The sequence below is a fragment of the Bos taurus genome, chromosome 17 (assembly GCF_002263795.3).
Source record: "Bos taurus isolate L1 Dominette 01449 registration number 42190680 breed Hereford chromosome 17, ARS-UCD2.0, whole genome shotgun sequence".
Classification (NCBI taxonomy): Eukaryota; Metazoa; Chordata; class Mammalia; order Artiodactyla; family Bovidae; genus Bos; species Bos taurus.
In genome coordinates this window covers 44,175,727-44,319,905 of record NC_037344.1, presented here as the reverse complement: position 1 = coordinate 44,319,905, position 144,179 = coordinate 44,175,727, and the positions used below count along the sequence as shown (strand labels likewise).

The 144,179-nt window shown below is 43.1% G+C and overlaps 4 protein-coding genes, 1 long non-coding RNA gene and 2 pseudogenes across 15 annotated transcripts; 5 read left to right on the top strand and 2 right to left on the bottom strand.

Annotated features, from left to right (window-relative positions):
- The first annotated feature begins 9,540 nt into the window (after positions 1-9,540).
- LOC132342603 (U2 small nuclear ribonucleoprotein B''-like) lies at positions 9,541-13,940 on the top strand (annotated as a pseudogene).
- Positions 13,941-19,385: 5,445 nt separating this feature from the next.
- On the top strand, positions 19,386-36,137 carry ANHX (anomalous homeobox). The gene is given in 11 exon segments (XM_059876296.1): positions 19,386-19,949; positions 21,138-21,407; positions 23,608-23,735; positions 26,446-26,569; positions 27,321-27,543; positions 27,933-28,053; positions 29,191-29,266; positions 29,268-29,484; positions 32,910-33,057; positions 35,169-35,253; positions 35,523-36,137. Coding segments are annotated over 10 exon segments (1,458 nt in total). The 5' UTR covers positions 19,386-19,949; positions 21,138-21,158; the 3' UTR covers positions 35,610-36,137.
- Positions 36,138-41,988: 5,851 nt separating this feature from the next.
- On the top strand, positions 41,989-46,029 carry LOC100138729 (zinc finger protein 384-like; annotated as a pseudogene).
- Positions 46,030-47,562: 1,533 nt separating this feature from the next.
- Positions 47,563-49,784, top strand: LOC785193 (branched-chain-amino-acid aminotransferase, cytosolic-like). Its single transcript, XM_059876295.1, is given in 2 exon segments — positions 47,563-48,209; positions 48,211-49,784. Coding segments are annotated over 2 exon segments (1,191 nt in total). The 3' UTR covers positions 48,755-49,784.
- Positions 49,785-60,683: 10,899 nt separating this feature from the next.
- MBD3L1 (methyl-CpG binding domain protein 3 like 1) lies at positions 60,684-63,113 on the bottom strand. 5 transcript variants are annotated; one of them, XM_024977489.2, is made up of 2 exons: positions 63,049-63,113; positions 60,684-61,655 (listed from the first exon to the last, which is right to left on the bottom strand). In XM_024977489.2, the coding sequence occupies exon 2, from the start codon at positions 61,635-61,637 to the stop codon at positions 61,050-61,052; it is 588 nt and encodes a 195-aa protein (XP_024833257.1). In that variant the 5' UTR covers positions 61,638-61,655; positions 63,049-63,113; the 3' UTR covers positions 60,684-61,049.
- A 4,083-nt stretch (positions 63,114-67,196) lies between these two features.
- LOC132342602 (uncharacterized) lies at positions 67,197-115,297 on the top strand. Of its 3 annotated transcripts, none has more exons than XR_009491049.1 (5): positions 67,197-67,997; positions 72,392-72,512; positions 75,876-75,946; positions 76,337-76,421; positions 114,777-115,297. It is a non-coding gene; the product is annotated as an uncharacterized lncRNA (long non-coding RNA). The 3 variants fall into 3 exon arrangements; XR_009491050.1 differs by lacking the exon at positions 114,777-115,297 and adding an exon at positions 88,749-88,976; XR_009491051.1 differs by lacking the exon at positions 114,777-115,297 and adding an exon at positions 76,536-77,143.
- On the bottom strand, positions 91,064-125,017 carry ZNF268 (zinc finger protein 268). Of its 5 annotated transcripts, none has more exons than NM_001083646.3 (6): positions 124,694-125,017; positions 124,322-124,377; positions 107,299-107,490; positions 99,396-99,522; positions 99,015-99,101; positions 91,064-95,396 (listed from the first exon to the last, which is right to left on the bottom strand). In NM_001083646.3, the coding sequence occupies exons 2-6, from the start codon at positions 124,352-124,354 to the stop codon at positions 92,923-92,925; spliced, it is 2,913 nt and encodes a 970-aa protein (NP_001077115.2). In that variant the 5' UTR covers positions 124,355-124,377; positions 124,694-125,017; the 3' UTR covers positions 91,064-92,922. The 5 variants fall into 5 exon arrangements, with proteins under 5 accessions (NP_001077115.2, XP_005217705.1, XP_005217706.1 ...); XM_005217648.5 differs by having other exon boundaries at positions 91,072-95,396; positions 124,492-124,882; XM_005217649.5 differs by having other exon boundaries at positions 91,072-95,396; positions 124,322-124,404; positions 124,694-124,882.
- Between the last annotated feature and the right edge of the window lie 19,162 nt (positions 125,018-144,179).

Genomic DNA, 144,179 nt, shown 5'->3' with positions numbered 1-144,179 from the left:
ATATCAGGAAGGCTATCAGATCAGATCGGATCAGATCAGTCGCTCAGTCATGTCCAACTCTTTGCAACCCCATGAATCGCAGCACGCCAGGCCTCCCTGTCCATCAGCAACTCCCACAGTTCACTCAGACTCACGTCCATCGAGTCAGTGATGCCATCCAGCCATCTCATCCTTTGTTGTCCCCTTCTCCTCCTGCCCCCAATCCCTCCCAGCATCAGAGTCTTTTCCAATGAATCAACTCTTCGCATGAGGTGGCCAAAGTACTGGAGTTTTAGCTTTAGCATCATTCCTTCCAAAGAAATCCCAGGGCTGATCTCCTTCAGAATGGACTGGTTGGATCTCCTTGCACTCCAAGGGACTCTCAAGAGTCTTCTCCAACACCACAGTTCAAAGGCATCAATTCTTCAGAGCTCAGCCTTCTTCACAGTCCAACTCTCACATCCATACATGACCACAGGAAAAACCATAGCCTTGACTAGACGAACCTTTGTTGGCAAAGTAATGTCTCTGCTTTTGAATATGCTATCTAGGTTGGTCATAACTTTCCTTCCAAGGAGGAAGCGTCTTTTAATTTCATGGCTGCAGTCACCATCTGCAGTGATTTTGGAGCCCAGAAAAATAAAGTCTGACACCGTTTCCACTGTTTCCCCATCTATTTCCCATGAAGTGATGGGACCGGATGCCATGATCTTTGTTTTCTGAATGTTGAGCTTTAAGCCAACTTTTTCACTCTCCACTTTCACTTTCATCAAGAGGCTTTTGAGTTCCTCTTCACTTTCTGCCATAAGGGTGGTGTCGTCTGCATGTCTGAGGTTATTGATATTTCTCCCAGCAATCTTGATTCCAGCTTGTGTTTCTTCCAGTCCAGCGTTTCTCATGATGTACTCTGCATAGAAGTTAAATAAACAGGGTGACAAGATACAGCCTTGACGAACTCCTTTTCGTGTTTGTAACCAGTCTGTTGTTCCATGTCCAGTTCTAACTGTTGCTTCCTGACCTGCATACAAATTTCTCAAGAGGCAGATCAGGTGGTCTGGCATTCTCATCTCTTTCAGAATTTTCCACAGTTTATTGTGATCCACACAGTCAAAGGCTTTGGCATAGTCAATAAAGCAGAAATAGATGTTTTTTTGGAACTCTCTAGGAAGGCTATAGAAGGACTTAATAATGACATCACCAAACTAGACGTGGTAGACATGTCTAGAACATCCAACAGCAGAATATATGTTCTTTTCAATTACATATGAAACATTCACCAATACAGGTCATGTCCCAGATCATTAATCTTAAAATTTTATAAATAATTAAAAGCATACAAAATTTCTTCCATCTATAGTTTCCCTTGTTGGGGAATTAAGATCCTACAATCCATGTGGCATGGCCAAAAATTTTAAAAAAGAAGAGGAAGAATAAAACAAGATACAGATTGGAAAGGAAGACGACAACTATGTTCAGAGACAGCATGATTGCTTTTACTGACACTCCTCTTAAAACTACCCCTCCAAAAAAGGGGCACCAATGTGGAGAGGGAATAAATTGGGAAATTGGGCTTGACATATACACAGTGCTACATATAAAACAGGTAGCTAACAAGGATCTACTATATAGCTCAGGAAACTGTACTCTGCAATGATCTATATGGGGACTGAATCTGAGAGTGGATATACGTATATTTATAACTAACTCACTTTACTGTACAATAGCAGAAACTAACACAACATTGTAAATCAAGTATGCTACGATATAAAAAAATTTTTTTAAGTCACAAGTCAATTCAGCAAGATAGCAAAATATAAAATCAATACTCACAAATCAGTTCTTTTTTTACATACTCAACAGCTTTCCTGGTGGCTTAGATGGTAAAGAATCTGCCTGCAATGCGGAAGACCCAGATTTGATCCCTGGGTTAGGAAGATGTCCTAGAGAAGGAAATGGCTACCTGCTCCAGTATTCTTGCCTGGAAAATTCCATGGACGTGGGAACCTGTTGGGCCACAGTCCACGGGGTCACAAAGAGCTGGACACGATTGAGCAACTAACACTTTCACACTCTCATCATACAATGGGAAATCTGGGTTAAAATGCACCACTATTTATGATAACACCAAAAACCAAACAAGCAACCAACCATGGAATCATTAAATGTAAGTCAAATGAAATGTATGCTAGGAACAACAATGAAGAGGGGAATAATAATGACCTAGATATAGGGAGGATATGCCCTGTTAAAGAATTGGAAGATTCAATGTTGTTAAAGTTTCAGTGTTCTCCACACCGAATTTTAGATTGAATCCCTTTCCAATCAAATTCCCAGGAGGATTTTCTGTAAAAATAGACAAACTGATCTTGAAGTTTATGAGGAATAGCAAAGGAACTAGAATACTCATAATTTTGAATAGGAAGAATATTTGCAAGACTTGTACTATTTGATTTCTAGGCCTATCATTAACTTGCAGTAGCTAAGAGTCGGACACGACTGAGCGACTTCACTTTCACTTTTCACTTTCATGCATTGGAGGAGGAAATGGCAACCCACTCCAGTGTTCTTGCCTGGAGAATCCCAGGGATGGCGGGGCCTGGTGGGCTGCCGTCTATGGGGTTGCACAGAGTCAGACACGACTGAAGTGACTTAGCAGCAGCAGCAGCTATGACAGTATGGTCTTCTGAAAGGACAGAAGATTAGTGAAACAGAAGAGATTCTTGAATTAAAATGACACACTACATAGTGAATTGATTTTTGTCAATATTATAAAATCAGTACTTTGGAAAGTGTAAAGTTTTTTTTTTTTTTCAAAAAATGGTGCTGCAACACTTTCACATCTGTTTGAGAAAAATATATGTGTCTCTGTGTATACTTACACTATATACAAAAATATAGAGGTTGAGCATCCAGCTAAAGGACTAAAATGAGGGTTGAACAAAGATTGTTGTGGTTCAGTCACTAAATCATGTGTGAATATTTGCAACTCCATGGACTGCAGCATGCCAGGCTTCCCTATCCTTCACTATCTCCTAGAATTTGCTCAAACTCATGTCCATTGAGTTGGTGATGTTATCCAACCATCCCATCCAGCAAAGATGGAAAAATACTATATAAAGATATTTTCTGATAAAGCAAGAACATGAGTTAAGCATAGGAAGAGGAGAGAGAAGGGTTGGGGGAAGTAATAGATTGCCATTGATTATTAGGAGGAAACCAAAGGATACTACTTTAACTGTTGTTGTTCCATCAGTCAGTGGTGGCCAACTCTTTGTGGCCCCATGGACTGCAGCATACTAGGCTTCCCTGTCCTTCACCATCTCCTGGAGCTTGCTAAAACTAATGTCCATTGAGTTGGTGATGCCATCCAACCATCTCATCCTCTGCCATCCCCTTCTCCCTCCTTCAGTCTTTCCCAGCATCAGAGTCTTTTCTAATAAGTCGACTCTTCACATCAGATGGACAAAGTACTGGAGCTTCAGTTTCAGCATCAATCATTCCAGTGAATATTCAGGACTGATTTCCTTTCAGTTCAGTTCAGTCGCTCATTCGTGTCCGACTCTTTGCAACCCCATGAATCACAGCACGCCAGTCCTCCCTGTCCATCACCAATTCCCAGAGTTCACTCAGACTCACGTCCATCGAGTCAGTGATGCCATCCAGCCATCTCATCCTCTGTCGTCCCCTTCTCCTCCTGCCCCCAATCCCTCCCAGCATCAGAGTCTTTTCCAATGAATCAACTCTTCGCATGAGGTGGCCAACGTACTGGAGTTTCAGCTTTAGTATCATTCCTTCCAAAGAAATCCCAGGGCTGATTTCCTTCAGAATGGACTGGTTGGATCTACTTGCAGTCCAAGGGACTCTCAAGAATCTTCTCCAACACCACAGTTCAAAAGCATCAATTCTTCGGCGCTCAACTTTCTTCACAGTCCAACTCTCACATCCATACATGACCACAGGAAAAACCATAGCCTTGACTAGACGAGCCTTGGTTGGCAAAGTAATGTCTCTGCTTTTGAATATGCTATCTAGGTTGGTCATAACTTTCCTTCCAAGGAGTAAGCGTCTTTTAATTTCATGGCTGCAGTCACCATCTGCAGTGATTTTGGAGCCCCTCAAAATAAAGTCTGAAACTGTTTCCACTGCTTTCCCATCTATTTCCCATGAAGTGGTGGGACCGGATGCCATGATCTTTGTTTTCTGAATGTTGAGCTTTAAGCCAACTTTTTCACTCTCCTCTTTCACTCTCATCAAGAGGCTTTTGAGTTCCTCTTCACTTTCTGCCATAATGGTGGTTTCCTTTAGGATTGACTAATTTGACCTTGTTGCTGTCCAAGGGACTCTCAAGAGTCGTCTCCAACACCAGAGTTCAAAAGCATCAATTCTTGGGTGCTCAGCCTTCTTTATGGTCCCGTTCTCACACCCATACATATGGAAAAACCGTAGCTTTGACTATGCGGATCTTTGTTGGCGAAGTAATGTCTCTGCTTTTTAATATGCTATCTAAGTTTGTCATAGCTTTTCTTCCAAGGAGCAAGTGTCTTGTAATTTATTGACTGCAGTCACCATCTGCAGTGATTTTGGAGCCCAAGAAAATAGAGTCTGTCACTGTTTCCATTGTTTCCCCATCTATTTGCCATGAAGTGATGGGAGTGGATGCCATGATCTTAGTTTTTTGAATCTTGATTTTTAAGCCAGGTTTTTCACTCTTCTCTATAACTGTTAAGCTGATAATAAAAGATGAAGAGAAGGGGGATTCAAGGCACTATAAGAAAATATAAAAGTAGCAACTGCAACAAAACTATGAAGCTTCCTAAATTAAAAAAATAAATTATTTGAAAGGAGAAACTATGACATGGAACACTGAAATAACAGGGGAGGAAGAGAAAAACTCTTTATGATTATAGAATTCCAACTGATAAATGTAGAAGAAATGACAAAATTACAAAAAAAAATTGGCAGCCTCTAATGGATTGTTTCAGGCAGGAATTAATTTGTGCCAAAGCTTGTATGCAAAAAATATTATGAGGAACAAATAGACTCAAAGTATTTTCCTCCTTGATGCTTCTTAATTATAAAAAGTAATTTCAGAGTGATAAATTTTAGACATTAAGTATTTTTATATATATGATTGTAAAATACAATTTTAAAAGTTGTTTGAAGGAAAATGCATAGTAAATATAAGTATATTAAGAAAAAGGTTGAAAACCTATTATCTAGCCTTTTATTTAAGGAAGCCAGAAAAAGGAAACTAAACAAAAGAAATTAGGAGGAAGGAAATAATGAACAGCAGAAATCAATTACATAGAAGCCAATGTACAGATCCTTACAGCTCAGTTGGTAAAGAATCTGCCTGCAATGCAGGAGACCTGGGTTCAATTCCTGGATCAGGAAGATCCCCTGGAGAAGAAAATGGCAACCCAATCCACTATTCGTGCCTGGAAAATCCCATGGACAGAGGTGCCTGGCAGGCTATATAGTCCATGGGGTCGAAAGAGTCAGACACGACTTAGCAGCTAAGCCACCACCAATGTACAGAAGTTGATGGAGTGGGAGAACGTAGAATCTGCATCTCCTCACTACAAAGGTACCTAACCAGACACTTGCGGGACCTTGATACCCACGTGGATGGGAGCAACCCCCAAGTGATGGGGGTCAGACATGGATGGGTGGGAAAGGGTAGGAGAAGTGGAAATATGACAGGTGCCATGTGGATCCTGGGGGTGTGAGAGGGAGTTGGGAAGGAAGAGTAGAGCTAGACAGTGAGGGATCCTCAGGGATTGGAGGATCAAGGGGAATGCATCTACCATTTCCCCCCACTCTTTCTGCCCCTGGGAGCCTGCTGAGGTCCCTGGCCTAATCCTCCATACTTTGAAGCAGCAGGCACCCTGGGGTCCCCTCTGGGCTGTGCTGGGCCTAGGCCCTGCCCCCACCATTCCGAGGGCCTTTTCTGGCTGTACAGATCATGAGCCTACAGCCAAGGTTTTTTTCCAGTATTTTTTTTCTTTTGTGGTTCTGTTATAATTTCTGCTGGTTGTTTCATTTATATTTTTATTTTTCTAATATATCAGTTAATTTCCTAAATTTATTTTACTTTTTATGCTTTGTTGTTGTCCCCCTCCTTTTTTGTTTTGTTTGTTTTTGTTTCTGTTTCATTTTGCCATGCTTGGTTCATGGGCCAGAGGTCAGGCCTGAACTCCTATGATGGGAGCACGGAGTCTGAACTGCTAAACTAACAGAACCTTAGACCACAGGGACTGTTAATTGAAGTGAGGTCTTCCAGAAGTCTGCATCTGAACCTCCAGACCTGGTTCTGCCCAACTGCCTACAAATTCTAATTCTGGAAACCTCTGGCCAAACAACAGTAAGACAGGAACACAGACCCACCCATCAAAAAAAAAAAAGAGAGACAATAAAAAAGTATGTTACAGATGAAGGAACAAGGTAAAATCCTGTAAGACCAAATAAATGAAGAGGAAATAGGCAACATACCTGAAAAAGAATTTATAGTAATAATGATCCAAAATCTTGGAAATAAAATAGAGGCACAGATAGAGAAAATACAAGAAATGTTTAACAAAGACCTAGAGAACTAAAGGACAAACAGAGATGAACAACACAATAACTGAAAGAAAAATACACTAGAATGAATCAATAGCAGAATAACTGAGGCAGAAGAACAAATAAGTGAACTGGAAGATAGAATGGTGGGAATAATTGCTGAGGAGCAGAATAAGGAAAAAAGAATAAAAAGAATTGAAGACAGTCTCAGAGACCTCACTAAGCTCACTAACATTCAAATTATAGAGGTCCCAGAAGAAGAGAAAAAGAAGGAGTCTGAGAAAATATCTGAAGAGATTATAGTTGAAAACTTCCCAAACGTGGGAAAGGAAATAGCCGCCCAAGTTCAGGAAGTGCAAAGTGTCCCACACATGATTAACCCTAAGACAAACACACCAACACACATATTAATCAAACTAACAAATATTAAGCACAAAAAAGTATTAAAAGGAGCAAGGATAAAACAAAAAATAACATACAAGGGAATCCCCTTAAGGCTACAAGCGGACTTTTCAGCAGAAACTCTGTAGGCCATAAGGGGGTAGCAGGATATGTTTAAAGTGATGAATGGGAAAAACCTACAACAGATACTACTCTATTCAGCAAGGATCTCATTCAGACTTGATCAAAAAACCAAAAGCTTTACAGACAAGCAAAAAAGAGAATTCAGCACTACCAAGCCAGCTTTACAACAAAAGCTAAAGGAAATTCTCTAGGTAGGAAACAAAGAGATTCACAAAAACAAACCCAAAACAATTAAGAAAATGGTGATAGGAACATTCACATCAATAACTACCTAAAATGTAAATAGATGAAATGCCCCAACAGACACAGACTGATTGAATGGATACAAAAATAAGATCTGTATGTGTGTTGTCTACAAGAGACTTCAGACCTAGGGATACTGAAAAAGAGGGGATATACAGATATTCCATGTAAATGAAAATTTTTAAAAGTTGCAGTAGCAATATTTATATCAGATAAAATAGATTTGAAAAGAAATACTGTTACAAGAGATAAGTAAGGACTACATAATGATCAAGGGATCAATCCAGAAAGAAGATATAACAATTATTGATATAAACATTTATGCACCCAAGGTGGCACTAGTGGTAAAGAATCCGCCTGCCAGTGCAGAAGATGCAAGAGATGCAGGTTGATCCCTGGGTCAGGAAGATCCCTTGGAGAAGGCAACAGCAACCCACTCCAGTATTCTTGCCTGGAAAATTACAAAGACAGAGGAGCCTGGCAGGCTACAGTCCATTGGGTTGCTAAGAGTCAGATGCAACTGAGCACAGCCAATAGTAGCACATCAATACATAAGGCAAATGCTAACAACCATAAAAGGGGAAATGGACAGTAATACAATAATAGTGGAGGACCTTAACATCCCTCTCATCAGTGGACAGATTATCAAACAGAAAATAAATAAGAAAACACCAGCTTTAAATAACAAAATAGATCAGATACACTTAACTGATATTTATAGTATATTCTACCCCAAAATGGCAGAATACACATTTTTTTTCAATTGCACATGGAACATCCTCTAGGATAGACCACATTTTGGGTCACAAAACATGCCTTGTAAAATTTAAGAAAACTGAATTTATGTCAAGCGTCTTTCCTGACCACAATACAACACTATGAAATTAGAAATCAATTACAGAGAAAAAAAAAACTGTAAAAATGCAAACACATGGAGACTAAACAGCGTGCTGCTAAATAATACTGAAGAAATTAAACAGGAAATAAAAAATACATAGAAACAGATGACAACAAAAACATAACCCAAAACCAATGGACCACAGCAAAAGCAGTTCTAATAAGTTTATAGTAATTAATCTCAAGAAACAAAAAATATCTCAAACAATGTAATCTTACACCTAAATCAACTAAAGAAAGAAGCATGAAGAAAACCCAAAGTTAGTAGAATGAAATAAATAATAAAGATCAGAGCAGAAATAAACGAAACAGAAACGAAGAAAACAATAACAAAGATCAACAAAAGTAAAAGTTGGTTCTTTGAGAAGATAAACAAAATTGATGAATCTTTATTTAGCTAGACTATAAGGAAAGGAAAGAGAGAGAACTCAAATTGATAAAATTAGGAATGGAAAATTTCTAATAAAGGGAAAATTCCTAAAATTTTAAAAGGAGAAATTACAGCTGACACCACAGAAATATGAAGGATCTTAAGAGACTACTATAAGCAACTATAGCCAATAAAATGGACCACCTGGGAGAAATCTACAACTTTCCAAGATTGAACCAGGAAGAAGTAGGAAATATAAACAGACCAATCCTAAGTAATGAAATTGAAACTGTAATTGAAAGTCCTCCAACAAACAACAGTCCAGGACCAGATGACTATGTGTGAATTCTATTAAACATTTAGAGGAGAGCTAACACTGATCCTCCACAAACTTTTCCAAAAAATTGTGGAGGGAGGAACAGTCCCAAATTTGTTCTATGAGGCCACCATCATCCTGATACCAAAACCACACAAAGATAAAACAAAAAAAGAAAATTATAGATCAATATCACTGATGAACACAACCAAAAATTCTCGACAAAGTATTAGCAAAGAGAATCCATTAAATTAGCAAAGAGAACACATTAAAAGCATCCTACACTATGATCAAGTGGGGTTTATACCAGGAATACAAAGGTTCTTCAATATATGCAAATAAATCAATGTGATATACCATAGTAACAAAAAATAAAACCAATGTGTTCATCTCAATAGATGCAGAAAAACCTTTTGACAATATTCAACACCCATTTATGATAAAGTGGGCACAGAGGGAACCTATCTTAACATAATAAAGGCCATATATGACAAACCCACAGCAAACATCATTCTCTAGCTAACATCATTCTCAAAGCTGAAAGCATTTCCTCTAAGATCAGAACAAAGACAAGGATGTCCATTCTTGCCACTCTTATTTAATGTAGTTTTGGAAGTCCTAGCCAGAGCAATCAGAGAGAAAAAAGAAAAGGAACACAAATTGCAAAAGAAGAAGTAAAACTGTCACTGTTTGCAGATGATATGATACTATACATAGAAATCCTAAAGATGCCACCAGAATACTACTGGAGCTAATCAATGAATTTGATAAAGTTGCAGGATACAAAATTAATGCACAGAAATCTCTTGCATGCCTATATACTAACAACAAAAGAACAGGAATTGAAATTAATGAAACAATCCCATTTACTATTGCAACAAAAAGAAGAAAATTCCTGGGAATAAGCCTACATAAGGAGGCAAAAGACATGCACTCAGAAAACTATAAAACACTGATGAAAAAAAAATCAAAGATGACACAAACAGATGGAGAAATATACCATGTTCTTAGATTGGAAGAATCAATATTGTGAAAATGAATATACTACCCAAAGCAAACTACATATTCAGTGCAATTCCTATAAAGTTACCAGTGGTATTCTTCACAGAATTAGAACAAAAAATCTTACAATTTGTATGGAAACACAAAAGACTCCAAATATCCAGAGTAATTTTGAGAAAGAAAAACCGAAGTTGGAGGAATCAGGCTCCCTGACTTTATACTACAAAGCTACAGTAATCAAGACAGTATGCTACTGGTACAAACACAGAAATATACACCAATGGTATGGGACAGAAAGCCCAGAGATAAACCTATACACCTATGGTCACCTAATATATGACAAAGGAGGCAAGAATATACAATGGAAAAAAGACAGCTTCTTCAATAAATGGTTCTGGGAAAGCTGGACAGCTGTATCTAAAAGAATGAGTTTAGAATACTAACATCATACACAAAAGTAAACTCAAAATGGGTTAAAGACCTAAATGTAATAAGACTGGTCACTATAAAAACTCTTAGAGGAAAACATAGGAAAAGCACTCTTTGACATAAACCATAGTAAGATCTTTTTTGACCCACTTCCCAGAGTGATGAAAATAAAATCTAAACAAATGGGACCTAATTAAGCTTAAAAGCTTTTGCACAGCAAAGGAAACCATAAATAAGACTAAAAGACCACCCTGAGACTGGGAGTAAATATTTGCAAATGAAGCAATGGAGAAAGGATTAATCTCTAAAATATACAAAGAGGTCATGGAGCTCAATATCAAAAAAACAATCCAATCAAAAAATAGATGGAAGACCTAAATAGGCATCTCCCCCCAAAAGACATACAAATAGCCAAAAGACACATGATAAAATACTGAACATCGCTAATTATGATCATTATATTTCTATCTTACATTTCTATTATGTTACTATAATTAGTATTATAATATACTAATTATAATTATTAGAGAAATGCAAATCAAAATTGTAATGAAGTATCACGTCACACATGTCAGAACGGCCATCATCAAAAAATCTACAAATAATAAATGCTGGAGAGGGTGTGGAGAAAAGGGAAACTTTTTGCATTGTTGGTGAAATTATAAATTGATACAGCTACTGTGGAGAACAGTATGGAGGTTCCTTAGGAAGCTAAAAATAGAATTACCATATGATCTAGTAATCTCACTACTGGGCATATACCTTGAGAAAACCATAATTCAAAAGGACACATGTATCCCAGTGTTCACTGCAGCACTATTTACAGTAGCCAGGACACAGAAACAATCTAAATGTCCAATGGTAAATGAATGGATAAAGAAGATGTGGTACATATATACAATGGAATGTTACTTAGCCACTAAATGGAATGAAGTAGAGTCATTTTTAGAGATGTGGATGGACCTAGAGTCTGTCATACAGAGTGAAGTAAGCGAGAAAGAGAAAAATAGATATCGTATAACAATGCATATGTGAAATCTAGAAAAATGGTACAGATGAACATATTTCCAAGTCAGGAAGAGAGACAGATGTAGAGAATGGACATGTGGACCCAGGGGAGGAAGGGGAGTATGGGAATAATTAGGAGATTAGGATTGATATATACATTGTGCTATGCAGTGCTTAGTTGATTAGTCAGTCATGTCTGACTCTTTGCGACCCTATGGACTGTAGCCCTCCAGGCTCCTCTGTCCATGGGGATTCTCTAGGCAAGAATACTGGAGTGGGTTGCCATGCCTTTCTCCAGGGGATATTCCCAACCCAGGGATCGAACCCAGGTCTCCCACATTGCAGGCGGATTCTTTACCATCTAAGCCACCAGGGAAGCCCAAGAACACTGGACTGGGTAACCTATCCCTTCTCCAGGGGAACTTCCTAACCCAGGAATCAAACCAGCATCTCCTGCATTGAAGGCAGGTTCTTTACCAGCTGAGCTACCTGGGAAGCATGATATATACCATGTATAAAGTAGATAGCCAGTGGGAACCTGCTACAAAACACAGGAAGCACAGCTCAGTGCTCTGTGATGGTGGTTGGGGTGTGGGAAAGAGGTCCAAAGAGAGAGGAGATATATGTATGTGTATATGGCTGACCACTTCATTGTACAGCAGACACTAACACAACATTGTAAAGCAATTTTTTTTTTCAATAAAAAACCAACGTAGAAGAGAAAAAATACTACTGAAAGTTGATCCTTTGATTAGTAAAACTCACTTCTGGTCAAGAAGAAGCAAGAAAGAGGAAAAAAGAGCCTTGTTGGTGGCTCAGTGGTAAAGCAACTGCCTGCAAATGCAGGAGACATGAGTTTGATCCCTGACTTGGGAAGATCTCACATGTCGAGGAGCATCTAAGCCCACACATGACAACTACTGAGCCTGTACACTAGAGGCTGGGAGCTGCAACTGCTGAAGCGCACGTGCCCTAGAGCCCATGCTCTACAACAAGAGAAGCCACCACAATGAGAAGCCTGTGCATCACAGCTAGAGTGTGGCCCCTGCTCACTGCAACTAGGGAAAAGCTTGCACAGTAAAGACCCAGCAGAGCCAGAAATAAATAAATAAACTTTTTTAAAAAAGAAAGAGGAAAAAATACATTTCCAATATCCAGAATGAAAAGGGATATCACAATAGAATTTACATCAAAGTAAATGAATGAATAAATTAATTAATATAAAATATAAGTGGAAGTAAAAGAAGGTTTTGTAGTAGGCAAACACAAATGACAGTTTAGATATTGTGGACAAATTCCTTAAAAATCACAAGTCAAAATGGATACAATAAGAAAAAAACCAATTTAGTCCTAAATCTATGGAAGAAATTGATTCTAAAAATAAAAACCTTTCCACAAAAAAAGCTTGATGCCTAGATGACTTCATCAGTGAATTCTTCTGACATTTAAAGAAGAAATAATTCCAATTCCGTAAACATTGGAGTTATTATTCCAGGAAATAGAAAAAGTTAGAGCATACTTTCCCCAAATATTTGAGACCTGCATAACTTTGGTGCCAAATCCAAACAAGCACATTAGAAAAATTGAAAACGTAGACATTTCTTTTTTATGAAGAGAGACTCAAAAGTCATAAACAGGTGTAATCTAGTGATATTTAAAAATTATATCATGAGAGATTCTTACAGGACATGGTAGAACCCTCTGGCTATTTGAACACTCTAACCCAAAACACAATCACACCAAATCATCCAATTTACATTAACAATATGAATGACAAAAAGGAAGAAGAGACTTCTGTATGCTCTGTTTTCTCAGTTTGGCCACGTGGTAGATACTGTGTCTTTAAAGACCATGAAGATGAGGGGGCAAGCCTTTGTTACATTTAAGGAACTGAGTTCATCTGCAAGTGCCTTGAGATAGTTACAAGGATTTCCATGTTATGGCAAACTGATGTGAATCCAGTATGCAAAAACAGATTCGGACATAATATTATAAAATGTGTAGCACTTTTGCTGAAAAAAGAAAAAAGCCAAAACTGTGGAACTGACTGCAAAAACCAACCATGGACAAAAAGCCTGGTCAGGGAACACCAAATTCAGCTAATACCCAAGGAAATGCAGCACTGATCCTCAGGTCCCTGATTACCCTCCAAACAGTACTTTATTCCTTAATAATTTACCAGAAGAGACTAGTGAGATGATATTATCCATGTTGTTTAACCAGTTCTTTGGTTTTAGGGAAGTATGTTTAGTACCTGAGAGGAACTGACATTGCTTTTGTTGAATCTGAAAATGATGGACAGGCTGGAGCTGCCAGAGATGCTCTACAGGGATTTAAGATCACATTGTCCCATGCCATGATGATAACTTATGCCAAGAAATAACATTTGGGATAACTGTCTTTAAAGGGCTGGTATTATTTATAGTTTTTGTTTTGATAACATTTGGCCAGGCCATTTTAATAGTTTGGGGGAGAGGGGAAGTGTATGTGAAATTGTTGAAAGGATTTAAAAAAATTACGTGGTCTTTGTTTAGCCTTAGTGAACTATGAACTACGAAAGCCTTAATTTTGTACAATAAAACTTTTATTTGTATTCTGTAAAAAAAACTATATCATGATCAAGTATGGTTTATACTATCCATTCAAGGATGGTTTAATGTTAAAAAAAAAAAAAAAACACCACACAATCACTGTGATCCACCACATTTACAGAAGAAAGGAGAAAAACCAACTCAAAATATGCAAAAAAAAAAAGTTGATGAAATTAAACAGGTATTTAAAGCAAAAGTTCTTAAAACTATTAATAGGAACTTCTTTAATCTGATAAACCATATCTACAAAAAAAATCTTTCAGAGATACTTCATGATGCAAACACATAATTTAATTTTAGATGAAAAAATAATGTACTATTCTCTCCTTACATATAAGAATAGAAAAAATTACAACTATTATCTCTTTAATTCAACAAGGAATATTGGTGTTCCCCAGTGCAATAAGTTTTTTTAAAAGTATGAGGATTAGAAAGAATGAAGGAAAACTAGTCATTCTTACACACTATATTTATGTACTTAGAAAACCCAAAAGAATCTACAAATAAACTCTTGGAATTAAGTGAATTTAGCAGAGCTGTTAGTTATTGACATAATGTCAATATACAAAAGTCAACTGTGTTTCCATATCTTACAAAACAATTAGATAATGGACCTAACAGTACCATTGACAATAGCATCAAAAATATTAGAAAAAAGTCTAAAGAAAGGTGAAAAGCCTCTATATAGAAAACTACAAAATATTACTTGAAATTAAATAAATGAGATCTATTTTGTATTTGTGGATTGGAAGACTCGATATTTTTCTTAAACATTTCCCAAATTGATTGATAAATTCAATGCCATCTCAGAGTCATAGTAGATGCATTTTTGTCCATAAGCTTATTCTGAAAATCATGTGAAAATGCAAAGGTGAAGCATAGCAAAGATAAACAGGAGGAAAATTGAAGGATACACACTGAATATCAACTTATCCCATGATTAAAATTATATAATTTTCTATAAAGCTAGACAAACAGAGCAATGAATGACATATCCTTTGAGAACCCAGGAGACCCACACATGTACCATCATCTGATTTCAGACAAAAAGTGCCACTTCAATGCAGTGGTGAAGACACCCTTTTTAATAAATGAGCTGGACCAACTGGGTATTCTGTGGAGGGGAGTCGACACCTCCATATATCATACCATGAACTAAAATTATTTCCAAATGAATTGCACACCTAAATATAAAGGGGGAAAAGAGACCTTCTAGAAGGTTAAAGAGGGGGAAACTGGTAGCTTTTGAGAAGGCAGGTCAAGTGCAAAAACAGGAAAAGCTAATGTTTGGTGACTTAAGTCAATGGTGGTTACTGTGGAGGGATAGTGACTGGACGTGGGCATGAAAGAGCCTTCAAACGTGCTGGAAGTGGTGAGGATAGTGTCTGCACATGAAAAACTCAGAGGTAAACCCTAAAGATCCATGCACTTTATGTAAGTTGTAAAGATAGAGAATCAAAACATCAAGAACATTCACAATGTGCTTTCATTCTCTTGGACTTGTATGTCTGTTCAACTTTTCGCATGTAATATTATGTAAATCTAAAACGTTTTTGGTTAAATAGGCTGTTTTTAAACAACAGAAATAAACAGATTGATTTCTTCATGCTCTACACAGAGTAGGGAATCAGCAACTCCTGAGAAGATGGGTTCCTTAAACACAGGGACACTCATTCGTCTGTGACGTCAGTGTCCACTGTGGACCTGGAATGTGACCAGCATCGGGAAGGTGGACTGAGTGGTAAGGATGCAGGTTACACTGGGACTCCCCTCCTCCTCTCCCACCCTGTAGTTCAGGGTGCTTCCAGGTGACAGGACAACCACACACCTCAAACCCACCCTCTGCCAGTTCTGTGACTGTAGACCAGTGACTTAACCTTCTGATGGGTATCTTGTCATTTGGAAATAAGGACACCTCACAGAGTCACGTATGCTCAGTAAACAGTCCCTGGACTCCAAGTCCCTGTCCCCAACCAGCACCTGACTGACTACCAGCGGGAGAGAAGGGTTGCAGCACGTGAAGTGGGTCTTGTTTGGAGACAGCACCACTGCCCAGCCACCTCCGAGCCTGAAGCAAAAGCAAAAATCAGTTCTATTCATCTCATCTTTAGAATTTTTTAAAAAAATATCTTGCTCATCATGGATTCTCTGGCGAAAGTTGTGGTTTTTAAAAATACTGTGTTAAAATACTATTTATCTTGATGACTGAGTTGTTTGGTTCCTCACTTGCCTCCCCCTGGTGCAGGCCTTATTTGGACAGTAAAGTTCTCCAGCCTGAGCCTTACAGATCCAGACTCCAGGGAGTATCAGGCACCCACATGCTGGTCATGGCCCTGAGTGGTGATACTGGCACCCAGGGTGATGAAGGTGCACTGCGAGGGCCCTGCACAGGACCCAGAGGAGGGGGATGTATGGCTTTGACCCCCTGAAAGACCTGTGGCAGGACTGAAACTTATCTGAGCTTGAAGGAGAACAGGGTCTAATCCTCTAGCAGAGTTGGCAGCCTCAACTGCCTTTGGGTCAGTGTGTGGGGAGGGTCTTCCTGTTCCCTGCCCCCGACCTGCACCTGCCTTCTTCCAAGAAAGGAAGGACAGCTGAGTCACTCTTGGAAGCTCCTGTTTACACTCTGTGTCCTTCACAGCATTTTACCAAGGATGTCAAGTAACCTCTCTCTGTCCAGCATTGCTTTCCCAGGGTGTTCCCCAGACGGCCTGCTCCCTGGAATTCTGTGAACCAAGGCAGGGCCAAATAACTGGTCTCCAGCAGCTGCAAGCACTCAATATGCAGACAGACATTTAACAAATCTGATACCTCCAGCCTACCCACTGGAGGTAGTTACTCTGGGGCCTTCTAGAAGGCATCCCAGGGCAGTGAGGGTGGGAAGGAACTCCATCAGGGGGACCCTGGGGATGAAGGTAATTCCCTGGCTGGAAGAGAGGGGTTCAGGAGGCTGTATCTAGGTGGGCTTCCAGCCTTCTGTGAATCAGGGATTTTATTTGTTGCTTGTATTTTTTGGCTGCACTGGGTCTTTGCTGGTACATGCAGACTTTCTCTAGTTGTGGTGAGTGGGGGCTACTCTCTAGCTGTGTGCAAGGTCTTCTCATTGCAGTGGCTTCTCTTATTGCAGAGCATGGGCTCGAGGTGTATGGGTTCAGGAGTTGTGGCTTGCGGGCTTAGTTACTCCACGGCCTGTGGGATCTTCCCAGACTAGGGTCTGAACCCATGTCCCCTGTATTGGCAGGTGGATTCTTTACCCGTAGACCACCAGGGGAGTCCCTGGATCAGGAATTTTTAAAAATTACTCAGCTAATCATTATGGGGAAAGTACATGGATGACCACAAAATTTCTGAACAGAAATCATAAGAGGGAGGTTACCTAACCAGATTTTCAAGGTGTTAAAAATCAACAGTGTAGGAAAGAAACAAAATGATGAAGAAAATGGCACGTGAGAGTATTGGCTCATTTAAGTTTCTCAATCCAGAGCAAAGAAGGCCTGTTATTATCTCTTCACCAAAGAGAAGAGAAGATATAGATAGGGTTAAAGTCACATAGCTTTAAGCTACTGAACTGGCAGTCCAACCCAGGTAGCCTGGGTTCAGAAGAGAACAGAAAAACTGGAAACAGCTGATCTTTATGCTCTAGAATGCATTATGTGGTAATGATTGCATTTCATACTAGAGAGCATGGAAGAAGGGAGGCAGCATCTATTTAATACTTAACACATCTTGGCCTACCTTTTGTTGGAAGGTCAGACCTCTATTAAAAATGAAGCTTGTGAAGAGTTGGCCCTGATTTAGAATACTTAAAATTATGTGCTTAAGTTAAGAATGTAAACTTTTGAGTCTTACATTTAAAGGAAGTCACTTATAGGTGGAAACCATTTTAAAATTCACTGGACCCATACTGAGAGAACATAAGAAGAGAATATAACTCACTCAGAGGGGGACTGGGAGGCTCAAACAAGACAATGTTTATAAATAGTAACTTCTTATCTGGCAGCCAACAACAACAACTGACTTTATAGATACGAATTAGAATCATAACATTTGTTGAATTGCATTTAAATTTAATTTTATAATGTAGGTAGGTGGACATTTTGGGTTCCACTGACATTTTAACTTCACTGGTGCTTAATGGGTGGACAGCAACCAGCTTAATGGGTGGAATGTTGTCACTGAACTCCCAGCTGGCCCTGGAGAAAGGACCTGGGAACGCATTCCCACAGTGGCAGGGTTTCCTGCAGCAAGCCTCTCATTGCCTCTGTTCACCAGTATCTGCTCTAGAATATTGCGTGGGTGGGGGTTGCTTCCTCCAAGGAAGCTTCCTCATCTGTGTTTTTTCTTTCACTTCTTGAAAAGAACCTTAAAAGGAGAAAAACCAATTATCTTTTTATAAAAAGTAGAAAACATGAATAAGCAAAAAGAAGAAAATTTAAAAGTTAAATAAAAATGATAAATAATTTGTCACCAGGTGGCAATCAGTGTTTAACAAAATGGCATGTATCATTTCGTGTCTGTACTTTTCAGATGGGTTCATAGCACTCACCTTGTTTTGTAACAGGCAGTTTTCAAGAAACAATGTATCACTAATAAGGGTCAGGAGGCACTCTTTCTCTGCACAACTACTAATTAACCTTACTGAGCCCACCTTCTTTCTGAAGTTTGATGTATTTACCAAAAACGTCCACCAGATCTTGGATTGTTTCCAGATTGTGAACAAACACTGAAATGTTTCTCTTTCTGCCAAAGTCTTCTTGCCCATAAGCTTAGGCAGAAGCTCTGGCATCAAAGAATTTTTGCCTCCACCACCATTTAAAAACCAACTTACAGGACTTCTCTATTGGTCCAGTGGTTAAGAATCCGGTTTGCAATGCAGGGGACACGGGTTCTATTCCTGGTTGGAGAACTTAGATCCCACAGGACACAAAGCAACTAAGCCTGCCCTTAGCAACTACTCAGCCCACCTGCTCTAGAACGTGCAGCACACTCTGAAACCCTGGCGTCACAATGAGAAAATTGTTGCGCCAATAAATAAAAATATAAAACACACACACACAAACGCAGGACGTCCCTGTCAGTCAGTCCAGTGGTTAAGACCTTGCCTTCTAATGCAGGGGGTGCAGTCCAATCCCTGGTGGGGAGCTAAAATCTCACCTGCCTTGGGAGGCCAAAGCCCCAAAACTTAAAACAGAAGCAATATTATAACAAATGCACTAAAGACTTTAAAACTGGAAAAACAAAGAAAATTCTACTTGAAGTCTTCCTGGTCTCATCTCTAGGGCGCCTTCCAGCTTGCTGTGCAAAATTCACAAGACTGTAACCTGTACCGGGCAGACGCCAGGGCAGGGACGGCGGCAGTTCAGTGATTTCCCCTGTGTGTGGACCAGGGACGTGGAGAACTCGGGGTCTGAGACCCCCACCGTGTGAAGGCAGAGGTGCACCCCTAGGATCACAGGAGGTGGGATCTACAGGGGCCTCCCCTACGATCCCGGCTCCTTGATCCCCCTCCCGCGCGACCCAGGCTGGGGTGCGGATCCCTCCGGGCACGAAGGGGAGGCGGGGAGTGTCTGCCCCATGGGCTGCAACCTCATTAGGGCTTTGGCTCCGTAGAGCTTCAGGGGTTGCTTGGGGTCAGCCCAGGGTCACAGCTTCCTCCTGCTGCAGGGGTTTGGGGGTCATGACACCCTCTCCTCCAACCCAGCCCTGCTGCTCTGGGGCCTTTAATGCCAGCCCCCCAAGATCTTGGCTTCCATGCAGCTCCCCGCCCCCCAATCCCATGGACCCTCGAGAACCTCTCGGCTTACTAAGAACTGCCAGAACCACTAGAACCCCCCACCCCCACCCCCCGGCACCCAGGCTGATCCCCGGCCCCCCCGGATTTAGGAAGAGAGGGTGAGGCCAGGGTCGTCGGGCCAGGTACTCAGTGATTGGCCAAGGCCTCGATACTTTGTAGCCACTGCACCTCGGAACCGCCTCCGGGTATTTGCGTGCTGAGCGTGGAAGCTGGGAACCGGGGCCTGGCTAGGGGGTGAGTTGGGGGCGTCTGGATGAAGGTGGGTGAAGGGGGCGTTCAGGAGGGAGTTTATGGGGTACGGTGACTGAGTTCGTGGTCCTGGGTGGGGGCCTGGGGAGGCCTCTTGGTCCCCACGGGGAGCAGGGCACCTGGAGAGGTGGGGCGGCTCAGGGCCACAGCCAGGCAGAGGGTGTCCAGGCAGGATGGTGCAGTAGAGCTGTCTATCCCCGCGGAGCCGGGTCCCCTCAGTGTTCCGGGTACCCCTCCCCAACCCATTTCTTTCCCCAACTCCAGGATCCTCTTCGTGTGAGTTTGGCCCTTAGCCTCCTCCCTGCCCTTCCTGGAGCCTGGTGGGGGGGTGGGATGGGCAGTGGGCCCCAGAGGAAACCTGGGTCCCTCGAAGGATGCGAGGTCTCCGATCTCCTGCCCGTCGTGCTGGGAAGAAAGGTAGGGCCCTGAGACAGGAGCCGGTGACAAGGCGCTGAGGTCTGGGAACAGCGACGAGGGCGCATCTTGCTTCCCTTTAGCGCGCGCGTATCTATAGGTGGTACAGGGCGGCGAGAGCTGGAAACAGGCCAGACCCTTTGCCAGGGAGCGTGGCAAGTCTGTTCAGATTCTTACATGTGTGGAAAGTGGTTTGGTAGCATCTGCTAAGTACACATCCTTTAATTTGGCTGCCAGCAGCCTGTTCCATAGCCCTCAGGTAGTTGGAACACAGGTCTGGACCTTATGTTTGAGAAAGTGCTCACTAGTGTGGGGCTGAGGAGGTGGTTACAGTTCCTCCTTCCACTGGGTCCTTTTCAGAAACCAGTGGAGACTAGGGGTCCTTCCTGCAGCGCTGCCAGACTAAATATTGCCATAAGGAAGCTCTCTCCGTTTGGTGTATATATACACAGTCAGATTGTAGTTTTAAAATGTGAGAAACAGAGAGGTGATGATGTGGGCAAGGGGCACAAAGGGAACAGAGGTTCCAGGAGTGAGGAGCGAGGAGGACTCTTGCAGCCACAACACACAGCCAGGATCTGGACTGTTGTGGGGACTCATGGGAAACTGCAGGTCCCTGATGCACCTGCCTTCTCTCGCTGTTGCCACATTACAAGTACCTGTGGCAGGAGAGGCCTGGCAGACTTGGCTGAATATAGATGTGTGGTCAGCTGATCGCCATGGGCAGGCCGTGGTCCTGACTTGTCGTCTTGTTTGCAGAGAGGCCCAACCCGCCTGGCAATGCAGAGCTTCCTGCAACTGCTGAGGGGAAACGAGGGCCCCAGCCTGCCCTTGTCGGAGCTGGTGACCCTCGCAGGCAGGCTGTGCCGGGACCTCCAGGATGACCCCACCCAGGTGCAGTCCTTGGTCACAGCCGTGCTGGACAGCCAGTTCCGCCTGTACCTCTTGGACAATGCGGATGTGGCCCTGGTGTGCGCCAGCGTGCTGGCCCAGCGAGAGCAGCACCAGGCCGCCTGCCGGCTGCTGGAGGTAGAGCTGGTCTGTGAGATGGGGGTTGGGGCATGGGGGTGTGAAGAGAGGGGAAGCGGCCACCACCATCCTAAACACGACACAAATGCCCAGAGTCAGCATTTGTCACCTTGTGGAGAGGTGCCATAAACCAAGCTGGGATGGTCCACTCTCTCTCTACTAAGTTTTAACTTGCCTGGTAACTGAAGATGAGACTGTCCAGTTTTGGAATCTTTGTGGTCCTGGCTTGGAAAGTTGGCATCCCAGTTAGTGAGACAAGCAAACAGACCCGTCTCTCAGTCTGCTGGCTGTGGGTCTGCATTCGGGAGCTCTGAAATCACAAGTATGTCTGTAAGTCCTCTGGTGGCACTTTGAACATCAAGTTATTTGGCATGAAAACCTGAGCTATGTCCACATGAAGCTAGTGATGTCTTTATCCACTTTATGTTACTGCGGTACATTTTACTACTCAAATATTGGTATATTTGGTTGCCACGACGGTGCTTGCCCAGATCATACCGGAGTGGTGCAAATTCTGTAGTGTATACCTGTGTTACTTCCTAAAATGTGTGAAGTTCTGAATTCCAAACTGTGTGTGGCTCGAAAGGTTTTAATAAGAGATTTGGGGGCCAGTGTTTCCTTTTTCACTCCATATGCATGTATGCATGTACATCTGTGCATAAGTCATGCTGAGTTTACTTTCAAGATACTCGGTTCTTTCAGTTCTTTCTATTTCTGCTCCCTCTCCCCCAAGCCCTGTGACATCCACCTGGCTCCCTTCTCCGCCGGCACCCCCATGTTCTCTCCTGCCCCCTCCATCTGTTCCTCACCTAGCAGCCAGGGGGAGTTTTAGAACTGCAGATGGGACCGTGGTGTGTGCTGAGGCAGTGGACCCAGAGCCTGCCATCAGTGCTGGCTTGCTGTCCAGTCTTTGGACCCCTCCTGACCCCCTTTGTCATGCTGGCTTTCTTGCTGTTTCTGGAGCTCCTGAGATCCTCTTCTTTTGAATTTTGCAGGTGTCATTTCCTCTGCCCAAGGCTGGAGCCCCATTCTGTGTGGCTGGAGCTTTCCTACGTGTCTGGTTTCTGCTTTAAATGTCACCCTGTACAGCTAGTGCCTCCTTTATTGTCAAGGATATAAAGGAGCCCTCATCCCCCTCTATGGCTCCTTCCTCAGCTCATAAGTAGAAATCTGTTTATCTTTCAACCTGTGTTTGTCTGCCTTCCCTCCTGCACTGCAGGCCCCAGGAGCAGGGGGCGCATCAGTTCTGCTCATTAAAGGATCCCCAACACCTGAAACATAAGAGAACTCAGATTTCCAGCGATGTCAGACGAAATGGATGAACACAGAGTTGTCATAGCTGCTGTGTAGGCAGTCAAGGATGAAATGTGATGCAAAACTCCCAGGAGAGGGACTGTAACTCACTCGGGATTGTCTAGAAATGCCTCTGAGAAAGTAATGTGTTCTGAGACCTGAGAGAAGCCATGGGGCCACCACCTCAGAAAAGGGCGTTTCCTGCCCAGGGCCACTCATGCAGGTGGGGAGGCCTAGGTGGTTTCCCTGCCCATAGGTTGTGCCCTGGGTCTACTGCTTTATCCTGGCAGGAGACTGCAGGCTTCGACCCAGCAAAATGGGTTTTTTATTGCTGTGGAAAGAAAGCTAAATGATTCTCAGCACCTCCCTCACCAAAATGGTCCTGAGAACACTGGGGTTCAAGCACAGGGGCTGTGTCTAGGCCAGGCCTGTCCTCAGCATCCTTGGCCCTCTCAAAAGTCTGGTCACATGACCACGTCCCACTGGGTCTGGGAGCCATCAGTGGTGTGACCAGGACCCCTTCATCCCCTTCAGCTCAGAATGTGCTCTCTGAGACCCAGGGACCCACCCAGCTGGTGGGAAAGGCCTCTCATACAAGATAGGGGTGACGCCTCAGGCCCCTCAAATCTGATCTTTCATACGGTCCTGGGCGCAGCTCTGCCTCCTGTGTGCTGTGGCCATAGCCCAGATGTGGCTTTCCCCTTGCCTGCCCCTCACCTGTAGGGGGTAGAGGAGAACTGTGCCCCCCAGGGGCTCCCTGCAAGCCTGGTAGGGACTGGAGCCCAGCCATGGAGCTCATGCCCTCACCATTGGGAGCCAGTGGGTGGCTGGTCTTAGGGCTCAGGCAAGTGGACAACAGGGCTCCAGGGCAGGGGAGGGTGCGGATCTCAGGAGGCTCTTTCCACAGGGGTGCCAGGTGCCAGGTGGCAGCCCCAAGCTGGTGCAGCTCTGGAATGACATCCACTACCGTCTGGCCATGAAGAAGCTCGGCGTGTCCACGCTGACACCGGTGCAGAAGTTCCGGTGCAGGAAGAGGTATGCGCTGGTCTTGGCACTTAACCCCGGGGCTCATGAGGGATTTGCTTTCCAGAACTATAGAAGGGCTGAGGTGAAGTAGAGGGAGGGAGGCGAGATGAAACAGTGATGTCAGTGCCCAACACTGAGCCACCTCTCCGCCTGCTCGGCTGTGGGAACACTGTCCCACCTCTGCCCACGGGACAGGACGGAGAGCCATTCCCAAGACCCAGGCCAGGAACCGCTGCCTGTCAGTGAGGACCTTGCAGGGAGGGAGTCAGCAGGTGGGCACCCGACCTCACTTTCCTCCTGTGGGAGGAGGGATGCCCCTCATGTCAGCTAGTCCCCATGGTTGGGCTCTGCCAGTGGCCTGGCTGGGATTTCAGCGCAGCTCCTCAGGGCTGCAGGACCTTTTAAAGACAGATAGAGATGAGGGGGCTATAAGCACCGTGTGGATGTGTGTAGTGCTTAGAACAGCGGTCCCAGTCTTTGGCACCAGCGGCGGGTTTTGTGGAAGACAATTTTTCCGTGGACCAGTGCGTGTGCAGGGGCAAGGGGGATGATTCAAGTATATTACAGTTATTGTGCACTTTACTTCTGTTATTATTACATCAGCTTTGCCTCAGATCATCAGACATTAGATCCCAGATCATCGGACAGGGGGACCCCTGGTTAGAAGACAGTCTGGCACATGATAGCTGCTGAACAGATGTTAATTAACAATCACCACTATGACCATAATCAGCACTAAGTAAACATTACGACGACCAGTTCTAACCATCACCATTATCACCATTCATGCATGAGGACACCGAGACACAGACAAATTAGTGACTCACCTGGTTACACACTAGAGAGACGCAAAGGCAGGATTCCAGCTTAGACGTTGAAGCTGCAGAGCCTTTGTTCCTTATTTGGGTGTGCTCCACCGTCCAGAAGGGGCTGCAGGTCTCGCTCTGAGCTCCCGAAAGCCCAAGTGACAGGAGTTGCTGAGCCAAGGGCCTAGTTGATGGAGGAAGAGATGGATGGATTCCTTTTGGGTCAAACAGAATTTTTCTCAGAGTGCCCACCAAATATGTCCTCAAAGCCAAGAAGTTTATCAGCCTTGAGGTTATCAAGGGTTGCAGTCAGTCCCCTCCCTATAGGTTTTTAGGGCCTGCCTGAGGGTGGTTCAGCAAAGTGACTTGGGGAGCGGTTTGCTGTTTGTGAAGAGGCCCCTGGGGCTCTCCTGGAGCTGCACTTGGATGTAGATGACGGACTGGAGACTGGGGAACAAAGCAGATCCCCTAATTCAGAGCAAGGAATGCCAGACAGGACAAGCTCAGTAGAGGGCTGTGGCTCGGTGGCCCTTTGTTACGGTGGGGGCTGCAGCACAGGGCGCAGAACCTGAATGAGGCCTGAGCACAGGACGGCACTCTGGGCATGAGGAGGGGTGATACACGTTACAAATGGTGGTCAGTGCAGGAGCAGAGACAGGAGGTGCTTGGAGGTTCTGGGAGAGGCCGTGGCTGGGGAATGGGTTGTGTCAGGATGGACTCAGGAGGATTTGCTGAGAGGTTGAATGTATTGGAGAAGGTAAGATAATAAACCCAGGCTCTTGGCCTGATTGGCCGGGACGTGGTGTTCTCTCCTCACTGGAACGGGCAGGACAGGCTGGGGGAAGATGTGAAAAGTGGGAAACTGAGCTTCACTGGATGTATGGGGTGTGTTCTTGACATTCATGGGGATTTTTAATAGGTATTTGGATATCAAATCTTGTAGAAAACCGGTGTTGTTCATTTATATGTCATTTAAAGAAAACTATTTATTTTTGCCTCTGCTGGGTCTTTGTTGCTGTGCGGCTTTTCTTTAGTTGCAGTGAGTCACTCAGTCATCCCCAACTCTTTGTGACCCCCATGGGCTACACAGTCCATGGAGTTTTCCAGGCCAGAATACTGCAGTGGGTAGCCGTTGCCTTCTTTGGGGGATCTTCCCAACCCAGGGATCTAACCCAGGCCTCCCGCATTGCAGGCGGATTCTTTACCAGCTGAGCCACGAGGGAAGCCTATGAATACTGGAGTGGGTAGCCTATCCCTCCTCCTGGGGAACTTCCTGACTCAGGAATCGAACCAGGGTCTCCTGCATTGCAGGTGGATTCCTTACCAACTGAACCATCAGGGAATCCTTGTCGTGAGTGGGGGCTACTCTCTGGTTGTGTTCTGCAGGCTTCTCATTGTGGCTTCTCGTTGCAGAGCATGGGCTTTAGGGTGCTTGGGGCTCAGTAGTTGTGGCTCCCAGGCTCTGGAGCACAGGCTCAGTAGTTGTGGTGCATGAGCTAGGTTCCTCTGTGGCACGTGCGTTCTTCCCAGACCAGGGATCAAATCCGTCTCCTGAATTGGCAGGTAGATTCTTTACCACTGAGCCACCAGGGAGCCCCTTGTCATTTTTTCTGTGGCAAAAAATTCCGTTATACAGTCAGTAAAGCGGATAGCATAACCCACCTCAATATCTTCATCATCCAGCTTCAGCAGTCAGGACCACTGGTCAGTGAGGGGTGCTGGGAACCCTGATGAGAGTGTGGAGTGTGGGCCCAGGCACCACCAGGCCCCTCCCTGCTCAGGGCTTGGATCCAGGGCCTGCAGCACACGGTGGGGAGGAGGGTGGCCGCTGAAAGGAGAAGAGTCCAGGGGGCACAACAGGTGCATCCAGAGGAGCAGGGGTCTGTTACCACCTCCTCAGTGTCCTCCTCTAGGAATCCACCACCTGCCTCCCTCTGCCCTAATGGCCTCAAGAGCCGGAACTTCCCCAGAGAAGTTCGCCAGAAGCTGGAGGACTTTGCCTCGGGCGTGAGCACCAACCCCAGCAAGGCTGAGCGGGTAAGAGCAGATATGAGCATGGCCAGGCACCCTCCCCTTCGCCAACACTCCCTGTCCTTAGGGGAGGCCCACCCTTGGTCGGTTCACCCCCACTGTTAGGTGGGGGACTAACGCCCTTGGGGGCTTGCCACCCTTAGGTGACATCACCACCTTAGGGGGTAGATCCACACCCTCCCTAGTGGCCTATCTGCCAGGGCGATGGTGGGCTCTGACCACCCTGAACTCCCTTGGGGATGGCGCCCTTTGGTTGGCAGCCCTTGCATGTCTACCCTGCACAGGTTGGGGAGTGAGTTTCATCACAAGCATCTTAATACCCTGTCAGCCCGTGTGACTTCAGGAGACACTCACTGAGCACTCGCTGAGGCCGGGGATCCAGCAGGAGGGGTGGAGGGGGGTGCCCTCCAGGAGCAGGTGGAGGGGGCAATAGTCTTCCCCCTCAGACCCTGCTGCTCAGAAAGCTGGCTTGCTCTCTCCTCCCCACGTCCAGTCAGCTGGGCTCCCCCAGAGCAGGGCGCTGTGGCCAGTGGTGCCAGTTCACATATGAGAGGTGCCTGGTCGCAGGGTTGGTCATGGCCAGTATGCTCTGGCCTGGGAGGGTGAAGGGTCAGTGGTTGGGTGGCACCTCGGGAGGATCTGGTTTGCCAGCTGCGCGGAGCCCTCCTGGCTGTGAGTGACTGGGTGGTGGCTTGCCCCCTTGGTGCTCTGGCCTCTCGGCTTGGGAGTGGGCTAGTGGTGGGTTGTTTTGGGGCAGGAGGGCCTGGCCTCTGAGACGCACCTGACCACGGAGCAAGTCTACAACTGGTTTGCCAATTACCGGCGGCGCCAGAGGGCCCTGATGCAGCGTGCAGCGCCGGCGCCAACCCCAGACTCAGCAGAAGACCTCACGTCAGGGGAGGCGAGTCGGCACCTACCCCCGCAGCCAACAGACCACCCCCAGCTTGGCTCTGGGCTTGTGGACAGGCCTCAGTGGTCAAGTGAGTGGCCCCTCTGACAAAACCTGTATCTAGGACCAGCCAGGCCTCCTCCTCCAGTCCGAGTCTGCACGTTCAGCACCTCACCCTGTGGGAAGTGAGCTCACTGACGCTAAGGGTCAGGTTGGGCTCAGGGTGGCCCAGGTGGGCTGCAGCAGCATTTTGCATTGAGCGATTACTGTGAGGTCAGGCCCAGGAGTCGGGGAGTTGAGCCAAACACCAGAATTGGGGTGGCCTGGGTTCATAATTGTGGGTTTCAGTTCAGACCAAAGACAGATCAAGGGTCAAACAAAGAGCAGCAGGCAGCCAGCGTGACTGCTCTCAATCTGCTGGGAAGGAGGCTGGGACTCCAAGCATCACCCAGCCTCCCTTCCCCTCTGATCGGCTTTTAGCAGGACCTGAGAAAAGTGGGCCTCTACAGACCCTGGAGACCACCCAAGGGCCGTGGGAGCCGGTGGCTCTGACCCCAGACTTCTCTGGAGACGAGACTATGCCCAAGTCACTGGCTCCCAGGTACTGCCACGCACATAGGCCAGAGGACTGTCTCCCTGTTCAGTTTCCCACTCTCGGTGGGAGACCAGGAATGGAGTGGGCATAGGAACACCAGCCAGACCCTGGGACCAGGTCTGCGATGGCTGAGGGCAGAGATAGCTGTGATCCCAGGTAGGAGGGGGAGCCACTGGCAAGGAACCCACGTCATGTACAGCACACTTGCTTCCTGGAGCCTGACTCACAGCCTGACTTCATGTAAATTTTGGAGAATGGGGAAACAGACTTAGAAGAACATGCAGAACTATCTCCTAAAGGCAAATGGCCTTCCTCGTGGTTTGTTTATCTCCAGCATTTGGTGTGGTTGGTATATCTCTAAGTTAGTAACCACTAAGTTAGTAAGTCCCTCCCACAGCCCAGTGTCTCATCTTACCTTGCCGCTCCTGTGACGCTGCACAGACTGCTGTGAGAAGAGTGCTGGCCAGCAGGGGGACTGAGTCTGAGCGAGGGGTCATGTTCGTGCTGTATAAGCCATCAAGCTGTGCCCGCTTTTCCCTGTTACCCTTGTGTTATTAGCATCTCTCATGACATTACCTGAGCTGACACCTCACATTCAGGCCAGCACTACCCAGCCATGTGGCCTTAGGCAAGTTCCCATGACCTCTTGGTGTCTCACTTTTTTCATCTGTGAAATGGGGACAGTGATAAGCTCTGCCATGCAGGTCATCACACAGATTATAGAGGTGGGGAGTTGTTAACAAAAGCCCAAGAGCGCCATCTGAGATACAGTGAGCGTTTGTGGAATATTGATTCTTTGAATTATTAACTTCTGCGTGATAGTCCTTTAGGATCCACCTTCATATAGTCCCTCAACTGTTAGGCTGTTCCTAATCATTTTCAGCTTTCACTATTGCAGAACAATGCTTCATTGAAAGCACTTGTAAATAAACTGCTAATGTATCTTAGGTTTCTAGCAGTAATATTTTTTACTCTTGCAGCCCCAGGGAGGATGGTGAAGGCAGCATGACTGGGAATGTGGTGGGCCCCACAGCCATCTGAGCCCAGATTCCCAGGCTGAGCTGGAATATCCTCCCAGGCCCCCCTTCCCTGGTCTGAGGGAGCCTCTGCCCACCAAGGGGTGGTGTTCCCTGTGTCCCCCAGGTCTCTGCAGGGTGGTGAGATATACCAGGAGGGACCTAACCATGATCCTGCCACTCTGCCCCCTGTCTGCTCTGGCCCCTGGTCTCTGTCCTCTGGCTGCTGCCAACGATATGCTGGATCCCTCTCTGGCTGCCCCTGAGTCGTGGCTGATGTCTCTCGCACTGGCATCCTCCAAGGAAGTTTCCTTCCAGACTGGGCAGCTGATCCACAGTCATGGGCTGGACCTCACCATGCGCCCTACAGACGCTGCTCTGGCTGTGTCCTTCACCGCCCTCAGGGAGCCCAGCCCCACAGGTGGGTCCGCTCTAGACAGACCACATGTTTCTACATCAGATGCTTTGATGGCTTGTGTCTCATTTGAAGGGGCAGGATTTTGAGGGGTGAGGACTTTCTGCCTGAATCCCATGTATTTTATTAGACCCACAAACCAGTGCAGTTGGAACAGTCTCTTCCCACGAACAGCTGGATGTTTTTTTCATTTATTTTTGTTTTCAAAATAAAATGTGCACATGACTGAAAAATAAGATAGTGAGGAAAGAGTTGGAATGGAATGGAATGGCTGCCAGCCCTGCCTCCAGTCCCCGTGACTAGCTTGTCCACATCTGCTAGCACAGAGGAGGGCTGAGCTGCTCGGACTTCTACCCTCTTGTCCTGGTTTCTTTCTTAGTTGTAATTGTAGCTATACATACCCTTAATGAAAATGTATTCAGGTATGTATCTTGTGCACCAAACATGACAGCATCTTGTGACCTCCATAAGGAGGATATTGGCACTGAATTCAGCCTGTCACCTAAATTTCTTAGTCTTCTGTGGTTATGCATGCATGCTAAGTCACTTCAGTCATGTCTGACTCTTTGTGACCCTATGGACTGTAGCCCGCCGGCTCCCCCGTCCTTGAAATTTCCCAGGCAGTACTGGAGTGGGTTGCCGTGCCCCTCCAGGGGATCTTCTTGACCCAGGGATCAAACACATCTCTGTGTCTACCTGCATCGGCAGTCTTTACCACTAGCGCCACTTGCGAAGCCCTCCTCTGTGGTTTTATATATATATATATATATATATGTCTTATAATTTCTCGTTGCCTTTCTTTTTTCTTACATTGTCTGCTTTTATCACGTCCTTAGCTTCTCCCAATATTTCAAACATCACCTCTGAAGACTTGTTGCTGGGAGCCTCCTTCTCCCTGTCCCCATCCAAGTGCAGTCTGCCTAGGCCTGGGATGGAGCCATCATCCTGAGAGCGCCTGGGTTTGCTTCAGTGTTGAATCTCAGTTCCCTGACCAGGGATCAAACCCTCCTCCCTTGCGTTGGAAGGTGAAATCTTAACCATTGGACCGCCAGGGAAATTCCACTTCAGTGTTTCCTTAATTGCAAGTCTTGTTCTTTCTTTCTTGACTCTTGTTATGTTAGAGAATGTCTTTAACTTTAGAAGAAAGGGTGACCACAGGTAAATTTTCTGATTCCTTGCATCTTTTGAAATTGTCTTTAATCTTCCCTCATGCTTGATTAATGATTTGTCAGGGACAGAATTCTGAGTTCAAAACACTTTTTTCCCTTAGAAATTTGAAAGCAACATATCAGTACAGCATCCAGCGCTGTCATTTTAAGTCAGATGCATTCTGATCTTTACATGTTTTACATATTTTTCCTTTCTTGGAGCTTTTTATTTTTTAAGTCTTGGTGTTCTGAAATTTCACAGGGATGGTTCTAGGTGTGAGTCTTTTAAAATCACTTTGTTGTTAAGCCTTTCAATTTAGAGAGAGAGCAAGGTCTTCTTTAAGCTCCAGGCATTTTCTGTAATATTCTTTGATAGTTTCCTGATAATTTCCTCCTTCCAGTTCTCTCTTTACAGCACAAATGTTATTTGGATGTTGGAAATCCTGGGCCAATCTCCCAAAATGCTTACCTTTAAAAAAGTTGCTTTTTATTGTATATGCTTTTGTCTTAAAATTTATCTTCTGATCTAATTAAAAAAGCATTTATTTACTTGTTTTTGCTGCACTGGGTCTTGGTTGCAGTGAGCAGGGGCTACTCTCTGGTGGCAGTGCACAGGCTTCTCACTGCAGTGGCTTCTCTCGTTGCAGAGCACGGGCCATAGGCGCACGTGGGGTTCAGTAGTTGTGACTCATGGGTTTAGTTGGCATGTGGAAAATTCCCGGACCAGGAATCAAACCCATATCTCCTGCACTGGCAGGCGATTCTTAACCACCAGATCACCGGGGAAGTCCTATCTTCTGATATTATGACCGTTACGTATTTTAAGAGAACTCCAAGCTCTCTTTTCTTAATTCTGCTTTTCCTTTCTTCATAGATTGTGTTACTTTTTATAGATACAATATCTATACTTCTCTGAGTATCCTGCTTACAAGCTTCAGTAAATATGCTTTGTTGCCTGAAGGAGGAAATGTTAGGATCGTGGATTCAGGTCCTTTCTTGGAAACAGGAAGAGGTGGGGCCTGAAAGTGGAAAAGCCTGGAGACTTATTTCTCTGAGGTGGTTTTTCCTTCTGAACAGATTGGTCTTTCATTTCTGAGACCTTTTCCTGTCCATATGTACTAACAAGGCTGGAGTCAGGACAGGCAGTGGCCAGCCTCATACTGGGAAGAGGGAAGCTGGTTTTCACACCACGTCAAGCATTATGTGAGGGTTGATGTTCTGTGGGAATTGGTGAGCTCCCTGCTGACCACCTGAGCACCTCATTTTCCTTCCCTCTCTGCAAACTCCTCAGGGTCCTTGACCCCTGCTTACACCCTGGCTTCCCTTCAGACACCCCAGCCACCACCCTGGCATCGGACGTGTGCCCTGCATCTGCCGAACATGGACACCTCCCACCTGATAATTGCCCTGCCCATGACACTCCCTTTGTTCTAGGCTTGGGGCTCTTTATTTTCCTTATTCTTAGAGGAAGAAGCTGTAACCCGTTGATCTATTCTGTGTGAATTGAATTGTTCAAATTTGCACTTAACCATATTTCATGGACCTCAGAGTATCTTTGAAGTTCTGTGGGAAGAAGATACGACAGAGATGGAGGCAGTCACACAGCAAACGGTTCGGCAGGTCTGAGCAGCTGAGAGAGGAGATGGTTGCTCTGGCAGACAGGAGGGAAGACCGTTGTTTGGGGTCTGAGATCAGGACGCTTGCTAGTTTTATTGCCCAGATGGACTTAGGGCACAAATGAATCTTCGTGCTTAGCTTACTTTGCTCCTAAATGTCAACCCGGAACAGATCGAGTCCGTGTGGTTTTCCTTTTTAGAGTGAAAGGCACCCTGAGAGAGTTTCAACAACATTTAAGTAAAGAGAAAGGGTGGGGCAAGGGAGTGACACCTTGCACTGACATGAAAGTCAAGGTGAAACCCAAGTAAAAGGGGAGGGAAGTGGCGGGTGGCTGGGCTCAGCTTGTGGTGAAGCAGGGAGGCACCGAGGAGTCTGTCCTCACACGGCAATGGTGAATGTGGGCAGATTTGGATACTGAGTCTTTGTTGGGCTGGTGTGAGGTCTAGAATGACAAAAACTTGAAGCCAGTGAAATATGACATTGTTTTGGTCTCTGGAAGCCTGAAAAAGCCACTGAGATGGATAGAAGTGGCTTCTCTTTCCTCAACGCAGAGCTGAGGCCGGGGGCTGGCAGACTGGACGCTGCCTCTCCATGGACCTCTGTGTTGGGCACGTGGACTGTGCTCCTGTCTCCCAGCTCTGGGTTGTGGGGTTTCCTCCCCTGCAGGATTTGCTGACCCTCCCAGCATCAAACCCCAGGGCACATACCTGGAGGAGGATCCGGGTTCCTGTGGTAGCCAAGCAGAACAGCAGGCAGGCAACCTCCGGGTAACCCAGCCCCCGGCACAGGCTCCCGATTTCATCCTCAACCAGAGGTAGGTGCAGAGCCATCGGGCTCAGGTGACACTTCCTACGGGCCACGCATGGGGTGATGCCTGGACGGGAGACTCACCATCTGCCACGGGGTAGATGAGGTCTTTTCCTTATGGATTTCTGGAAACCTCAACAGTTCCCCCATCCTACATGATCATAGTTTTTCCCACAGACAAAAGAACACTTGCAAGCATGGGAGCAGATACAGGCATGTGGATGGTGCTTCCCCAGAGGTCTCCCTGGGCTCTAGCAGCCTCTTTCAGGCATTTTCTTTTCCCCAAAGATTGTTTTCAGTTTCTGGACAGCATCAAGAGCCTGCTTTTATATTCCAAATTATAATTTTAAAGGAGCTTGGGAGGGCTGTGAATAGGGGATGTGCTGCAGACTGTGGCATGGGGCGTGACAGTGGTTCAGATTTCACAGGAGAGTATTGGGCCTCTGGTGAAGGGGGAACCTATGATAGAGGGTCACAGGACAGGGTCCCCAGGGTTTGGGGTCTCCCAAATCTAGGAGCTGAAGATCAGGTGCCCAGTGAGGGCAGAATTACTGGGGGACATGCGAGAGGAGGGGAGCAGCCTCCTGAGGAAACAGGCTCTGCTTGTGGTAACAGCCAGATGATGTGGGTTTATGAGCAGAAGCCCTATGGAGAGGAGCAGCCACAGGGCCCCCTCGGGGCTGCTTGGACTCTCCACTGGTTTTCTCACCCTTGGACTCCGATGCTCCAGCTCATCTTTGTTCTGATCTGATACCCTTGATTCTTTATTTAAAAACAGCTTCGCTGGGTGTAAAGTAAACCAACAGGTTTAGATGGTACAAATGACAGTTTTCTGAGTGTGACTTATGTATTCATCACAAACCATAACTATGCTTTAGGTCATGGGCGACAGAGCTGTTTCCATCTGCCTCCACCCCTCACTCCCATCTCCCCAGGACCAAGGATCTGCTTTCTTTAGCTGAATTTTCTAAGAATTTCATATGAGTGAAATCATACAGCATCTGCCCTTTTTTTATTATATGGCTTCCTTCACTCAGCCTAACTGCTTGAGACCTGTCCTTACTGCTGTGTGTATCAACACCCACCTCTTGTGTGTATCAACACCCTTTCTCCTGTGTGTATCAACACCCTTCCTCCTGTGTGTATCAACACCCTTTCTCCTGTGTGTATCAACACCCCTCCTCCTGTGTGTATCAACACCCTTTCTCCTGTGTGTATCAACACTCCTCCTCCTGTGTGTATCAACACCCTTCCTCCTGTGTGTATCAACACCCTTCCTCCTGTGTGTATCAACACCCTTCCTCCTGTGTGTATCAACACCCTTTCTCCTGTGTGTATCAACACCCCTCCTCCTGTGTGTATCAACACCCTTCCTCCTGTGTGTATCAACACCCTTTCTCCTGTGTGTATCAGCACCCCTCCTCCTGTGTGTAGCAACACCCCTCCTCTTGTGTGTAGCAACACCCCTCCTCCTGTGTGTAGCAACCCCCTTTCTCCTGTGTGTATCAGCACCCCTTCCTCTTTCTTGCTGAGTCCTAGTCTTGGTGTGGATTGACATATGTGCTGGAGGCATTTGGGAGCTCCTGGTTTGAGTTTGGTGTGTGCCTGGCTGCACACATGGTGGCCTGCACGTTTGCCTTCGTGTCTCTGGGGTGTATACACCTAGCAGTGGGGTGACTAGGTCACAGGGTAGATGTGGTTTGACTTCAAGGACCTGCATGACTGTTGTCCTGAGTGGCTGCACCTATCTCCTGCCCTGCTCCCGCTGCTGCTCTCCTTGACTTGGTTCTAAGCACCTTCTGGCTTCTTCATGCCTCAGGCTGTCCCTTTGTGGCCTTCTCTCCCTTTACGTCTCTGCTCACCACCCCCTCTTCTGTGAGCTTGCCCTGGTGTGCTTGCTCCCTGACTACCTGAGCCACCTGCTTGAGGTGTTCTGAGGCCCCTCTAGCATCCTGCACACCTGAGCGCCTTGCAGGAGGAGGCTGTTCCCAGAGAGCCTGTCACCTGGAAGGGCTTCAGACAGGTAGAAAGCTCTCCGAGTATGGGGCTCACAGGGGACAGTGTGACCCTCAAACAGGGCCTGGCAGAGGGCCTGTCCTGACACCGTCCCTTTTCCAGCTCCTCAGACCTGACTCCGGCCCCACCAGGCTTCCCTGGCCCCATGTCTGCCGTGGAGCTGAGCCAGCCCCCTCCCTCCAGCCAGGTGAGACCCTCCTACAAGTACTGTGGGCTTCCTTCCTGACTCCTGGCTCCCCAGCTTGGGTCTTCAGGGTGACTAAAATGGGCAGAGCTGAACGTGAGCCAGGGATGTTTGGAGGCTGGACTTCAATGGAAGGGGAGCTGGGAGGCGAGTGTTCTGGGGCAGGGTTTCCTACCGAGTCCAGAGGGTGAGTCCCAGGGTCGGGAGTGCCAAGTGGGAGGGCAGAGCGGCAAAGGGCGTCTCCGCGTGTGACACTTGCGTTGGCTTCCCAGGTGCAGTGGTCTGACGGGCAGACCTCCAGCGACGCCTTCTGGGGAGCCAGGATGCTCCTGGAGCTTTCAGCGGGTAGCCTGGGCTGAGCCGCCTCTTGGGAGCCTGGCCAGTGCTCCAGGGGAGCAGCTGTGGACATCCAGCAACTCAAGTAACAGAGCTTTATCCCTTCTGAAGAAGGAGGTCCCCAGAGTTTCCTGGGGATTCTGCTGAGCCCCCCATGCCCTGTTTGAATAGTTTGGTTGTCAACTTTCTGTATTGGAAGAAGCATCTGAGAAACATTCCTGAAGTCAGAAGTCAAAGGTGGGTCTGTTCTATGCAGGCAGCAGCAGATTGCAGTCAGGTTCCAGGGTGGGTTCTGGGCAGTGAAGGCCTTTCTCAGAGAGGGGATGTTGCCCTTCGGGCCTCCCACCTGTCCTGTGACAAGGCCAGACTTCTCCCAGTAGATGTTGTGAGTGAAGTGTAGGCAACTTCTGGCATTTCTGAGTCTGGGGTTTGCACAGAGGCACGTGCACTGGGGGAGAGCCTGCTAGGCTGGGGGGGTGCCTTGCCCAGGGTTGTGATTCAATGTGTTTGCCCAGCAAATGTTCTGTTCAATTAAAAGTTTAATGTTCTGACTCCCTGTCCTTCATTCACTTAACTGTCCTGGACACCTGCCCCTCTTAGGCCAGGCCCACATTTCACAGTGTGAGGGCACTAATTCATGCATCAGGACCCTGGTGATGGACATTCAGATCCTTTCCAATGGCTCTGTTTTATTAGCAGTGTCACATGGGCATCTCTGCCCTCTGCCTCTCACCTGGTGTTATGCCCCGGGAATGAGAAATTGGCCCAGAGATGGAAGCAGTGGGCAGGGAAGCACAGGCCCCAGGGCTAGGCTGGTTGCAGCTCCTGGTCCTCCCGTGACACGCTTGAATGGGAACTTTGACAACTAGGACTGTCACCTCCAGGAGCAGCCCCTTGACCCACCCTTGCCTTCCCATCGTGTTGGTTGACAGAGGTAATATAGTGGGTAATTAGAGTCAGGTTTGTACCCTTGGGGACTCACAGGATAGTGGGGGAGGCAGAGGAATAAATGGGGCACTTTCAGGTAGTTGCTGAAGGTGGGGTGAAGCGGGGAGCAGCTGAGAACTAAGGACACTTAAAGAGACCCTATGAGCTTCCCTGGAGGGAATGTCTCAGCTGAGACTGCCTGTGCTCAGCCCCCACAGCCCTAGGGCCCCCACGCTCACTGCTCCCCCCGTAGCCCCATCCCATCCCATTGTCATCCCTAGAACCACAGGGCTGAGTGTCAGGAGTGACAGATGTGCAGCTCAGATGGCCACTCACCTTCTAGGTCCCTAAAACTAGGGCCTTGCAGTTTTAAAACATTTATTTGGGAACAGTCGAAAACTTAAGAAAATGTTGAAAATGGAAGATGTATCTTATTTTCTTTGAACCATTTGAGAATAAGTTACTGACCAGATGCCCATCATCCCCCTAATGCTTCTGTGTGTTCCCTTCAGATAAGGCATTCTGCATGACCACAGCTCCTCCATTGAAATCCGGAAGTCAGTCCTAATTGCTAGACCTGGAGGAAGTCCAGTTAGTTGTCCCAATATTGGCCTGAATGAAAGAATCCACATCCACTCCACAACATGTGCTACATTTACTCAGAAAATCTCTCAATGCCCTCCCGCCTGGGACGGTCCCTGGTTTCTCCTGGACTTCCGGGACCTTGACTTGGGGATTACAAACCAGTTTCTGTGCAGAATGTCCCCCAAAGTGACCATGTAATTTGGGGTATGCATTTGGAAGGGATATCCCAGAAGTGATGATTGGTCCTTACTGCAGCCTCTGGGCCTCATGTGAATCTTGCTCACCCTGTTACTGCTGGTGTTCATCTCCATCACTTGGTTAGGGTGTTCCCAGCCAAGCTTCTCCACTATAAAGTTACTCCTTTTCTCTTTGTGTAAGTATTTTAGGGGACGGTGCTTTGAAGCTATGCAAATATCTGTTTCTCATCAAAGTTTGTATTAACTAATTCATTGGTCTCCCTAATCTGCTTACCTAATTCTCAGAATTCATGAGCACTTTACTTTCATTTCCCAGTTCTAGGATCTCAAACATCACCAACTTGCCCCCACATGCCCATACAGTGTTCACCCCATCACCAAGAGTCACTCTTCAACTTTATGGTTTACCCTTCACCCCATGGTGGTTGGTGTAAATAACTGAGTCCACGCACATCATTAACTCGCTCTTACCCACACAGGCTGTCCCCACATGAAGCACACTCTTTAGACTCACTCACCCTCATTCATCCAAATTCTGCACAGAAGGGCAGCACAGTTAGTGAACCTACTTTAGGGTGAGGGGTCAGGGCTTATAATACCCTGGGCTGCCAAGGGATGTGCCACCCCTCAACTTTCCCAGGAAACACACAGAGCTTTGGGCCTGTCCAGATCTCTCCTATGGTCAGCAGAGCCTGGGTGCCCGGCAAGGAGTTATCTGTGTGGCAGCTGGTCAGATTAGAGGCAGGACCGTGGTGAACAGGTTGCATGAGGACCTCCACGGCGTTTTCCTCCTTCCCACCTTTGCAGACACTGGGCTCTATCCTGAAAGTCCTAGAGCCCTGACTTGGCAGCTGCATCATGTCTGTTTTGGAGAAAATGGACTAAAGTGTCTGGAGCTGACCCTTGACAGACAGGACCTCCTGCAGAGGGCCACCTATGTGGGGTCAGAACTGTGGGTGAAGGCAGGAGGCTCCTCCCCCTACCCTCCTCCACTCAGCACCTGGGGGGACGGGGCTCTGCCCTCAGAGTCCTGCCAATCAGGCTGCCTGCTCAACCACTTCTCTCCCTGCTTCCTGGCTTGATCCAGGCCCCTCTGAGAAGAGGAGTGTTGGCCCCACAGTCTGTCCTGCCAGCCTGTCTGTAAAAGGCCATGGACGCCAGTGAAAGGCCGTGCCCAGGTGGAGTGTTCTCTCTCTCTGTTCCCCTACTGAGATCAAGACACCATGGCTGTTCCAAACTGCTGATGGCAGGTGGAGAGGACTGGAGGGAGGTGAAGAGTGGAGCTGGCTACTCCTGGACATTCAGAGCTCCAGGAGTGCGGGAATTGGGTGCAGGGTGCAGTGTCAAGCTCCAGGGTGCCACCCCTGTTCCTCTTTGTCCTCATCCTCCCATGGCGCCTGGAAGCAGAGAGCTGTTTCCAGAGCTTCCAGCCAGTCAGGGCCAGAGGGCCCACGCAGCAGTGGGTCTGCCTCTCCTACCACCCACCCTGGTCTGGAGAGAAAGGAACAGAGCAGAGGGTGCTGGTGTCCATCCCTTAGGGCTGCTGTAACAAAGTACTGCAAGGAATTACTTCCCTGGTGGTGCAGTGGGTAGGACTCCGAGCTCTCACTGCCTAGGATGCAAGTTCAGTCCCTGGGTGGGGAACTAAGATCCCACAAGCCATGTGATGCAGCCAAAACAAACAAAACCCCCAAAGTTCCACAATTTGGGTGACTTAGAACAACAGGAATTTTTGATCTCATGGTCCTGGAGGCTGGATGTCAATCTAGGTGTGGGCAAGGCCTGAGAGCACCAGGGGAGGATCTGATTCAGGGCTCTCAGCTTCTTGGAGTTCTTGTCTTAGGACAGCATAGCTCCAGCCCTCACAAGGCATTTTCCCTGTGTGTATGTGTGTCCAAATTCATACACATTCATGTCCTTTTTACACCAATACCCCTAGGGTTAGGACCAACTTGAATGATTTCATCTTGACTCATTTCCACATAATGTCATAGTCATAGGTACTGGGGGTTAGGACTTCAACACATGAATTTCTGGGGTTCATCATTCAACCTGTAACAGTGTTCTTGTCTCTGCCAGCGACCTCCCTCTCTCTGCTGGCCCCAGATGCCATGGCCCTTCCTGGAGCAACCCCATCAGGCTTACTGGGGACTCCAGGCAGAAGACCCCACCCCTCCTGGCTGCAGGACTTAGGTCTGGGGCTGGAATCCTCTGCCCAGTGAGGGCTGGGAGGAGACTGTTCTGGGGTTGGAGGTGTTGAAGTATTAAAGGTGCTGAGCCAGAGGGCACCTCTCCAGGGTCTTCAGGGTCCCCCATGACCTGGACAGAAAGCACTTGCAGCTCTAGCCCCCCAAGGGGAAAGGAGGGGAAAGCCCCTCCTTCTGTCTGAGACAGGCGGCCCCCCTATGTACAGCCTGTGGAGCCCTGGGGTGTGGTGGGAGCGTCAGCAGAGCTGTATCCATGTTGGTGGGGCCAGAGGGCCCAGACTGTGTCCTTCATATCCAGAGAGTGGAGGGTGTGGATGGAAGTGAGGTGCAGACACCATCAACTCTAACCCAGTGTAAAAACACTAGCATGGAGCCACCCCTGGGGAGTCCCAGGTCAGTGTGTGCATAGGCGGGGCTTCAAGTGAATCTGGGCCCCTCGGGGTTAGACCACTGGGAAGCCTGTCCTGTGTGGCCAGTGATGGTGTTCATTGGACTCACATGTTTGGACCTTGAAAAGTGAAAGTGAAGTCTCTCAGTCACGTCTGACTCTTTGCGACTCCATGGACTGTAGCCTAAGAGGTTCCTCCATCCATGGAATTTTCTAGGCACGAGTACTGGAGTGGGTTGTCATTTCCTTCTCCAGAGGATCTTCCCTACCCAGGGATTGAACCCGGGTCTCTGGCATTGCAAGCAGATACTTTTACTGTCTGAGCCACGAGGGAAGCTTGCTTGGACCTTGGTGGTGCCCAAGTGAGAAGTCACCCAAAGCTTCGTGGCTGTGGTTGTGGTGAGCCACGCCCCCCATACATGGGCCCCAGGGCACCTCTGTGTCATCACCTGAGCAGGATGCCACCCTCCGACAGCCGTGCTGTCCCAACCCAAGCTCAGGGACACAGGCGGGAGGGCAGATTGCGGGTGCGGCTCCTGTGGGACATGTGGTATCGGATGTGGGCACGGGACCTTCATCCTTGGGTTTTGCCCCAGGCTTCTCTTTACCTTCTCACTAGAATTTCAGCAGGACCACAGGCGACCCTTGAGTCAGGGGATTGGGCAACCACCCTCTGTGGTCGTAAGGGAGTAATGACTTATGGTCGCCCTCCTGCTCCTGGTTTCGCCTTGGCAGATCCAACCAACTTGCATTGTGTATCAGTATCAGGTCAGTCGCTCAGTCGTGTCTGACTCTTTGCTACCCCATGAACTGCAGCACGCCAGGCTTCCCTGTCCATCACCAACTCTCGGAGTCCACCCAAACCTATGTCCACTGAGTCGGTGATGTCATCCAACCATCTCATCCTCTGTCATCCCCTTCTCCTCCTGCCCTCAGTCTTTCCCAGCATTGTGTAGTTCTGCACTATTTCCTATTGGAAAAAATCCACATGTGAGTAGATCCGAGCAGTTCCAACCTATGTTTTGAAGGGTCAACAGTATTTTACAAAAGCATCCCTGGTTAAGGTGTTCTTCCTCAGGGCGCAGAGTGGTGCTTCTTACAGAAGCCGTCACAGGGGTCCTCCTACAGAGCTGTGCGTGCACACAGGGACAGGCCAGTCCCACAGCCACCTGAGGGCCAGTGCCCCTGTGTTCTTGCTCGAAAGAGTATTCTTATGTTGATGCTGTTGGAAAAAAGTTGACACACTGAAAAGTGTGTGTTAAAACTCACGATATTATTTAAGTTTAAATGTGGGTTTTACACCAAAATGAGAATATATTAAATTTTTTTCCGGTTTTAATGGAAGTAAACTCATTAACAACTTGTCCTTTTTGTTGTGAAAGTCACAGTTTAATAGGCAGTATATTTGTAATACTACATAAAGTGAGTTTCTTCTGTAAACATGGACATCCTACACTAAATGAAATATGTAAGCATACCAAGCTTTGTTATTGCAATCAGAATTTGTTCAAGGTCACTTAACACTCAGCTATTAACTGTGAACCCACGTGGTCCGGGGTCTTTTCCAGTGGAAGATGTCTAAGCACCATCCCAAGCTTTTCTGTACTAATTGATCTGTTTGTGATGTGTGCTTGGTCGCTTCACTCCTGTGGTCTGTTTACATTGTCCTTTTTAGGTCTACTTTGTTAATGTGTGTGTTTACCAGGAAATCATCGTTTTTATGAGTAAATCATCATTATCATCTAGGTTTCCAATTTGAAGCAATGGATTTCTCTTATTTGACTTTAATTTTTCTTCTCTTTCTGGTTTTCTACAGAATTGTCACAATTGATGAGCACATACTGATACATTATTTTGAACCGCAATCCATATTTTATTCAAGTTCCCTTCCTTCTGCCTTTTTATGTTCCAGGATCCCATCCAGGGCACCACATGACATGTGGTCATCATGTCTGTTCAGGCTTTTCTGGGCTTGTACAGTTTTCGACACTCCCTTTGTTTCGATGCCCATGACCCTGTGGAGGAGGACTGGGCAGGTCCTTTGAGGCTGTCCCGTACTGGGATTTACTTGGAGTTTCTCTCATGATTAGACACGGTCATGGGTTTTGTGGAAACAGATCACAGAGGTCAAGAGCTTCCTCACCACTTTATGTCAAGGGAGCAGGCCCTCAAGACACTTATCACTGTTGATGTTAACTTCGGGCACCTGGGTGAGGTCCTTTGTCAGGGTTCCCACTGTGTGTTGAAGCCTTTCCTGACTGCTCCCGTTAATCCTGACCACTCTCTTCTCTGAGTTTCCTAGCTCTGATATTCAAATCACAAAGTAGTCGTCTGCCTCCTTCCTGTAGTATCTGTTCTCTGGGAATCACGTGTCTAAGAGTCTCCAGAAAGTTGATAGTTTTGGGGAGAAAGCAATATTCTGCTGTCCCTCCTGCCCCTGGCTCAGCCCTGGACTCATGGTAGGAAGGCGGTCATTAAATCAAGCTTCTGAATCGAGTCCCCCTAAACTGAGTTCCCCTGCTGAGTTTATGACCCCGCTTTCTATCCTTTCTTCTTCCTTTTCTTGTCCCATCTGTGCTCCCCTCAGGACTGAGAAAGATCAAAGAAAAGGGGAGGGGAGGTTGAAACCAAACAGGACTCTGCAGGGTCCTCCCAGGTACAAAAGACCCTCTATATCCCCCATTTCTTGTTTGTAGAGAAAGGTTTATTCTCCTTGGCCTTTCCTGAGTTCCAAAGAGCAGACATGTGTAGTTCCTAGTTAGGAAAGGGAGAGAATGCACGCAGGAAGGAAAAGCAGACCCAGATGGTCTTAGAGGAAACAGCCCTCATAATTGCCATTTTTAATGTTTGTGTGTTTCACCGGTTTCTGTGTCATCAGAGGCAAAACAGCTAGCAGAGAGGAGATGAAGAGGTTGGAGTTCATTGTTATCTTGTGATATTTCTTAATCATAGTTTTGAAGGTCAGAATATCTCTGGGTTTGCAGTCCTCTGGCCAAGTGGTCCACGGCTCGGGTGTAGGTGAGCTAACCTTGCTCTGGAGAAACAACCTGACTTTGTATGTTAATGATGAAACCTGCAACAGCACTACGACCCTGGGGTGAGTGTTCAGTGGGCACAGGGTTGAGGTCAGAGGGGACAAGAAAGTGGGTGAAGTTTTGGATAGAGAGGTTAGTCATGAACTTGGCACAGGAGCTCAGTTTTAGGGGACATGGTTTCATGGAAGGTTGCTTCTGAGAACAGAGATTAAAGGGGGACTGCAGCCGAGGTGAGGGAGACACAGGGATTCTGGTGGTGGGAGAAGAAGTTGTAGATCAGAGAGCTAAGGAAGAATTTGGAAGTTTGGCTGATGTGGAGGAAGGAATTTCCCTCCACCTCTTCTGGCTGGTCTTAGATTTAAGTTGATATGAAAACAGATTAACAGGAGAAGGTCACATAAAGGTTTAATAACAGATATACCCAAGAAAACTGTGTAACTCTCCAAAATACTCTAAAACCTCACCTTTTCTTTTTTTCAGAGATAATGCACTTATAAACACAGAAATGGTTACAACAAAGATGGCCATATGAATGGGTATATATACATATATCAATTTTTATATATAAATCTGTGTCTGGAAACTGACTATGGGTCTTAGGAAGGTAAGTCCAGTCATCGCATTTCCCCTAAACTCCCCCTTTTCTTCAGCCCCTCTTGTGTGGTTTCACAAAGAATCCACAGCTCCTTGGACTGGGAATGGGGAGATAGAGTACAGGGCCTCAGCTGGCAGAGAAGGTGAGAAGCTCCAAGGAAAACCATAACCCACACTTCTAAGCCCCCTTGACCACTTTGGGGATCTCCTGCCCCTTGGCAATCACGTCTAAGGCCTTGCCCCTTCACAGATAAAGGGCATCTGACTCCCCATCTCCTTCCAGCATTAGGTAGGAAGTTAAGTGAGATCATGAGGGGAGGACAACCGCTCCCAGGGATGGGGGTACTGGAGGAACCTCTATTCTTTTGCCAGCAAGAATAGAACAGGAGGCTGCTTGCATTTAGGGGTCCCTCTTATCTGACATCTGGGAGGACCAGCCTTTAGTCCTTCCTCAGCCTGAGTCTGGAGCTTTATGAGGGTAAGGAGAGAGCTGGTGCCCATGCTGGGAATGTCTCGGTGAGGTCATTAGCGAACACCTTCCCTGAGCACCAGCCTACAATTTTAAAACCTTTGCTTAGGTGGGGAGGCTCCTCGATTACACCACCAGCTCAGAACTCTGCCCATCAGGAGGGCTGACGTTCCTTCCAAAGAGGAGTTGGGAAGAAGGATGGTATCCTGTCAACCAAGGCTGTGCCTGCGGAGATGTGCCCAGGGAGATGGAGCCATGGTCTGTCAAGAAGAAGAGGACTTTTCCCACTAAGAGGAGTTGGGGAAAGAAGGGACCAGGACTTCCTCCCCTTCTTCCCAGTGGACAGCAGCACAGGTCTCTATAAGCTCACCAGGTGCACCACCAGGGTGGGGCTGCAGGTGACAGTGAGGCAGATGTCCTTATGGTGCTCCACTGTCTTATAGGGGTTTAGGTCAAAGGGACGCTGGGATGGAGGGTTGGAGTTTCTGTCCCCACATCCCCACCTTTCAAGACTGCCCCAGGGGACTGTTAGTTTGGTGACTGTGGCTACTGCTGCTGTGGTAGCTGTGAAGCCAGGGGGGCCTGGCATGGGCCTCAGGACAGACTGAGAACATGATTTTCATTAACAAGATGAAGGATCAGCTGTTGCCAGAGAAGGCTTGTGGGCTGGCTCTGCTCCCTTACCCCACCTTGCTGACAGTGCCTGCCTTGGTGTCCCTGCTCTTGGACATCAGTATGGACACAGAATCCAAGACAGACCAGCCAAGTGTCCATTACACAGAACATTATGGTGTTCCCTGTGCCATCAACAGATCTGATGACCGCTGGAGTCTCCTGTTCTCAGAGGTGGAAAAGAGAAGTGAGTCAATCAAGCATCCTGGTTTGGTTATCACATCCCTCTCAGGCTCCCTTGTGACCACAGCCTCATCGGCTCAGACCTTCCCCATTTAGCTCTCATGACTGTCTTAGCTCTTCCCCCAGCTCACAAGCCCTGCAGGTAGTCCCCAACATCACTAAGAACGTAGCGTTGACCCCAGCAGAGGAAGGAGGTGGTGGTGGAGCTGGCACTGTGGCTGCCTCTGGGGCTGAAAGAAGAACCAGGCGCTGGAATCAGGGCTGCCTAAGATGAATGACCCATATGTCTTTTCCCCTAAGGATGAGGATGGTCATCAGAAAGACAGCAAGACCTTCAGGTGCTGGATGTGCTCCCTGACTTTCTACTCAGGTCAGAGATGCAGATCCACTCCAAGTCACTCACTGGGGCCAAGCCCCACAGGTGCCCACCCTGTTCCAAGACCTTTGCCAATAGCTCCCACCCAGCCCAGCACACCTGTATCCACTCAGGTGCTAAGCCCTACAGTTGTAATTTCAGTGGGAAATCCTTCTGCCAGCGCTCTCACCTCCAGCAGCATACCCAAATCCACACCAGGGACAAGCCGTACAAATTGCTCACCCAGGCTGTGAGAAAGCCTCACACAACTCCATCCTGTAGAGATAAACCCACAGGTGCCACAACTGTCAGCAGGTGTACACAGCCGCAACCTCACTGGAGGGGCACCTGTCCACACGCAGTGAAGTAGCCCGAGGTGCGCTGTCTGCACCCTGTGTGTTGGAAACGTGCTTGATGAAACACAAGCACAACACAGCTCTCCTGATCTCCAGCAGCAGGTGCAGCAGTGGCAGTGACAGTGGTGGCTCAGACCTTCCCGTTAAACATCACCTTCAGCTAAAGACAAAAGAGGAGGTGTGGGGGATGGTGGTTTGGGACCTCAAAGGGGAGGAAGGCAATTCACATGCAGATGGAAAGCAAATGTTTGGTAAACAAATTGTTGGGCTGCACCTGCAGGCCTGCATGCCCTGTGCTTGCCCAGCCTCAAGACAAGAGAAAAAGCCTGGAGTCAGAGATGGCCACAGAGACATCAGTGGTTTAATGGATGGGGGATCTTACATATGTGAAGTGAAGCCCTGGAGCGACACCCCACCACATGTGGTAGAAGGCAGGCAGGACAGGGCAGCAGTCTTCCCTGTCCGGGAGGAGTGAAACCATGTATAAGCCCCGTTTTCTTGTTTTTTGAGGTTAAGGCTGATTCAAGAGTTAACAAGTGGGGAATGTGAAGATGTGGAAACAAAGAATAGCTGTTGAGGTGTGGAACTGGTAACAATTTAGACTATAATTCCCCCACATAGAAGAATTACTGGACTCCAAGTTTCCTAAAAGATACAGATAAAGGCCTGACACACATGCCCAAGTTGTTTTTACAGGAAGCAGGCTCTCTCCTGACTGCAACACTGTAAACCTAGACAGGTTGAAACCCGAAAGTTGATGATGCTTCAAACTTTACCTTGATGCCAACCAATCTGAGAATTGAACATGGGTTGCTTATGCCCTGCTCTGTGAACACTATAAAACTCCTCACTAGCTCCTCCAAGACACACTCATTAGCCTGTTGTGGCCCCCTCTGCCTGGCTCAAAGCAATAAAAGCTACTTTTTTCTACTTCACCCGAAACTCTCTCTTGTTTCTATTCGGCACCAGTGAACAGAGGCTGAGTTTTGTCAACAAGTCTTGATAAGCACAGATTAAAAACCAGTAATATTTTAGGCAAAAAAAAAAAAAAAAAAATTCAACTATATTTATCAGCTTACTTAGTCCTATATAGTTTTTTTTTTTTTTTGGACAGTGTTATGAAATCAGAGTTTCCATTAGACTTTTAAAATATCTTGCCTAGTTTAGCAGTATGACTTAAAATTTATCAGAAACATCCTTTCAATGACCCTTTTTTTAAAAATTTATTTGCTTATTTATTTATTTTTGGCTGCACTGGGTTTTAATTGCTGTGCTTTCTCTGGTTCTGGTGGCTTCTCTTGTTGCAGAGCACAGGTTCTAGGTGTGTGGGCTGAGTAGTTGGGGCACATGGGCTTAGTTGGTCTACCTCATGTGGAATCTTCTTGAACCAGGAATCAAACCTATGACCCTGCATTAGTAAGCGGATTCTTATTTACTAGACAGGCAATGAAGTCCTCTGTGACTCTTTTTGAAGATATGGCAGTTTTGCAAAGCATCAGCTTAGCTGCCTATGGATGATAAAAGTCTTAAAAAGGCAAAGGTTAAGATCTGATTACAATTCTTCTTGGCAAAGAAGCTTATCCAAGTTGTGACATGCAAAATTTTAAGATAACAACTAAAATTATAACATTATACCAGGACATATACAAATTTCAGGAACTTTGAACAATTTCTAGTATGTATATTAATAACATTTGTTCATATTGTATAATCTGAGGAGGCTTATCATTCATTTGACAATGCTTTCTGTGCAACTTAACATACCAAGAAATTATAGTCAATTATATATTTTTATATATATATTCCCCCCCCCCCCCCGCCCCCCCGAGATGCCTCAGGAGCTCTCTGAAGCATCCCAAAGCTAGCTGAAGTCAAAAGAACTGTCAGGTAGTTAGTATAGGAAAAATGAGTCCAAAATGCTGGTGACTAAAAGACAAACTGAGCTTGTGGCGCCGGGCGCAGCGTGTCGCCGCCGCTCTCCGCTGCCGCGCGCCCCGGAAGGCTCCCCATGGCCAGCCCGCCCCCCGCCGCCGCGGCCCTCGTCCCTCAGGACTGCAATAATGGATGCTCCGCAGAAGGTACCGGAGAAGGCGGATCCAAAGAGGCGGTGGAGACTTTCAAGGCTGAAGATCTAATAATCACACGAGCCACCGTTTTAAAGGAAAAACCAGACTCCAGTACTCCGGTTTTTGGAACGGTTTTTACAGATCACATGTTAACAGTGGAGTGGTCCTTGGAGCTTGGATGGGAGAAACCACGCATCAAACCTCTTCAAAACCTCTCACTGCATCCGGGTTCACCGGCTTTCCATTATGCTGTGGAATTATTTGAAGGGTTGAAGGCATTTCGGGGAGTAGATAATAAAATTCGTCTGTTTTGGCCAAACCTCAACATGGATAGGATGTACCGATCTGCTATGAGGGCAACTTTGCCGGCGTTTGACAAGAAAGAGCTTTTAGAGTGTATTCAGCAGCTTGTGAAATTGGATGAGGAATGGGTCCCCTACTCAACATTTGCGAGTCTATATATCCGTCCTACGTTCATTGGAACTGAGTCTTCTCTGGGAATCAAGAAGCCGACTAAAGCCCTGCTCTTTGTAATCTTGAGCCCAGTGGGACCTTATTTTTCCACTGGAAGCTTTAATCCTGTGTCCCTGTGGGCCGAAGTATGTAAGAGCCTGGAAAGGTGGGACCGGAGACTGCAAGATGGGAGGGAGTTATGGCTCATCTCTTTTTGCCCAATGTGAAGCAGTGGAAAATGCATGTCAGCAGGTTCTGTGGCTCTATGGAGAAGATAATCAAATAACTGAAGTTGGGACTATGACTCTTTTTCTTTATTGGATAAATGAAGATGGAGAAGAAGAACTGGCAACTCCTCCGCTAGATGGCATCATTCTTCCAGGAGTGACGAGGCAGAGCATCCTGGACTTGGCACACCTGTGGGGTGAATTTAAGGTATCAGAGAGACACCTAACCATGGATGACTTGACCACAGCTGTGGAGGAGAACCGGGTGAGGGAGATGTTTGGTTCAGGCACCGCCTGTGTTGTTTGCCCTGTTTCGACTACACTGTACAAGGATGAGACTATACACATTGCAACTATGGAGAATGGTCCTAAGCTTGCAAGCCGCATCTTAAAAAAACTGACTGATATTCAGTACGGAAGAGAAGAGAGCGACTGGACAATCACGGTAGCCTGAATGGACAAGAACGGGACGTGTGCGCTTGGGACAGACTGTGGCATTTGAATTATGGGAAATGTCTTTGGCTACCTGATTTTAGTTGTGCTGTTGTTCATATTATCTGCGTTACCAGGGTGATTGTTTCCTCATGCCAGAGAAGACAAATCACAACTGTCCAATGATCTTTTCTAAACTTGCTCCTAGAAGTTTTCCTTACCTTCTCTAGAGAGTTGATTATGGAAGCCATATAATTGTAGAATTTTCCTCCATAATCTTAGTGCCTCCCTTAGGGCTTCACTCAAATTTTTTTTTTTTAATGTTTATTCTTTAGCATAAGTTATGTTCTGCTTCTCAACCAATGAGTGTCTTTGTGTTTGAAAGCTAATCTGAGTACATTTCATAGGTACCATTTCCCGGGCCACATCTCCATTCTCAGAAAAGTGTGTTGTTGTTGTTGTTTATAAATCAAAACTTAGAGAAACTGGATTTCTTTCCCTTACATTTCTTCCAGGTCCCCTAAGTCCTCTTAGGGAGAATCTCTCCTCCTTCCTGATATCACAGTCTGCACCAGGCTCCATTGGTACATCAACAAGACCACCCCTGCTGTCTCCAGATTGTGTTTAATTCGTGGGCAGGCTTCACTACAGGACTGAGGGTCTTGTGCCTTATAGATCTTTGCATCCCCCAGCCTGGCCCATAGTAAGGAATGAATGAACATTTAGCTTCTATAGAAGTGTACCTTCTTTGTTTCTATATTATGAAACTTCTTTACTAGAATTTGTGATTGATTCTGACTTTGTCTATATTTACCTCATGTTGTCTTTAATTTCCATGGACTGCCAAGTCATTAGAGATACTCTGATTGTAGTTTGTTGGAGGAATGATTTATTTGAAGAGTGTCTGGGAATTAAAGTAATAATTCTAAAAAGATGGTGATATCATATCAACCAAATGGAAATGACATGTTATATGTTATATGTCGAATACATAAATGTTAAAGTGTTAAGTACAAAATAAATCATATTTAGTTTTTTGGTAGAAAGAAAAAAAAAAAATAAAAGACAAACTGAAAAACCTGTGAAAGTGGAACAAAAGAAAATTTGTGGACTGGTGTGAGAACTTCAGGTGAAACAAACACACCCCCTTCTTGGCTAGCCTGATTTTCATAGGGCAAGCTCAAGGGGGAAGAGACAAACATATAAAAGGAGGAAGCCAGGATGGATTGAGGCCACTCCTATGGGGTCAGTCTGCCTTCACGCCTCAGGGGTGTACTTTCCTTGCTTGCCAAATAAAACTCTGAACTGTAACTGAGCTATGACACTGGCCAGCTGTTTCAAATCTTTGCTGTGGCAGACAGAACTGAGGAAATTACACTCTTCCCCAACATATCTTTAATTAGAATTTGATAGCAGTTTGTAAGAAATATAAAAAAATGTTTTTTAAAAAAATTTGGTCATATAGAGTATTTAAGAACAAATATAAATCAGTTAAAGGCAATATAGTTCAAACAGTCTGTTATCAGACACAGCGTTCTAAGGAAACTTGTTCTCTTAGTAAACAGGGACCAAGTCTGGTCCTGCATCAGTCTACTTTTAATAACAAAATCTATTTACCAAGTTGAGTATAATCTAATCTTAGCCTGACTATGTATAAAATTCCTTTTTTACCCAAAACATATCCCATTTTCCTACTGTATAGTGAAATGTTTTATTATTTTCAGTAGCTTTAATTACATATTTAAATTAGAATACCCAACTCTTAAAAACCTCAATTTTTAGTGAAAACCAAGAGGCAAGTAATAGTTAACAAAATCTGGAGAGACTATTTTAGATTTTTTGAGAACACAATTATTCCTATGGAATTTACCTAAAAGCTTTAAAGTTTCACCATATCAGGTTATTTTTCTCTCTGACAAATTTGCAAAAGATATAATAAGATTTCATTTAATTTTTATTAAACCTAGGCGCAGTAAAAGTATTATACTTAATGTTGATAACTCTGAAGACATGTCTTTATTAATTAGATCAACAAACTTGAACATTAATACCATGTATTAATTTAATAATATACATTTCCCAGTTTATGTGAGCCTAAAATTCATTTAGCTTAATTTCTCTTGTTAGAATTGTCTGCTTTATAAAGCAGACTTTATAAAGTCTTTTCTTTTCCTTTCTTTAGGTCAGTTAAATAGAGCTAATTTACAAATTAACTTCAGCAATGCTCTCCAAAGACAAGGACATATATAAACACACAAACAGACCTCATAGTTCTTGTTTTAAAATTTCAGCCTTATAGTCAGGTATAGCAATGTAAAACCCATCAGTTTACAAAAGAAGTTGGATTAAAATTAGGTTTCTGGCAGATAGAACAAATAAAACTCACTTGTCTAGATAGATAAATATATACTTAGGATTTCTATTTAACTTTGATGAGTCAATTTCTAAATTACTTCACCCTCTCTTCAAAATTTGCATTTTAAAAAGATGGCAGAGGTAAGAGTTCCTGAGAAGGCCAGGTGGGACATTTGCATCTCAAAGGCACAAGCCAGACCCCCCTAGGATGACTTTGCTTCCCCTTTGTTTAATATTTACAAGCCTCTTAAGATAAATAGGGAAGGTTTGTTGTTGTTCAGTTGCTCAGTCATGTCCAACTCTTTGCGATCCCATGGACTGCAGCACGCCAGGCTTCCCTGTCCTTCACCATTTCCTGGAGTTTGCTCAAACTCATGTCCATTGAGTCGGTGATGCCATCCAACCATCTCATCCTCTGTCGTCCCCTTCTCCTCTTGCCTTCTATCTTTCCCAGCACCAGGGTCTTTTCCAATGAGTTGGCACTTCCCATCAGGTGGCCAAAGTACTGGAACTTCAGCTTCAGCATCAGTCCTTCTGAAGGAGGAAACAGACAGAACAGGCTCTATCTTGAAAGCAGGACGCTATCTTGGGCTGGACTGTGGACTTTGAGCTATATGCCTAGTATCTATGGAAACGACATACCAATGGAAAACCAGACCCCCTGGATGAAGGAGCCTCAGGACTTGTACCTAGAATCTCTGTCACCTAAAAGAATATGCTAATTATCTCTGTAACAGAACAAAGTCATAAATCCCTTTAATGCTTATCGGGGTATGACCACAGGCCTATTGATAAATGTCCACTGTTTAACTATCTGGGCTTATCTCACATGAATCATGGGTTAACTTTGATAGTATCTCTCTTTTACCTTGTCCAGATTAGTTTCAAGGAATTTGGGGAGGTGGGTTTGAGCACATACACTTAGGGTATATAAGGTTTTCACAAAAACTGGTCAGGGTCCTTGGCTAAGAGGAGCCTCTGCCTTGGGCCTGCCGGTGTAATAAACTGCACTCCACTATCTGCATTGTCCTTCTGAGTGAGTTTGTTTCCCGGAACGTGTGGCTACAACACTTCCAATGAATATTCAGTATTGATTTCCTTTAGGATTGACTGGTTTGATATCCTTGCTGTCCAAGGGACTCTTGAGAGCCTTCTCCAGCACTACAGTTTGAAGGGATCAATTCTTTGGCACTCAGCCTTTTTTTATTGTTCAGTTCTCACATCTGTACATAACTACTGGAAAAACCATAGCTCTGACTATATGGACTTTTGTTGGCAAAGTAATGTCTCTGCTTTTAATATGCTGTCTAGGTTTGTCATAGTTTTTCTTCCAAGGAGCAAGCATCCTTTAATTTCATGGCTGCAGCCACCATCTGCAGTGATTTTGGAGCCCATGAAAAGGTTTGGGGAGTGGTAAAAGGATTGGTCCCCTTCATGGATTACAGTCTTGTTATGCTGAAGGGGCTTGCAATGAAGCTATGAGCCACGCTGTGCAGGCCCACTCAAAATGGATGAGTCATAGTGAAGAGTTCTGATAAAACGTGGTACACTAGAGGAGGAAATGACAACCCACTCCAGTATCTTGCCTTGAGAACCTCATGGACAGTATGAAAAGCAAAAAGCTATGACACTGGAAGATGAGCCTCCCAGGCCAGAAGATGTCCAGTGTGCTATAGGAGAAGAGAAGAAGGCAATTACTAATAGCTCCAGAAAAAATCTTTTTGCCTTTTCTACTGTCCATGGAGTTCTCCAGGCAAGAATATTGGAGTGGGTTGCCATTTCCTCCTCCAGTCAATAGTAAAGGAAATCAACTCTGAATATTCATTAGAAGGACTGTTGCTGAAGTTGGAGCTGCAATACTTTGGCTATCTAATGTGAAGAGCTCATTGTAAAAGACCCTGATGCTGGGAAAAATTGAAGGCAAAAGGAGAAAGGAGTGGCAGAGGAAGAGATGGTTAGATAGCATCACCAACTCAATGGACATGAATTTGAGCAAACTCCAGGAGATAGTGGAGGACAGAGGAGCCTGAAGTGTTGTAGTCTATGAGGTTGCAAAGAATTTGACATGGCTTAGAGATTGAATAACAACAACCAGAAAGAATGAAGTGGATGGTCCAAAGCAGAAGTGACACTTAGTTGTGGGTGTGTCTGGTGGTAAAAGTAAAGTCCAATGGGGTAAAGAAGAATCTTAAAGAGGAACCAGGATTGTTAGGTCCATGAATCAAGGTAAATTGGATGTGGTCAAGCAGGACACATCAAGATTGAACATCAATATCTTAAAAATCAATGAACTAAAATGGACAGGAATGGACGAATGTAGTTGAGATGACCATTATTATATCTACTACTGTGGGCCAGGATCCCTTATAAAAAATGGAATAGTCTTCATAATCAATGATAGAGTCCAAAGTGCAATACTTGAGGGCAACCTCAAAAACAACAGAATGATCTTGGTTTGTTTCTAAAGGCAAACCATTCATCATCACAGTAATCCAAGTTTATGCCCCAACCACTAATACTGAAGAATCTAAAGTTGACCGGGTTCTATGAAGACTTACAACACCTTCTAGAACTAACACCAAAAACGATGTCCTTTTCATTATAGGGGATTGGACAGCAAAAGTAGGAATTCAAGAGATACCTGGGATAACAGGAAAGTTTGGCCTTGGAATACAAAATGAAGCAGGGCAAAGTCTAACAGAATTTTGTCAAGAGAACACGCTGGTCATAACAATCACCCATTTGCAACAACCCAAGAGACAACTCTATATAAGGACATCACCAGATGGTCAATACCACAATCCATTTGATTGTGTTCTTTGTAGTCAAAGATGGAAATGCTCTATATAGTCAGCAAAAAAAAAGATCTGGTACTGACTATGGCTCAGATTATGAACTCCTTATTGCAAAATTCAGGCTTAAATTGAAGAAAGTAGGGAAACCACTGGGCCATTCAAATCCCATATGATGATGCTAAAGCTGAAACTCTGGTGCTTTGGCCACCTCATGTGAAGAGTTGACTCGTTGGAAAAGACTCTGATGCTGGGAGGGATTGAGGGCAGAAGAAGGGGACGACAGAGGATGAGATGGCTGGATGGCATCACCGACTCAATGGATGTGAGTTTGAGTGAACTCTGGGAGTTGGTGATGGACAGGGAGGCCTGGCGTGCTGTGATTCATGGGGTCACAAAGAGTTGGACATGACTGAGTGACTGAACTGAACTGAACTGATGAATAGATTCAGGGGATTAGATCTGCTAAGCATAATAGCTGAAGAACTAGGTATGGAGGTTCATAACATCGTACAGGAGGCAGTGACCAAGTGGGCAGAGAAAGCCAAGATTTTGGTGGTAACATTCGGAGCAGTGAAAACCTTATTGCAGGGACATGCAAGGAGACTAAGTGGCTCATTCTCTGAAAAGCCCCCGGCTCCCTGAGGTTTTTGGCAAAGCATTTTTAAAAGGTAAGTGAAGGGGGGTCGGTGTTGCAAGGTATATGATCAGCTTGTGCACAATTCTCTGATTGGCTGATGGTGAGGCAGCAGGGTGGTGTCACAGTGGTTCAGATTATGAGTCCTTAGGCTCCAGGAGGCCTGGGGCTATGTGCTTATGGTCATCAAGTAGTTCTTCCATTTGGTGGTGGGGGGGGGGGGTGGTTCACATCTGCAAAAGAACTCAGAAAATTTGCATCTAATACTATTATCTGAGAACTTGAGGGAATAGCTAAAGCAGAGGATAAGGGGGAAGGCCTGTCCTGGGTAGGCCCCGCAGGGTCCTGCTATTACACCTTGAGCTGGCCTCAGGTGTCTGATCTGCCATTGGTACTGAGCTCCCTCTGGGAAAGTGGTGGCTGAACAGAAGAGATGGATTATCTTGGGGGCCCCCCCTAGAATCAGGGGCCCCTCTGGCTCTCTACCCGCCACTGCACTGTGTGCTGCAGACCCTTGCTGGTTCATCTCATGTCTTTCAGCTGGGCGAAGAGCAGAGGCAGCCACTCAGAGCTTTCACAGACTGCACAACATCCCCTGAAGTGTTTGTATTTTAAAATAGCGCCATTATCATTTCAGTGGAACAAAGCTAGTAGAGGTGATGGAATTCCAGTTGAGCTATTTCAAATTCTAAAAGATGATGCTGTGAAAGTGCTACACTCAATATGCCAGCAAATTTGAGAAACTCAGCAGTGGCCACAGGACTGGAAAAGGTCAATTTTCACTCCAAACCCAAAGAAAGGCAATGTTAAAGAATGTTCAAACTACTGCAAAATTGCACTCATCTCACACACTAACAAAGCAATGCTCAAAATTCTCCAAGTCAGGCTTCAATAGTACGTGAACCATGAACTTCCAGATGTTCAAGCTGGATTTAGAAAAGGCAGAGGAACCAGAGATCAAATTGCCAACATCCACTGTATCATTGAAAAAGCAAGAGAGTTCCAGAAAAACATCTATTTCTGCTTTATTTATTATGCCAAAGCCTTTGACTGTGTGGAACACAAGAAACGGTGGAAAATTCTTCAAGAGATGGGAATACCAGACCACCTGACCTGCCTCCTGAGAAATATGTATGCAGGTCAAGAAGCAACAGTTAGAACTGGATATGGAACAACAGACTGGTTCCAAATAGGGAAAGGAGTACGTCAAGGCTGTATATTGTCACCCTGCTTATTTAACTTATATGCAGAGTACATCATGAGAAATGCTGGGCTGGAAGAAGCACAAGCTGGAATTAAGATTGCCAGGAGAAATATCAATAACCTCAGATATGCAGATGACACCACCTTTATGGCAGAAAGCGAAGAGGAACTAAAGAGCCTCTTGATGAAAGTGAAAGAGGAGAGTGAAAAAATTGACTAAAACTCAGCTTTCAAAAAACTAAGATCATGGCATCTGGTCCCATCATGTCTTGGGAAATAGATGGGAAAACAGTGGAGACAGTGACAGACTTTATTTTGGGGGGCTCCAAAATCAGTGCAGATGGTGACTGCAGCCATGAAATTAAAAGACGCTTACTCCTTGGAAGAAAAGTTATGACCAACCTAGACAGCATATTAAAAAGCAGAGACATTACTTTGCCAACAAAGGTCCATCTAGTCAAAGCTATGGTTTTCCCAATAGTCATATATGGATGTGAGAGTTGGACTATAAAGCAAGCTGAATGCCAAAGAATTGATGCTTTTGAAATGTGGTGTTGCAGAACACTTTTAAGAGTCCCTTGGACAGCAAGGAGATTCAACCAGTCCATCCTAAAGGAAATCAGTTGTGAATATTCATTGGAAGGACTGATGCTAAAGCTGAAACGCCAATACTTTGGTCACCTGATGCGAATAACTGAGTCATTTGAAAAGACCCTGATGCTTGTAGAGATTAAAGGCAGATGAGATGGATGGATGGCATCACCGACTTGATGGACCTGAGTTTGAGCAAGCTCTGAGAGTTGGTGATGGACAGGGAAGCCTGATGTGCTGCAGTCCATGGGGTTGCAAAGAGCTGGACATGACTAAGCAACTGAACTGAGCTAAACATCTCAGTGGGGAGTGAGCATCTGGGCTGGCAGCAGCTGCATCCAGGGCCCTGGTAAAGCTTCAGGCTGATGTGGGCCTGGGGAATTCAACAGCCAGCACTCTGGTCCCAATTCCACTGCTGATCAGTCCTGCCATGGGGAGACTTGCTCAGCTTTTTGGGACTTGGTTTTCTCCTTTGAAACAAGTGATGATGGCTGGATGCTGGATGGCAGGAGCAACTGGAGTGGTGCTGGCTGAGCATTCACCAAGGGCTTGCAGCACAGAGTGCAGAGCGTGCAGGGGAGCTGTGGTTCTGGGGAGGCCCCTACAAGTTATATGTCTCCTCTACTCAGCAACAGTCCCCAGCACACAGCCCAGTTCCACTGGCAAATCACACTCCCAAAACCAGTTCAAGTGGAGCAGCATTGTCAGTGGTGGGGACAGAACTGGTTACTTGGGGTGCATCAGGCCAGACCTCCCACACGGATGAGGATCCTTGAAGGCCAAGAGGGAGGAGAACTTCGCACCCCATCTTCATGACATTTCTACCCCTGCACCTACTTACTGGGGAAGGGTAATATTATTTGTTGTAAATAATATGCACTAGGTTTGAATATTATATTAACATCCTGTTTCTTTCACAGCCTAGAGTTGTGATTTGGTTCTTTCACCATTCTGGGCTCATTGAAATGACATGCAGACTTTGACATTCTTCTTTTAATTAAGAAGTCTTGCAGGTTCATCAGCTTGTTGTGGGTGAAGGGAGAAGGGCCAGCTCTCTGGCTGGTGAAGGAAGCTCCAAGTCTCCCTCCTCAGAGGGCTGATTCATTTCATGTCATTCAGCTGGGCCAAGAGCAGAGGCTGCCCCTCAAACTTTCACAGATCGAACAAGAACACCTGAAACGTTTATGTGTTTAAATAACACCTCCTGGGACTGGGTCCTGAACTTGGACAGTGGCCACCATCTGACAGCTCTGTGGGAAGAGGAGACACTTCCTGCTTCTCTTGTGGAAGTTTCTTTTGATCAAATATGAAGAATTTATAGTTTTCTGATTTAATATCTTGAATTGCATTAGCTCTAAGTGAGGTAAATATGCAAAGAAATCAAGATGTGCAAGTAGATAGGATGAAGCCAGAGGAAGGACATTTGTAGAAAAACTAAGGGCAGTAGAACTCTCCATCCTCAGGCCCTTCTAGGCCTAGATTCGAGTCCTCCTGAGATCCTGTCCATGACCTCAGAATTCCTTTTCCCAATGATTTTCTCTTCAGGGGTAAAGATTTGTGATGCAGCTTTTGAGGCTACAGCTGCACCTCATTACATAAATATCACTGTTCCCTGTGACCTAGATTTCCAGCATCCTTGCACTTCTGTTCTACAATCCCCTTTAGGGCAGGAATTCCCTGAAGGTTTGTCAGCCGATCAGCTATGTCGCAGTCACTTCTCCCTGCCCGGTCCTGATGGCTCCTTTTGAGCTCTGCTTCATAAGGATATCCGACTGTAATCCTGGCCAGTGTATGACCCCATACTATCCTTGCTGTCCAGTGGGACTTGTGGGTCCCTGTGGTTCTGAGGCCTATGATCTTGGACAATCACTACTTCACATACTTAGTCATGTTGTTACTAACTGGTCCTCATGGGGAAGCTGGGACCAAGCCCATGAGCTTACAGCACCCCCCGCCCCACCCCGACCCCCATCCCCGGGATGACTGTGTGCTTTTCCACAGTCTTGTGGTGTGGTTATGTCAGGGTGGTGTGGACCTTTCTTAGTGGACCTTTGAAAGTAGAGACATGAAAGGGAAGCATGTGAAGGTCCAATGGAGGAAATGCCACCAAACTGATGATCCGCAGACATGCACAGACACAGCATTGATGATTGAAAATACAGAATGCTTCCAATATGGGTGGTAAACAACACTGCTCCAAGCTGACCTGAACACCCACCCCATGAGCTAATACCCACCCCATCTAGCATTTTGAACATCACTTCCTGGAAACACCCTGTAAGAGCAAGGGCCAGATGTAGGAGGCTCAGCCGAAATGCCTGGGTCTGTTACCTAGAAGAGATCTCCCAGAGTCCCCTTTTCTCCCATCCAGAGTTCAAAGGGTTTGGCTAGAACAGAATAAAGCAGAGGCGTTGGACACATTTCTGGGTCCTTCTTGACCTGGATCCTGTCTAGTTCACAGGGATCCATATAAACATTATTCTCTCCATTAAATCTTCAAGGAAACTGTGACTTGGGTCTTGTGGATTCATGCCATGTCATCCCTCAGGGATATCAGGATTGGTGAAACAGAAACAGACATGGCCTCAAATGAAATTGAAATGTGACCTCAAGGCAAGATCATCTCCCCTCCCAGGAAACCTTGGAGCACATGTGCCCCTGGACTCTATGCCATGACCCGCATCACTGTTCCTCCACACCTCCACCCCAAAGCCCCAGCAGTCTCAAACTGCCTAAGAGAGATCCCAGATCCAGACCCCTCCTGGGTCCTTCAAGATGGGAAACAGGCCATGACAGGAGGAGCGAGTCATGAATATGGAGGCAATCACCCTACTTACTGGGACTTGAAACTGGAATGACTAGGTCTCTGGGAAGCATGAATCCTGGGGTAACACCAAGGCTATAAAAATTGTCTGTTTGGGATGTAAAGATGAATAAACTCAGGGAAGAGAATTTGAGGGAAAAACAAAGCAGTCTTTTTTCATTTTTTCCACACAGAATCCATTCAGACAGTTAAAGCAGAGGCTCCTCTACAAGTAGTACAAACATGCCAGACATAAAGCAAGCTGTACTGTTTTGCCTTGAGTTTACTGAAGAGACGGCACTATCTCTACAGCTCATGCAGACAACCAAAGCTGAAGATGCCCAAGGACTAACAATTAAAATTACACTAATGTCACCCATTCTGCCTTTTCAGGCATGAGCTTCTGCTGCTCATTCTTAAGCAGTCATTCTCTGAAGATGGCAACAATGATGATAAGAGCTGTCTGCTGACGCTTGGTACCTGCTGAGCAGCATGATGGGCAAACTGCCTGCATCATTTCGGTTATGCTCATCACCCCATGAGGTTTTATTTCCATGTTATAGCTAGAGATATGGAAGGTCAGATATTAAGTAACTTGGTGAGGAAGGAAAAATATTACTTAGAACCTGAATTAAACACTCAGCCAAACTGTCAGAGAAAGAAATAAGGCGTTTTCCAACATACTGGCAGACCCAAAGTTGATCTCCCTAGGGCCACCTGTGAAAGAACCAGTAAAGAATGTATATCATGATGATGAAATGTGAACCCGGCAAAACATAAAAGGAATCATGAGGAAGAGAAAAAAATTAGTGTATCTAAATAATTACTGGTTTTAAAATAAGGCATTCTAACTAAAGTCCCAGATGATTGCCACATTCTAGAGAAGATTCAATTTAAAAATGTCTCATTTTTAGGGAAGATATAAATACAGATACACTGTTTTTTAAAAAAACATCTCTCTCTCTCTCAGAAATTGGTAAATCCACCAGGAAAAAGTAAGTAATGATGAAAAGAATTTGAATAGTACAGCACACGTGTTCTGGAGAAGGCAATGGCACCCTACTCCAGTACTCCTGCCTGGAAAATCCCATGGATGGAGGAGCCTGGAAGGCTGCAGTCCATGGGGTCGCTGAGGGTCGGACACGACTGAGCGACTTCACTTTCACTTTTCACTTTCGTGCATTGGAGAAGGAAATGGCAACCCACTCCAGTGTTCTTGCCTGGAGAATCCCAGGGACGAGGGAGCCTGATGGGCTGCCGTCTATGGGGTCACACAGAGTCGGTCGGACACAACTGAAGTGACTTAGCAACAGCAGCAGCACATGTGTTCAGGCAAATAGACATATATATATATATATATATAAACAAGTCCAGGCTTCTTATTAATGATGCTGAAAACAGTCCCTCTTGACAGCATCATTTTCCCAAATGACATGTCAATTTTCATGAATGAAATTTCAAACACAAGTAGGTCTAGAAAACAAGGGAAAGTCTGGTATTTCAGATTATGTGCACTTCTGAATTCATATGCAACAAAAGTCAGAAAAATAGAAAGAGATATCTTATTTGAGAATATAGATGTAAAATTTTTTTAATGAGATGTTTGGGAATCTTTTTGGGAAATATTACAAACACACACAAAAAATGTAATTCAGACTAAGGAGTTCGTAACTGTGAGAGCAAAACCTTGAGTAATCTTATGACTTTGATGCCTCTGTTAACTTTCAAATACAAATAACATACATAGTAATTAAAAATGAGAGAACTCAATTTCCCACCTCAAAAGGAAATCCCTGTCTATATTTTCTGTCATACAGAATTTACAGTGGAGGAAAGTATTAGTATATCTTAAGTTTCAAGAACTCAAAGCAAGAACACTGCAAAGAGATGTTAATAAAGTGTTGTGTGAAATTTCACGTGCATCATCTTCTCTTCTTCACAGCATTGGCCCAGGGCATCCTTCTTGGCCCCACACTTTCTCTGCCTCGCCAGCCAGTCTGTCAGCGACCATTGCTATCGCCAGTCTCTCTCTTGCTGTCTTCACTCTCCTTTCCTGATTCCTGATATCCTCCTCCGTTACCAGACACTGTTCACAGAGGACCTGTGGGGTGCCAGAACCAGCTCCTGGAACGGTCTGTGACAAATCTGAAGACCACGCCGGGGTGGCCATGGGGCTGGAGTTTGGACCACCTGTATGTACCCCTGGCAGGGACTCACCTGGACAACTTGGTGCAAATTTTTGCAAGGCTTTGGCTAGATCCAGAGGACTTAACAGTTCCCCTGCGCTGCTGCAAGCCTGGAGTCCTTGCAGTCTCTTCTGCCAGTACAGCTGCTGGGGGTTGTCCAAGGTTTCCTCCCAGGGATAACATCTGACCTCATTGCTGGGATGGGATGTGATTCTAGTCACTGGTCTCTTGAATATGTAACTGGACATCCTCAAAGGGATTGAGATGTTTAAACCAGGCTTTGGTTTGGATACTTTTCCACAGTCACAATGCTTCCTCTGTGAAGTCTTCACCATCATACTTCTTCTCCTTGTACCCTATGAAAAACCATGAAATTGAATCCAAATGATAAATGAAATCTGCCTTCTTGGACCATTATTTTGGCTCTTTTGTACTCTCAGCCTCTCTTTGTCCCTCCAGGGTTAGATTGAACATCATCAAGCAGATCTGAGTCAAGAACAGAAAGCTCAAGGTCAAACCTCAGGGTTACCCCAGCTCATTCCTCCTTCATAGTTTGTAAGGTGAACTCTTTCACCTCCTTCACCCCTTCCTTTATGAGTGTGACTATATTCTTTTTTGTCCTTATCACTCTCAACTGCACCAGTTCAGGTAGTTTATGTCACATGGTCTTCAGTATTTTTTTAAATCCCAAATGCTTCAGTGTCAGGTGACTTCATTTGGTTAACCCACTGACACTTGTTCATAGCTGCTTTAGAGCTTAAGAATATAGTGACATTAACAACTGTCCCACCCTTAGCAACTCACCCATATCCCTGATGTTTATCTCCACCCAGTTGGTCATGTTCTAAATAAATACTTCAGAAAACTTATTAACTCACTACTAATTTCTGGTCTGTGATTTTTTCCAAGACTCCTACAACAGATACCTGCTCCTCAAGATCCTGTTATACCAGATCACCATATTTTCATCTTAATTTCTTGCCTTCTAGTCATATCAGTCCTGGGTTCCATGGACTATGATCTCAGTAATTCTCTTGGAATAATCCAAAATTCCTTACTGCTCATCACATCTGTCTTGCAAAAAAAAAAAAAAACAAACTTCAAACCTGACACTTGACTGCCTTTACCATAGCTACTGCTGGTCTTATGGTAACTGCTAAGAAAAGCACACAACATGATATTTTACTACCACTGCAAGTCCAAAATCATCTGCATCCATTGGAAAGCATCCATAATGCCTGGAAATTTTGTTTTCTTTTTATGTGTTGGCATATTTACTTTTGGATTTTCCCCAAAGTCTGTTTCAGGTTTTCTCCACTTTCCTTTTTCCATCACACACATCCCATGTCCCTTAACTTGCCTGATATTTCACAGAGAAGCTGTTAACTACTACAATGAAATTTTACCGCAGTAGTCCCCAAATCTGCAACTATCTCTAAGATTCCATTATTTTCAAAGTTCCTTTAATTATATTTAAAAAAGCATCTTTTATCTTCCAATGCTGATCCTCATTTCTTCTTCCTTCTTAGTAAGTTCACCATCCCAATATATCCCTCTTTACTTTCAGCCTCTCCTTTTCCACCGAATCCTTCCTTCAGCATTTAAGTACCTACAAATCTCTCTAAACTACACGGAAAGCCTTCACCTAGTCTTCCCAGGAACTTCCTGAACCACAGTCTTTCTACTACTGCCCCTTAGCTGTGAACCATTGAGAAGGGTGATCTACATCACGTGTCTCTGCGGCCTCACCTCCAACCAACTCCTCAGACCTCCTCACACTACCGTCTGACTTCACCATTCTATGGGTGCTTCCCTTGGTCAGGTCACAATGACGACTTTGTTACTAGGACAAGCATGGAGCTTTTCATTATTCAACAACATGGTCCTTAAGTGCAAAATGTTTAAGTATCTTTGGGTCAATTTAAACACATGAATCACATTTTATAGCTGTGACCCTTACAATCTAAATATGGAATAGGTATGTTGGATAAATTATGTCTCACAAATTGGAATTGTGCTGCAAATGAAAAGCACAAAATAAATTTCAGGAACTCAATACTGAAAAAGTAAAATATGTCATTATTAATTTTTACATTGATTGCATTCACAAATGAAAATATCTTTAGCTGTAATGGGTTAAAATATACAATTAAAATAATTTCACTTGTTTGTTTTTACTTTTTAAGATGTGGCTACTAAAAATATAAAGTGCTTAAAGCTATTGTTGGACAGTGCTGGTTCAAGCCATAAGAAAAAATGAAGTCCACAGAAAGAGCTCAGCAAAGCTGTTCCCATGGGAAAGAGTCTATCTACCTCAACCTCACCCCAAGATGTAGCAGACTCTCTCATACACACACACACACACACTTTCTAAATCAAATATTCCCACCATTATGCCTCAAATGCCTTGAGGCTGCACTCCTACAGTCTTAACCAGAATAATCTCAAGAAAAAAGTCAGAAGTCAAGATAGTTTATCAATTATGATGAGTCAAAACCAGAGACTAAGGATAATTTTAGGAGGAATTTCCTGCTCATTGACTTCTGTTATTAATTCAATACTCTTGAGAAACTTTTGAAGGAGGGTCATTTTAAAAAATCACTTCATCTTTACTATGTAAAATATACAAGATATGTAAAGAATAATAACTGTAGCCAATAAATGGAATCAGGATGATAGGATACAAACATTGTTATTAGTGAATCAGTCAGAGGACAGATGGCGTTAATTTGGGCCTCATTAGGTTGATTCTGATTGGATGACCAACATATCGATTGTATTATGCTGGCCCTCCTCCTAGTTAACCACCAAGCCCACCAACCAGACTAGTCCTTGCTGACAAATCCCCTGGCTCCACGCCCTGATAGCACCTGGAGAATTTTCCCAATGTCACACTCTGTCACTTCTCTCTCCTTCCTGCCACAGGCCAGGGAAACATTTTCTCTGTGGTTCATCCTCTGTGCCTGCCCAGTTGTCCCTCAGGTAAAAGAAAGGACCAGGGTGCAGACTCTGTGAGCTGCAGGAAATAGGACAAGGACTGGGGTATGCTCACAGAAGAGGAGAAGATCTTTAATGTGCTGGGTACGTACCCAGGGACCAAGAAGCCCCAGTGAGTCCTGAACAGACTTGAAGAAGATGGTGCAGGACAGAGCAGAAATATTTGGGTGGGTGGGATTCTTTTTTTTTTTAATATTTAAAATTTTTATTTTTTTATTTCTTTAGGCTGTGCTGGATTTTGTTGCTGTGCAGGTTTTTCTCTAGTTGTGGGAAGCGGAGGCCACTCTCTAGTTGCTGTGTGCAGGCTTCTCATTGTGTGGCTTCTCTTGTTGAAGAGCATGGTCTCTAGACACCAGAGCTTCAGTAGTTGTAGCATGTAGACCTAGAGCGCGAGCTCAGAAGTTGCGGTACATGGACTTATTTGCCCTGAGGCCTGCGGAATCTTCCTGCACCAGGAATCAAACCCTACATTGGCAGGTGGATTCTTATTCACTGCACCACCAGGAAAGTCCTGCTTTAATAATTTTTAAGTGTACTGTTCAGTGGTATTCGGCATATTCAGATTGTTTTGCAACCTTGACGACCACTGTCTCCAGAACTCTTTTCATCTTGCAGAGCTGAGATGGTGTCCTCATTAAACATTCAATCTCAAGTCTCCCTCCCCCAGCCCCTGCCACCCACCATTCTACCATTTCTTTAGGAATTTCACTCCTCTAGCTGAAGCTGAAACTCCAATACTTTGGCCACCTCATGTGAAGAGTTGACTCATTGGAAAAGACCCTGATGCTGGGAGGGATTGGGGGCAGGAAGAGAAGGGGACGACAGAAGATGAGATGGCTGGATGGCATCACCGACTGGATGGACGTGAGTTTGGGTGAACTCCGGGAGTTGGTGATGGACAGGGAGCCTGGTGTGCTGCGATTCATGGGGTCGCAAAGAGTCAGACACGACTGAGCGACTGAACTGACTGACTGACTGAGGGACCTCATATGAGTGGAATCAAACAGTATTTATCCTTTCATGTCTGACTTATTTCACTGAGCATAATGTCTTCAAGTTCATCCATATTTTAATGTATGTCAAAAATTCCTTCCTCTTAAAGGCTGAAAAATATTCTGGCAGTAGGTAGTTGGTGTAGGGGATAGGAAAGTGGCTGGCAGCTCCCTCCCTCCCTTTCCTCACCTCCCCCAGTCTGAGCCTCTCTCCCCTAGGGGTGGCTGATTCCCAGCATTCAAGGACCATGGTGGTCTTGGAACCAGGAACAGCCCTCCAGCTGCACCTGGGAGATGAGGTCCTTCTCCTGGTCCCGTTGAGGCCTATAGCTCACACTCTACAAGAAGGTTTACTCTTTTAAGACATGTACACAGAGAATTCAGAAAAAGACGAAAGGTGAATTTCCAAAGTCAAAATGAATCATTCAAAGTTCTGAGTCTATAGCCTTCCAAGCAGTTGGCAAAATGGACCCTGTGGAGTCCTATACCAAGGTCACAGGTGTGGAGCTCTGTACCAAGCTCACAGGACAAAATTATCCAGAACTGACTGAGTCCCATAGCAACTGTTGCCATGAGCTCCTCTAACCTAGACTGGCCTTCTTCGACTCCATACTAGGTAAAATATCCACCCTATAGCATCCTGACCAATCACCTAATGCTACACTTCCAGTAGGAATTTTCTTTGTCTTGAGGCTATAAAAATTGGCTATTAGCCCACAAGAGGGTTCAGCTCTCCTTGAGCCAGCCTGTGTTCTAACAGTATTTTCTGCTCTAACAAATTCTATTCTCCTCTCATTCTTCCTCATATATGCTGTGCTTCTCATTATCTCTGCCCTTTGTTCTTAATAAACTCACTCCCTTCTGAAATACCCCGTGTCTGGAAATTCTTTTCCAATCCATACATAGACATGAACAGACCCTAAGATTCTCCTCCCAGACCTTGCTGTTCTGTCTGAGTAGGTGATGTCTCCTTCCTCCTTTTGACTTCCAGGCCTTGGGCTGTGGCAAGGGTCTGTCCTCGGCTCATTGATTCTGTCCATCCCCTAGAAGAGGCTCAGATGACCCAGAAAACCACCTCTAATCCCACCCAGGGAGTCCCCTCCCTACCCCAGAAGATCCCAGGAAGACTGACTTATGGCTACAAACCATGAAAAGCCCCTTCTCCCTCCAGATCTGGGGTCTGACTCAGCTCATTACATGTGTGTTGAGAGGCCAGTGAGGCATAAGATAACTTCACACCTTTAACATATTGGTCATTCAAGTATCCATCATGTGTTACACGGTGCTTTCTACATTCATCCAGGCACTAGTCCCCACCCTCCAGAGCACGCAAACAATGTTAGATAATGATAAACACATATTTATAACATATAGACACAGAGCTTGAGATGTACCAGGTTCAAGCATTTTTCAGACATTCACTCTTTAATACTTTCCCTAATATTGCAGGAGGTAGAGTTAGTATTGCCAAGTATCAGAGACAAAAACTGAGGCATAAACAACATTGCTCCCAAATCTTGTATCTTCAGACGACACATGCTTAACACCTCACGGTTTCTGTGACTCAGGAATCTTGACGCAATTTAGCTGGGTGCTTCTGACTGACCTGCAGTGCCTCACAGGCTGGGGCAGCCATGTTAACTGAGGCTCTTCTGGGGGGATTTGCTCCCAAGTTCACTCACATGGGTGTTGTCAGGATTCTGTTTGAACTGACAGCCTAGTTCCTATCTGTCTGTTAGATGCGACTTTCCCTTGATTTTTCCCGATGGGGCCTCCATACAGGGCAGCTCAAATCACCTGTGGTTGCTCTCCCAGTTCCAGAAAAAGACAGAGTGAGAGAGACACAGAGAGAGACAGAGAAGGGGAGAGATGCTAACAGAGGAACAGAGGGAGAAAGGGAGAACTTAAGAGAGCAAGTAAGAGGGGAGTGGCAGTTTTTATTGTAATGGATGTGACATCCTATCACCTGGGCTGCATTCTGTTGCTCACACGAGGATGTCAGTGTCACATAGGGATGTACACACCTGGAAGCAGCTGTCACTGAGAGTCCTTGTGGAGCCTGCCCAGCAAATGGACCAAGAGGCACAAGACCTGAATCTAAGCAGGGAGGGTTGGAAAGTTTATGCCAGTGGATGACAACATCTGAATCTCCTCTGATTTCTACCCTTTGAAGGTGCAGACTGAAAATGAGAACAGTGGGCAATGACTTTCCCAAGATCACTTGGCTGGAACCCAGACCTGCTTTGAGAGGTATTCCCTGCTGTGTCCAACCCTTCTTGTAATAATGATCTGTGCCTCAGATACATGTGACACCAGCACACAGATGTTGAAGGCATTGTTTCACATCCACCAATGGTGTCCCCAGGAAGTAGACACTGGTCTGGTCCCCACTGTGCAGGTCTGGAGACTGGGGAGGACCCAGGAGGCTTTTCCAGGATAGAGAACTGCCTTCTCAAAGCAGGATCCTGGTTCCATTCCCAAGAAGTGGTGGGGAGGGCTGTGCAGTCAAGACGGGGCTTTGAGTGGGTTTGAAGGAAGAAGTGACCTCACTTCCTCGGTGACACAGCAAAACAGAACTTGAAATGTGGTAACCCAGCAGCCACGTTCTAGAGCCAGCTGGCTATCCCTACTCACTTGACCAGAGGTGCTCAATGTAGCGACCTGTTCTCATGTTGTGGCCTGACATTCTGGGCCCCAGCTTCTGGAAAGGTGAGAGTGGGGGCCATTTCAGACACAAGGTCAGCCTTCACCTCCAATACCTCTGGTCATTTGACAAGAGGCCCCCGAAGGTAACACAGGGCAGCCCTGGCCAGACCTCCCAGGCCACAGCTATAACTCCACATGGGCAGCCCAACCTATCTGGTCAGTTCCTGTGTGTGTTTGAGAGAGAGAGGTGGGGGAAGGTAGGAGATGAGGGGGCAGGAGCAGGTTGTTAGGTGTTGGAAGTCTGTTCATCCGTCGTTAGCAACCCAGACCAAGGCTGGCAGGCTGGGAAGGTCAGCACTGGGAACCAAGTTCCTCGCCCCCCATGTTATCCACGCACCCTTGAGGTGTCATCTTGTTCCCTTTCTGGCTCGATTCTGTGCAGATGGTCCTCTGCCTGACCTGGGGAGCATAACTACAGTGGAGGCACCCTGTAGTGATAGCCAGGTTTGCTCCTGATGCCTCCGGGCCTGGCTACCTTGCCCAGGAGATCATGGAGGAGCCAGTGGATGCTTCAGCTACTCCATTGCCCTGGCCATGGGGCAGGTGTCCCAGGCCACCAACCGCTGGGGCCAGTCTGATCTGAGAGTGGTCGTGGAGGGCCTGAGATGACCAGGGCGGGCCTGGAACCCCACCTTGAATCTGAAGCCCCCTGGGGCCCTGCCGGGGTTTTCCAACTAGAGTGCCCCTCAATCCCACTCCCAAGGGAACTGACGTCCACTCCTCCCTCACTAACAATGTCAGAGGGTAGAAAGTCACTCTTCACAAATTTGTTGAACAGTAGAGAAAAAAAATATTGTTTCACTTAGCACTGGACCATGTGTATCTTTGCTTTTTGTCCTTTTGCTGAACCTGGGATCTATATAAGGCAAGTCTCAAAATTCCCTACAATGTGAAAGAAAACCCAAGTCTTTATTTGAAATCAGCAGGATCCCCACTGATTACATCTGCCCTGTTCACTGTCTCCTAACTAGGAAGGGAGGAGCTTCACCCAGCCCTCTCCCTCCATGTCAGGGGCAGATCAAGCCTCAGGAAGCTCAGAGGGAAAGGCAAGCAGTCTACGCTCTGGAGGTTCCTCAGCTCTGACCTCATGGCTGTGAGCAGCCAGCTGACATCCCCAAGCCTGTTTTCTCAGTTCAGCGGGGCTGTTTGTTGAGAATTCATTGGGATAATGGTCTTAGTGCTACTAATGCAGGGAGGCCTGTTGCTCCTCAGATAACAAGGTGCCTAGACTGCAGTCACTGTATCACCCTTCTCTGTCCCCACCAAACCCAAATGGTCCCCTTAAAGGCTGAAATCTTTTCCAGTGCATGTGCTCCTGTCACTACTCCTGGACACGCCCCTGAGGGGCGGGGCCTCCTGGCTGAGCTCCAGGTCGCCACCCTCCTGCTGTTTCAGGTGGTCTCTCTCCTCCTCTCACCCATAGTGAAGGGATGATGTGGTATCTGGTCATTAACTTATTCTCAAATGATTCAAAGACAAAAAGATCTTTGTTTTGCATTTTCAACTTTGTGTAAATTTTCTATTGTTTCAAAACAAAGAAATGCTTTAAAACTGAAAGGTCTGAGTTTTAGGGACCCTAGAAGGTGAGTGGCCTTCTGTCACTCCTGATGCTCGGCCTTGCGGTTCTGGGGATGAAGATGGATGGGATGGGATGGGGCTGCTGGGGGATGGGGTGGTGGGGGGGTGGAGGGAAGCAGTGAGCCTGGGGACACTTGGGCTGTGGGGGCAGAGTCAGAGTAAGGTGGTCTCAGCTGAGATGCCCCCTGTGGGGAAAGTTGCCAGGGTCTCTAAAGGGGTCTTAGGTTCTCGGGGGCTCCCCCCTTCACCCCACCTTCCAGCAATTACCTGGAAGTGCCCCTTTATTCCTCTGCCTCTCCCACTATCCTGTGAGCCCTGAGGGCACAAACCTGGCTTAGTTTCCTGCTGTATCACCTCTGTTGACCAACACGATGGGGAGGCTAGGATCAAGGGCCCATTCCTGGAGGTGACAGTCCTGGGTGTCAAAGTCCTCACCAAAGGGGGTTAGGGGTGCTGGGAACCGAGCCCACTCAGCCCCAGGGCCTGTGTGCTTGACACCGCTGCTTTCATCTCCAGGGAATTCCTTGATTCTGGGGCAAAACGACCAGGTGAGGAGCAGAGGGCAGAGATGCTCATAGGACGCTTCCGATAAAACAGAGCCATTAGAAAGGATTTGAGTGTCGATCACCAGAGTCCTGGTGCGTGGATTAGTGCCCTTGGGCAGCGAAATGTGGGCCTGGTTTGAGAAGGGAAGGTGTCCAGGATAGTTAAGTAAATAGAGGGGTGGCGTGGCTCAAAACATTAAACTTTAACAGAACATTTGTTGGGCAAGAAGAATCAATTGCAATCCAGGGGAAGGCACCCTGCAGCCAGGAGGCTCTTCTGCAGCTCACATGCCTCTGTGCAAACCCCAGACTCAGAAAGGCCAGAGGCTGCCCACACCTCACTCACATCTATTGGGAGGAGAAGTCTGGCCTTGTCACAGGACAGGCACGGAGAGTGGGGCAGTGCAATACTCTCTTCTCTGAGGAAGGCTTTCACTGTCAGGAACCTGCCCCGGAACTTGCTATGCTCCCCCCACCCCTCCAGGCTCCGCGTGTGCTCCCGCTGCACCTCTGGAGAGGAGTTGGGGAGGTGCAGTCACTACAAAGTATCGAGGCCTCAGTCAATCATTGTGTCAGCTGGGCTGGACAACGCTGGCCTTTGGCCCCTAAATCCAGGAGCTTTGGGGGCCCACTTGGGTTCAGGGGGTTCTGGTGGTTCTTGGTGAGCCGAGAGGTTCTCCAGCGAACATGCGTGGCATTCAGGAGGGCTGCCCGAGAACCGAGAGGTTGGCGGTGAGTTGGCAGCGCCATCCAGCCTGGCTCTGCGTATCCTTGGGTCTCAGAAGCAAGGGAGCCTGAGAGTCATGGGCTGGGGTGGAGAAGAAGGTCCCATGATCCCCACCCCTGCAGCAGGAGGAAGCTGTAATCCTGGACTGACCCCACAACACTGGCCTAGAGCTCTGCAGAGCCAAAGCCCTGCTGGGGTCACAGCCTGTGGGGCAGAAACTCTGACCTCTCTTGTGCATGGGTAGATGTGCACCCGCTAGACTGCGTGGGAGGGAGCGCCTTCAAGGAGCTTAGGTCGCAGCAGAGGCCCCTGTGGATCTCACCCCTGTGGGATCCTGGGTGCTCAGCTCCTCGGGGTGGAGAAGCTTTTGTGATGGTGGGGGCCTGGGGACCTGAGTTCTCCAAGCCCCTGGTTCACATGCAGAGGAAACCACAGAACTGCCCTCACCTGCTCGGACAATTCTGGGGTCTCTCCTGTGCAGGTTACAGTCCTGTGATTTTTGCACAGCAAGTGGAAGGTGCCCTAGAGATGAAACCAGGAGGAGTGTTAGTTGCTCAGGGACTCTTTGTGATCCCATGGACTGTCCATGGGATTCTCCAGGCAAGAATACTGGACTGGGTTGCCATTCCGTTCTGCACGGGATCTTCCCCAATGAGGAATCAAACCCAGGTCTCCTGCATTGCAGACTGATTCTTTACCATCTGAGCCACTAGGGAAAGCCCTATATATACATTCATTTTTGGCTGTGTGTGTGTGTGTGTGTGTGTGAGTGTGTGTGTGTGTGTGTGTGTGTGTGTGAGTGTGTGTGTGTGTGTCTTTCTTGATGTGGGGGCCTTTCTTTAGTGGGACAGGAGGGGAATGCAGGGGGTGTGGGGTGGGGAGGGGAAGGTGTGTGTGGCACTTCTCTCTAGTTGCAGTTCCCTGGCTTCTCACTGCAGTGATTTCTCTTGTTGCAGAGCACAGGCTCTAGGAGCAGGGCTTCAGTAGTTAGGGCTCTGAGAGCTCCAGAGTGTGGGCTCAGTGTTCAGCTGAGGCACAAGGGCTTAGCTGCTTCATGGCATGTGGGATCTTCCCTGATCAGGGATTGAACCCACCTTTCCTGCATTGGTAGGAGGATTCTTAACCATTGAGCCACCAGGGAAGCCCCTTTACATTGGTTTTTAAATGATGGTCTAGGTAAAAATTCTCTTGAGGGCAAAGCTCATGCCTAAGATTATGCAAGACTTTGGGCAAAAGAGAAACATTCCAGAACAATCTGGAAACAATCCAAAGATCTGGTGGGAGATTTGCTAAGTAGATCACACTGCAGAAAGAGGATGAGCTCCTGGAAGATAATTAGTAGTTATGCCCAGGAAGATGCTAGATGACCCAACTTGTAATACATTGTAGCATGAAAACAGCCTGTTACAAAACCAGGGTGAGTGGTACAGAGCCCATTTGAAAAGATAAGACATAAAATGATATCTGCCACATTGTTATTTGTTTTTATTATTTTTATTTGGCTTTTAAATTGTATTTATTTATTTATTTTTTGGCTTATCCACTAGTGGAGGTGATGGAATTCCCAGTTGAGCTATTTCAAATCTTGAAAGATGATGCTGTGAAAGTGCTGCACTCAAAATGCCAGCAAATTTGGAAAACTCAGCAGTGGCCACAGGACAGGAAAAGGTCAGTTTTCATTCCAATCCCAAAGGAAGGCAATGCCAAAGAATGCTCAAATGTCCGCACAATTGCACTCATCTCACATGCTAGTAAGATCAGATCAGATCAGTCGCTCAGTCGTGTCCGACTCTTTGCGACCCCATGAATCGCAGCACGCCAGGCCTCCCTGTCCATCACCAACTCCTGGAGTTCACTCAGACTCACCTCCATTGAGTCAGTGATGCCATCCAGCCATCTCATCCTCTGTCGTCCCCTTTTCCTCTTGCCCCCAATCCCTCCCAGCATCAGAGTCTTTTCCAATGAGTCAACTCTTCGCATGAGGTGGCCAAAGTACCAGAGTTTCAGCTTTAGCATCATTCCTTCCAAAGAAATCCCAGGGCTGATCTCCTTCAGAATGGACTGGTTGGATCTCCTTGCAGTCCAAGGGACTCTCAAGAGTCTTCTCCAACCACAGTTCAAAAGCATCAATTCTTCGGCGCTCCACATGCTAGTAAAGTAATGCTCAAAATTCTCCAAGCCAGGCTTCAGCAATACATGAACCGTGAACTTCCTGATATTCAAGCTGGTTTTAGAAAAGGCAGAGGAACCAGAGATCAAATTGCCAACATCCGCTGGATCATGGAAAAAGCAAGAGAGTTCCAGAAAAACATCTACTTCGGCTTTATTGACTATGCCAAAGCCTTTGACTGTGTGGATCACAATAAACTGTGGAAAATTCTTCAAGAGATGGGAATACCAGACCACCTGACCTGCCTCTTGAGAAATTTGTATGCAGGTCAGGAAGCAACAGTTAGAACTGGACATGGAACAACAGATTGGTTCCAAATAGGAAAAGGAGTACGTCAAGGCTGTATATTGTCACCCTGCTTATTTAACTTATATGCAGAGTACATCATGAGAAACGCTGGACTGGAAGAAACACAAGCTGGAATCAAGATTGCTGGGAGAAATATCAATAACCTCAGATATGCAGATGACACCACCCTTATGGCAGAAAGTGAAGAGGAACTAAGAAGCCTCTTGATGAAAGTGAAAGAGGAGAGTGAAAAAGTTGGCTTAAAGCTCAACATTCAGAAAACGAAGATCATGGCATCCGGTCCCATCACTTCATGGGAAATAGATGGGGAAACAGTGGAAACGGTGTCAGACTTTATTTTTCTGGGCTCCAAAATCACTGCAGATGGTGACTGCAGCCATGAAATTAAAAGATGCTTACTCCTTGGAAGGAAAGTTATGACCAACCTAGACAGCATATTCAAAAGCAGAGACATTACTTTGCCAACAAAGTTTCGTCTAGTCAAGGCTATGGTTTTTCCCGTGGTCATGTATGGATGTGAGAGTTGGACTGTGAAGAAGGCTGAGCGCCGAAGAATTGATGCTTTTGAACTGTGGTGTTGGAGAAGACTCTTGAGAGTCCCTTGGACTGCAAGGAGATCCAACCAGTCCATTCTGAAGGAGATCAGCCCTGGGATTTCTTTGGAAGGAATGATGCTAAAGCGGAAACTCCAGTACTTTGGCCACCTCATGCGAAGAGTTGACTCATTGGAAAAGACTCTGATGCTGGGAGGGATTGGGGGCAGGAGGAGAAGGGGACGACAGAGGGCGAGATGGCTGGATGGCATCACTGACTCGATGGACATGAGTCTGAGTGAACTGTGGGAGTTGGTGATGGACAGGGAGGCCTGGCATGCTGCGATTAATGGGGTCACAAAGAATCGGACAAGACTGAGCGACTAACTGAATTGAACTGATGTTTTCTAATTTTTATAAAAAGATAATCGGTTTTTCTTGTTTTAAATTTCAAGAAGTGAAAAAAACAAACAAACCATAGACCACGGGGTTGGAGGAAGCACACCTTCCCCCATGATTCAGTATACACAGGGGATGTGGGTAACAGAGAGGAAATGAGAGGTTTGCTGCAGGAAACCCTGCTGCTGTGGGAATGCTATCTCAGGCCCTTTCTCCAGGGCCGGCTGGGAGTTCAGTGACAACTTTTCTGGTTGCTCTCCACCCATTAAGTACCAGTGAAGTTAAAACCTCAATGGAACCCCAAATGTCCAAGTACCCATATTATAAAATTAAATTTATTTTAACAAATGCAATGATTCTAATTTGTTGCTATAAAATCAATGACTATTTTTGGCTGCCACGTAAAAAGTTACTGTTTACAAACGTCTTATTTGAGCCTCCCAAGCCTCCTCTGAGCGAGTGTTACATTCCCTTGTTACTAATAAGGGAATAGATCTAGTGAATTTTAAAACACTTTCCAGTAGTAAGTGGCTTCTTTAACTGTCATTCAAAAGCTTATATTCTTAAGCACATAATAATTTTAAGTATTCTAAATCAGGGCAAACTCTTCATAAACTTCATTTTTGATAGAGGTCTAACCTTCCAACAAAAGGTAGGCCAAAATTTAAGTATCCAACACCCGCTATAAATAGATGCTGCCTTTCTTCTTCCATGCTCTCTAGTCTGAAAGGCAGTCATCACCACATAATGCATTCTAAAGCGTACTGACCTGCTGTTCCCAGATTTTCTGTTCTCTTCTGGACCCAGGCTACCTGGTGTGGACTCCCAGTTCAATTGTTTAATAGCTCTGTGACTTTGACCCTCTCTGTACCTTCTCTTCTCTTTGGTGAAGTTTATTATTTGTAAAAACAGGCCTTTCCTCATTGTGATTTCAGATGCATCCAGTAGTAAGCAGCTGCTTGCAGTAAGCAGTGGCCAGAAGCACAATCTTAGTTTTCCGGACCAGGAGTCCTAACCACTGGGCCACAGCAGTTAGGGCCAGAGTCCCTAGTCCTTGCCTGACTAGTCAAGAATGAATTCAGGCAAGAAGGCAGAAGTTAAATCGCAAAGTAGAAAGTTTACTGAAAAGAAAATACATGTGGAAAGGTACACGGGTGAGCTCAGAGAGAATCTTGACTTTGGGAAGTTTAAATCCCTCATAAGGGGGCAGTTTTCCAGGTTTTTGCCTTCCTTCAGGGCAGTCATCTTGCTTTGTCCCCCTTCGCTCCAGTTAATTTGTCTCAAGACCCTCCCCTCAGGTGCACACACACCTGTCAGCCAAGATGGATCTCAAAGTGAAGTTTTCTGGGAGGAGCAAGACTCATTATGGCCTGGAATTTTCCCCTGACTTTTGACCCCAAGGAGCTTTTCTGCCTCGGTGTAGTGTCTCCCTTGTCCCAAAGAAGAGTTGGGGGGGTGGGTCTGCAGATTCCTTAATCCTTTACTCAAAACAGGGTTTGCACCTCTTTGTCCTTGCCATAGTTATTACCTTGACTGTTGCCGTGACTATTACCTTAAGGTGTTCACAAGAGACAAAGACTGGCTATTTACCCTGTTTCTCTTGTTACTTACATTTTGGAGGGCAAGCAGGAGGCTGATTGTAAATTCAACTGGAGCCCACCCATCTCTTGTCTCAGAAAATGCTAACAGTTGTAAGTATCCAACCTGAAGCCTGCTTCTTCCTGCCCCGTGACAGGCAAACAGGAGGCCAGTTGTAAATGTCTAACCTGGAGCCCATCTATCTCCTACCTCAACTGGATTGAGATCATTAAATGAATCAATAACTCTTCATGTGCTATCTTCTTTTTCATCACTTTGTTTCTTACCTACCCTCTTCATTTTTAACACATTCAAAATTTGGTAAGGTAACTTCTCCTTTATGACTTTTGTTCAGAAATTTTCTGGCCATTAATGTACTTTCCCCCGTAATGATTACCTGAACACATTTTTTAAAATCCCTGATCCTCAAAAGACTTTAAGCTCATCTGGATAGGGCCTCCTAAGAACCCCCATTTCACCCTAAATCCCTCTCTTCCATCCAGGGAATTACCTTCACCCCCAGAGTCTCCCTGAGGGAGTTCCTGCCCCACCCTCACTGCCCCAGGATGCCTTCTAGAAAGCCCCAGGGTAAGTACCTCTGGTGGGTAGGGTGGAGGTATCAGATTTGTTGAATGTCTGTCTGCATATTGGGTGCTTGTAGCTGTTGGAGACCAGTTCTTTGGCCCCTCCTTGGGTTCACAGAATTCCAGGGAGCAGGCCGTCTGGGGAACACCCTGGGAAAGCAATGCTGGACAGAAGAAGAGGGGATACCTTACATCCCAGGCAGAATGCTGTGAAGGACAGAGGAAGTGTAAGCAAGAGCTTCAAAGAGTGACTCAGCTGCCCTTCTTTTCTTGGAAGAAGGCAGGTGGTAGATGGGGGCAGGGAACGGGAAGACCCTCCCCACACACTGACTCAGAGGCAGTTGAGGCTGCCAGCCCTGCTAGAGGATTAGACCCTGTTCTCCTTCAAGCTCGGATGAGTTGCACTCCAGCTACAGGTCTTTCAAGGGAACAAAGCTGTACAGCCCCCTTCTCTGGGTCCTGTGCAGGGCCTCTGTGGCACATCTCCTTCATCACCCTGGGTGCCAGCATCACCACTCAGGGCCATGACCAGCATGTGGGTGCCCCACACTCCCTGAAGTCTGGATCTGTAAGGCCTAGGCTGGAGAACTTTACTGTCCAAATAAGGCCTGCACCGGGGGGAGGCAAGTGAGGAACCAAACAACTCAGTCATCAAGATAAATAGTATTTTAACACAGTCTTTTTATTTTTTATTTATTTATTTTTTAAATATAAATTTATTTATTTTAATTGGAGGCTAATTACTTTACAATATTGTATTGGTATTGCCATACATCAACATGAATCCGCCATGGGTGTACACATGTTTCCCATCCTGAACCCCCCTCCCACCTCCCTCCCCATACCATCCCTCTGGGTGATTCCAGTGCACCAGCCCTGAGCATCCTGTATCATGCATTGAACCTGGACTGGCGATTCATTTCACATATGATATACATGTTTCAATGCCATTCTCCCAAATCATCCCACCCTCGCCCTCTCCCACAGAGTCCAAAAGACTGTTCTATACATCTGTGTCTCTTTTGCTGTCTCACATACAGGGTTATTGTTACCATCTTTCTAAATTCCATATATATGCATTAGTATACTGTATTGGTGTTTTTCTTTCTGGCTTACTTCACTCTGTATAATAGGCTCCAGTTTCATCCACGTCATTAGAACTGATTCAAATGTATTTTTTTAATGGCTGAGTAATACTCCATTGTGTATATGTACCACAGCTGTCTTATCCATTCGTCTGCTGATGGACATCTAGGTTGCTTCCATGTCCTGGCTATTAGAAACAGTGCTGTGATGAACATTGGGGTACATGTGTCTCTTTCAATTCTGGTTTCCTTGGTGTGTATGCCCAGCAGTGGGATTGCTGGGTCATAAGGCAGTTCTATTTCCAGCTTTTTAAGGAATCTCCACACTGTTCTCCATAGTGGCTGTATTAGTTTGCATTCTCACCAACAGTGTAAGAGGGTTCCCTTTTCTCCACACCCTCTCCAGCATTTATTGCTTGTAGACTTTTGGATCGCAGCCATGCTGACTGGTATGAAATGGTACCTCATTGTGGTTTTGATTTGCATTTAAAAAACACATTTTTTTTTTTTTTTGCCAGAGAATTTACAATTAACACACACAAAAAATTTGAAGAGATGAGTACTACTGATTTTTGCTTTTGCTTCATGCTCAGAGGTGGCTGGGCAGTGGTGCTGTGCCCAAATAAGACCCACTTGACCTGGTGCAACCCTTCTCTCCTGCTGGTATTCAGTCAGGGACAAGGTGGGGACAGGGTCTTGGAGCCCAGAGACTGTTTACTGAGCATATGTGACTCTGTGAGGTGGGTATTTTGCCCTCATTTTCAAATGACAAGATACCCATCAGAAGGTTAAGTCACTGGTCTACAGTCACAGAACTGGCAGAGGGTGGATTTGAGGTGTGTGGTTGTCCTGTCACCTGGAAGCACCCTGAACTGAAGGGTGGGAGAGGAGGAGGGGAGTCCTGTGTAACCTGCATCCTCATCACTCAGGCCACTTTCCCGATGCTGGTCACGCTCCAGGTCCACTGTGGACACTGACGTCACAGACGAATGAGTGTCCCTGTGTTTGAGGAACCCATCTTCTCTGGAGTTGCTGATTCCTTACTCTGTGCAGAGCGTGAAAAAAATCAATCGGTTTATCTATTTTTATTGTTTAAAAAAAGCCTAGATATTTAACCAAAAATGTTTTAGATTAACATAATATTACATGCAAAAAGTTGAACAGACATACAAGTCCAAGAAAATGAAAGCACATTGTGAATGTTCTTGATGTTTTGATTCTCTATCTTTACAATTTATATAAAGTGCACGAATCTTTAGGGCTTACCTGATTTCTTCATGTGCAGGTACTGTGTCCTCACCACTTACAGCATGCTTGAAGGCTCTCTCATGCCCATGTCCAGTCATTATCCCTCCATGGTAACCACCCTTGATTTAAGTCACCAAACATTAGCTTTTCCTGTTTTTGCACTTGACTTGCCTTCTCAAAAGCTACAAGTTTCCCCCACCATAAGCTTCTAGAAGGTCTAATTTTCCCCTTCACATTTAGGTGTACAATTCATCTAGAAATAATTTTAACTTATGGTGTGAGGTATGAGGCGGGGCAGTGTCAGTTCCCTCCAGAGGATATCCAATTGGCCTACCTGATTTATTGCACAGTGTTTCCACTGCCACACTGCAGTGTCACTTTTTGTCTGAGATCAGATGATGGCACATGTGGGGGTCTGCTAATGGGTTCTCTGGTCTGTTGCTCCACTGGTCTGTTTGTCTACCTTTACACAAAACTATACTATTATAACAATCACTAAGTCAATGTTCAGTGTGTATCCTTCAATTTTCTTCCTCTTTGTGTTTGCTATGCTTCACCCTTTGCATTTTCACATGGATTTCAGAATCAGCTCGTTAATTTTGACAAAAATGCATCTACTAGGACTGTGAGATAGCACTGAATTTATAAATTTGGGCAATGCTTGAAAGCAATTTGAGTCTTCCAATCCACAAATACAAAATAGATCTTACTTGTTTAATTTCAAACCTTTATTTAGATTTATTTCTAATCATTTAATATTTTTGATGCTGTTGTCCATGATTCTTTTAGTTCCATTATCTAATTGTTTTGTAATATATAGAAATACAGTTGACTTTTGCGTATTGACATTCTACCTAGCAACTCTGCTAAATTCACTTAAATATGTAAGTTTTATTTGTAGACTTTTTTGGATTTTCTAAGTACATAAACATATTGTGTAGGAATGACTTATTTTTCTTTCTTTCCAACCTTATTTTTAAAAAAACATATTGTATGGGTTAGGACAAAAATATTTACAATGTTAAATTAAAGAGGTAATAGTTATAATTTTATTTATTGTATGCAGGGAGAGAGCATTAAATACTTCACTTGAAATGAAATCATGATGTTTGTGCAACATGACATGTCTATGATAGATTTCTTTTGTGGATATATATGCTTTGTCAGATTAAGGAAGTACCTGTGTATTACTAGTTTTAAGAGGTTTTGCTATAAATGCCTGTTTAATTTTGGCAGCTGTCTTCTGCACCTCTTGAGTTGGTTTTTCTCTTATTCTGTAACTGTTAGATCACAGTGGGTTTTGTTTGTTTTTTAACCATACTTGATCATGATGTAGTTTTTACATATCATTAGATTCCATCTAATTCACTTTTTAGGATTTTTGCATCTCTCTTCATGAGAAATAAATGTCTACATTTTCATTTTTTTCCCCTAATGTGTCTGTTGGATTTTGGCACCAAAGTTACGCAGGTCCCGTAAAAAGTATCAGGAAGCATTCTCTCACTTTTTCTATTACCTGGAAATTTTTATAGAACTGGAATTATTTCTTCTTTAAATCAGAAGAATTTACTAGTGAAGTCAGCTAGGCTTCAATCTCTTTGTGGAAAGGTTTTAGATTTTGGATTCAATGTCTTCAATAGATTTAGTACTATTTTTTAATTTCTTTTGCCCATTTTATTAATGTTGGGATTTCTAAGGAATTTGTCCTTATCATCTAAACTATCAAATATGTTTGCCTATTGCATAACCTTCTAATACATTTATTTTCTTTCATGTAAAATCTTGTTGTGATATCCCTTTTCATACTGGTTACTGGCAAGGTATTTTTTTCCTCTTTCTTGATCAGAAGTGAATTAATCAAAGAATCAACTTTCTGTGGTACTTTCTCTCTTGTACGTATGGTTCCTGTTTAATCAATGTCTGATCTTCCTTATTGCCTTCCTACTATGTTCTTTGAGTTTGCTTTTCTTTTGTGACTTCCTAAAATAGAAGGCTAGATAATTAGTTTTCAACCTTTTTCTTAATAAAGTTATGCATTTTCCTTCAAACATGTTTTAGCATTGTATTTTACCATCATCTGTGTAAAAATATTTCCTAATTTCTGAAATTTCTCAATCTAAAAATACTACTTTTGTAATTAAGAAATACCTGAGAGGAAAATACTTTGAGACAAGTATTTGTTCCTCGTAACATTTTTGTTTACAAGTTTTAGCGTTCATTAATTTCTGCCTGAAACAATCCTTACTATAGTGGCTGCCTAATGACAATCTTCCAACTTCATCATTTCTTCTGTATATCATGGGAATTCTACCATCATAAATGGTTTCTCTCCTGCCCTTCCCTGTTATTTCAGTGCAACCTATTTATCTTTACTATTTTTTTTCCTGTGTTGCATTATTTTCTTTCAAGTAATTTCTTTTGTAATTTAGGCTTCATATTTTTGTTCCAGTTGTTACTTTTATATCATCTTCCAGTGCTCTGAATCTCATGTTTCTCTACCTTTTATTATCAGCAGCCTAAGAATTAAAGAGGTATCCTTTGATTTCCTATTAATGGAAGTATCTTATTTCCCTCAACCCTCTCTTTCCTCTTTCTATGCTTACTCATGTTTTTACTTTACCAGAATATATTTTTGTATAGTATTCTTCCATCTGCTCAACCCTCATTTTAGTCTTAGATGTGAAATTAAATATTTTAAATGCTCACCATCAATCCTTTAGCTGGATGAAGCTCAACCTCTAGTATACTCCTCAGAAAATTGGTTTTTGTATATGGTATAAGTATAGACCAAGATACATATACATTTTTCTCAAATAGATGTGCAAGTGATTCAGCACCATTTTTTAAAGACTATCCTTTTTCCAATGAATTGTTTTTGTAATTTTGACAAAAATCAGTTCACTGTGTAGTGGGTAGTTTTATTCAGGACTCTCTTCTGTTTTACTAATCGATATGTCTGTCCTTTCAGAAGTCCATACTGTTATAGCTACTGTAACTTTATGATAGGCCTGGAAATAAAATAGTGTATGTTTTGGACTGTTTTTCCTGTTCAAAACTGTGAGTATTCTAGTTCCTTTGCTATTTCACATATGTTTCAGGATGTTTGTCAGTTTTCACAGAAGATCTTCCTGGGAATTTGATAGGAAAGGGATTGAATCTAAAAATTAGTGTGGAGAACACTGACACTTTAACAACATTGACTCTTTCAGTCCATTAACAGGGCACATCCTTTCAGTATCTAGGTCATTGTTACTCTGCTGGGGACCAGCCCCGGCTGATCCAGGGTATTCGAAGGAGAGACGGCGTAGGCGAAGATCAGGAAACAATTGCTTAATTAAATGTTAATTAAGGATATAAAGAGTAATAGAATGAGGATAGCTCAGTAAAATTCAGTGAAAAGAGGCTGAAATAAGGATAGCTCAGTGAGGAAATTCAGTGGAGAAAAGAGGCTGAATAATTCAGCCAGAAGGTAAGAGAAAGAACAACATGGGGAGACCAAGTTTTGGTGAGCAAGGCCCGCACTTTATTTTCCAAAGTAGTTTTTATACCTTAAGTTATGCATAGAGGATAATGGGGGAAGGGATAGAGTCAGGCAGCAAGCCAGGCTTTCTTCCTGCAAACTTATCATATGCAAAAGCTTAGGTGATTTGCATCATCTTCTGGCCCGGAGGCCTGTTAACATTTTAAGACCCTTTCTTCAGAAAACTTATTTTTCTCTAAAGGTGATTGGTCAGGAGCCACCCTCCAAAAGCATTAGATAAAGTTGCATTCCTACAGAGCAAAGGTGTGGTGGGCTATAACAAGAAAAAGAATTAACAGGTTACAAACATTAAAGCTACTACTTACACCAATTATATTAATCAATACACTGCCAGGGACACAGCAGGTAAGGGATATGGAAACTTAGCAGCAAACATTGGCCCAACAAGTGAAAATCCCTCACCAATACAATTTCTAATCAATCTTTTAACTACTCAAAAGAATCTGTGTTTAGACAGTTTAGAACATCTCCTGCCTCTCACAGTTGGGAGGCTCTGAACAATCACATGTGGCCGGAAAAACCTATTCAGGCAGGCTAGAGGATTTCCAAAGGAGTTTGTAGGTTAAACACTGTCACACCCAGGAATTATTAACTGGAACTGTAAGCTAACTCTTTTTTCAGAGAGGTAGTGGGGGACAGCCCCCCGTAAAGTCAGAGGTGTAGGTGAAGGCACAAAGCAGAAAGTAGGCAGACTCTGGTTTTGGGGGTATATGCTCGAGAATTTCCAGGGGGACTCCTGAGACTCGATCCCGCCTTTGCATATGCCGAGCCTCCTTCCTCATGACCTTTGTCATGGGCGGAGTTCCTCACTGGCTCCCAGCAGTGATAGAATTCCAGTTGAGCTATTCCAGATCCTGAAAGATGATGCTGTGGAAAGTGCTGCACTCAATATGCAATATGCACTCAATATGCAATACGCCGGCTCCCGGCATTACTCCCCTCTTCATTGCTGTTCTCAGCATTTCACTTGACTTACATTTAATTATTCCATGTTTTCTGGTCCTGTCGTAAATAGTGGTGCATTTAACTCAAATTTCCCATTGTATATTCCAAGTATGTAAAAACAGAACTGAGTTTTGAATGTTGATTTTATTATTTTTTTAATTTCTATTTTTTAATATAAATTTATTTTAATTGGAGGCTACTTTACAATATTGTATTGGTTTTGCCATACTTCAACTGAATGTTGATTTTATATTTTGCTATCTTGCTTAATTGACTTGTTATGGTGGATTTTTTTTGGTAAAGTTTTAAAAGGAGTTTTCTTGAAGACAGTCATGCTGTCTTTCAGTATGGTTGTTATTCTTTCTTTCTAATATCTACCCTTTTTTCTTTCTTGCCTAATGCAATCAGCTAAGTCTTCTAGTACAATGTTGAAACAGAGTGGTGAGAGTGGATATAGTTTACTTGCTCTCAATTTTAGGGGAAGCTGTTTATTTTCACCCTTACATGAACTACAGACATTTTCCAGATGTGCTTCATTAGTTTGAGGAAGCAACTTCTTATTCCTGATTCGCTGTTGTTGTTGTTGTTTTTTTAACATTACACATGAGGTTTCTATTTAATTTTTTTGGGCTGCATTGAGTCTTTGTTGCTTTGTGCCGCCTCTCTCTAGTTGCAGTGAGTGGGGGTACTCTTCACTGTGGTGTGAGGGCTTCTCATTGCAGTGATTTCTCTTGCTGTGGAGTACAAGCTCTAGGCACATGGGCTTCAGTAGTTGCAGCTCACAGGCTCTAGACCATGGGCTCAATAGTTGTGCTGCACAGGCTCATTTGCTCTACAGCATGTGGAATCTTCCTGGATCAGGGATTAAACCCGTGTCTCCTGCACTAACAGGCAGATTCTCATCCACTGCACCACTAAAGAAGTCCTGCTGAGGTGTTTCTTTTTTTGTTTATTTTTTTAATGGGTGCTGTGGAACTTGAACAGATGCTTTTACTACACCTATTGATGTGATCATGCGATTTTTTGTAGTTATTCCAGTATGAATTAGTGATCGAATTCTGAAATTGAATCAGCTTCCTATTCCCAAGATAAACTCCAGTTTATCTTCTTGTATTACCCTTTACATATTTCAGGAGTAAATTAACTAATATTGAAGATTTTTACATCTGTGTTCATAAAGAACATTTGTAGAATCTTTCATTAAAAAATCAGAGTAATGCTAATTTCAGAAAATGAGTTAATATTTATTTGTCATCTATTTTCTGAAAGAGTTTGTATAGAATTGGAATTACTTCTATCTTAAATGTCTGATAGCAATGACCAGTGAAATGACCTGAGCTTGGATATTTTTTTGTTCAGTTCAATCGCTAAGTCGTGTTCGACTCTTTGCGACCCCATGAATCACAGCATGCCAGGCCTCCCTGTCCATCACCAACTCCCGGAGTCTACTCAAACTCAAGTCCATCCAGTTGGTGATGCCATCCAGCCATCTCATCCTCTGTCGTCCCCTTTTCCTCCTGCCCCCAATCCCTCCCAGCATCAGGGTCTTTTCCAATGAGTCAACTCTTCACATGAGGTGGCCAAAGTATTGGAATTTAAGCTTTAGCATCAGTCCTTCCAAGGACAGAACACCAAGGACTGATCTCCTTTAGGATGGACTGGGTGGGCCTCCTTGCAGTCCAAGGGACTCTCAAGAGTATTCTCCAACACCACAGTTCAAAAGCATCAATTCTTTGGCGCTCAGCTTTCTTCACAGTCCAACTCTCACATCCATACATGACCACTGGAAAGACCATAGCCTTGACTAGACGGACCTTTGATGGCAAAGTAATGTCTCTGCTTTTTAATATGCTATCTAGGTTGGTCATAACTTTCTTCCAAGGATTCATTACTACTTCCAAGGAGTAAGTGTCTTTTAATTTCATGGCTACAGTCACCATCTGCAGTGATTTTGGAGCCCCAAAAAACAAAGTCTGACACTGTTTCTCCATCGATTTCCCATGAAGTGATGGGACCAGATACCATGATCTTAGTTTTCTGAATGTTGAGCTTTAAGCCCACTTTTTCACTCTCCTCTTTCACTTTCATCAAGAGGCTTTTTAGTTCCTCTTCACTTTCTGCCATAAAGGTGGTGTCATCTGCATATCTGAGGTTATTGATATTTCTCCCAGCAATCTTGATTCCAGCTTGTTGCTCCTTCCAGCACAGCGTTTCTCATGATGTACTCTACATAGAAGTTAAATAAGGAGGGTGAGAATATACAGCCTTGACGTACTCCTTTCCCTATTTGGAACCAGTCTGTTGTTCCATGTCCAGTTCTAACTGTTGCTTCTTGACCTGCATATAGGTTTCTCAAGAGGCAGGTCAGGTGGTCTGGTATTCCCATCTCTTGAAGAATTTTCCACAGTTTATTGTGATCCACACAGTCAAAGGCTTTGGCATAGTCAATAAAACAGAAATAGATGTTTTTCTGGAACTCTCTTGCTTTTCCACGATCCAGCGGATGTTGGCAATTTGATCTTTGGTTCCGCTGCCTTTTCTAAAACCAGCTTGAATATCTGGAAGTTCACAGTTCACATATTGCTGAAGCCTGGCTTGGAGAATTTTAAGCATTACTTTACTAGCGTGTGAGATGAGTGCAATTGTGTGGTCATTTGAGTATTCCTTGGCATTGCCTTTCTTTGGGATTGGAATGAAAACTGACCTTTTCCAGTCCTGTGGCCACTGCTGAGTTTTCCAAATTTGCTGGCATATTGAATGCAGCACTTTCCCAGCATCATCTTTCAGGATTTGAAATAGCTCAACTGGAATTCCATCACCTCCACTAGCTTTGTTCATTGTGATGCTTTCTAAGGCCCACTTGACTTCATATTTCAGGATGTCTGGCTCTAGGTGAGTGATCACACCATCGTGATTATCTTGGTCATGAAGATCTTTTTTGTACAGTTCTTCTGTGTATTCTTGCCACCTCTTCTTAATATCTTCTGCTTCTGTTAGGTCCATACCATTTCTGTCCTTTATCGAGCCCATCTTTGCATGAAATGTTCCCTTGGTATCTCTAATTTTCTTGAAGAGATCTCTAGTGTTTCTCATTCTGTTGTTTTCCTCTATTTCTGTGCAGTGATCGCTGAGGAAGGCTTTCTTATCTCTCCTTGCTATTCTTTGGAACTCTGAATTCAGATGCTTATATATTTCCTTTTCTCCTTTGCTTTTCACTTCTCTTCTTTTCACAGCTATTTGTAAGGCCTCCTTAGACAGCCATTTTGCTTTTTTGCATTTCTTTTCCATGGGGATGGTCTTGATCCCTGTCTGCTGTGCAATGTCACGAACCTCTGTCCATAGTTCATCAGGCACTCTATCAGATCTAGTCCCTTAAATCTATTTCTCACTTCCACTGTATAATCATAAGGGATTTGATTTAGGTCATACCTGAATGGTCTAATGGTTTTCCCTACTTTCTTCAATTTAAGTCTGAATTTGGCAATAGGGAGTTCATGATCTGAGCCACAGTCAGCTCCCAGTCTTGTTTTTGCTGACTGTATAGATCTTCTCCATCTTTGGCTGCAAAGAATATAATCAATCTGATTTCGGTGTTGACCATCTGGTGATGTCCCTGTGTAGAGTCTTCTCTTGTGTTGTTGGAAGAGGGTGTTTGCTATGACCAGTGTGTTCTCTTGGCAAAAGTCTGTTAGCCTTTGCCCTGATTCATTCCATACTCCAAGGCCAAATTTGCCTGTTACTCCAGTTGTTTCTTGACTTCCTACTTTTGCATTCCAGTCCCCTATAATGAAAAGGACATCTTTTTTTGGGTGTTAGTTCTAAAAGGTCTTGTAGGTCTTCATAGAACCATTCAACTTCAGCTTCTTCAGTGTTACTGGTTGGAGCATAGGCTTGGATTACTGTGATATTGAATTGTTTGCTTTGGAAATGAACAGAGATCATTCTGTCGTTTTTGAGATTGCATCCAAGTATTGCATTTTGGACTCTTTTGTTGACCATGATGGCTACTGCATTTCCTCTAAGGGATTCCTGCCCACAGTAGCAGATATAATGGTCATCTGAGTTAAATTCACCCATTCCAGTCCATTTTAGTTCACTGATTCCTAGAATGTCGACGTTCACTCTTGCCATCTGTTTAACCACTTCCAACTTGCCTTGTTTCATGGACCTAATATTCCAGGTTCCTATGCAATATTGCTCTTTACAGCATCGGACCTTGCTTCTATCACCAGTCACATCCACAACTGGGTATTGTTTTTGCTTTGGCTCCATCCCTTCATTCTTTCTGGAGTTATTTCTCCACTGATCTCCAGTAAGCATTTTGGGCACCTACTGGCTTGGGGAGTTCCTCTTTCAGTATCCTATCACTTTGCCTTTTCATACTGTTCATGGGGTTCTCAAGGCAAGAATACTGAAGTGGTTTGCCATTCCCTTCTCCAGTGGACCACATTCTGTCAGACCTCTCCACCATGACCCATCTGTCTTGGGTGGCCCCACACGGTATGGCTTAGTTTCATTGAGTTAGACAGGCTGTGGTCTGCGTGATCAGATTGGCTAGTTTTCTGTGATTATGGTTTCAGTGTGTCTGCCCTCTGATGCCCTCTGGCAACACCTACCATCTTACTTGGGTTTCTCTTACCTTGGACGTGGGGTATCTCTTCACAGCTGCTCCAGCAAATCACAGCCGCTGCTCCTTATCTTGGATGAGGGGTTATCTCCTCACAGCCACCCATCCTGACCTTGAATGTGGAGTAGCTCCTCTCGGCCCTCCTGTGCCCGCGCAGCTGCCACTCCTTGGACGTGGCATTGATCCATTTTTTTGTTGGGGGATTTTAAACTGAATTTAATTTCTTTAATTAATGTAGCACTATTTGGATTACCTTTATTGGTAGTTTCTACCTTTCAAAAATTTAGTCCATTTTACCTGTTGTCAGATTTGTGTTTTGCATTGTTTATTCCCTTCCTTTTTTCCCCATTTGTTTGTTTGTTCTATTGGTCTCTGGTCTTATCCTTACTATTTCATTCCTATTTACCCTGGGATCTACTAGTTTTTTTTCTTGTTTCTTATGGTGGGATTTATTGATGTGAGATCCTTATTCTTTTTTAATGCGAGCATTTAGTGATATTCTCTCTATGCACTGCTTTATCTGCATCTCAAAAAAAAAAATCAATGTTGTATTTTAACTTGTGTATGTTTATTTTCCATATTTTTCTTGAAATATCTAGGACTGGAATTCTGTTCATTTCCAAGTGTTTGGGGATTTTCCTGTTCTTTTTGCAATTGGTTTCTTGTAAAGCTGCATTACAGTCTGAAGACATCTTGTATGATTTCAATTATTTGAAAAATTTTATAATTAATGTCCCAGGATATAGTCTGTATTGATTAATGCTTCATGTGCAATTGAAAAGAATGTGTGTTCTGCTGTCAGATGTTTTAGATGTGCCTACCAAGTTTAGTTTGTGATGGCATTACCCAGTGCTTCCACAGTCTTGTTTGTTTTTGGTCTCCAAGTTATGCTGCTGCTGCTAAGTTGCTTCAGTCGTGTGCGACTCTGTGCGACCCCAGAGATGGCAGCCCACCAGGCTCCCCTGTCCCTGGGATTCTCCAGGCAAGAACACTGGAGTGGGTTGCCATTTCCTTCTCAACCAAGTTATGCTACTGAGAAATAAATGTTGAAGTGTCCAACTAAACTGGTAAGAGTATATAAAGCTTTGTTTTTGCATGATTTTGATGCTTTAAGTGCCTGCACATGTAGAATCATCTTTTTGGTAAAATTATATTTTTCATTATATAAGGTATTTATATATTCCTGATAATTTCCTTTGCCCTGAATATATGTTTACTCTGCTCTGAATATATATTCATTTCCAGAAAAGGGTGTCAGCTTTTAGACTGGGAAATAGGGTAAAGATGACTCAATCTGATCTGTATTTCAACTAAGGTTTGTTGAAGCTTTTGGTTGATTCACTGCAAAACTGCCTTCAGATATTTTGAGGGCAGGTCAATCTGAGCACAGAGATGTAGAGGTCTGCTTGTGCTCACAGTCAAACTGACAGCTTTCATAGCTGTACAAAACATCTTGCCTTAAAGCCTGTAGTTTAAGTATTTATCTATAGTTTATTTTGGTTTTTCTAAATAGACAACCACATCTCCACACAATTGGATTTTTGTTTCTACCCCAAACCCCAATTCCTTACAATTTTTTGTTCTCACATATTGACTAGAACTGCCATTAGATTGCTCAATAAAATTGATGAGCATGCTTTAAATGTTCTTAATTTAAAGGTATACTGTTTAAATTACTGTTTTATCATAAAGTATGACATTTTTCAGTTTTGGGAACATACTACTTGCAAAGGATTTAACTTCTATCTCTAACTTAATAATAATTTAAAATCACCTATGGGAATTATAGCCCATCAACTGATTTATCTACACACACTGAGATACTACTCATGGCTTCCCCCCCACCTAGTGATTAATTTTACAAAAAGATTTTTAAATATTAAATCTTCCAAGCATCCTAGTAAGTTTTAATTCGGATCAGATTCAGGTGCACATAACAGAACCAAGTCTCCTCCCAAAAACAACAAAAAAAAGACTTGGACAAGACAGTTCATCTCTCTTTTGTGTAAAAAGATGCCCAGACTTGGTAGTCTAGGGGTGGTATAGCAGCTCCATCATTATCAGAGAGCCACATCACTCTTCTCTCTCTACTACACTCAAGCAGATGGCTTCCATCCTCAAGAGGAATTCAGGTTCTAGGATGGCTGCTGAGTCTCCCACCATCTGGCATACTGCATATTAAAAAGAAAAGATTAAAGGACACTAGGGGGCTCAGAGAAGGCAATGGCACCCCACTCCAGTACTCTTGCCTGGAAAATCCCATGGACAGAGGAGCCTGGTAGGCCACAATCCATGGGGTTGCTGAGGGTCGGACATGACTGAGTGGCTTCACTTTCACTTTCATGCAGTAGAGAAGGAAATGGCAACCCACTCCAGTGTTCTTGCCTGGAGAATCCCAGGGATGGGGGAGCCTGGTGGGCTGCCGTCTATGGGGTCACACAGAGTCGGACACGACTGAAGTGACTTAGCAGCAGCAGCAGCAGCAGGGGGTTTCCCTCACATGTTTTTCTTCAGAAAAACCTTACATTATTCCTCAGTAACTTCTATTTCCATTTCATTATTCAGAATTAGCAGCACGATTGCACTTAACTACAAAGAGGATGCAAAAATGTAGCTGGGCACATTAACATTATGAAAAATACAGTGATACTGTTGGTAATAAAATATTGGGTTCACTACTAACAGTCTGCTATACTAAATAATGTCATGACTTAACGAAATAAAAACTATACATTATTGGATCCATTTTTGCTGTAATTCCATTTAGGATTTTAAAATCTATTACATGTTCGCAAATGACTTTGTCATTTTCCCCCAAAATGTCTAATTCCTGTGCATACACTGTAAAACATGAGAATTATCGTTCCCTTAATGTTCCTGAAAAATATCAACTATTACTGAAAGTCTCAGATACATCTTTCTTTTCTGGGGCTAGGGCAGAGTTAGAGGAACTAGGTAGATTTTCAAGCCAGAGATTCAATTTTTAACTTTTTTGCTTATAAAAATCTATTCATTTTTGCTCAGTTTCATTCGCCTGGAAAACTTTCCATTTAAGATCAAGCTCAATCCAGCAATATCCTTTCACACAGTACTTGACTTACATCTCCAACATTACATTGACATCTCTGGCGTCTACTGGAGGAGGCTGCATGTGAATGCATCACACAACACAGCACCTTTAGAATCTAATAGACCTTGGAGAGTGGGACACAGAATATGTTTATTCTTTATTATGCGCATGTATCTTCCTTGGAACATCAATGACAAAATACACATTCATGACATTTTCCAAGTTTAGGGGATAGACTATAGCAAATATCTGAAATTCTTTCCTTATGTAAGCTTTCTCTTCCTTTCTGTGAGTCATCATTCTTCACTCCAAGTTTCTACTTTGGATCCTGCATAAGGATTAGGGATTCAGAAATCAGTAACTATATCCTTCATGGAAGAAACAGTTTCTTTGGGTAAGCAATGGGATTCCCCACTGAAGGGCACAAAGTAGTGGGTGTTTCAGAAGTATCTGCAGTTTTAAATCCTCATATTCCTCCAAGATAGCCCTAAACTTATTTTCAGGGTTCTAGCTCTTTCCAGATCAATGCTAATACATAAAAGGTAATTGGTGAGGTTATTAAAAAAACTGATTTTGTAACTAAGCCACTGGTAGAATGACTTTTCACTGCTCTGAATCTACAGGTATACATGCACACTTCGGCAGCATCACTTAAAGGTATCATTTAAAAGTACTGAGAGGATACCAGATAGCTCAAATTAAGAGAGAAGCAAACTAGAATTAAGAAGTGACAACAACTAAAGCTATTCTGGGTAATCTATGTAGAAGGAACTAATTAATATTTGCAGCAAGATGTTACCTGAGAACAAAAGCTAAGTTTAATTTTCTGTACTAAAGAGTCCATTAAAAATTTAAATTCTGGACTATCTCAGCCAACTCCTGGTAGGGTACCCTGAATGACGATCTGATCATGTATACATTGCATACACTGTCAGTTCTCTTAAAGGAAATCAAGGTATTCTAATCAAAGAGGGCAGGACAGATTCCAGATATGCAATCACATGAAGCGTGAGCTATACTGATTATATAACTGAAGAGAGAGCTTTCAGGTCCATTTACAGAGAGTACAAAACAATAGTAGAAGTTTTAAAGTACTGAAATGCATTTATATGCCATATTATTCTAGTAACAAGTTGTATTTTAAAGAAAGATGTTGCTATGCAGAGTATAAATCCCTGGGAAACAGTATTGCTATCTAGTTAATTTATTTATCAAATGTCGCATCCGTAAGAATATGTCGAAGTCCACAAAACACATTTTATAGTACAGAAAGGAAGAAAACACCTAAACATTGCTGCAGGGCTTCTGATGTGATCCTTATTATTATCATGATTACATTTACTCAGGTAAGAAAATCTTTATATTCTATAAAATGTCTATCATTGATAGTTGGATAGTTATTTTTTTACAAGCTTTCCCTAAGAGTTTAGAAGCATAATTTGAAGCATAATTTCCCCTAAACTTATAAGGGAAAAATTTTTTCCAGATGAATCAAAATAGTAAACCTTCCTGTAGAGGTTTAAAAAATATTCATAGATCTTCACTCATTCAAAATTTTACTTTATTAGAAGCCTGTCATTTCTAGATGAAGAATTTCCCTAATTTTATACCATGGTTTCTCCAACATATTAGCTTCTGATGCCTGCAATACATTCAATTAACACTTTTTTCTCATTAAAATCCTAATTCCAATAAATTATGAATTTTAAAGGACTGTATTCTATATTCATTTGCATTATGGAATTAACTCTTTGCAGATGTTAGCATGTTAAGAAATGAGTTTCTGATATTCACTTCATTCATATTGTTCCTCAACTGCACAAATTAAAGACATGTTGTGAATTCCTGCTAAGAATTTTCAGAGGGTTCACTGAATTCATACAGTTCCTGTGTACATTTACTGATTTGTGTGTGTGTGTGTGTATAAAAAACAGCTTTCTGTGGATTCCTTTCCACATGCCATACATACATGGTGTACAATGATTCCAATTATAAAGTTTCTCCTCTGTATGAATTTTCTAGGAATTCCGGTGAATTCACTTTTGAGAAAAAGTTTCTGATATTTAACTCACCAATATGTTTCTCATCTGCATGAGTTCTCTGATGCATAATGAGTTGTGACTTCCAACAAAAGGCTTTCCCACATTCAGTGCATTTACAGGGTTTCTCTCCAGTATGAGTCCTCTGATGTGCACTGAGAATTGATTTCTGAGAGAAAGTTTTTCTGCATTCACTGCATTCATAGGGTTTCTCCCCTGAATGAGTCCTCTGATGTACAATGAGCTGAGACTTCCTAATGAAGGCTTTTTCACACTCATTGCATTCATAGGGCTTCTCTCTCATGTGCATTCTCTGATGTACAAGGAGCCGTAATTTCCCACTGAAGGATTTCTCACACTGACTGCATTTATAAGGGTTTTCCCCTGCATGAGTTCGCTCATGTACAATGAGTAGTGACTTCCAAATGAAGGCTTTCCCACATTTGTGACATTCATATGGTTTCTCTCCTGAATGAGTTCTCATGTGTATAATGAGATATGACTTGCTACTAAAGGCTTTCCCACACTCACTACACCCATAAGGTTTTTCCCCTGCATGAGTTCGCTGATGTGAGATAAGCTGGTCTTTCCTATTAAAGGCTTTCCCACAATCACTGCATTCATAGGGATTCTCACCTGTATGAATTCTCTGATGTACAATAAGTTGTGAGTTAAAACTGAAGGATTTTCCGCATTCACTGCATTCATGTGGTTTCTCCCCTGTGTGAGTCCTTGTATGTATGATGAGGTAGGACTTGCTCCTAAAAGCTTTCCCACATTCAATGCACCCATAGGGTTTCAATCCTGTGTGACTTCTCTGATGTACAATGAGCTGTGACTTCAAACTGAAGGCTTTCCCACACTGGTTACAACCATACGGTTTTATCCCAGTGTGTGCTCCCTGATGTACAATGAGCTGTGATTTAAAAGTAAAGGATTTCCCACATTCACTACAACCATATGGTTTTTCTCCTGTGTGGGTTCTCTGATGTACAATAAGGTTTGATTTTGTATTAAAGGCTTTCTGACATTCACTACATTCATAGGGCTTCTCTCCTGTATGAGTTCGCTGATGTATCACGAGCTGTGATTTCAAACCAAAAGTTTTCCCACAATCACTGCATTCATAGGGCTTCTCCCCTGCATGAGTTCTCTGGTGTGAAATGAGCTGGTATTTCCGACTGAAGGCTTTCCCACACTCACTGCATTCATAGGGATTCTCCCCTGTGTGAATTCTCTGATGTATAACAAGTTGTGAATTAAAACTGAAGGCTCTCCCACATTCACAGCATTCATGGAGTTTCTCTCCTGTGTGAGTTCTCTGATGTATAACAAGGTACGACTTGCTCCTAAAAGCTTTCCCACATTCATTGCATCCATAGGGTTTCACTCCTGTGTGACTTCTCTGATGTACAATGAGTTGTGACTTTAAACTGAAAGCTTTTCCACATTGATTACATCCATAGGGTTTGACGCCACTGTGTGCTCCCTGATGTACAATGAGCTGTGACTTGAAAGTAAAAGCTTTCCCACATTCACTACAACTATAAGGTTTCTCTCCTGTGTGAGTTCTCTGATGTACCATGAGGTTAGACTTTGTATTAAAGGCTTTCCGACAATCACTGCATTCATAGGGTTTCTCTCCAGTATGAATTCTTTGATGTATAATGAGCTGTGATTTCAAACCAAAAGCTTTCCCACATTCATGACATCCATAGGGTTTCAGTCCTGAATGAGTTCTCTGGTGGGAAACAAGCTGGTCTCTCCTAGTGAAGACTTTCCCACATTCACAGCATTCATAGGGATTCTCCTGTGTGTGAATTCTCTGATGTAAAACAAGTTGTGAATTGAAACTAAAAGTTTTCAAATCACTACATTCATGTAGTTGCTCTCCTTTGTGAGTTCTCTGATGTGCAACGAGGTAGGACTTGTTGCTGGAGTCTTTCCCACATCCATCACACTTGTAGGGTTTTGCTTCTTCATGAGTTTCCTGATGCACCACAAAGTTCGACTTGCTGCTGAAGGCCTTCCCACAGGAATTGCATTCAAACGATTTTCCTCCCATATGCATTTGTTGGCAAATAAGCAGTGGCTTTCTGTTGGCAGTTTTTCCAGATTCATCACTTTCACAGTATTTTATGCCAATAACAGCTTGTTCATGTTTAGAAAGGACGGATGATTCCCTCAATGCATGAATGTCATTAGGATTCTTTCCAGCGTAATTATTACTGAGACCTATATTACATTTCAAACTCTTCCCATTTGTGACACATTTATGAAGTCTCTGTCTTGAAGAAGCATTATTTGCAGTAATAAGACACAGTTTTCCAAAAGCAGTACAGGGATAGCCTTCTGCCATACTTCCCAGCTTGCCTTGATTTTCCTGATGCCATTCCACACAACCATCAATTTCCCAGACTTCGTCTAGAAATGAAAATACTCATATGTTATAAATAGTGACATGATCATAGTATAGCATAAAATTGCCTTAAAAATTCCATGTCATGAGGTTTTTCTTAGTTTCCGATATCAGTTCTGAATATAAATAAAATCTCAAATGTAAATGTACACAAACTCCTGGGCACCTGCAGAAACGAAACAAATCAAAACATGAAAATAGGCATAGAAATCTGATAATAAATACAGCTTTGAGTTTCAAAATTTTGTACAATAGCTTCTTTGGAAAGCACATGGAGGGACTTCCCTGGTGGCCCAGTGGTTAAGAATCAATCTTCCAATGCAGGGGATGCTGATTTGATTCCTGGTTGTGGAACTAAGATCCCACATACTGCAGGGCAACTAAGACTATGTGATCCAACTGAATGCCACAATGAAGATTCAGTGCAGCCAAAATTAAAAAAAAAAAAAAAAGAAAGAAAAAGGAAGTACAAGGAAAAAAATGAGCAAAATTAAATTTTCATTCCTCAGAGCATGATACTGCCCTAAGTGGGAATTGATGTTTGGCAACATATATAATTCGGAGGTTTCTGTACAAATGAATAAGGATTCAGATTTAGGATGTAGAGAAACCTGGTATGATGATTAAGACCCTGTGACGTTGCTTCTTCAAAGCTGACTTTCTGTTGTGTTCTCTCAATGCCCTGCTCTGTCCTTCACCTTTGTCAGCATGTTACTCTGGTATATCTATTAATAGGTCAACTTTACCCATTCTCGCTTCTATTCAGCCTCCAAATATTTGTCATTGTGCATAAGAACTCAGACCTGTGTCTTGATCTTTATCTATTTTGTATTTTTGGAATTTGGTGGGGGGAGGGGGTAGTTAATGTTTAAACAGCATCTGTTCACCTTGCCTCTCTGTTTTTCATTCTCCTCAGAGGAAAAAAGTTTTGTCTCTTAGCTCTTTCTTATGGCATTTTCCTCCATGTTTTCTAAACAAGAGCCTATTCTGTTGTACTTGATTTTCTCCTAATCAGGGGGTAGGGTAGAGATTTAATTCCTTTCATCCTCCTCCCTTAATATTCCCCATGATATACACACTCTCTTCCCATACTTGCACCATCCTAATCAAGCTATTTCATATTTTTGCTTAAATCAGTCTTCAGGTTTTACATCTTCACAACCATGTAATTTCTATTCACAGGTAAATCATGCAGGTGTACCATGGTTGGTTTTCATTCATAAATCATTTTTTCTCTTGAGTTGTTTTACTTAGCTGCCAAGTTTTCTCTGTTTATCTTTCACAAATTTAGAATTTATCCACCACAGACTCTTCTTCACATGTCTAAATAAATATTCTTTTGATGCAGATCAGTTCAGACATGTCCAACTCTTTGCAACCCCATGAACTGCAGCACTGCAGGCTTCCCTGTCCATCACCAACTCCCAGAGCTTGTTCAAACTCATGTCTATCGAGTCAGTGATGCCATCCAACCATCTCATCCTGTCATCCCCTTCTCCTCCTGCCTTCAATCTTTCCCAGTATCAGAGTCTTCCAATGAGTCAGTTCTTTGCATTAGGTGGCCAAAATATTGGGAGTTGCAGCTTCAGCATCAGTCCTTCCAATGAATATTCAGGACTGATTTCCTTTAGGATTGACTGGTTTGATCTCCTTGTAGTCCAAGGGACTCTCAAGAGACTTCTCCAACAACACGGTTCAAAAGCATCAATTCTTTCGCACTCAGCTTTCTTTATAGTCCAACTCTCACATCCATACATGACTACTAAAAAAACCAGTAGTTTGGACTACTTTGACTAAATGGACCTTTGTGGGTAAAGTAAGTATCTCTGCTTTTTAATATGCTATCTAAATTTGTCACAGCTTTTCTCCAAAGGAGCAAGTGTCTTTTAATTTTATGGCTGCACTCACTATCTGCAGTGATTTTTAAGCCCCCCAAAAAATAAAGTCTGTCACTGTTTTCACTGTTTCCCCATCTATTTGCCATGAAGTGATGGGACTGGATGCCATGATCTTAGTTTTTTGAATGTTGAGTTTTAAGCCAACTTTTTCACTCTCCTCTTTCATCAAGAGGCGTTTTAGTTCCTCTTCACTTTCTGCCATAAGGGTGGTGTCATTTACGAATCTGAGGTTATTGATATTTCTCCCAGAAATCTTGATTCCAGCTTGTGCTTAATCCAGCCTGGCATTTTGCATGATGTACTCTGTGTATAAGTTAAATAAGCAGCATGAAAATATACAGCCTTGATGTATTCCTTTCCCAATTTGGAACCAGTCCGTTGTTCCATGTCCAGTTCTAACTATTGCTTCTTGACTTGCATACAGATTTCTCAGGAGGCAGGTCAGGTGGTCTGGTATTCCCATCTCTTTAAGAATTTTTCAGTTTGTTCTGATCCACACAGTCAAAGGCTTTGGCATAGTCAATAAAGCAGGAGTAGATGTTTTTCTGGAACTCTCTTGCTTTTTCAATGATCCAATGGATTTGGCAATTTGATTTCTGGTTCCTCTGCCTTTTCTAAATCCAGCTTGAACATCTGGAAGTTCATGGTTCATGTACTGCTGAAGCCTGGCTTGGAGAATTTGGAGCATTATTTTATTAGGGTTTGAGATGAATGTGGATAATTTTAATTAGAGATCACCAGACTGTGAAAAACTACTACCAGCTCTGATTAGAAACAAGGATCTAGACTTGTACTAATATAGTGTAAGAATGAAAAGAGGGGTGGATAGAGTATTTTTGAAGATGGATGGGTGGAAAGAAGGGTGTGACTGGATGCTTCCTCACCAAAAAGGAAGGTGAAGGTGGACACTTCTGCCTAGCTGACAGTTCTGCTGCCCTTCTCCTGGTTGGCAGAAACCTGATTTTATGTTCTACCTCCATCCTTTAGGCCATGTGCTTCAGGTAGGAAACTGGAGACCCATCTCCATACCCGCTGCCGAAGGGGAAGCATGATTTATCTGAGCCAACAGTGATGGCTTGCCATTTCCCTTGCCAGTCTTTTTTACACAGGGTATGTGATAAAAATCTAGCCTACTGAACATGGTTAAGTCTGCTGGCGTTTCCTGAAATAGATTTTAATGTCTGATAAAAAGGAACAGTCTTTATTCCACTGGTCACTGGTACATTTGCAGGTATTGTCTGGAACTGTCATAGCCATCTGATGACTACAAGGGAGGAAATTTGAGGAAAATACATAATTAGAATGGCAAGGAAGGGGTAGACCTGTGGCAGTTTAATGAGTCAATCACTTAGTCATCCTTAGAGCTGGCCCATTTTAGGACATTTTGTAATATGTGATAATGAATCACTTCATCTTATAGGTGGATTTAAGGTTAATTAAAAATTGCAGCTGAAACAATTCTAATATTAGGAAGATTAACTTTATTTAGAAAGGGTGTGAAAGTCACATGAGGTGAGATAAAGAGATAAAGCTGCTTAAATGCATAATGAAATGAGTCTACTACCTCAGAAAAAAAAAGAAGGAAGCTGAGAATACCAGAGAAGAAATAATGAGCAAAAGATGGCTACAAATAACATAAAAGTACAAACACAAAGAGAACAAAATGTCAGACCTCACACTGATTCTGAGTAAGGAGGAAAAGATCTAAATGTTCTGGTTACTCACCTGAATGGCCCTGACTTGGGCTGTGCATCATCCACAGCTCTTCTTGTTCCAACTGGAAAATGATACTGGGTTTGGTGTATTGATATCCTGTGAATGGAAAATTATAGACAATCTAGATCAAGAATGCCTAGGACCCAGGGATTCAGAAAAATTGGGAAAATTTAGTTTAGAGGTGACATGATGAAGCTGCCCTTTTGCACTCTAACAAAGTAAACACCATTCAACCAGCATATTCTGATGCCAAAGGAAGAATAAGAAAACTTGGCCTCTAAGTATAAGCCCCAAATCACCCAGTATTTTACAAAAATGCCCCAGTTTTCAGCCACCAAGAAGAGGAAGCCTACAGATTACACACACTCCTTTCAAGGGGGCAGTACATACCCAGGGACACCAGGTTTCTAAAGTTCTCCAACATCACACTCCTGTACAGGTGCTTCTGAGCTGAGTCCAGCAGCTGCCACTCTTCCCAGGTAAAGTCCACAAACACATCCATGAATGACAATGGTCCCTGAAATAGCAGATCCCTATTCAATCTCAAATCATTTTACTGAGTTTGTCATAAAAGCCAACCAAGGCTGTCCATTATTTATATTCTTTAATATTTTAGGAGAAAAGCAAAATTTATTGAAAATATCCCATCAATATGCATTAAATCAGTTAACCTTTCATTCAACACATGAGAACACCATGTGTCAGGTATTCAACCTAGTGCAGGTAATATAAAATGGAGGAATGGCAGTCCTGCCTGCAAGAAGTGTTCAGCATTGTAGAGAAAAACAAAGGTTAAATATGTAAAAATTTAATAGGGAGTCAAAGATGCTAAGACAAAAGAACATGTGGAGAACATGGGCATAAGGGAAGAATACATTAGGCTGAGTCCATGAAAGGGGACTAAAGGAGCCACCACTGAAGAAAAGATACGTCAAAATTTGGTGGAATAAAGGCAACAGCTGTAAGTAGCAGCTACTTTGTGGGGCAACAGATCTGAGCATGATGATACACAGATGGCAAAGCAGCACATGAAAAGGTGCTCAACATTATATATCATTAGGGAACTACAAATTAAAACAGTGAGACACCATTACATATCTAGAATGGCTAAAATTTTCAAAAATGGGCAACAATGAATTTGAAAATGAAATTTTAAATTTGATGAAAGACATGGATATAAATATCCAAGAAGTTCAACAAACTCCAAAAATGATGAAACCTTAAAGAAACATACACACTCAAATTTTCAATAGACAAACACAAAGAGAGAAAGAACCTTGAAAGTATCAAGAAAGAAATGATTTGTTTCATACAAGAGCTCATCAGTAACATTATAAGCAGATTTCTCACCAGAACCCTTGGAGACCAAAAGACTATGAACCCATATATTCAAAGAGCTAAAAAAAAAAAAAAAAAACAAAACCTATCAGTCAAGAATTCTGTACGTGACAAAACTGTGCTTCATAGTGAGGTAGAAATGAATACATCCCCAGAAAAACCAAAGGTAGTTTGCTACCACTAGACCTGTTTGGAAAGAAATGTTCAAAGGAGTCCTGCAGGTGAAATGAAACCACACTACACAATAACTAGAAGCTGTCTTGAAGAAATAAAGATCTGAACAAAGGTAAATACCTGTGTAATCATTAATGATAGTATTATTTTAACTTTGATTTGTAACTCTACATTTCATCCTGTATATACTTGTAAGAGACTAATGCATTTGAAATAACTGTTTATCATTTGGGGCACACAGTGTATAAACATATGACATCAACAACCAAAAGGAGTTGGGACAGATCGGTAAAGGAGCAGTGTTTGTATGTCACTGAAGTTAAGCTGGCATAAATTCAAATCAGAATGTTATAGCTTCCTAAAAAGATTATACACCATGACAAATGGGACTTATTCTTGGAATGCAAGAATGGTTCAACATTGGAAAACTGCTCAGTGTAATACATCACATTAACAGAATGAAGTTAAAAAAATGATTATCTCAAAGATTATCTCAATTGAAGCACTGACAAAATTCCACACTCTTTCATGATAAAAACAATTAAGTAGGAACAGAAGGAAAGTATTTCAACATAATAAAAGTCATATCTTAAAACTCTACAGTGAACATCATACTCAATGGTGAAAGACAAAGCTTTTCCTCTAAGGTCAGGAATGAGGAACCAATGCCTGCTTTCATCACTTCTATTCAACACAGCACTGGAAGTTCTAGTCAGAGCCACTGGGGAAGAAAAAGAAATAATAGGGATCCAAATTAGAAACCGAGTAATATTATTTCTCTGTTCATGGACAATATCATCTTATATGTAGAAAACCTTAAAGATTCCACAGACATACATACACACCAAAACCTAGTTAGAATAAATGAATTCAGCAAATAACAGGACACAAAGTCACCCACCAAAATGAGCTTCGTTTTTATGCACTAACAATGATCAATCAGAAAAGCAAATTATAAAAATGATTCTATTTATAACAGTATCATAAAGAACTAATAATTTGGACTTCCCTGATGGTACAGTGGATAGGAATCTGCCTTTCAATGCAGGGGATGCTGGTTCAATTTCTGGTCTGAAAAGATTCCACATACTATGGGCAACTAAAGCCTATGTGCTACAACTAATGACTGTGTGCTCTCGGGACCGAGACACAACTAATGAGCTCCTGTGCCACAACTCTGAAACCAGCACAACCCAGAGCCCAAACTGCAACTACTGAAGCCACGCACCTAGAGCCTGTGCTTGTAACAAGAGAAGCCACAGCAATGAGAAGCCTGTGCACTGCAAGGAAGTGAGGCCTGTGCACCCTCCGCAACTAGAGAAAGCCCATGCACAGCAACAAAGACCCAGTGCAAACAAAAATAAATAAATAAATAAAATTTTAAAAAGAAGTAATAACTTAACCTAGGAAGTAAATGACTTATAAAATGAAAGCTAGAAATCTTGTTAAAAGAAATGAGACATAAATAAAGAGAAACATACTTTATGTTCCTTAATAATATGTTAGTAGTATCCAAAGTGATCTACATATTCAATGCCATCCCTAATAAAATTTCAATATTTTTTCCAGAAATAGAAAAACCCATCCTAAAATATATGAAAAAGCTCAAAGGACCTTGAATAGCCAAAACAATCTTGAAAAAGAACAAAGTTGGAGGACTCATACTTCCTAATTTCAAAACTTAGTAGAAAACTAGTGACCAGAATAATGTGAAACTGGCATAAAGACTGAAAGACTGACATACAACATGGTATTTGCATAGAGGTTAACAATGGAATAGAAGAGCGATCAGAAACAAACCCTTGCATATATGGTTAAATGATTGTTGACAATGGTTCCAAGATCATTTATGGGAAAAGAAAAGTCTTTCCACTAAATGATGCTGGGAAAGCTGGATATCCACATGAAAAAAATGAAGTTGGACCCTTATCTAATACCATATATAAAAACAAACTCAAAATAGATCAAAGACCTAAATGTAAAACCTAAAACTATGTAAAATTCTTCAGAGGAAAACATAGCATCAAAAGCTTCCCGATGTTAGATTTGACAGTGCTTTCTTGAATATGACAAAAGGCACAAGCAATAAAAGAAAATACCAATCAACTGGACTTCATGAAAATTTAAAAATTTTTTGCATCAAAACACAACATCAACATTGTAAAAGGCAACTCCCAAAATGGGAGAAAGTATCTGTAAGTCACATATTTTATAAGGGGTTAATATCCAGAATACATACAGAACTAAAACTCAACGAAAAAAAATTCTTCAAAAGTGATCAAAGGATGTAAATAGACATTTTCCCAAGGAAGACACAAATGGCCAATAAACACATGAAGATGGTGAACATCATTAATCATAAGGAAAATGAAAATCAAAACTATAATGAGATTCATCTTACACGGATGGCTCTCAAATACCATGAAAATTAACAAGGGTTGGCAAGGATACAGATTAACTGGAACACCTGTACATGGCTGGTGGGGATATAATGTTGTGTAATTGCTGTGGAAAACAGTTTGATGGCGCCTCAAAAAATTAAACATTAGAATTACTATATGGTCCAGGAATTCCCTATGTTGCAGAGCAACTCAGCCTGTGCACCACAACTACTGAGCCCACCACACTCTAGAATCTGAGAGCTGCAACTATCGAGCTAGTGTGCTGCAGCTACTGAAGCCCAGGCCTAGAGCACCAGCTCTAGGAGCACAACAGAGGAGGCCACCGCATTGAGAGGCCCCCGCTCACCATAACTAGAGAAAGCCCTCATAAAAGCAATGACGACTGAGCGCAGCCAAAAATAAATAAATAAAAAGAATAAACTTAATACCACTGAAGTGTCACTTAAAATGGTTAAGATGTTAAAATATGTATGTAGAGACATGTATGCTCTAAAATACAGTGTTTTAAAAAATCAAAGATCTAAAAAAATGAAAAGATGCAGGGTGTTCACAGGTTGGAAAAGTTGGTATTGTTAAGATGTGAATTCTCCCTAATTTGATTCATAGATTTACTAACAAGTTTTTTGTAGCTATCCACAAGCTCTTCCATAATTAATATGAAAGGACAAAAAACTAGAACAGCCATAACAATTCTGAGGGAACAAAGGTTAAGCATTTGCCACTAGCCCAATTTAAAACTTCCTATGAAATCTAGATAGCATGATACTAGTGAAAAATTAGACACAAAAATCAATGAACAGAAATGAGAGCCTAGAAACAGACCCATATAAACACTGTCTCTTGAAGATTTTGTTGTTGTTTTTTAACATGACACAAAAGCATTTCAACAGAGAAAGGATCATCTTTACAACAATGGTGCTTTATAATGGTGCTGGACCATTGTACATCCACAGACATTAAGAAAGGAAACTCAAAACATACCCCATAAGAAGGATCATAGACTTAATGTGAAAACTAAAACTATACAAATTTCAGAGAAAAAAATTTTACTTCATGTACTTTTGTTTAGGCAATGAAATTTTAGATATGATACCAAAAGCAAAACCCATTTAAAAAAATTAAAATTTAGAAAACAGACTTTACCAAAATTAAAATATTTTGCTGTGAAAGTTGTTGTCATGGAAATGAAAAGACAAACCAGAGACAGGGAGAAAATATTTGGAAATCACTTATGAAGGATTTAAATCTCGAGTAAGAAAGAACTCTTAAAAATCAATGACAAGAGATAGCCAAAGAGCACATGAAAAGATGCTCAACATCACTAATTGTTACAGAAATGCAAATCAATACTACAATGAGGTATCATCTCACCCCAGTAAGAATGGCCAACATAAAAAAAATCCACAAACACTAGATGCTGGAGAGGGTGTGGGGAAAAGGGAACTCTGTGTTGTTGATGGGAATGTAAACTGGTACAGCCACTATGGAGAACAGTATGGAGGTTCCTTACAAAACTAAAAAGAGAATTACCATATGACACAAATATCCAACTCCTAGGCATATATCTGGAGAAAACTGTAAGTTGAAAAGATACATGTAGCCCAATATTCACTGCAGCATTATTTACAGAGGCCAGGAAATGGAAGCAATCTAGGGGAATGGATAAGATGATGTGGTATGTACATATTTAGAGAGGGTGACTGCAGCCATGAAATTACAGGACACTTGCTCCTTGGAAGAAAAGCTATGACAAACTTAGTGTATTAAAAAGCAGAGACATCACTTTGCTGACAAAGGTCCATATAGTCAAAGCTATGGTTTTTCCAGGAGTCATATACATATGTGAGAGTTGTACCATAAAGAAGGCAGATAGCCGAAGAATGAATGCTTTCAAACTGTGGTGCTGGAGAAGAATCTTGAGAGTTCCTTGGACAACAAGGAGATCAAACCAGTCAATCCTAAAGGAAATCTAACCTGAATATTTCACTGGAAGGATTGATGCTAAAGCTGAAGCTCCAATACTTTGGCCACCTGATGTGAAGAGCTGACTCACTGGAAAAGATCCTGATGCTGAGAAAGATTGAGTGTAGGAGAAGAGGGTGACAGAGGATGAGATGGTTAGATGGCATCATGGACTCAATGCACATGAGTTTGAGCAAACTCCAGGAGATAGTGAAGGACAGGGAAGCCTGGTGTGCTGCAGTCCATTGGGTAGCAAGGAGTCAGACACAACTGAGTGACTGAACACACACACACACACACACACACAATGGAATATTACTCAGCCATAAAAAAGAACAAAATAATGCTATTTACAGCAACAGGGATGGACCTAGAGATTGCCGTGCTGAGTGAAGTAAGTCAGAGGAGAGAGATATATATATTATCAATTATATGTGGAATCTTTAAAAAGGGTACAAATGAGCTTATTTACAAAACAGAAATATTGTAAATCAACTATACCTCAGTAAAAAAAAAAAAAAAAGAATTAAAAAAAAAAACAGTGACAAGAAAACAACCCAATCCATTTTTATTAAAATGAGGGAAAGCTCTAACAGATATTTCACCAAAGATATAAAAAGAATAAAACACATATAAAAGATACTCAATAATACTAGTCAGCCATTAGCAAAATGCAACTTAAAACCACAATGAAATACCACCTTACTTCTATTAGAATGGCGAAATGTTTAACAACTTGACAATACCAACTACTGGTCAGTATGAGGAACAAGGACTCTCATTCTTTGCAGGTGGGAATGCAAAACTGCAAGCCACTCTGAAGACAGTCTCTTACAAAGCTAAACAGAATCGCCATACAATCCAGCAGTCAAGCTCCTAGATATTTACCCAACTGATCTGAAAACTCATGTTCACACAAAAACCCACACATGAATGTTGACAGCATTCATAACCAAAACCAGAAGCATCTGGATAGCAAGACATTATAAATATAGTGTGAAACTGGCTTAAGGATAGAAAAGTAGGCCAATGGAACAGAATGAGTTGTGAAACCAAACCATTTTTATGGACTCCTGATATACAACAAGGTGGCACTGCAAGACATAAGGAGAGGTCAATCACTTCAGTGAGACTGGGGCAATTAGACAATATGATGAAAAAAACACATCTTGACTCCTACTCACACCAAACATAAATAATTCTACATGTATGATAAGTCTACCTGTGAAAAGATAAATGTGAACAAAGAATGATGTCTTCATGAGCTCTGGATAAGAAAAACGTTTTTAGGTTGGACACAAAAAGCACAAGTAATAAAAAATATATAAAAACTAAATTAAGTTAAAATTAGAAACAGCTGTTCATCAAAAGACAGCATTAACAGAATGAAAAGGCCAAAAAACAAAACAAAACAAAAAAAACCCAACAACAGCTTGTAAACAAATACTGAACAACAGTTAATGCTATGCAAACTGAAGTATTTAGAGGGAGGCATGCTGCCTGAAACATATTAAGAAATACACCAAAAATAAGATGGGATGAGAGATGCAGAGGGATGGAAATATGGACAACGTGATAAAACAAATACAATAAAAATGTTAAAGGTAAATTCAAGGTGATGAGTATACAAATGTTCACTGTAAAATGCTTTCAATTTTGCCCTGTGTTTGAAAACTGTCAAAACAAAATACCGGAGGTGAAAGAAGCACTGCAGGTAAAACATGAATGTGGATTTGGTATCAAGTTTGCTTTAAACGTCAATGTGCACAAATCACTGAATCATGTTAAAACAAAAGTGTGATATAACAGGACTGAGGTGGGGCCTGAAACTCAGCATTTCTAAGAAGCTTCCAGAATATAAAAACGCCTTTTAGTGGATAAGAAAAGGCATAAAACATCCACGTAAGGTAACAAAATATCCAAAAAACATGCCAGAAGGAAATGCAAAGCAAATCCATAGAGATACCACCATACCAGAATGGCTCAAATTAAAAAGAATAACAGCACTTAAAAGTGACAGAGAATGTGAGGCAAGGGAAGACCCAGACACTGCTGATGGTCATCTAACAGGATGGTGCTTAATGAATCAAAGTGCTTAATGAAAAATATAAGCAATAGAGCAGGAGATACACATGTACATGCCATGAAGATATATTAAAAATGGATTCACATCAATAATGATACACATTTTGTAAACACATAAAAAGAACAATATGCATTTTAAAAAATTACGGGGTGGAGGAGCTGAAAATTGAGTCTGCGGAAACCAGGAAACAGGGGACTTCAGGGACCTTCCATGACCTAAGGAGAAAGTTACTTTAACCTTCCCACCTAAGGACCTCCATCCCTTTCCCTACCAAAAAAAAAATTAAAAAGGAATAAAGAAAAGAAGTGGAAATAAACAAACAAGGACTCACCCAGGATTTCTTGGCTTTCGGCTGGTCCTGGGAAATAAGCAGCCACTCCAGGACCCCAGGTCTCCTGGGCCTCTGCCAGGGTCCTCCAGAGAGAGGCTTCTGGTCAGGGGTCCCTTGATCCAGGATGGATTTCTCACTTTGGAGCTTTCTGCTCACATTGCATGAACTGTCTCGCTCCTGGAGAGGTGGCACCTGTAGACCCAAGAGCAAGCACACATTTGAGAGCACATTTCTAACCTTGGTCTCTTTTGCTAGTGAATGCACTCACCCTGGCTGCCTCAGGGGTTCTGCAGACTGTGGCCAGTGCTGCTGAGAGGACAGAAGTGAGAGTAAACGGAAATAGGGGACCCAGCACACTGACTACAGCCTCCACCCAGACTCTGCACAGACCCCCAGGAACCCCAAAAGGGCAGAAACCACCCTGAGATTTAAACAACTTTGGGCAGACACTTAAAAAGAACATGATGCCAGGTGCTAAGGAGTAAATGACCCTGTTTTCTGGGCTTCCCTCATAGCTCAGCTGGTAAAGAAACCACCTGCAATGCAGGAGATGCTGGTTCGATCCCTGGGTTGGGAAGATGCCCTGGAGAAAGGGAAAGGCTACCCACTTCAGTATTCTGGCCTGGAGAATTCCATGGACGGTATGTATAGTCCATGGGGTCGCAAAGAGTCGGACACGACTGAGCGACTTTCACTTTCACTCACTTTAGGTGGGTGGACACTGGAAATAGATCTTGGATGAAACAGTCTGTTTCAGTAGAGTTTCTTCTCAATATCTGGATGTCCATGAACAACTCAATTAATCTCTCTCACTGAGTCTTACTTTTTGTTATGAAACATTGAGAGTAGGGTAAGATCAGGGTGGCAGTGTAGTCTTTTAATCTCCCAACAGAAACAAGAGGCCTATCAGAATAGTAAAAGAAGCCAGAGACATCCACAGACAAATGGACCCAGGTGACAGGGCTCCTCACAAACCTCAGAATCTAGCAGATGCAACCTAACTGCATTGCTGGGGGGAGCAGGGGCCACAGGTGCCAATCTCCAAAGTCACCAGTAAATAAGCCCCCCCCTCAAGAGAGAGCACCTCCCAAATGGAATCTGAACCCTTGAGGCACAGGGCTGCAGGTGACGAAAAAAGATGTTCCCAAAGTCACTAAGTGACCTAACAGTGCTGGGGTTGCTGAGAAATGATGGGCAAACAGTCCCTCCCAGGAGGTTGGGTCTTCACTGCGAAACGGAGACCAAATTAATCAGCAGAAGTAAGAAAAAAACATTCAGGCAAAGAGAGGGATGAAGAGAAAAGAGATTCAGAAGATGAGAGGGAAAGGGGAGCAAAGGGAGGGCAGAAAGGCATTAAGCAGTAAGAAGGAAAGGCCCAGAGGACGCTCATACCAGAAGCTGTTTTAACAACAAAATACACGGTGTAAAAATGGGTGAAACACGTTAGAATACAGGGCATATTGAGCTCTAGGAAACCCAGGGCAAGAGGCAGAAAAAAGGCTTCCTGACAAGGCTAAGTGTTGAGTCAGGTCAGGTATGTATGTGTTTACTTCCAAAAGAATCACTAAGATGAACTAGAAACTTGGATTACCTCTGGAGGAGGGAAGGGATAGAGTAGGAGACATGGAAGCTTGTCTGGATGCAGGCATGCTTCCATCTTTTTACTTTATACATTTTTTTTTAATTGGAGGACAATTGCTTTATAATATTGTGTTGACTTCTGCCATACATCAACATGAATCAGACACAGGTATACATATGTCCCCTTCCTCCTGAACCCCTTTCCCATCTCATACCCCATCCCACCCCTCTAGGTTGTCACAGAGCACTAAATTGAGCTCTCTGTGTCTACAAAGCAAATTTCCATTTCTTTCTATATTACATATGGCAATGTATGTTTCCATGCTATTCTCTCAATTCGTCCTACCCTCTCCTTTCCCCACTGTGTCCACAAGTCTGCTCTCTACGTCTGCACCTCCATTGCTGCTCTGCAAATAACAGGTTCATCAGTACTATCTTTCTAGATTCCATACACATACATTAATATATGTCTTTCTCTTTCTGACTTACTTCACTCTGTAAACAGGCTCTAAGTTCATCTACCTCATTAGGACTGACTCAAATATAGCTGAGTAATATTCCATTGGAGAAGGAAATGGCAACCCACTCCAGTGTTCTTGCCTGGAGAATCCCAGGGATGGGGGAGCCTGGTGGGCTGCTGTCTATGGGGTCGCACAGAGTTGGACATGACTGAAGCGACTTAGCAAGCAAGCAATATTCCACTGTATATATGTATAGTAATTTCTGTATCCATTCACCTGTAAATGGACATCTAGGTTGCTTCCATATCCTAGCTATTGTAAAAAGTGCTGCAGTTAACACCAGGGTACATGTGTCTCTTGGTTTTCTCAGGGTATATGCCCAGTAGTGGGACTGCTGGGTTATATGGTAGTTCTATTCCCAGTTTATCAAGGAATCTCCATAGTGTATCAATTTACATTCCACCAACAGTGCAAGAGGGTTCCTTTTTCTCTACATCCTCTCCAACATTTATTGTTTGTAGATATTTTATTGATGGCCATTCTGACCAGTGTGAGGTGATACTTAATTGTAGTTTTGATTTGCATTTCTCATTAGAGCGATGAGCATCCTTTCATGTGTTTGTTGGCCATCTGTATGTTTTCTTTGGAGGAATGTTTGTTTACATCTTTTGTCCATTTTTTGGATTGGGTTGTTTGTTTTTCTGGTATTGAGCTGCATAAGCTGCTTGTTTATTTTGGAAATTAATCCTTTGTCAGTTGTTTCATTTGTAATTATTTTCTCCCATTCTGAGGTTTGTCTTTTAATCTGTTTATTGTTTCCTTTGCTGTGCAAAAGCTTTTTAAGTTTAATTAAGTCCCATTTGTTTACCTTTGTTTTTATTTCCATTACTAGTTTTGAATCATGTAAATATTTTACATGATCAAAAGGAGGAGGGAAGGCAATCACTAAAGTGGAAAATAAATGTCAACAAATACATTTGTTTATACAACTGGAAACAAAACTGTAAGAGACAATCATATTTCTTCCTGACCTTAACATGTGGTATTTAACTATGTATTCCTTGGATAAAATGAGGTATAAAGACTTACTAAACTTCATTTAGTACCCCTGCCAGTAGTAACAAATTGTTATTATTTTAAAACCATCTTATGTTCGCTATAGGACATGACAGTTATATCACTGTTATTATGACCCAAGATATCTAGCACATGACAAAAAGATACAAGAGTAAAGTTTTTAACCTTCCTGCACAGCTGGTGGGGATGTAAAATGGAGCAACCACTTTGGACCCAGCTTGGAAGTTTCTCAAGGTGTTAAACCCAGAATCACTGTATTACCTGGAGATCCCATTCCTAGGTATCCACTCAAGAGAATTAAAAGCCTATGTCCACAGAAAGGCTTGCACACAAATGTTTTTAATGGCATGACTCTAACAGTCAAATACCTATCAATGGATGAATGGATAAACCAAATGTGATCTACACATTATTTAGCCATAAAAAGGAATAAAGCACTGAAGAATGCTACTATATGATGAACTTCTGTACTACACTGTACAGGTACCTGACAATTAGCCAATTAGCTTTTTTTGACTATAATGCAAATGCCTGATTGTACCAAAAGCTTCTGATTTCTGAGGTACCACTTCAGAGACATCAATCTTGGGTAAGTTCATTTCCAGCCACACAACTAGATAAAGAGCCAGGCTGCCCGCCTTGACAGTCCCCTTGTAGAAAGCCCTGGGTGACCTGGATGACTGCTCATTTGATTGATCCCGCTCTTCCCTTCCTGTGCCTTTAATTCTTAATTATATTTTAAATTCACCAATAAATAATGAACTGGAAAGCCCCAGTGATGCAAATATAGGCATAACTCCAAGTCCACATTCTCGCTCTTTCTCTGCTGTGTGGCCCTGTTGTGCCACCTACTCCCAGGGTGCTCAGTAATAAACTTTATGTTTTTAAAGATCCCTGATGGTTGTCGCTGAGATGCATCTTGTAATCACAGTAAGAAGCACAAGGGCAGGTCCAACCATAGCACTGGCTCACTGGGGAAATGTCTGTGGGGGCTGTGACTAGTGGGGCCCAGGTGAGCCCCCGCCCCAGGCATTCCTAGTCACAGCATCATTACTGACAGGCTGAGACCAACACAAAGCCACCCTGAAAACGCTTGTTAAATGAAAGAAGCCAGATACACAAGGCCACACACGTGATATGATTCTATTTGTATCAATGTCTAGAAAAGGGAAATTCATGAAAACACAAAGTAGGCTAAATGGCTGACAAGGGGACAGGGGAAGGAGGGGATAGACACTGGGTTTTGAATGCGGACAGGGCTTCTTTTGAATGGGGACAGGGTTTCTTCTGTGTTTTGAATAGGGACAGGGTTTCTTTTGGAAATAATGATAATGTTCTGGAATTGGAGATGGTAATATTTAGACAACTGTGAAAAATAAGTCAAGGCTATAGTTTTTCCAGTGGTCATGTATGGATGTGAGAGTTGGACTGTGAAGAAAGCTGAGTGCCGTAGAATTGATGCTTTTGTGGTGTTGGAGACGACTCTTGAGAGTCCCTTGGACTGCAAGGAGATCCAACCAGTCCATCCTGAAGGAGATCAGCCCTGGGATTTCTTTGGAAGGAATGATACTAAAGCTGAAACTCCAGTACTTTGGCCACCTCATGCTAAGAGATGACTCACTGGAAAAAACTCTGATGCTGGGAGGGATTGGGGGCAGGAGGAGAAGGAGACGACAGAGGGTGAGATGGCTGGATGGCATCACTGACTCGATGGACGTGAGTCTGAATGAACTCTGGAAGTTGGTGATGGACAGGGAGGCCTGGTGTGCTGCGATTCATGGGGTTGCAAAGAGTTGGACACGACTGAGCGGCTGAACTGAACTGAACTGAAAACTAAAAATGAAGGTACACTTTAAAAGGGTGAGTTTTCAGCCATAAAAATGAAGGCTTTTGAGTTAGTTCTAATGAGGTGGATGAACCTAGAATCTATTATACAGAGTGAAATATGTCAGAAAGACAAAGATAAATACCATATTCTAACACACATATATGGAATCTAGAAAAATGGTACTGAAGAATTTATTTACAGGACAACAATGGAGAAACAGACATAGAGAATAGACTTATGGACATGGGGAGAGAGAAGGGGAGGGTGAGATGTATGGAAAGAGTAATATGGAAACTTTCATTACCATATGTAAAATAGATAGCCAAAGGGAATTTGCTCTATGGCTCAGGAAACTCAAACAGGAGCTCTGTATCAACCTAGAGGGGTGGGATGGGGAGGGAGATGGGAGGGAGGTTCAAAAGGGAGGGGATATATGTATACCTATGGCTGATTCATGTTGAGGTTTGACAGAAAACAGCAAAATTCTGTAAAGCAATTGGGTCGCTAAGAGTCGGACACAACTGAGCGACTTCACTTTCACTTTCATGCATTGGAGAGGGAAATGGCAACCCTCTCCAGTGTTCTTGCCTGGAGAATCCCAGGGATGGGGGAGCCTGATGGCTGCCGTCTATAGGGTCGCACAGAGTCGGACACGACTGAAGCGACTTAGCAGCAGCAGTAGCAGCAAAAAATGAATTAATTTTTTTAAAAGGGTGAGTTTTATGGTATATAAATCATACCCCAATAAAGCTTTTATAAACGAGTATTTTTTTAATTCAATGATTTTTAATAAGTGGAAGTTTTAATCCAGGTTTGTAGCATTCCTACTGTCTCAAAGATTCCTCTGAAACCAAGGTCATTCTCACACCTCTGATCCCCAGGCAATCACTGCCTTGCTTCTGTCCACAGATCTGCATTATCTGGACGTTTCATATGACAGGGACCATACTAGACACTGTGCCTGCCTTCTTTCACTCAGCACAACGCTCTGGAGGTTTATTCATGTTACAGACACACCAGCGGTTTGCTCCTTTATTGCTGAATAGTGTTCCATTCTGTCTGTACATTCACGACTTAATCCACATTTAGATTATAGTCCTGAGTTATTATACAAATCTTTGTGTGAACATGTTTTCCTTTACCGTGGGTAAATTCCAAGAAGTAAAATTGCTGCACTGTATAGTAAGTTTATATTTAACTTTATATTTAACCTTTACAAAGTGACTGCACAATTTTATATTCCTACCAGCAGTCTGTAGTGGTTCCAATTTTTCTGCATCATTGTCAACATTTTCTTTTTGGTTACAGCTATTCTAGAGGGTATAAAGTGGAGCTTCATTATGATAATAATTTGTATTTCCCTTATGACTCATGATGTTAAACATCTTTCCAGGTGCTTCCCATCTATTCATCTTCTCTGGTGATGTGTCTGTTTCAAATCCTTTGCCCATTTTTTAAACTGGGTTATGTCTTCTTATTGAACTGTAAGTGTTCTTCATACACTCTGGACATATCTGTTATTAGGAACATGATTTGCAAATATAATACTATCTCCCAGTCTGTGACTTATCTTTTCATTTTCTAAATAGTGACTTTGACGTTCAAAAGTTTTTATCCTGGTGTTGTCCATTTGTAACTCCAAAAGCACAGTCTATAAAAGAGCTTTCTAAGAACTTTAGCCTCAGAGAAAGGGTGTGAATATTTTCCCCTGTGATTTCTTGTAGAAATGTTATGCTTTTGCTCTTACATTTAAGTCTATGTTCTATTTTGAGTAAAATTTTTTTGTATTGGGTGAGGTAAGAGTCACAACTCATCTTGTGATAACATAAAATACATAATATAAAACTTATGATCTTAACCACTTTTAAGTAAACAGTTAAGTGCAATGAAGTACACTCACGGTGCTGTGTAACAATTACCAGCATTCACATTCATCTTCAGAACTCTTCACCCTGCAAAACTACATCCTCTGAACAACAACTTCCCATTCTCCTCCTACCATGGCTCCCTGACAACCATCATGGATCATACGTTCTGATTCTGACTCCTCTAGGAACTGAAACCATGCCCCATAGGATTAACAGAAAGGATTAAACGACCAACAGAAATTCTTGAGCTTGTCTTACAGAACAGTAGCTAAGGGAACAGCTTGTTAAAAACGCCTCTACTTATAAGCCACCCTCACCGACCAAGTTTGCCTTAATTATCTCTTGATTCCCTAACCGCCCCCTAGGTAACACCTCTGATACATGGGTCATAGTAATGAGCTCTTAAGATGTTTTGCAGAAACCTGGAGTCAGCACTCGTCCAGTTCAAGGCAGCCAAGACTGGCTAGGACCACTAACTCTAAAAACTGGTCCTGTATACATGTCCAATGAATGACCTTCTGATGTCAGAGGGTTAAAAATTCCACCTCAAATCATGCTAAGTGCTTCTATTTTTGAACACGTATTCCATAAAGAAGCATGTAACTGAGATAGGTCTGCCTATCTTTTCCCTACCTCCAATATCACCTTTCCCTGTACTTTCAGGATGATCCCTTGAAGAAGGAAATGGCAACCCACTCCAGTATTTTTGCCTGGAAAAATCCCATGAACAGAGGAGCCTGGCAGACTACAGTCCATGGGGTTGCAGAGTTGGACACAACTTAGCAATTAAACCATCACCACCAGTTCTTTATCCCATAAATATTTCAAGTCCCTTGCCTTCAAGGATGGAGATCTGACATCTGGTCTCCCATCTCCTCACTTGGCTGGCTCATGAATAAACTCTCTCTGCTACAAACTTCAGCATCCCAGCATTTGGCTCACTGCATGTTAGGTGAACAAACCTGGTTCAGTAACAGAACCTCACGTAAGTAGAATGTTGTAGTATCTGTCCTTTTGTGACTGGTTTATTTCACTGAAAATAATGTCCTCAATGTTCATCCATATTGTAGCATGTGTCAGAATTCATTTCTTTTTAAGGTTGAATATACACATACACACTCCATTGTTTATCCATTCATCTCACAGTGAACAACTGGGTTACTTCCACCCCAAACGGAGTAATTAAAAAAAAAAATTGAATTGGAACTCTATAATTTGAATTGGAAACATCAATATGAACTGTAATTTTTTTGCTTTCCAAAGATCCCTAGGTCTCCTTACTGAAAGAGCCTAGAAGTAATGACATTCCAGTATCAGTTGAGATCCCCAAGCACATTCCCTACTAAAAGGAATAGATTCCTGGATAAAAGCTTGATTCCACATCTGGGACAGGAAATACTCAAAGGAGCCCTGAGCATCTTCTTGGGCCCAAAATCAGGAAAGCCAGAAAGCCAGCTAAGACAAACAGTCTTTCAAAAAAAGGCTCAGAGTCAAGCTGAAAAGGTTCCCTTTGGTTAATGCTGGGACAATGTAACCTGCTAAAAGAATACTGACTGCAACTGATTGAAACTAAACGAACGTATTAAGATGTATGAGTTTTTAATCATATTCAAATGTAAAAAATAGAAAAAAAAATCAGTGGGCTTCCAAGGTGGTCCAGTGGTTAAGAATCTTCCTGTCAATGCAGAGGACAGAGGTTCCATCCCTGGTTCAGGATGATCCCACATGCCATGGGGCAGCTAAGCTCGTGCACCACAACTGAGCCCATGTTCCACAATGAGAAGCCCAAGCATCACAAGTGGAGTAGCCCACATTTGCTGCAACTAGAGAAAGCCCACGTGCAGCAACAAAGACCCACTGCAGCCAAAAATAAGCAAATAAATAAACAAAAAACTCACTGTTGTCACCGACGGAGGTAACTAGGGCACCATCCCCTTAGTGAAAACTGGCAATTAAAGGAAAAAAAATTAAGCATGTATCTGCCAAGCCTATCCAAACTGTGTCTCTGGATTACTGAACAGTTCTATTAATGAAGGAATGTTCTTTTTAAGAGAAGGGTTGTAAATTCAGAAAACTCCTGCTACTAATATGGAAAGAATGGTAGAGTTAGCAAGTCACTACTTTGTAAATACCGTGAAACAACTGGCTGAAGGGAAGGTCATTAAAGGAGGAACACTATGAGAAAAGGTTGATGGGACACTTTCCAGCACCACCACTACACCATCACCCCCTGACCCCACCAACCAATCTTTGCATCGTCAAGAGTGAGTCAACCAGACAACGTGCTTCCTGAGGTGACAAAACAAGGCGTCAACAAGAATCCTTGCCCCCAAACATTAATTAATGAATCTAAAAGTCTTTAAAGCTAAATTTCAGTTTACTAGAAATGTTGGTGACAGAAAATATGTTAAAGTGACCACAAGAAAACAAAGATAAACCTAAAATGAAGGATATTCTATGCGACTAATGGCTCAGCATCTTTAAAACGACAATGGTGGGAGAAAAGAATGAATGATGGGTTACTCTGGATTAAATGAGACTTAAAGTGGGTAATGGTAAGAAGTGTGTACCTTGTTTGGATTTTGATTTGAAAAACTGCAACATTAAAAGGGGAAATAGGAATCTGAACAAAAAGCAGGTATTACATGACACCAGGGAATTATTTTATTAGCTGAAATAGTAGTATTATAATTACTTAAGAAAACATAGGTTTTTTAATGCCTGGTGAAGTACATAGAGATGAAATAACTGAAGCTGCTTCAAAATATTTCAAAGTATTTTGGAGTAAGGTACCCTCATCCCACATTTAAAATTTTTCCTTAGAAGATATTTTTAAGAACAAATGACCAGCCCAAAAGAAAAGCTTTCAGAAAACACAATGACATGAACAAGAACCACAAACAACAGAAAACCTCGAGGCCAAAAGACAGTGCAACTGACGGGTGCTGGTTATAAATCAAATATTAGATTTGAAGATATAAAGGCAAGCTGCATGACTTGGCAAGGGTTTGGACAAATGACCTAGCAAGCACATTTGAAAAGAACTAAAAAGAACTTACAGGAATGAAAAAAACATATTAACCAAAATCTGTTTAATAGCAAATTAGGATAAACTGGGCTTCCAGGAGGCTCAGCTGGTCAAGATTGTGCCTGCAATGCAGGAGACCTGGATTCAACCCCTGGATTGGGAAGACCCCTAGAGAAGGGAATGGCTACCCACTAAGGAGAATTCCAAGGACAGAGGATCCTGGCATGCTATAGTTCATTGAGGTCGCAGAGTCGGACACGACTAAGCAGCCACCACTAGGATGAATTAGTAAATGAAAAGACAAACTGGAAGAAATTCTCTACAAGCAGTGTGGAGAGACAGGTGGGCAAGTGAGAAGTAGGTGACACACAGACCAAGAAAGTCTACCATAAGCTGCACTAGAGTCTAAAAGGAAACAGCAGAGCAGATTGAAAAATGAGGGGAAGGGGAGGCACAGCTTTCCAACAGTAGGTAGGTATCTAATGAGTGTAAAAGAATAATGAAATTAAATTCATTTGTCAACTAGTACAAAAAAACTCACACAAGAGGAGATGGGCTGTTGCTGGGGCTTCCTGGGCACTGTGGGGCTGCTGGGCTTAGGCCAAGGTGGGACGCAGCCCTTGGAGACAGCAGCACAGAGGTGCTTCTGCCAGGATTTTAGTTCCCCAACAAGGGATGGAAATTGTGCCCTCTGAAGTGGAAGCGTCAAGTCTCTAAGAGCTTAATTCAGATATCATGTTCTGGATGCTGGAAGTCCAAGTTCAAGGTGACAGATTTGGTTTCTTCTGAGGCCCCTCTCCTTGGCTTGTTAAAGTCATTATCTCTTCACCACATCCTCATGTGGCCTTCTCTCTATATATGCACACCACTGATTGCCTTTTCATTTTTGATGGTTTCCTGTGCTTTGGAGAAGCTTTTTAGTTTGATGTATTAATTGTGGTGTTGGAGAAGACTTTTGAGAGTCCCTTGGACTGCAAGGAGACCAAACCAGTTCATCCTAAAGAAGAGCAGTCCTGAGTGTTCATTGGAAGGACTGATGTTGAAGCTGAAACTCCAATACTTTGGCCACCTGATGCAAAAAACTAACTCATTGGAAAAGACCCTGATGCTGGGAAAGATTGAGGGCGGGAGGAGAAGGGGACGACAGAGGATGAGATGTTTGGATGGCATCAGTAACTCAATGGACATGAGTTTGGGTAAACTCCGGGAGTTGGTGATGGACAGAGAAGCCTGGTGTGCTGCAGTCCACGGGGTAGCAAAGAGTCAGATACAACTGAGCGACTGAACTGAGTCACACTTAGTTAAGTTTGCTTTTGGTTTCAAATCCAAAATACTGTCAAGACCAATATTAAGGTGCTTATTCCTATTTTTCTTCTAGTGTTACCATTTCAGTCTTATATTGAAGACTTCAATGTATTTTGAATTGATTTTTGTCTGTGGTATAAAATAGGAATCCAGTTTCACTGTTTATGTTATGTGGCTGTCCAGTTTTTTCAACCCCATTTATTGAAGAACCTATTTTCTCATTATATATTCTTGGCTCCACTGTAGGAAACTGACCATATATGCATGGATTTATTTCTGGACTATCTATTCTGTTATATTGAAGAAGGAAATGGCAACCCACTCATGTTCTTGGGATAATCCCACGGACAGAAGGAGCCTGGCAAGCTACAGTCCACAGGGTTGCAAAGAGTCAGACATGACTGAGCAACTGAGCACACATACACACATTCTGTTATACTGATCCATGTGTCTGTTTTTATGCCAATACTATACTGTTTTGATTACTATAGCACTGTAATACAGTTTAAAATAAGGACGTATGATACTTTCAGCTTTGTTATTCTATCTCAAGATTGCTTTGGCTATTTGTAGTCTTTTGTGGTTCCAAATAGATTTTAGGAATTTCTTTATATCGCTGTGAAAATGTCATTAGAATTTTGATAAGGATTGCATTGAATCTGTAGGTTGTTTGGGGAGTATGGACATTTTAATAGTATTAATTCTTCCAATTAATGAGCATGGAATATGTAGTTGACCCTTGACTAACACGGGGGTTAGAGGCATCAACTCCCATGCAGTTGAAAATTCACACATGTAACATTACAGCTGGCCCAGAGTATCTGCAGTTCTACATCCACAAATTCAACCAACTGAAGATTGGGTAGTACTGGCATATGTATTTATTGAAAAAGAATCCACAGATTAGTGGTTCCCTGCAATTCAGACTCATGTTGTTCAACGGTAAATTTACTTCCATTGTTTGTACCTTCTTTTTTTTAATTAATGCCTTAGAATTTTCAGTGTATAGATCTCTCAATTTCTGGTTAAATTTATTCCTACTTTATTCTTTTTGATGAAATTATAAATTTCTTTTTCTGATATTTTATTGTCAGTGTATAAACTTCAACTGATTTTTGGAAACTAATTTTGTATCCTGCAAATTTACTAAATTTGTTTATTAGCTCTAGCACTCTTTTGGTGGAGTCTTTAGGATTTTCTGTATATAATAACAAACTACCAGCAAATAAAGACAGCTTTTTCTTCTTAAAAAACAAAACAAAACAAAACTTCATTCAAGAATCATGCATGGGGGCTAAATGAGTGGGCAAAAGTTTGAGGAGTAAGAAGATATTTATTTAGTCTCATTATCTCCCAACTGATACAAGACAGAGAGTAACTTTACAGGGGAGAAAGCAGACACCACCTTCACCAAGTGAGTCAAGTTCACACCAGCAGTCACCAGTGCCCTGATGAGACAAAGTAGAATGCATCATTTCAGAAACAAATCAGAAGCAGCAGCAGACAGCCCCAACTGAGGGATATTCCACAAAATGCCCTGGACTCCATAACCATTATGTCTTAACAAGAAAGACTGAGAAACTTTCTGAGAGAGTTAATTCTTAGGTAGGTTGATAAGAAGTCTGGGGTGCTTTGGGAAGAGAAAGGGGTCTGGGGCTCTCAAGGAGAAAAGGACAAACATTTTTTTCTACATTCCTTCATCTTAGTCACATAAAATGTTAAGCAACTGTATGTTGTGGGAGTGGGTCTGGTAAGATTTTTCTATTGTTAGTTCTAATCCCATTATCATAAAATGTAAATTGTGGGAGTGGGTCTGGTAAGACCTTTACAAACTTGAGACATTCTTTTGATTTACTGTAATAACCAATTGAAAAAGTATATAACTCCCTTGCTAAGATTAGCGAGGGGGGCACTCTCCATCCCCCTTCTGATGTCTACGTCAGAAGCTTTCTCTGTTCCTTTCACTGTAATAAAACTTCTGCCACACAAAAGCTCTGAGTAATCAAGGCTGGTCCCTGATCCCAAAGCTAAATCTTCTTCAGAGATCATGAATCCAATACCATTCACTGCAAGCTATCATTTCCAGGTTAGATGAAAGATCTAGGACAACCCACTGCAATGCACACTTTAAGTTATTCTTTACCTATCAAGGACAGTATTCCCAACATTTCTATAAAGAACATTTGGCAAAATTGAAATAAGACCTGTAAATGAAATAACAACATTGTATTAATGTTAATATCCTGAATCAGTGGTTATGTAAAATATTATTCTCATTGGTAAGAACTGCAATATTTAGAGATAAAGGAAAATCATGCCTGCAAATGACTTTCAGTTAAAAAACAAAACAAAACAAAAAAACTGTATGTACGTGGAGAGAAAAAGAGGAGAGGAGCCAGGAATGAAGAGTGAGAGAAAATAAAGCAGGTCCAGTAAAATTTTAGTATTGAGGAATCTGAATGAAGGGTATAAAATAACTTATGTATTATTCTTGCAACATTTCTAAGATCTAAAACTATGTCAAAATAAAAACTTAAATTTAAAAAACCTTTTAAGTAAGAAATAACGGTGTTTAACTTACTATAGCACAGGGAACTCTGTTCAATGTTACATGGCAGCCTGGATGGGATGGGGAGTTTAGAGGAGAATGGATACATGTGTATGTATGGCTGAGAACCTTTGCTGTCCACCTGAAAACTATCACAACATTGTTATCAGTTATACTTGAATACAAAGTAATACATTCAATTTTTTAAAAAAGTAAGAAAGAATGTGTTTGATTTCCAAACTGCTTAGAGAGAAAAAGAATAAAAAATTATCAGTATAAAAAAGGCAAGAGAGAAGAAACAAAAAAGAAAACATCAGATATAACAAATAGAAAAAAATATAGTAAGACGGTAATTTAAATCAGTAATTACATTAGTGATCAAGATCAAGAAGTGGTCCAGTTAAGTAAAAGGACTGACAGACGGATTTATAAAAAAAAAAAGAATGATGCTATTTAAAAGAGACACATCTAGGACTTCCCTGGTAGTCCAGTGGTTAAGAATCTGCCTGCCAATACAGGGGACACTGTCCGATCAGGGCTCTGGGAAGATTCTGCATGCTACAGGGCAACGAAGCCCATGTGCACAGGCCCTAGAGCCCATGTTCCACAACAAGAGAAGCCGCTGCAACGAGAAGCCCAAACACTTACAACTAGAGAGTAGCCCCTGCTCACCAAGACTCAAGAAAGCCCATGCGCAGCAACAAAGACAATGCAGTTAAAAAAAAGAAAAAAAGGGGGACGACGGACTAGTTGACAAGCGTAAGCTGATTCTCAGAAAAGAGGATTCGACTTTGAAACACACCTCAATTTTATCTAGGTTCTCCATTTCTACTGCCCTAGACAGCACACCCGCCACCTCTCATTTGGACCCCCGGTCACCTCTGCCCTACTTCACCTACACTTTACTTAGCAGCCAGAAGGGCTTTGAAAAACCAAGTTAAGTCATGTTGTGCTTTTTTCAGCTTCCCAGTCTGACTGGGCCTCTGACATCCTTTTGTCTGTCTCCTCCCCTTCCCTCCCCCACAACCACAGCCACAGGGGACTTTCTTTCCTGTTTACAAAGGCACCAAACCTCCCCCACCTCGCGGCCTAGGCCATGGCTGTTCCCACTCTGCATGTTCATTCACCTGCTTCTCCCAAGGCTGGCCTGCTCTGGTACCACAGACCTGGCAAACGTCACCGCCTCCATGAGGCCTTCCCCAAGCACCTAATCTCACATCAACCAATTTTAATTCCATGTATAACATAACAATGACATTTCCTGTTAAGCAATTTCTTCATCATTTGTGTCATCTGTCTTCCTCATAAGGTTGCTGTGAGGATTAGTTTGTATCTGTAAAGTGCTGAGATCCATGGCTGGGAAGTGCAGACACTATATTACTGAAGTTGTAAAGTTTTCTTTGTGTAAGTACCCTGCATTGCTTAGGTTCATAGTAATTGAACTGTTTTATCACCACTGTAAATAAGCTAACTGATAAACTGGTAAACAGGAAGCCTACTGATTTTTAGACTGATTCTGTACCATGGTACCTCACTGGATTCTCCTCAAGCCTCCACTCTCTTCCCACTAAACAGGACACACTGATGAAGCCTACCTGGCTATCTACTGATGAGTCCCATTTTGGCAACCAACTTGTTCCCTCCACCCCACTCCTTCCACTTCTGTCCAACACATATCTACATTCACACTCTGCTCTGGAAATAGCAAAACCCAGCACTACCATCACCACCATATCCAACCTGAACTTCTCTGATGTAACATTACTTAACCTCTCTGGGCCACCTCATAGGTAACCATTTTTGAGGCTTCTTTTTCTGACTCTGAAACACAAATCTCTCCATTTCTCTCATTTCTGATGGGTTCCTCAACCTTCAGCCCCTCCTCCACTGCCTTCACTTGTTCATCACGTGCACACTGCCCTTGGTCCTCTTCCAAGGGCACAATTGCTCTTTGAGTTCACCTAGCTGGACCTATTCATTGTAACCTGTCCAGACCTTTGAACTGAGACACATGCCTACCCATCTGTCCACCAGCATCTGCAGGGTACCACCATATCCAACAGAAATGTCCACCTGGCTCTCCTGAACAACTCTGATAGTCTTTGTGGACTCAGGAAATGGTACCTCCCAACCCAGGCCCACAGAGTAGACCTCCAGCAGTTATGCCTGGCTCTTCTTGCTCCCTCACCAACATCCAACTAGTTACCAAGTCCACTTGCTTCTGACTCTGTGTCTCTTTTCTCAAAACCACTAGTGTACTTAAGCCTCGTCATCACTTGCCTGATGTTGACTGCTCCATCAAAATTCCTTTGGAAAACACTTCAGTGAGTCTTTCTCCACTAGAGGATAAAATCCAAGGGTTTTTTTTTTTTTTTTTGGCAGCACCTTGTGGCTTGCGGGATTTCAGTTCCTCAACCAGGGATTGAACCTGGGGTCACAGTGATGAAAGTTCCGAGCCCTAACCACTGAACTGCCAGGGAAGTCCCCAAATTCAAGTTTTTAATGTGACCCTCAAAGCCCTCTATGATCCAATCTCTACCTATGGCTCTGGCCTCATTTCTTACACTCCATCACCACCATCCCCTGCAAAATCCTAAACTCTACATTTCAGCAACTGCAGTGTTCAAAGTTCACCAACATATTAGATCACTTGAAGCCTCTAAAATTTGCACGCTCCTTCCTTTTCCTAGGCTGTCCCTCGTTCACCTCACTTACCTTTCAAATCACAGTTTAAGACTCCCTTATTAATCCCTGAGGCACTTCTTGGAGTGTCCTTATTTCCAAAACTGACCCTGTGCTGTAGGTCCCCACACATTTTCACAGCTTGTTTTCAGAGGACCCCTAAGGTGTCACTGTGCTTGTACATTTTCTTGCCCATCATCCCTACCAGATCACGACTCTTCCAAGGCAAGAACGACTTATCTTGCACCCTTAGCACCTGCCCCAGGATCCGGCAAACAAAAGACAATAAAACTGTTGAATAAAGAGACAAACGTGTAATTTCCCAAATGAGGTCCCGAAATCTTAGACACAGAAGGTAAAAACTAAGAAAATGTGTGTCGAAGAAATTGGAAGATGGATGATTACGTCTTTTAAACTCAAGGTTCAAGGTACAGAATTGGCAGAAGAGAGACTGAAGTTAGTAAATTAACAGTTTGATGACAAGAAGCGCTTCTGGACGGCCTAACGTTACCTAAAGGAGGCCCAGTGGTTTGGCAGCGGGATGGGGAGAGAGAACTCCATGCAAACGCCAACCCTGGAAGAGACGGATGAGCACATGTCGGTCTTTAGGGAGTTTTTCAGAAACGAAAGAAAATCCCTACTCACCCAGATGGCAGCTGTCCGGACCCTGGTGGCCATCCCCACAGCCAGTTTTGAGTTCCCTGCAAGAGAGTGGCAGAACCCGATGGCTGTGGGACGAGAGAATCGTCAGGGAACAGATCTCTCCGCCGCGCCCGCGCCCACGCGGGACCCTCTAGATCCCTGAGGACGCGCACCTCTCTCCTCTCACGCAGCCGCGGCGTTCCCCACCTTCGTCCCCACCTACACACACGCGACTGGGCCAGGGCAGGCGTAAGGGAGGCCAGACTAGTCTGCACGGTCCCGCCCCCTTGATTTTGGAGGGAATCGGCGCGCACCGCTCCCCCGAGCCCTGAACTGGTAGCGCGGGAATGCGGGGGAGACGCGCTCCCAGCCGACCTCCTGGATCTTGCAACCAGATCTGCTCGTTCTCCCTCTCGACTTTGAGTCACCCGCTCTGAGCGCTTCGGCGACGGCCCTCGGGCAGCCGAGGTCGGCCGGCACCAGCTCAGGTCACCGCGACCGGCATGGGACTCAGCCCACCGAACAGGGCTCTCCCCGGCTGGTGCCGAGTGGATGGCGGCTGCTAGGGACGCACAGGAATTGCGTCAGTGAGACCCACGGGCAGGACAAACTACAACTCCCAGAAGCCTCCGCGGTCATCCCTCCTCCGGGGGTGGCTCCGGCCAAGGGCCGCCGGGAGGGGGCGCTGCAGCCGCTAATCGCGGGGTTCCCGGCCCTATCCTTGGGCGGGTGTTTGGGGGCTTTCAATAATACAGAGGATTAAAAGAATTGATGGCAATAGCGCAAAGTGGGTAGGGGTGTGCGTTGACTTTAAAATATTTTGATTCTTGCTTTCCGATGGCAGAAGTACTAATTTAAAGTTTAATAACAAAAAGATCCATTTCATTGTATAAGGGACATTTTCATGTAAATTAAATTTATTTTCCAGAAAAATTCAGAATGGCATTGTTTTCCTTTGGGGGTGGGGATGGGAGAATCTTTTAACTGTCCGGCTTAATGTAAAACGGCTGGATTCTCATATGTGCTTCTGCATTCACTCTGGTTGTATATGTTGCTTCTGTGGAAGTATATTAAAACATCTGGCTTCACATAGGTATGTCGTTGGAAAAGGACAGTATTTTAATATACTTAGATAATTTTACTTCTTAGTAAAAGCTGAACAGGCATAGGTCAGTTGCAGTATACCATCTAAAACCATATAGGTAAACTTTTTCTACTCTATTAAAACTCATTGGTCTGTCTTGGACTTTGAATGGCTAGTTTTATCAGGCATGATTTCGTAACATCATACACTGGTCATTTGGAAAATATGGGTTCATCGACTAATGCATATCTTCCAGATGTTGACACCTTTCATTGTACAATATGAAAGCTGCTATTCATCAATACCATCACTGACGTTAAAGTACTGAGAATCTGTGAAGTTTACAGAGGCAGATACAAGATTTCCAAAATTCCATTTTCACTTGAAAACTCTAGTTTTATGTTGGCAAAAAATGCTGTCTTTGTTTCCCTTTAAGTGACAGCTTATTTGGTTGACTGTTAAGATGTCTGCCACATCCCCATGTCTGCCTTATCTTTCAGTTTTTCTTTCAATCAAAGTTCAGCTCCCAACTCATATAATCACACAGGTGATTTTCCTGGAGACTACTATGGAATTTCAGGATACAGCACAGAATACTTGTTGCAAAGATACTAAAAAGATGTGGACTCAAGAGTTGAGATTTAATAAAAATATTTTTCACTGCTCCATCAAGAAGCGAATTGGTCTTTTTGAACAATGAGATAGTTATAAAAGAATAGAAAAAACTGTTGTCTCATAATACATTTAAATTAAATTTTAAATATTAAATGTTGAAAGGAAGGACATGAGTTTGAGCAAACAAAGGGAGATAGTGAAGGACAGGGAAGCCTGGCATGCTGCAGTTCATAGGGTCGCAAAGTCTAAGACACGGCTTAGTGACTGAACAACAAGTTCTATGCTGAAACGTGGAGTTAGCATCCTTTGCCCACTTGTTTGTTAACCAATCTCTGTAATCTACTAAGTTCTCGTGTTGTCTTGGTTTTCTGTGGTGCTATAACAAATCACCGCAAACTGGTGCCTTAAAACTACACACATTTATTATCTCACACTTCTGAAGGTCAAAGTTCCAACAGAGATCTTTTGGATTAAATCAAAGTGTTGACAGTGAGACAGGCTGGGACCTGGGACCCTTAACTGCAATGCTTGCACTTGGACACACCTCTCCTCAAGCAACAAGGTACAAAGAAACTCTATGGAACTAAAAACAACTGCACATCTGGGAAGTTGGGGCAAATTCTGGACAAACGATACAAGGAGACCAAAAAACCCAAATGCCACTTTTGAAGAGCTGGGAGCAAAAGCAGGGTACTGCTTGGACCCCTTGTTCACAACACCACCTAAGGGGTAGGCAAAACACCTAAGCCAGCCCTCCAGCCCGACTCCTGGTCACACTCCTACTCTCACCCCCTATAAGGAACCAGCTCATGCCCACCTTAGGGAGTGAGCAAAGGGAACCTATTACCTGTTCTCACTCCTCCCTGCTGCAGTAGAAGTTCTGAATTCCTTGTCTGGCTTCTGATCAATTTCTATTGACTACGGAGGCCAAAAACCCTGGTTGGTAATGTCAGGTCTGTTTTACTTCTCTCCTTTCGTTCTTGCCTTGTTATAACAAAGATTTGGAACAACAGGCTACTTACAGCTCAGGCAGGATTTCTTGACCCCTCTCTCATTGTAGCAAAGATTTAAAACAACAGACTGATTACAGTTCAGTTACAGGCTCTTCCCTGGTGGCTCAGATGGTAAAGCATCTGCCTACAATGTGGCAGACCTGGGTTTGATCCTTGGGTTGGGAAGATCTCCTGGAGAAGGAAATGGCAACCCACTCCACTACTCTTGCCTGGAAAATCCTATGGACAGAGGAGCCTGGTAGGCTACCATCCATGGGGTCACAAAGAGTCGGACACGATTGAGTGACTTCACTTTCACTTTACAGTTCAAGCAGATAGATCTTTTATTAAACAGCGGACAGAACGAAAGAGTGGCCACAGTCCCTCTTGGCTTCCCTTTTTATACTCCCTGTCTCCTCCTCTCCTCTTGGTTCTGCCCTATGCAAAATACAAATGGGTGTATGCTCAATCAGGTAAGGGGACATGTCGGAGCATACGTGAAATACAGTTTTTACGTATTCATTAGAGTTTTTACATATTCATCTAGCTGGGGGTGGACTGAAAGTTTTGATAGTTGCAAGTTACATAACAACAGACTTTATAGTGCTTGTCTTTCCCATAATTCAGTCTGTTAATATCAGATGTATATATGTATAAAATATTTATGAACGCTTAGGGCTCCTAGCTACATAAGGTTACTTGAGGACACAGTTATGCATCAAGGGTGCATGTGCCGGAATTGAAGAAGCCCCTATGGTCAGTTTGTATCCACTGTGTGCCTAGGGCACACGTGCAGGAGTTGGAAAAGTCACTGTGGTTATTTTGGTAGCGTATCTGTGAGCTTTCCCGGGCGTGCCTGGGGTGGGGTTTAGAGATCAGCTTGCATCCTTTCCAGCTAGCCACCTCTAGTTGCTCATGCCTAACTTTCTACCTAACAGTAACAGCAGGGCTGCGTTCCTTTCTGGAGGCTCATGGGGAAAATCCTTTCCTTACCTTTTCCAGGTTATAAAGGCCATGAGTATCTCTCAGAACCAGCAACAGAGTCCTCCTCACGCTGCATCACTTTGGCTCATTTTCTGCCTCTTCCACTTTAAGGACTCATGTGATCACATGAGGCACACACAACAATCCAGGATAATCTATTTTAAGGTGGGCTGAGAGCAAATGTAGTTCCCCTTTGCTGTGCAAGATAATATATTCATAGGTTCCAGGATCGGGATGTGGACGTCTTCCAGGGGCCACTACTGTTCTGCTGGACACTGCTGTTCTGTTTCTTAGTCTCTATTTTGTTCCATTGATATTTTTGCCTCTAATGGGGGTCTGCAAACTTTCTTTATAGAAGGCCACTGTGTTAGTTTTCTAGAGCTTCCATAATAAAATACCAGAAGGTGGCTTAAATAACAGAAATTAATTTTCTCACAGTTCTGGAGCTGAACATCTGCGATACAGGCATTGACAGAGTTGATTTTTGCTGAGGTCTCTCTCCTTGGCTTGTAGCTGCCAGCTTCTCCCCCTGTCTACACAGGCCATCCCTCATGCAGTTCTGGGTCCTATTCTCCTCTTCTTGTAAGGACACCAGTCATATTGGATTAGGGCCCAACCTAATATCCACATTTTGACTTAAGAAGTTTAAACTTGAAAGATCCTAGGAAGGGACATTCTGAATTACGGGGGATCAGGACTTCAACACAGGAATTTGGGGGGAACACAATTCAGCCAATAACAGTTAGGGCATTTCCCTGGTGGTACAGCAGATAAGCATCCATCTGTCAATGCAGGGGATATGAGTACGATCCCTGGGCCAGGAAGATGCCACATGATGTAGAGCAGCTAAGCTCAAGCACCACAATTACTGAACCTGCACTCATTGAGACCTTGAGCCACAACTACTGAGCCCACATGCTGCAACTATTGAAGCCTTTGAGCCTAGAGCCCATGTTCCCCAACAAGAGAAGCCAGTGTACCACAATGAAGAGTAGTCCCCACTCACCACAACTAGAGAAAGCCCACAAGCAGCAATGAAGACCCAGTGCAGTGAAAATAAATAAATAATTAAATAATTTAAAAAATCAGTTAGTAAATATTTTAGGCTTTGCAGGCCATTGTCTATCGTAACTACTGAATTCTGCCACTGAGGCACAAAAGCAGCTACAGATACTACATAAAATGAATATGGCTGTGTGCCAGAAAAACTGTGACAGCAGCCAGATTTGACTTATGGTCTGCTATTTGCCAACTTTTGCTCCACACTATGCTTTATCATTGTCTTGTTATTATGTCATTACAGCAAGCCATAACAAGCAGTAGGTCAAAGCCCTTTCTTATTGTTGTTCTTCAACAGGGCCTCAATTCTTCTTCCTCCTTTGGTCTTGCATGTACATTTTAGGCTTTGCTTGCCAAGTTCCATGTAAAGCCTCCATAATAAATAGTGACAGCTGTTAGCATGTACCTCCATGGGGCAGGCACAGCCAAGTCACTATCCAACAAATCTCCTGCCTTCTCAGATGAAAGAACACTGTGTATGCTCAGGTACAGGTTGGCTGTACATTTGTGGCAGCCCCCTTTCCAGGTTCAGTGGATGGATGTTGGCTTCTTCATCAATTCATTCAATTAATTGAATGAATATTTGCTGAACACCCACTCTGAGCTGTACATGAGTAATTAAAGTGAAGCATTCATGCTGGCAGGGAAGACAGATAATAGATAGGTAGATAGAATGACAGATTAAAAGGTAATAAGCACTGTGGAAAAATGAAAAAGAATCAGGTAAAGGGGATTAGCAGTGCCTGTGGGGTGGTACTTTCAAATAAAGCAGCATTTAGTTTCTTAGACCTGCTGTAACAAAGCACCATGGAGTGTGAGCTTAAGCAACAGAAACTTATTGTCTCCCAGTTCGGGATGGTGGAAGTCCAAAACCAAGGTGTGGCTGGGAGGGGTTCCTTCTGAGGGCTGTGAGGGGAGGGCCTGTCTTAGCCTTCCTCCTGGACTTGTGGACCCTCTGTCACCTGTGTCTCTTACCGTCTTACTTCTGTTTGTATTTTTGTGCCCAAATCCCACCCCCTCCTTTTTTTTTAAACTGAAGACACTAGTGGTACTACTTCAGGGGTCATCCTAAGGACCTCACTTTAACTTGATTACCTCTATAAATACCCTTCTTTCAAGTAAGGTCACATTCTGATACTGGGGGTTATGACTTCAACACATGAATTTGGGGAGGACACAATTCAATCCAATCTCCTTCCACAGGGCTGTGTGACAAGGGAGCTTTGTCACTAAAAATATCTAAAACTTAATTCCTAATATACGGAGCCAAAAGCAGCTAGCTTTTCCAGCCCTCCGAGGCCCCAAATCTGTGGAATCCCTATTCCCTTCTAGCACTTGAATTTATCTCATTATTAGAACATCCTGCCGCTCTAAACTACTAGCTGTTTATATACACCATTGCTTTCTTTTCAACTAGGGCCAGTACAGCTGCTGAGACACTAGACACATAGCCAGCTTGCAACTTGTTTAAGGACAAAGTTAACTAAATCAATTTTTTCCATTTCTTGTCATGTAACAAGAAAACCATTCCACAGATGAAATCAATGTGTGCTTCAATAATGGATGAGTATAAAGAAAGTATTTTCTGATTCCCCACATGCCTACAGCATTGGAGGCCAAGATGCTGGGCCTTTCTTAGGATTACTCAGTGCTTTCCCATTACCCTGAGGAGCATGCCAGGACCCTCAGCCAGATGTGTAGGCAGTAAGGAGTGGCAGAAAACCTGCACATATTGGAGCCCAGGTGATCTGGGTGCCTCCACTTCTTACTGGTCCCTGGGGACAAGCCACTCTGAACTCATGAGATAAAAAGGACACACAAACTGCTATGCAGACAAAATGTGCTGTAACTCATGTGTTCCATGATACTTTAACATGATTAGCTCACTTTCTTCCTGTTAGAACCTAGCTTCCACTTAGTAGCTGTGTCATTTTAAGATACCAAGAAATCAGGGCTTTCCTTGTGGTCCAGTGGTTATGAATCTGCCTGCTAATGCAAGGGATATCGGTTTGCCTCCAGGTCGGGGAGGGTCCCACATGTCATAGAACAGCTAAGTCCATGTGCCACAATTGCTGAAGCTTGAGTGTCTAGAGACCATACTCTACAAGAAGAAGCCACCGCAATGAGAAGCCCACACACCCCAACTAGAAAGTGGCCTCCACTTTCACAACTAGAGAAAGCCTGTATGCAACAACAGAGACCAAACCCAGCCTATATGACAAACAAACAAACAAACAAACGGTATCAAGTCACCAACACGATGATAATACAAAGATGGAGACATCTAGAGGATGTTGTTGATGGAGTTCTAAGTGAACTTGTCTCAAGAGGAAATAGCAACAGCAGAGCATATTTATTTTTTTATATTAGAATAGCAGATTTTATAAAAACTTCTCCCGTCAGCCTTTATCTTATCTGAGGCCTGCCATACTTGATAGCTGTTGTACAAAGCTCTGCCATTTACAAGCTATGTGATTTGCAGCAAATTCCTTAAAAATTCCAAACTCTAGTTCCCTTAACTGTAGGGTGAATGATATTAAGCTCCTCATAGGGTTATGGATAGAAATATTCTAATGTGTTAAAGGGCTTCACAGACTGGCTATCTCGTATTAAGCTGTCTATAAATGAAGTAAAGTGAGTGAAGTGAAAGTTGCTCTGACTCTTTGTGACCCCATGGACTATACAGTCCATGGGATTCTCCAGGCCAGAATACCAGAGTGGGTAGCCTTTCTCTTCCTCAGGTGATCTTCCCAACTCAGGGATTGAACCTAGGTCTCCCGCATGCAGGCTGATTCTTTACCAGCTGAGCCACAAGGGAAGCCCAAGAATACTGGAGTGGGTAGCCTATCCCTTCTCCAGCGGATCTTCCTACCCAGGAATCGAACCGGGGTCTCCTGCATTGCAGGTGGATTCTTTACCAGTTGAGCTATGAGGGAAGCCCCTATAAATGAAGATGAATTACAAAAAAATAAGAACCATTATACTATTGTTATTTGCATTTGCTTGGAGCTGCAGGTTTTCTAGTTTCCCAGAAATACTTGGTTTTCTAATTCCTTAAAACACCTTTATTGAGGTTCAATTTACACACAACAAACTGGATCCAGCTAAAGAGTCCAGTTCAATGAGTTTAACAAATGAAGACAGTCATGGAGCCACCACTACAACCAAGACATGGGTCATTCCCAGGGATTCCCTTGTGCTCCTGTCTGCAGCCTACTGCTCTCCCACCTGGGCCACAGGTGACCACCTAACTCTCTCCTTTACATGTTACGCTTTCTAGAATTTTATAGGTGGGAGTCTTATAATGTGGACTGTACTCTTTTGTGTCTGAATTCGTTTAACCATCTAGACTTGTAGGGCTAGACTACAATGTGTTTATCTACCCATAAGTTGTGAATTACTATACCTGTGTTTACTATATCTGTGTTTCATCCAGTTTTAGGCCATTATGATGCTGAGCATTTGGTATACATTTTTGCCTGGACAGGTTTTCAACTCTCTTGGTTATTTACCTAGGAGTGGAACTGATGGGTCACATAGTAACTGTAAGTTTAGCATTCTGAAGACATGCCAAACTGTTCTCCAAAGTGGCTGCTCAGTTCAGTCAGTCAGTCAGTCATGTCCGACTCTTTGTGACCTCATGGACTGCAGCATGGCAGGCTTCTCTGTCCATCGTCAACTCCTGGAGCTTACCCAAACTCATGTCCATAGATTTGGTGATGCCATCCAACCATCTGTATAATCATAAGGGATTTGATTTAGGTCGTACCTGAATGGTCTACTGGTTTTCCCCACTTTCTTCAATTTAAGTCTGAATTTGGCAAAAGGGAGTTCATGACCTGAGCCACAGTCGGCTCCCAGTCTTGTTTTTGCTGACTGTATAGAGCTTCTCCATCTTTGGCTGCAAAGAATATAATCAATCTGCTTTTGATATTGACCATCTGGTGATGTCCATGTGTAGAGTCTTCTCTTGTGTTGTTGGAAGAAGGTGTTTGCTATGACCAGTGAGTTCTCTTGGTAAAACTCTATTAGCCTTTGACTTGCTTCGTTTTATACTCCAAGGCCAAATTTGCCTGTTAACTCCAGGTATCTCTTGACTTCCTACTTTTGCATTCCAGTTCCCTATGATGAAAAGGACATCTTTTTTGGGTTAGTTCTAAAAGGTCTTGTAGGTCTTCATAGAACCCTTCAACTTCAGCTTCTTCAGCATTACTGGTCAGGGCATAGACTTGGATTACTGTGATATTGAGTGGTTTGCCTTGGAAACAGAGATCATTCTGTCATTTTTTGAGATTGCTTCCAAGTTCTGCATTTCGGACTCTTGTTGACTATGATCACTACTCCCATTTCTTCTAAGCAATTCTTGCCCACAATAGTTAGATATAACTGAGTTAAATTCACCCAGTCCAGTCCATTTTAGTTCGCTGATTCCTAAAATGTTGTTCACTATTGCCATCTCCTGTTTGACCACTTCCAATTTGCTTTGATTCATGGACCTAACATTTCAGGTTCCTATGCAATATTGCTCTTGACAGCAACAGACTTTACTTCCATCACCAGTCACATCCACAACTGTGTGCTGTTTTTGCTTTAGCTCCGTCTCTTCATTCTTTCTGGAGTTATTTCTCCACTGATCTCCAGCAGCATATTGGGTACCTACCAACCTGGGAAATGCATTCTTCAGTGTCTTATCTTTTTGCCTTTTCATACTGTTCATAGAGTTCTCAAGGCAAGAATACTGAAGTGGTTTGCCATTTCTTTCTCTAGTGGCCCACGTTTCGTCTGAACTCTCCATCATGACCCATCCATCTTAGGTGGCCCTATATGGCATGACTCATAGTTTCATTGAGTTAGACAAGGCTGTGGTCCAAGAGCCTAATCAGATTGGTTAGCTTTTTGTGAGTGTGGCTTTCATTCTTTCTGCCCTCTGATGGAGAAGGATAAGAGGCTTACGGAAGCTTCCTGATGGGAGAGACTGACTGAGGGGGAAACTGGATCTTGTTCTGATAGGCAGGGCCATGCTCAGTAAATCTTTAATCTAATTTTCTGTTGATAGGTGGGGCTGTGTTCCCTCCTTGTTGTTTGACCTGAGGCCAAACTACCTGGAGGTAATGAAGATAATGGCCACCTCCTTCAAGGCGGCTGTACTATTCTATAACGACCCCAGCAACCTATGAGGTTCCAATCTCTCCAATCCTCAATAACTAGCATTATCTTTTCTTAGTCATGTTACCAGCTGTGAAGTCCTATTTCCTGGTTTTGACTTGGATTTCTCTAAAGACTGATGATATTGAGCATCTTTACATGGGTTTGGTTTAGTTGCCAAGTCATGTCTGACTCTTTGCGATCCCATGGACTGTAGCCTGCCAGGCTCCTCTGTCCAGGGTATTTCCCAGGTAAGAATACTGGTGTTCTTTGCCATTTCCTTCACGAGGGGATCATCCCACACCAGTGATTAAACCCAGGTCTCTTGCACTGGGGCTTCCCTGGTGGCTCAGAAGGTAAAGATTCTGCCTCCAATATGAGAGACCCAGGGTCAACATCTTGGTGGGGAAGATCCCCTGAAGAAGGGAATAGCTACCCACTCCAGTATTGTTGCCTGGAGAAGTCCGTGAACAGAGGAGACTGGCATAGTGTTGCAAAGAGTCAGACACGACTGAGTGACTAACACTTTTCACTTTCTTTCCTTACTGACTGAGCCACCAGTGAAGCCCTTGCATGGGTTTACTGCCTCAGTTCAGTTCAGTCGTTCAGTCATGTCCGACTCTTTGCGAGCCCATGAGAGGCAGCACGCCAGGTCTCCCTGTCCATCACCAAATCCTGGAGTCCACCCAAACCATGTCCGTTGAGTTGGTGATGCCATCCAGCCATCTCATCCTCTGGCATCCCCTTCTCCATCTGCCATCAATCTTTCCCAGCATCAGGGTCTTTTCCAGTGAGTAGCTCTTCACATCAGGTGGCCGAAGTGTGGAGTTTCAGCTTCAGCATCAGTCTTTCAAATGAACACCCAGGACTGATCTCCTTTAGGATGGACTGGTTGGATCTCTTTGCAGTCCAAGGGACTCTCAAGAGTCTTCTCTAACACCACAGTTCAAAAGCATCAATTCTTCAGAGCTTAGCTTTCTTTATAGTCGAACTCTCACATCCATACATGACCACTGGAAAAACCATAGCCTTGACTAGATGGACCTTTGTTGGCAAAGTAATGTCCCTGCTTTTTAATATGCTGTCTAGTTGTAATAACTTTCCTTCCAAGGAGTAAGCATCCTTTAATTTCATGGCTGAAATCACCATCTGCAGTGATTTTGGAGCCCAGAAAAATAGTCAGCCACTGTTTCCCCATCTATTTCCTATGAAGTGGTGGGACCAGATGCCATGATCTTAGTTTTCTGAATGTTGAGCTTTAAGCCAACTTTTTCACTCTCCTCTTTCACTTTCATCCAGAGGCTTTTGAGTTCCTCTTCACTTTCTGCCATAAGGGTGGTGTCATCTGCATATCTGAGGGTATTGATATTTCTCCCGGCAATCTTAATTCTAGCTTGTTCTAGCTTAATTCTTCCAGCCCAGCGTTTCTCATGATGTACTCTGCATATAAGTTAAATAAGAAGGGTGACAATATACAGCCTTGACGTACTCCTTTTCCTATTTGGAACCAGTCTGTTGTTCCATGTCCAGTTCTAACTGTTGCTTCCTGACCTGCATATAGGTTTCTCCAGAGGCAAGTCAAGTGGTCTGGTATTCCCATCTCTTGAAGAATTTTCCACAGTTTATTGTGATCCACACAGTCAAAGGCTTTGGCATAGTCAACAAAGCAGAAATAGATGTTTTTCTGGAACTCTCTTGCTTTTTCAATGATCCAACGAATGTTGGCAATTTGATCTCTGGTTCCTCTGCCTTTTCGAAAACCAGCTTGAACATCTGGAAGTTCACGGTTCACGTATTGCTGAAGCCTGGCTTGCAGAATTTTAAGCATTACTTTACTAGCGTGTGAGATGAGTGCAATTGTGTGGTCGTTTGAGCATTCTTTGGCATTGCCTTTGTTTGGTATTGGAATGAAAACTGACCTTTTCCAGTCCTGTGGCCACTGCTGAGTTTTCCAAATTTGCTGGCATATTGAGTGTAGCACTTTCACAGCATCATCTTTCAGGATTTGAAATAGCTCAACTGGAATTCCATCATCTCCACTAGCTTTGTTCATTGTGATGCTTCCTAAGGCCCACTTGACTTCGCATTCTAGGATGTCTGGCTCTAGGTGAGTGATCACACCATCGTGATTATCTGGGTCATGAAGATCTTTTTTGTACAGTTCTTCTGTGTATTCTTGCCACCTCTTAATATTTTCTGCTTCTGTTAGGTCCCTACCATTTCTGTCCTTTATTGAGCCCATCTTTGCATAAAATGTTCCCTTGGTATCTCTAATTTTCTTGAAGAGATCCCTAGTCTTTCCCATTCTATTGTTTTCCTCTATTTCTTTGCATTGATTGCTGAGGAAGGCTTTCTTATCTCTGCTATTCTTTGGAACTCTGCATTCAGATGCTTATATCTTTCCTTTTCCCTTTTGCTTTTCACTTACCTTCTTTTCACAGCTATTTGTAAGACCTCCTCAGACAACCATTTTGCTTTTTTGCATTTCTTTTTCTTGGGGATGGTCTTGATTCCTGTCTCTCCTGTACAGTGTCATGAACCTCCGTCTATAGTTCATCAGGCACTCTATCAGATCTAGTCCCTTAAATCTATTTCTCACTTCCACTGTATAATCATAAGGGATTTGATTTAGGTCATACCTGAATGGTCTAGTGGTTTTCTCTACTTTCTTTAATTTCAGTCTGAATTTGGCAATAAGGAGTTCATGATCTGAGCCACAGTCAGCTCCTGGTCTTGTTTTTGCTGACTGTATAGAGCTTCTCCATCTTTGGCTGCAAAGAATATAATCAATCTGATTTTGGTGTCAACCATCTGGTGATGTCCATGTGTAGAGTCTGGTGCATGTGTAGAGTAGTTTACTGGCTACCTGTATGTATTCTTTTGTGAAGCATCTGGCATATTATTTTGCACATTTTTTCTTCTTACTATATAACTTATGAATTATATGGGTTCTTTGTATTTTGGACACAAGTTTTTGTCAGATACACATATTGTTACTTAACACTAGTCTATGGCTTACCTTTTTATGTTTTTTTTTTTTTTCTTTTTATGTTCTTAATGGTGTTTCCGAGAGTGGAAGTTTTAAAGTTTTATTATGTCCAATTTAGTTTTTCTTTCATTATTCATGTATTTTGTTCTATTTTGGTTTAGCCAAGGGTCATAAACATTTTCCCTTGTTTTCTTTCAGATACTGAAAAGTTCTAGCTTTTCTATTTTAAATTTGTGATACATTTTATTTCTCAATGTGATGTGAAGTAAGGGGAGGACTTTTTCCATACAAATACCAAGTTTTTACACCACCCTTCACTTAAAAGAATGTCTTTTCCACATTTATTTTGGTTCTCATGTCAAAAATTAATTGACAATATTTTTGTAGGTCGATTTCTGAATTCTCTATCCTGTTTTATTGATTTATATCCACCCTCATGCCAAAATTTTATTAGTATTTTTCTATAGTAGTGCACTTTGAAATTAGGTAGTGTAGGCCGTTTAACCTCATTCTTTTTAAATAATTTCTTTGGTTTTTCTAGGTCCTTTGTATTTCTGTACAAATTCTCGATTAACTTGTCAATTTCTTTCTTTTTTGTTTTTATTTTGGTCAATGTTTTTATTACACAGCAGGTAAAATGAGAAAGCCAGAGATATATGTATCAGTTCAATGTTTTTAAGATTAAATTTGTATTTTCCATATAAACTAATGAGGTTTAGCATTTCCATTTGAGTCAAATGTCCATTCTTTTTAGGTATCTGTTTCTTATCCATATACAGGCATTTTTATATTTTCTGGATACTACTTCTTTATTGGTTATAATTTTCCCATATTTATTTTTTAGCAGATAACTCGACTTTTCATTTTATTTTGAAGTTTTCGATGCACATAATTTTTAAATTTTAATATAATTAACTATGTCAGTGTCTTCTTTATGATTTATGCTTTTTTGTGTTTTTTAAAGTATAAACTTATTTTAAATAGAGGCTAATTACTTTACAATATTGTATTGGTTTTGCCATACATTGACATGAATCTGCCATGGGTGTACATGTGTTCCCCATCCTGAACCCCCCTCCCACCCCTCTCCCCATTACATCCCTCTAGGTCATCCCAGTGCACCAGCCCCGAGCACCCTGTCAGTTCAGTTCAGTTCAGTCGCTCAGTCGTGTCCGACTCTTTGCGACCCCATGAATTGCAGCATGCCAGGCCTCCCTGTCAATCACCAACTCCCAGAGTTCACTCAGACTCATGTCCATCGAGTCGGTGATGCCATCCAGCCATCTCGTCCTCTGTCGTCCCCTTCTCCTCCTGCCCCCAATCCCTCCCAGCATCAGAGTCTTTTCCAATGAGTCAACTCTTTGCATGAGGTGGCCAAAGTACTGGAGTTTCAGCTTTAGCATCATTCCTTCCAAAGAAGTCCCAGGGCTGATCTCCTTCAGAATGGACTGGTTGGATCTCCTTGCAGTGCCATACATTGACATGAATCCGCCATGGGTGTACATGTGTTCCCCATCCTGAACACCCCTCCCATTCCTCTCCTCATCCCATCCCTCTAGGTCATCCCAGTGCACCAGCCCCGAGCATCATGCTTCAAACCTGGACTGGTGATTCGTTTCACTTAAGATAATATACATGTTTCAATGCCATTCTCCCAAATCATCCCACCCTCGCCCTCTCCCACAGAGTCCAAAAGACTGTTCTATACATCTGTGTCTCTTTTGCTGTCTCACATACAGGCAAGACATATACAGGCATTTTTATATTTTCTGGATACTACTTCTTTATTGGTTATAATTTTCCCATATTTATTTTTAGCAGATAACTCGACTTTTCATTTTATTTTGAAGTTTTTGATGCACATAATTTTAAAATTATCATTTAAAGGGTTATCGTTACCATCTTTCTGAATTCCATATATATGCGTTAGTATACTGTATTGGTGTTTTTCTCTCTGGCTTACTTCACTCTATACAATAGGCTCCAGTTTCATCCACCTCATTAGAACGGATTCAAATGTATTCTTTTTAATGGCTGAGTCATACTGCATTGTGTATATGTACCACAGCTTTCTTATCCATTTGTCTGCTGATGGACATCTAGGTTGCTTCCATGTTCTGGCTATTATAAACAGTGCTGCGATGAACATTGGGGTACACGTGTCTCTTTCAATTCTGGTTTCCTCAGTGTGTATGTCCAGCAGTGGGATTGCTGGGTCATAAGGCAGTTCTATTTCCAGTTTTTTAAGGAATCTCCACACTGTTCTCCATAGTGGCTGTACTAGTTTGCATTCCCACCAACAGTGTAAGAGGGTTCCCTTTTCTCCACACCCTCTCCAGCATTTATTGCTTGTAGACTTTTGGATCGCAGCCATTCTGACTGGTGTGAAACGGTACCTCATTGTGGTTTTGATTTGCATTTCTCTGATAATGAGTGATGTTGAGCATCTTTTCATGTGTTTGTTAGCCGTGTGTATGTCTTCTTTGAGGAACGTCTGTTTAGTTCCTTGGCCCATTTTTTGATTGGGTCGTTTATTTTTCTGGAATTGAGCTGCAGGAGTTGCTTGTATATTTTTGAGATTAATTCTTTGTCAGTTGCTTCATTTGCTATTATTTCTCCCATTCTGAAGGCTGTCTCTTCACGTTGCTTATAGTTTCCTTTGTTGTGCAGAAGCTTTTAATTTTAATTAGGTCCCATTTATTTATTTTTGCTTTTATTTCAAATATTCTGAGAGGTGGGTCATAGAGGAGCCTGCTGTGATTTGTGTCGGAGTGTTTTGCCTATGTTCTCCTCTAGGAGTTTTATAGTTTCTGGTCTTATGTTTAGATCTTTAATCCATTTTGAGTTTATTTTTGTGTATGGTGTTAGAAAGTGTTCTGAAGTGAAGTGAAGTGAAGTCACTCAGTCGTGTCTGACTCTTTGTGACCCCATAGACAGTAGCTTACCAGGCTCTGCTGTCAATGGGATTTTCCAGGCAAGAATACTGGAGTGGGCTGCCATTTCCTTCTCCAGGGGATCTTCCCAACCCAGGAATTGAACCTGTGTCTCCTGCATTGCAGACAGTCACTTTACCATCTGAGCCACCAGGGAAACCCTGGTGTTCTAGTTTCTAGTTTCATTCTTTTACAAGTGGTTGACCAGTTTTCCCAGCACCACTTGTTAAAGAGATTGTCTTTTCTCCATTGTATATTCTTGCCTCCTTTGTCAAAGATAAGGTGTCCATTGGTGCATGGATTTATCTCTGGGCTTTATATTTGGTTTCATTGATCTATATTTCTGTCTTTGTACCAGTACCATACTGTCTTGATGACTGTGGTTTTGTAGTAGAGCCTAAAGTCAGCAGGTTGATTCCTCCAGTTCCATTCTTCTTTCTCAAGATTTCTTTGGCTATTTGAGATTTTTTGTATTTTCATACAAATTGTGAAATTATTTTTTCTAGCTCTGTGAAAAATACTGTTGGTAGCTTGATAGGGATTGCATTGAATCTATAGATTGCTTTGGGTAGTATACTCATTTTCACTATATTGATTTTTCCAATCCATGAACACGGTATATTTCTCCATCTATTTGTGTCCTCTCTGACTTCTTTCACCAGTGGTTTATAGTTTTCTATATATAGGTCTTTTCTTTCTTTAGGTAGATATATTCCTAAGTATTTTATTATTTTTGTTGCAATAGTGAATGGAATTGTTTCCTTAATTTCTCTGTTTTCTCATTATTAGTGTATAGGAATGCAAGGGATTTCTGTGTGTTGATTTTATATCCTGCAACTTCACTATATTCATTGATTAGCTCCAGTAATTTTCTGGTGGAGTCTTTAGGGTTTTCTATGTAGAGGATCATGTCATCTGCAAACAGTGAGAGTTTTACTTCTTCTTTTCTAAACTTGATTTATTTCTTTTTCTGCTCTGATTGCTGTGTCCAAAACTTCTAGAACTATGTTGAATAGTAGTGGTGAGAGTTGGCACCCTTGTCTTGTTCCTGACTTTAGGGGGAATGCTTTTAATTTTTCGCCATTGAGGATAATGTTTGCTGAGGGTTTGTCATATATAGCTTTTATTATGTAGAGGTATGTTCCTTCTATTCCTGCTTTCTGGAGAGTTTTTATCACAAACAGGTGTTGAATTTTGTCAAAGGCTTTCTCTGCATCTACTGAGATAATCATATGGTTTTTATTTTTCAATTTGTTAATGTGGTGTATTACATTGATAGATTTGCAGATATTGAAGAATCCTTGCATCCCTGGGATAAAGCCCACTTGGTTATGATGTATGATCTTTTAAATATGTTGCTGGATTCTGTTTGCTAGAATTTTGTTAAGGATTTTTGCATCTATGTTCATCAGTGATATTGGCCTGTAGTTTTCTTTTTTTGTGGCATCTTTGTCAGGTTTTGGTATTAGGTTTGGTATTAGAGGAAAGTTTACTTTCTTCTGTAATTTTCTGGAAAAGTTTGAGTAGGATAGGTGTTTAGATCAGATCAGATCAGTCGCTCAGCCGTGTCCGACTCTGTGCGACCCCATAAATCGCAGCACACCAGGCCTCCCTGTCCATCACCAACTCCCAGAGTTCACTGAGACTCACGTCCATCGAGCCAGTGATGCCATCCAGCCATCTCATCCTCTGTCGTCCCCTTCTCCTCCTGCCCCCAATCCCTCCCAGCATCAGAGTCTTTTCCAATGAGTCAACTCTTCGCATGAGGTGGCCAAAGTACTGGAGTTTCAGCTTTAGCATCATTCCTTCGAAAGAAATCCCAGGGCTGATCTTCAGAATGGACTGGTTGGATCTCCTTGCAGTCCAAGGGACTCTCAAGAGTCTTCTCCAACACCACAGTTCAAAAGCATCAATTCTTCAGCACTCAGCCTTCTTCACAGTCCAACTCTCACATCCATACATGACCACAGGAAAAACCATAGCCTTGACTAGACGAGCGTTTGTTGGCAAAGTAATGTCTCTGCTTTTGAATATGCTATCTAGGTTGGTCATAACTTTCCTTCCAAGGAGTAAGCATCTTTTAATTTCATGGCTGCAGTCACCATCTGTAGTGATTTTGGAGCCCAGAAAAATAAAGTCTGACACTGTTTCCACTGTTTCCCCATCTATTTCCCATGAAGTGGTGGGACCGGTTGCCATGATCTCTGTTTTCTGAATGTTGAGCTTTAAGCCAACTTTTTCACTCTCCACTTTCACTTTCATCAAGAGGCTTTTTAGTTCCTCTTCACTTTCTGCCATAAGGGTGGTGTCATCTGCATATCTGAGGTTATTGATATTTCTCCCAGCAATCTTGATTCCAGCTTGTGTTTCTTCCAGTCCAGCGTTTCTCATGATGTACTCTGCATATAAGTTAAATAAACAGGGTGACAATATACAGCCCTGACGAACTCCTTTTCCTATTTGGAACCAGTCTGTTGTTCCATGTCCAGTTCTACCTGTTGCTTCCTGACCTGCATACAAATTTCTCAAGAGGCAGATCAGGTGGTCTGGATAGGTGTTAGCTCTTCTCTAAATTTTTGGTAGAATTCAGCTGTGAAGCTGTCTGGTCCTGGGCTTTTGTCTGCTGGAAGATTTCTAATTACAGTTTCAATTTCCGTGCTTGTGATGGGTCTGTTAAGATTTTCTATTTCTTCCTGGTTCAGTTTTGGAAAGTTGTACTTTTCTAAGAATTTGTCCATTTCTTCCAGGTTGTCCATTTTATTGGCATATATTTGCTGATAGTAGTCTCTTACTATCCATTGTATTTCTGGGGTGTCTTTTGTGATCTCTCCATTTTCATTTCTAATTTTATTGATTTGATTTTTCTCCCTTTGTTTCTTGATGAGTCTGGCTAATGGTTTGTCAATTTTATTTATCTTCTCAAAGAACCAGCAAACAACCAACAAAACTTCTCAAACCAATAAATCTTCTCAAAGAACCAACAAAGCTTTTGTTTTTGTTGATTTTTGCTATGGTCTTGTTTCTTTTGCATTTATTTCTACCCTAATTTTAAAGATTTCTTTCCTTCTTCTAACCCTGGGGTTCTTCATTTCTTCCTTTTCTAGTTGCTTTAGGTGTAGACTTAGGTTATTCATTTGACTTTTTTCTTGTTTCTTGAGGTATGCCTGTAATGCTATGAACCTTCCCCTTAGCACTGCTTTTACAGTTTCCCACAGGTTTTGGGTTGTTTTCATTTTCATTCATTTCTGTGCATATTTTGATTTCTTTTTTGATTTCTTCTGTGATTTTTTGGTTATTCAGCAGTGTGTTGTTTACCCTCCATATGTTGGAATTTTTAACAGTTTTTCTCCTGTAATTGAGATCTAATCTTACTGCATTGTGGTCAGAAAAGATGCTTGGAATGATTTCATTTTTTTTTATTTACCAAGGCTAGATTTATGGCCCAGGATGTGATCTATCCTGGAGAAGGTTCCATGTGCACTTGAGAAAAAGGTGAAATTGATTGTTTTCGGGTGAAATGTCCTATAGATATCAATTAGGTCTAAACCATCTATTGTAGCATTTAAAGTTTGTGTTTCCTTATTAATTTTCTGTTTAGTTGATCTATCCATGGGTGTGAGTGAGGTATTAAAGTCTCCCACTATTATTGTGTTATTGTTAATTTCCCCTTTCATACTTGTTAGCATTTGCCTTACATATTGCAGTGCTCCTATGTTGGGTGCATATATATTTATAATTGTTATATCTTCTTCTTGGATTGATCCTTTGATCATTATGTAGTGTCTTTCTTTGTCTCTTTTCACAGCCTTGGTTTTAAAGTCTATTTTATCTGATATGAGTATTGCTACTCCTGGTTTTTTTTGGGTCTCTATTTGCATGGAATATCTTTTTTCCAGCCCTTCACTTTCAGTCGTATGTGTCCCTTGTTTCGAGGTGGGTCTCTTGTAGACAACATATATAGGAGTCGTGTTTTTGTATCCATTCAGCCAGTCTTTGTCTTTTGATTGGGGCATTCAACCCATTTACATTTAAGGTAATTATTGATAAGTATGATCCCATT

What these genes read in the sequence shown, in the direction of transcription:
- ZNF268 (NM_001083646.3), bottom strand. Translation starts at nt 124,354, where the DNA reads ATGGCCACCAGGGTCCGGACAGCTGCCATCTGG. An exon ending in TCCGGACAGCTGCCATCTGG is followed by an intron (nt 107,491 to 124,321) that starts GTGAGTAGGGAT and finishes TTGGGTCTACAG; the next exon opens with GTGCCACCTCTCCAGGAGCG. An exon ending in CGAAAGCCAAGAAATCCTGG is followed by an intron (nt 99,523 to 107,298) that starts GTGAGTCCTTGT and finishes CTGCTATTTCAG; the next exon opens with GGACCATTGTCATTCATGGA.
- MBD3L1 (XM_024977489.2), bottom strand. Translation starts at nt 61,637, where the DNA reads ATGATGGTGAAGACTTCACAGAGGAAGCATTGTGACTGTGGAAAAGTA.